General features: G+C 40.4%; 2 protein-coding genes and 1 long non-coding RNA gene across 3 annotated transcripts; 1 reads left to right on the forward strand and 2 right to left on the reverse strand.

Annotated features, from left to right (window-relative positions):
* The first annotated feature begins 19,718 nt into the window (after positions 1-19,718).
* Positions 19,719-68,959, forward strand: LOC124286261 (solute carrier organic anion transporter family member 4A1-like). Its single transcript, XM_046722607.1, has 12 exons — positions 19,719-20,065; positions 52,582-53,000; positions 53,080-53,090; positions 53,483-53,585; positions 54,152-54,273; positions 54,811-54,981; positions 55,915-56,004; positions 60,589-60,796; positions 62,433-62,589; positions 64,861-65,027; positions 67,055-67,119; positions 67,655-68,959. Exons 1-12 carry the CDS (start codon positions 19,835-19,837, stop codon positions 68,038-68,040), a joined length of 2,130 nt encoding a protein of 709 aa, XP_046578563.1. The 5' UTR covers positions 19,719-19,834; the 3' UTR covers positions 68,041-68,959.
* LOC124286262 lies at positions 25,266-28,285 on the reverse strand. Its single transcript, XR_006900993.1, has 3 exons — positions 28,114-28,285; positions 27,311-27,418; positions 25,266-26,337 (listed from the first exon to the last, which is right to left on the reverse strand). It is a non-coding gene; the product is annotated as an uncharacterized LOC124286262 (long non-coding RNA).
* A 5,200-nt stretch (positions 68,960-74,159) lies between the features above and the next one.
* LOC124286309 (solute carrier organic anion transporter family member 4A1-like) lies at positions 74,160-106,763 on the reverse strand. The gene is made up of 11 exons (XM_046722668.1): positions 106,549-106,763; positions 88,005-88,461; positions 87,110-87,212; positions 85,288-85,409; positions 84,681-84,881; positions 80,523-80,612; positions 79,007-79,214; positions 78,382-78,538; positions 77,847-78,013; positions 76,766-76,830; positions 74,160-76,333 (listed from the first exon to the last, which is right to left on the reverse strand). Exons 1-11 carry the CDS (start codon positions 106,714-106,716, stop codon positions 75,957-75,959), a joined length of 2,115 nt encoding a protein of 704 aa, XP_046578624.1. The 5' UTR covers positions 106,717-106,763; the 3' UTR covers positions 74,160-75,956.
* Between the last annotated feature and the right edge of the window lie 37,416 nt (positions 106,764-144,179).

The raw sequence follows: 144,179 nt of genomic DNA on the forward strand, positions 1-144,179 counted from the left end.
ATTATTATATATCACCTGACCAAGTACCCATCTACATGTTATTCACTATGTGATATTATTATATATCAGCTGTCTAAGTACCCATCTACATGTTATTCACAATGTGATATTATTATATATCACCTGACCAAGTACCCATCTACATGTCTTTCACTATGTGATATTATTATATATCACCTGACCAAGTACCCATCTACATGTTATTCACTATGTGATATTATTATATATCACCTGACCAAGTACCCATCTACATGTTATTCACAATGTGATATTATTATATATCACCTGTGTATGTACCCATCTACATGTTATTCACAATGTGATATTATTATATATCACCTGACCAAGTACCCATCTACATGTCTTTCACTATGTGATATTATTATATATCACCTGTCTAAGTACCCATCTACATGTCTTTCACTATGTGATATTATTATATATCACCTGACCAAGTACCCATCTACATGTCTTTCACTATGTGATATTATTATATATCACCTGACCAAGTACCCATCTACATGTTATTCACTATGTGATATTATTATATATCACCTGACCAAGTACCCATCTACATGTCTTTCACTATGTGATATTATTATATATTACCTGTCTAGGTACCCATCTACATGTTATTCACAATGTGATATTATTATATATCACCTGTGTAAGTACCCATCTACATGTTATTCACTATGTGATATTATTATATATCACCTGACCAAGTACCCATCTACATGTTATTCACAATGTGATATTATTATATATCACCTGACCAAGTACCCATCTACATGTTATTCACAATGTGATATTATTATATATTACCTGTCTAGGTACCCATCTACATGTCTTTCACAATGTGATATTATTATATATCACCTGCCCAAGTACCCATCTACATGTCTTTCACTATGTGATATTATTATATATTACCTGTCTAGGTACCCATCTACATGTTATTCACAATGTGATATTATTATATATTACCTGTCTAGGTACCCATCTACATGTTATTCACAATGTGATATTATTATATATCACCTGACCAAGTACCCATCTACATGTCTTTCACTATGTGATATTATTATATATTACCTGTCTAGGTACCCATCTACATGTTATTCACTATGTGATATTATTATATATCACCTGACCAAGTACCCATCTACATGTCTTTCACTATGTGATATTATTATATATTACCTGTCTAGGTACCCATCTACATGTCTTTCACTATGTGATATTATTATATATCACTTGACCAAGTACCCATCTACATCCTCAACAGTTACTGTTGCCATCCACTCATGTACACTCTCATCAGACACTCAAATGTCTAGTCACCCATCAAGAAACCAATCATTCCAATGAGTTAACCATCTGATTATTTACACACCTTATCTACTCAATAGGCTGGTGGTCTTAAGTTTGCTGTGCACAGTTAGAGCACTGTTAGCTGTCTCTATCCCATTGTTTCTGTTTGTTATTGCAGACTTACCCTAATTATCACTCTGATCTGTCAACACAGTGCCAGAGTTATAAACATATGCTGCCAACTTTCTTAATATTAGCTGTGTAATGCTTCAAGAACACATCACTATATGCTAAAACCTTGATGCACCAACATGCCTGTCACTGACATCAACTTAGTGTGTGTCTGCAACAGTTTTCCATGTGGAGACCAAGTGTGACTGATCCTACAAACACCGACAACAATCAGATGCTGGTCAGTACCTCCTGTGAACAATACTATCGGTGACTGTCGACACCACTTCAAGGTGTGAGCCACCATTGTTGCTTTTTTCGCTGTTTCCATGACGCAGTTGAATTAACTTTCATTGGGTGGGGAATTTTATCAGAAATTTATGGTGGTGATTAGATGCATGGAGGAGGAGCATGTCAGTCGTATCACTCTCTTCATCTGAATTATGTGAGGTGAATGTAGTTGGAGGATATAAATAGCCATACATCTTGTCAGGAGTCTATGACAATCAGCACCTCGGTGGCGTACACACCTTCGTAAGTAAATAATTCATGTGGTAGAATCGCGTTAATAATGTGGCATCAGTCACCTCTTCAAGAGATATGTTACCATGATGCTTGCCTTCAAATTGTTTGTGGGGCGGTGGGGTAGTCTAGTGGTTAAAGCGTTTGCTCATCACGCCGAAGGCCTGGGTTCGATTCCCCACATGGGCACAATGTGTTAAGCCCATTTCTGGTGTCCCCCGCCGTGATATTGCTGGAATATTGCTAAAAGCGGCGTAAAACTAAACTCAGTCAGTCAGTCAAATTGTTTGTTTTATTTGAAACTGAGACAGGATGGTATCATGTTGACTGTCCATCCTGTTACAGGTTGATAAGATAACCTCTTACTGTACATTGTATGATTTCCTTGTGAGAGGAAAAATTATATTTTTAATCAAGGAAACAGGAAATAATTGAAGATTATTATTTTTATTTTTAAGCAAGGAAACAGGAAATAATTGAAGTTTGTACCGTTAATTATGTTGGCCACACTGGAGGGGAGACAAAGCTGACTGATTCTGATTTTACTAAAACTGAAATTTCAGGATTACATGTGTGACTGTACTATGTGGAGGTAAGCTAGGGGTAATATAGCTTCTGAATTCTGCAAACATACATTTGAATCTACAGGCAGTACTGTGTAGTTCTAGACTTTGTTAGTTGCCTTGCATAGGTGAGGTGAGGTGAAATTGGGTTTAACGTCGTACTGGAGAATATTTGCTCATATGACAATGTGCATGCGTGTGTATGTGTATGTGCGGCTGCTTGTACTAGCCCAGACTTAAGCTGGTTTTATAGTGCTAGCCCACTGAGATACCATGCCGCAGTCAAGCATGAATACACCACTCAGACACATTATACTGACTCCTATCCAATAGGGTCCTTGTTGTACCCATTAATGCCGAGTGCCAGGCAGGGACCAACAAGTACCATATTTTAACGTCTTTTGGTATGATGCGGTTGGGGATCGAACCCGCGACCTTCTGCTCTCTGGGCAGATGCTCTAACCACTACACCATGGAGGCGGTTTGCCTTGCATAGACTGGTGGAGAAGTGTACCCGGGGTAATCAATCTGACATGTCCTAGTCTCAGTATGGAACGGATCCAGTGTACAGTATAACCTCTTGTTCTGGAACTCCATAACTTCATGGAGAACACTCAAGCTGATCAATATCATGGTCCAAGGAGAATCTCTGTGACGCTTTCTCACATTTTTTATTCAAACTGTGTGAGTGGCAGGTGTACTGGTAGGGCACGACATGCTTATCCTTTTCGCAAACACCTGGTGTCGTCACTGATTTTCAGATATCCATCTTTAGAACTGTCACTGCTTTTTTTCTTTAAAGGAATCACTTTTGTCAGATAACTAAGAGCGGTTATTCTCTCAACTTGACCTATGTATATCATACTGGCATTTGCTTATCTTATTCCAGATATTTGATATTTATATGCCTCTTCACATTGAGGCTTCTGATTATCGTTTTATAACAGTCTTATGTAGGACATGAAATGTTAACTTTCTAGTAAACTGTTTTCATTGCTAAATGTGGTTACGATCATGAAACATCAGCGTGTATCATTCTCCAGAATGTTTTGTTGAAGTACAGTTGGAAATTGGTATATTTCACAAAGCATTCCTCTGTCAATTGTATCCAATATTGAGTCCACTCCAGCAAACTCTGTTACACATGCGGAAATTAACGGAAATATGTTTTCCGTCGTATTACAGAAGAGATTCCTCCGGGTGTTGATGATTTATTCAGCTGGCATTGTGACTAATACATTTGGCTTTTGTATAGGAACCACATTGCACTCTGTGCACAATTCGACCATCATGGCCTCTGAAGGTTTGGAGCCTTTTCACATGTTTTTCTCTGACAAAACTGACTGTTGAACAATGCAGTAATGTGTTTATGCTGCTTCTTTTTTAACAGAAAGATGACAGATGTTGGTGCGATGTTTGGGCTTTTTATTCCTATTTGTGTATATGCTTGATACGGTATATGTTTTTTTTATATTTCTTTTGTGTATTTCAAACATTGTTGAAACCAAAAACTGCTGGAATTCTAAGCTGAAACATTTAAGAAATGCAACATGTATTTTATTGTGACAAAGGTAATGAATTTCCCTGCTTTAGTTAGGGCCAGTCAGGCTTACCCATTCCATGAACATCAGGTGACGTCACTAATTTTGAGTAATCCATTTGATTAATTCACACCCATTTTGTCTAGATTTGCCAAAAATTGGCATGCGTTGTACAACAGAGGCGCTGAGTGGCTTGCGAACATACTGAGGTTTAACTTCCTGGTTGATCCCAGTATGGAAGGATAACAATATATGGATGAACAAATTCTTTATTACAGTGAGATCGACCTTTAGATGTAGGTTCTAACACCGCTATCAAACAAGCGATAAACAGAATATGGATCTAGAGGCATATATACAGGTGTGAGAAGTGTTCGTACAGTACAATAGGATTTTGGACTGAAATAACATGGGGAAGCTAATTAACAACAGATTGCTAAAGATTGATAGACAAGTCAAACACATGAATTTTTTTTAGAATGATCCCAATATGTTTTTAACAGCATCAGTCTATCCTGGTCTGTACCCATGAAGGTCCAGGTTAGAATATTGATCTTCAGTAGCCCATGCTTGTCGTAAGAGGTGACTAATGGGATTGGGTGGTCAGGCTCGCTGACTTGGTTGACACATGTCATCGGTTCCCAATTGCGCAGATCGATGCTCATGTTGTTGATCACTGGATTGTCTGGTCCAGACTCGATTATTTACAGACCGCCGCCATATAGCTGGAATATTGCTGGGTGTGGCGTAAAACTAAACTCACTCACTCACTCACTCACATTCCTGGTCTGTCTTGACAAGTGGCTTTATTTTAGAGGCGAGAACCTGATCAATCTGTACAGTTGTACATCAAACAGTGTTAAGGAAACCTTCAACACTAGGCTTTGATCTCTTGAAGAGATTTGGATGATATTTGTATAAGAACAGTATGACATTTGAACATATTGAGTACAAGATGCCACTCTGTTCCACCAGGGATTGTGGAAGATGCTGTTTGTTACAAATATGTCTTTTGCATATGTTTTCAAATATTTTGTTATGTGGCTGCATATTTGACTTTGTGAATATGATGTGATCATTGCAGAACATAGTTGAAGAATGCTTGTATTATCCTCACAAAGGTCGTCACTTGCAAATGGAACTGAATACACATAAAATTGTTTGAAGTTTAAAAAAAGAATTTCCTTTGAGGTGTTTTCATAGTCAACAAGTATTTCAGCATCTGCGATGTTTCATATTCAGTATGAATATCAGAACAGCCCAACTAAAATGGCTGGGACATGAAACTGTGTGTGTGATTAATGGCTGTGTGTGAATTGGCTGTTGATGTTCTACTACCATGTGGTTGGTGGGTTTGGTTGGTTGGTTGGTTGTATAAGGCCGCGCTCGGCAATATTCCAGCTATATGGTGGTGGTCTGTAAATAATTGAGGACCAGACAATCCAGTGATCAACACCATGAGCATCGATCTTACGCAATTTGGATACGATGACCAAATCACCAAGCCTGACCCCCTGATCCCGTTAGTCGCCTTTTACTTCGAGCAAGGGTTGCTGAAGATCTATTCCAACTCAGATCTTCACACATTTACTGCTATGTGGTATGTTAGTAGCATAGCACAGTGACACAGACATCAATCTGGACTAGACACTTTCATCCATAACACATGCAATGTTGGTGTAATATTCTTGGATGGGACTCTAAACCTCATTTCATATCATCCCTGTCTGATTGGCATTGAGATTCCAACAACAATGTTGATATTTTCCTGCAGGATACATGGGACAGATCCTACAGGTTAAATAGTGCAGATCCTTCAGGTTGCATGGGGCAGATCCTACAGGTTAAATAGTGCAGATCCTTCAGGTTGCATGGGGCAGATCCTACAGGTTAAATACTGCAGATCCTTCAGGTTGCATAGGACAGATCCTGCAGCTTACTGTACATGATGAGGGCAGATCCTGTAGGTTGGTTGCGTTCAGATCCTGCAGGTTGTATAGGGCAGGTCCTGCAGCTTACATAGGGCAGGTCCTGCGGCTTACATAGGGCAGATCCTGCAGTTGTATCGGGCAGATAATGCAGCTTACATAGGGCAGATCCTGCAGGTTAATAATGTTATCTTATTAAAAGAGATACATCTGCAAAACATTTGAAAATGAGCCTAGAACAAACTAGACTTACCAAGTCATTTATGACATGAGTTAGACTCTTATTTAATATATTCTCTAGGGTCGGGGAGACTAATATGGTAGTGAAAATCTGTTACAAAATCTGTTGTGGGTATAATTTGGTAGTTTCCAATTGAGACTGTGTAGATGTTAGTGTAGATCTGAGACAATGTTGACATTGTAGCGTAGATCGGAGACAATGTTGACATTGTAGTGTAGATGTAAGACAATGTTGACATGTGGTTCATGTCTCTCTTCTCTATCGTTGCCAGTCACAGCATCTGAGCTGTAGCTGCCAAATCCAGTCTGTGTCTCGATAACATTAGACTGACCAAACAACAAACACATGTCTTGTGTAGCTTGTATATAAGGCACTAGATGCCACAAGCCTTTCAGTGAACTCATACATATGCCAAGGTAGGAGCTTTTCAATATTTCATTTCCTGACATGGCCGAACCTGACCTTCTACTCCACTGGTGTGGAGGTCGAGTGAGGCAGCAGGCTGCAGGACTGTGTCTTGTCCTAGGAATCAAGGTACTGCTATAGAAGCATATCATCCTGGACCGGGATTCATGTTATGCCAGCACAGGCTTCTTGGAGATATTGTATCAATGAGGACAGGAAATGTAATGTCAGAGTTTAATGTTGATGTATATTGAGACTGGTGTGTTCATTGGGAGCAACAGGGTGATTTCCAAACATCATCACAGTGTTGTACTGGGGAACCCTGCTGTGTGTACACAGGCTATATACCCACACAAACACAGTACACATTTACATCTGTCAAAACAGGAAATATGGCAAGAAAATCACAAAAGCTGTTGCCATCAGATCATACAGACGTGCAGACATGTACGTATCATTCAATCACAGACATGTTAAACCATGCCGTGTGTGATTGTATGGAGGATGTACTGGGTGACCAGATGATGTCACATAGATAGCCTGACTGACTGACTGAGTTTGGTTTTACGCTTTTAGCAATATTCCAGCAACATCACGGCGGGGGACACCAGAAATGGGCTTCACACATTGTGCCCATGTGGGGATTCGAACCCGGGACTTCAGCGTGACAAGCCAATGCTTTAACCATTAGGCTACCCCACCGCCCCAGATAGCCTGAAGTTTGAGGTGAAGTAAGCCGCTACATGTGAATGAAGGGATGGGTGGTTTGTGTGTGAGTGTTTGGAACAGTTCCATTTCTGCTCCATCCCATGTTCATCTCTTTTCAGTTCTAGAATAACTCACCCAAAATCAACTCACCTATTCTCCCACTCTCCCCAAACTCACTCACTCACCCAGCTCACTCACTCACTCACTGATGTGACATGGGTGGTAAATGCAAAATCATAGCAGAAAAGACTCAGAAATGGGAAAAAATGTCTAAGGTCATAAAGAGATCATGTTGTCTGTCTCACAGTCCCTGAACCACATTATTTTCCCTTCTGCCTAGCCCTTTCTGCAATGCTAAAGCCCTTAATGAAGCAAATCTAGATTTCCTCAAAGACTTACATGGAAGAGATCATGTAATAGCAACTCTTACAACTTTGTACCTTACACCTGCAACAGTTGTACTACAACAACTCGTGCAAGTTGTTCATGGGATGACTGATCTGTCTTGTATGGGATGACAGTATCAAACATAGCAGAACAGCCCAAGCATGAACTATGCAGTCATGTAGCCCCTCAATCTTGTCACATCTGGATTCCTCAGGTGCATAGACACGACTCTACTACAGCATCTGGTACCAACTGAGGAGCTGGGGTGAATCCCGGGATGTGTCATACTTGTTACCTGGGAAGACAGCCTGCAACAATGTTGTCAGTGAATATCATAAGATTTCATGTCAGTGTTTTGTGGGATATTTCTGGAAATGTGATTTCAGTTCCCTTGTTGTGTTGGCATGTGGAGCTGGTTGTATTATCAAAAGCATCTATGGTCCCGAAATGCAGGGACTGATGAGGTCTGGAGTTGGTTATCTAGTATCAATCTTAATGGAAAGGAAAACTCAGACCCAGATACGTTAACTTGGGCATAACGTTGGAATGACTTTACTTACTTCTGAAGTTTTGAATTGGGCAGTTAACATGTCTGGCTGAGCTCTGGATTTCATGCCTGCTAAATCATTAAGCCAGTTGGATAGATATCAAAGGTAGAAGGAGACAGGAATTCTGAGTATTTACTTTACACCTGAGAAAAATAGTTCCAAGCAGGTGAACAAATTGAGTACTTACTATCAATCTGGAATGGTTTCAGTATTTTTTAAAACTACCTACTGTAGAGGATTGATGTTTGCTTACAAAAATACGGAAATGCATGAAATTTTTGGTAAAATTATTACATGAAACACCACTAAAATTAGTTTTTCATTACACTCTGCAATAAACACATGCACTGTTTTAGATGCATGAACAGAAATAGTAGAAAGTGATTAGGGAGTGAGAGTAGGTGAGTGAGTTTAGTTTTACGCCACACTCAGCAATATTCCAGCTATATGGCGGCGGTCTGTAAATAATCGAGTCTGGACCAGACAATCCAGTGAGCAACAGCATGAGCATCGATCTGAGCAATTGGGAACCAATGACATGTGTCAACCAAGCCAGCGAGCCTGACCACCCGATCCTGTTAGTCGCCTCTTACGACAAGCATGGGTTACTGAAGGTCATTCTAACCCGGACCTTCATGGGTTAGGGAGTTTGAGCTTCATAATAAGGTCTAACACATGCCACAATAGAAAAGAACTCTCTCATTAACAAAGTGGATTAATAACTCCTGCTAATTATTCTGAATTGTTATGTGTAATTTGAGGAAGCTAAGTAGGAGAAAATTATTTGAAACAGCTGAGTACAAGCATAGTGCACATGATCAACCTTGAGAATGTTCCTAGCTTATTTCTCTTTCAGTAAAAAGGGTCTCCTTGTGTTTCACTGGCCTGGCAAATGTCTTTTCTTTGTTTATAGGTAGAATTTATTCGAGCTGTTTAAAGCCTGACGTTTTGGTTAAACAGTTACTATTTACATGCAGTGTGGGACTCCTCAAGATAAACAGCAATGATTATATAACAGATAGGGTTGGCACACTTCCGTATGTATCCAGGATGAAGGAGCTAGTTTGTGTTGGCCATGCTGGGTTTAAATGCTCTATTTACATCACCCGCCTGATTGCATCAATTATCACCGGTGTTCGTGTCAGAGTGGATGCTATGCAGTCATCTAAAACTAAACATTCATGCAAAGTATATACTAAATTGTATTTCAATTGCCTTTTTACCTCAACAAATCAATCAAGGGCTGTTAACTTTTATTAATGTGGTTGGGTTCATGCTAAAATGTGTCTCTAATTAAGGCAAGTTTAATTAAGTATAAACATTTGTCACAGCTGTTAAATTTGCTGTTCAGTTTCATTGACATACAATTATCAAGAGTTTAATTAGAGAGAAACCAGAATGTATCTGAGAAACATTTCCTACTAATTCCAATCAAGGTCATTATGCTGAGTCAGCATGTAGTTTCTGTCAAAGTATTTTTGGACGGGATACTGAAAAGAGGTAAATACGTAGAAGTAGCAGATTCTTATCAGTGCTGTAGCTGAAGCATGGGATAATAGCAGTTTATCACCAGGTGTTGATGTGATCCCACCTTTTCAACATTCCAACTTATTGTGTTTCCGTTCACTTGGTAGTTAGGGTGTTGTATACCCCCTTTTTTAACATACAGCACCTGACATGTCAGTTGTGGTAAGCTCTTTCATTGCTGTGTTGGAAATGGCTCTAAAGATGTGATAATGGGGACTTTTATGTATGATTCATATGCTGTCAGTGACAACGATACAATGCTAGATGGATAGTCTGTCTCAGAGAGTCTCTGAGAGAGTACTTACATCATGGGTAGTAATGGTGCTCAATGTCTGAGAGAGTACTTACACCATGGGTAGTGATGGTGCTCGGTGTCTGATACACCATGTGTAGTGATGGTGCTCGGTGTCTGAGAGAGTACTTACACCATGGGTAGTGATGGTGCTCGGTGTCTGAGAGAGTACTTACACCATGTGTAGTGATGGTGCTCGGTGTCTGAGAGAGTACTTACACCATGTGAAGTGATGGTGCTCGGTGTCTGAGAGAGTACTTACACCATGTGAAGTGATGGTGCTCGGTGTCTGAGAGAGTACTTACACCATGTGAAGTGATGGTGCTCGGTGTCTGAGAGAGTACTTACACCATGTGAAGTGATGGTGCTCGTTGTCTGAGAGAGTACTTACACCATGTGTAGTGATGGTGCTCGGTGTCTGAGAGAGTACTTACACCATGTGTAGTGATGGTGCTCGGTGTCTGAGAGAGTACTTACACCATGTGTAGTGATGTAGTTGGTGTGATGAACAACAAGGAGAGTTCTATGGATATACATTGTACATGATTTGCTTGATAATGGTGTTAGTAGCTACACTGAAACGTCGCTCATGTTAATATCAAAGAAGTTGTATATCCATAGAGCTCTCCTCGTTGGGAGCAAAATAGGTCACCTGTTTCACATGATTCCAAAATATTGGTTAAATGGGGATCATGTGGCTATTATGGAACTACCTTTGGTGACAAAACCTTTACCTTTGCTGATTTAGTGTGTCACATATCCAGACGGTGCTGACTCGGTTGAACCACAGGCCTTTAACATTGATGGGGCAGTAGTTAGAGTGTTCACTTGCCACTCAACAGACCCAGGTTTGAGTTCCCATATGACTGCTGTGTGAATCCTGTTCCTGCCATCTTACCGTTATATGACTAGCAGCAGCCAAGAATCCTGCTCTCTCTCTCTCTGCCTTCACAAAGTCAGAGTTGTGTAGCTGTTTTGCTTATGTTTATGGTGTGAAACCCTGTTCACAATTTCCATTCACACAGTTCTTGCAGCACAGGGGCTGTCTTTGTGCAGTGTCTATCAAACAAGATATACATATTTGATGCTGTAAAATCTCACGTACTTCTGATAGCTTGAAGATAAGTTTGCAATCATGTGTGTTCCCATTACAGCTGCTGAGAGTATTGATAAGGTGTTAAATGCAACTATCAGAATATTGTTGATTGTGGAACCATTACAAGAAGATTTATTTTTCTATTTCTCTATCATTATCCCATCTTGACCATAAACTTGCCATAAACTCAGATTCCATCAGTAGTTGGTATCAGTTCCCAGAATAAATGCTTGCTCCGGAAATGTTACCTAGTTTTTTATTCTGAGTTTTTTATATTTTCTTTCAATGCTGACTGAGTGTCTATTTAGATCAAATCATGACATCCATTACCTGTTGCAGACTTGAGTTTTTCTGAGTTGCAAAGCCTCCCTTCATCCTGTAGACAGAACAGAACAGGGGATCAGGAATATTTGGTGGATATTTTTTGTAGACTGATCACACAGTTCCAGAGAATTATTCCCCAAATTGTCATGATAAATGCTTTGCTCAGTTATTTAAAGTTGAAGTATATCCTTTGTAGTGTTTTTTTGTTATGCTGTCACTCACGCACGCACGCACGCACGCACTCACTCACTCACTCACTCACTCACTCACTCACTCACTCACTCACTCACTCACTCACTCACTCACTCACTCACTCACTCACTCACTCACTCACTCACTCACTCACTCACTCACTCACGCTCACTCACTCACTCACTCACTCACTCACTCACTCACGCTCACTCACTCACTCACTCACTCACTCACTCACTCACTGCAACTTTTTGTGTGGAGCTGCATTACTTGGGCAAGCGGGGTCTCCCTGATGTGGTGTGGGTGGTAAGTGCAAAACTGCATGCCTCACTCAGGTACCCCTTACCCCCTCACTTCTAAGAAGTCTGTTTATCTTGGTCACAGAAGTCGGTGACAGGTCCAAGAGTTATCTCCCTTGTTCTACACAGCTCTGTTGCTGGATAGTGCAGACATTAATTAGAAAGTGGTCGAGATGAGGTAGAGTTACCAGATGTTGATACCACAACATGCTGTATGTCTGTTCCACCATGTGGAGATATGAGCACTGTTTACACAGCCTTCTGGGTTCTGTAGCTCATACAGCGAGGTACATTGCACAAGTTGTGATGTTCAGTTTAACAGTTAAATTGTTATTACGCCCAAAATATTCTTTAGCGTATGTGTATTGCATGGTAGGGATGAAATGAGTGTATACTAATGTATACTACTAAAAGGAGCGTGAAGGTCCAACCAGATAATGTCATGGCCCTTGACAAATTATCTGTAGTAATATCTCCTACTACAGGTAACGGTTGTCATGATTTGATAAATAAAAAGAACCCCATCAGAATGAAAAACTATACAAGGAAGTAAGTGAGTGACAGATTAAAATATGAACAAATTGAGTGGCCCTTAACTCTTTTTGTTATGCCAATATTTATCATGCCCCCAGACAAGATTTGTGGCAGTACGTGGTACCTGTATACAGCACACATGCATCACCAGGGCTCCAGATAATGTTTCAACATCTGGAGTACATACTCCTTATTTGTTCAATATAGGAGTACTGGAAAACCTTATGTGTACATTTAGAGTACTGAATGGAAATTTATGGAGTATGAGTAATCTTGTGTTTCGTTTCACAAATGCACCACAACATTGCTTCTCTTGTGTGAACAGGTCAATGAACAATAAAACAATACTTTATCAGATAAATACGCCTGTAAGTGATTCTAAGACAGTACACCATTCCAGTGGTATCTGCTACGTTTTCTAAATTATTTTCTACCGTATCGTGCATATTTTTTATCCATACATACGCCGATACGGCCCTTATCTGGTGCCCTATATCACTGCATGTGCCAGAGAGGATGGGATTTCCAAAGGCTTCAGAATATAATAATCATGTACAGAATTGCAGAAATGGGGATCAGATGGTCACCATGGCTGCTGTGACTGATTATGGCAGGTTACTACCAGGAGGGCCTACATATTCATCACATTACAAACTCTCACAGCCTTTCCCTTGTGATCATTAGGTCAGAATAGGTCCCCCTAACCCAAACTTGTCATAGAGAAAATAGAATCAGGCTAAAGTGACAACAGAAGGTGATTTATCTGAATGTGTTTCATGATACCTTGACTGTGTGCTCCTAGTGTTCTATCACTTACTGGTTTGGCTGCCCAAGGCTCATTTACAAGAATACCTGTGAAGATCCGGGTTAGGATTGGTCTTCAGCAACCCATGCTTGTCGTAAGAGGCAACTAACGGGATCAGGTGGTCTGGCTCACTGACTTGGATGACATTTGCGTAAATCATGCTGTTGATCACTGGATTATTAACAGATCGCCGACATATAGCTGGAGTATTGCTGACTATGATGTTAAACAACATACAAAGAGACATTTATTTACAAAAATTGCAGTGAGCTGTGACAATACTGAAATATTAGTGGTGTAGAAGCATTCCGTCAGATGCTTGCCATTTTAGTTTTGAGTAGGGTTGTCGGCTCATCCTTAAATTGCCACATACTGACTTTGGGGGATTGGTTCATATGCTGTCAAACAGATCCTGGTTTTCAAGCTGCAAGTTTATAGTTTATTCAGTACAAATTATCCTCCATGTTTATCAACACTGTAACACAAAAGACGACCTACCACTTGGCTGCATGCTGGACTGGTCGAGGCTCACTTCTCGGTGGAAGGTCATTCCGTCAGGATGTAGGAGCACATGGAATATTAGAGATGGTTAACTGAAAGACAAATGCACTGTACAGCATACAATATAAGAATTTAGGATATCAGTTTGAAAAGCTTGTTCATATAGTTTACTTAAGCTTTTCTTCTTGTGACCCAATATGATCTTGAATTATAAGGTAAAACAAAATTTCAATCGTGACCCAATCTTTGTTCAAGCATTTGACCGTGTTTATGACTGAGTGTCATTATACAAAAACATTTTGATTAATTAAGCCTAATGGTTGGTTGGTGAGACTATACATAGGCCCAACATCACAGATCATACCATTGTAGAAATGTGATGTCATTACACCGCAATACAGTGCACTGTTAAGCTGTATACTATACAAAGCAGTGTTGAACCGGTCTCTCTCTCTCTCACTCACTCACTCACTCACTCACTCACTCACTCTCACTCACTCACTCACTCACTCACTCACTCACTCACTCACTCACTCACTCACTCACTCACTCACTCACTCACTCACTCACTCACTCACTCACTCACTCACTCACTCACTCACTCACTCACTCACTCACTCACTCACTCACTTTAGTCAGGTGACAGTCTGGGAAGACCTCTCATATTCTCCTGTTTCCGTCAGTCAATGTACTTGCATTACAAACAGGAGAAGCAGTATGTGACAGTGCTACATGCCGGCCACATGCTGATGGTGATGGTGGATGACCTGTGGTTCACTTGACTGATTCAGGGAAGTTTTGTATTTGCGGTATTTACTGGATAGTTTGATGTATGGTGTTTTGTAGTTAACTAACATGTTAGGTAAGTTTAAGTACAGGCATCATGTTATTGAACTCTCCTGACAACTCTATGGAACCATCCTGACATTACTATTGCACCATTCCGACAACACTATGGAACCATCCTGAAATTACTATTGCACCATTCCGACAACACTATGGAACCATCCTGATATTACTATTGTACCATTCTGACAACACGATGGAACCATCCTGACATTACTATTGTACCATTCTGACAACACTATGGAACCATCCTGACATTACTATTGTACCATTCTGACAACACTATGGAACCATCCTGACATTACTATTGTACCATTCTGACAACACTATGGAACCATCCTGACATTACTATTGTACCATTCTGACAACACTATGGAACCATCCTGACATTACTATTGTACCATTCCGACAACACTATGGAACCATCCTGATATTACTATTGTACCATTCAGACAACATTATTGAACCATTCTGACAACACTGTGAAAACATTTAGACAACATTATTGAACCATTCTGACAGCACTGTGAAAACATTTAGACATTATTGAACCATTCAGAAACAAACTATGAAAGCATTCAGACAACATTATTGAACCATTCAGACTACTTGAATCATCCACACATTTCAGTTATACAATATATAGACAGCTTCAAGTCACAGCCCACAGTAATTCAACACCTGTTTCTGTATTAGCCAACTAAAGATGAAGGGCCTGAAATGGACATTATGCAGCATTAAAAGCCATATTTTATGTTCTCCAGTTGCATGAGCAATATTTATCCAAACTGTTTATCTCCATGACGCTTTACATAATAAGTGGTGAAGAAATTGGTCTCCTTGATATACCGTGATGTAGCCTTACATTAAATGTTGATGTGCAGAGTGAGAATATAACGTTATGACTTTATCAGGACAGCCTGTTGGTGGGTATCAACCCCAACAGGTGATGTTGTAGTGGTGTCACATGATGGGGCAGGAGTGTACCATGTTGCAGCAAGCACCTGCAGCTGCATGCACACTTAAATGTGTTTTATTAAAGTTGTATTTGACACATGTATCTTGAGATCATAAATATTAAGCAAACTGTCTGTGTGTTACTTATTTATTTCAATCTGCAAAAGGCTAAATGAAACACATGGTTCGGTTCTTGTGTCATCTTTGTATATTTGTTTTTATTTTTAAAAATTCATATTCTATTGTTTTACTTATTTAATCATATGGTTAAGTTAATCAGGCTTACATTCTGTGGTTATTCACAAGATGGCTGAAGTACTGCCGATGTGACATAAAATCTTAACTCACTCACTCACTACATTTCTATGGTATTTAAGAGGTGTCAGTGTTGCCCTGTGGATAATGAGCTCATTCGTGATGCTGAAGGCCAGAATTTGATTCCTCACATGGTTATAATGCATGATGCCAAGTTTGGTTTCCCCCAACACAATACTGTAGGAATATTGCAATGCAAAATGAGCTAGAGATGACAAAATAATTTTGATGATCAACTTCTGTATTTTCACAATACCGACATTTTAGTATGGCTTCTTATACCATTTTCAAGCATATGCCAGTATATATAAGAAGCTACACCGAAATGTCGCTATTGTGAACATAAAGAAGTTGGTCATCCATCAAGTTTGGTCACCTGGTCATGAACTTCTAGAATGCCACTCAAACAATTCACAAAATGGGCTCCTGTTGTGTTACATTGCAATCATAAAAAAAGGCCCATCTGCAAAACACAAACATTTGGCTGGACTTACGTAATACATGAGCTCAAGTTACGCCTGCTTTCGACACCGAGGTTAAAATCCTGACCACATTTCACTTCACGTGTAAATATTTATGGAAAAACAAATCTAAAAGAAATTCAACTCATTCTGTTTGGAGAGGAAATTGGCTGTTTATATTTAAGCTTTAGATATGAGCACTTGCTATCTCATCATTTGGTTAAAGCTGAGGAACATGAAATTAATCTTTTTATGATAGGATCAGCATTTAGGAATATGATATGCACGTGTATATTTGTTTAGCTACAGTCTTTGAGTGTAGCCAGTAATACAGTCAGAAACATCTGGTTGCCAGTGTGGATTATATGTCCACTGCAAACGTGTAATAACGAATGTCTGAAAGGTGTTGCACAAAGATGTGGAATGGCGTAATTCACTTTCAAAATATCTGGTTTTCAGTCGTCATTGCTAAAGCTCCCGACACATTTTCTATATATTGGAAGGATACTTCACCGCACTTCTAGTAACATGAACTGTGGTATAATTTTGTTTTGGACATGTACATTACAAATGATGAAACCATTGATGCAGCAATATTTACATCAGCTGCGTGAGTTCATGAGCACCCCTGCTACAGGCAGTAGCCAAGTGATTGAATGCCTGCAATTTTCTGTCCAAAGTTACATCCCTTTGGCAAAGTCAGGATATGTTTGTCATGAATTCCAATTCAATAAAACTATGCTAGGTTTGTCATCAACAAATCTGTGTTTTACTAAGTGCGACATTAAACAGGAGGGGGTTTATTCAGACTTTCCTCTCACACATTAAGATGACAGTATGAGATGTTAGTGAAGTAACTTGTAAAGTCACCTTCATGGTTAGGGTTGTTTTTGAAAATCTGTGTAATATTATCAATGACAAAACATGGTTTCAGGTACCAATTGTTGTACTAGAGTGTCCTATTATTCCCAACAAACACTAACCGTTGTGTATTCCATGATGTACCTAGTTTTCTCAAGACTCATGACACTCTTGTAGTTTATATGTACCTGCTCTTTCAATTCTTTCCATTGCTTTGTGTATGAGAATTAAAACCCAATGAATGGATATGGGATTTTCCCCGGGTAGCTTTGTATGGCCATGTTTTGTGTATGGATCACATTCGGTTTCCTGTAGGAAGTTTGATAATCAGCGATATGACTAAGGTTCTTCTTAGTTCAACAAGACCCCAAATGATGTAGATTAAACAATTTGAGTGTCACATGTTCACTCACTCATTCACTCTATCACTTACTCTATCACTCACTCTATCACTCACTCTATCATTCACTCTATCATTCACTCTATCATTCACTCTATCACTCACTTTATCACTCACTCACTCTATCACTCACTCTATCACTTACTCTATCACTCATTCTATCACTCACTCACTTACTCCATAGGGTCATGTTGACATACTGCTCTCTTGTTACATGTGCAGGTCATATTTTAACAGCCTTGTTATGTGTCACTAAATGAGAAAACTCCACACAGGCCTGTTGACATGTACAACTGTTTATCAGATATCTGTAATAGGATACATGACCTGACACATAAATTATAGATTTACTTGTTGCTATACAAATATTTTGAGATTAAGATATCAGAAATATTAAGGTTTTAGATTTATGATATGGACTGATGTTATGTATTGAGCTTGATGTAAGATTTATGAAGACCATGTAAAGAAACATGAGTCTTGTTTCAGCCTCAAACATGTATAAATATGTATGGAATATCTGTATGCATATACAAACGGTACCTTCAAATATGCATACATTTGATCATACTCAGTTAATCTGTCATACAAACAACTGTTTTTAAAAATGTTTTTATGGATTGCCATTTTACCTGTTATTTATTTTGTAAAGTTACATGCACAACACCAGAACTCAGATATGACTGACAGAAAATCTCCTTGTTTTTCATTCAGGTGTACCTGTACAGTTTTCCCATTATATTGCTATATATTCAATCAGATTTGGTTCGAAATATCATTATGGCTTGTTGACTGACACAGAAGCGTTTTTAGTGAATATGTTTAAACTATAATGCCATGTCGTTCACATATCTGAACGTGACTGTAGAATTGTACTGTTTTTTAATGTCATAATGATCTGATGTATTTTATTACATAACACTCTATGCCTTGCATCATTTACATACCGTTGATACGGCGTTAAACAACAAACCAATCAACCAACATACCGTTGTAATCATTTAACAGTAGCATTGTGTTTGTAAATGTTCATGACATCAGATATATACACCTGACAATCATACTGTTAGTGGTGTGATCATTGGACATGTAAGTAAATGTTGATCAATCTGATATATTGTATACTGGTCTGATGACTGTAGATAAATGTGTGCGATAAAATACAACGTATACATGTGGTGAAATACAATGTATACATGAGGTACATACAACGTATACATGTGGTGAAATACAATGTATACATGTGATGAAATACAATATATACATTTGATGAAAAGTACAATGTGTACATGTGATGATATACAATGTATACAATGTGTACATGTGATGATATACAATGTATACATGTGATGAAATACAATGTATACATGTGATGAAAAGTACAATGTATACATGTGATAACAAATACAATGTATACATGTGATGATATACAATGTATACATGTGATGAAATACAATGTATACATGTAATGATAACAAATACAATGTATACATGTGATGATATACAATGTATACATGTGATGAAATACAATGTATACATGTGATGAAAAGTACAATGTATACCTGTGATAACAAATACAATGTATACATGTGATGATATACAATGTATACATGTGATGAAATACAATGTGTAATTATATACAATACAATACAATACAATGTATACATGTGATGAAATACAATGTGTTCATGTATACAATGTATACATGTGATGAAATACAATGTATACATGTGATGAAATACAATATACATGTGATGATATATGATGAAATACAATGTATACATGTGATGATATACAATGTGTATACATGTGATGAAATACAATGTATTACATGTGATGACAATACAATGTATACATGTGATGATGATACAATGTATACATGTGATGAAATACAATATATGTTCACCGACACAGACTACATGTGATGATATACAATGTATACATGTGATGAAATACAATGTATTCATGTCAAATAGATGTGACGACATAAGTGATTAGTTGGTGCAATGTTTACTAAGTAAGAAAGCTCATCTATATCTCACCTGAAGTCTACCTGTCAAATTGCCGCTTGAGTAACCTGACCTAGATCGCTCACCATGACCAAGCTTAAAGCACGCCCCGTTGTGGATTACACAGCCATGGAAGGGACCATGGCCGACTCGAAGAATGCCGTGTCTCCCGCTGATGAGCAGACCTATGTCCAGAAAAACACCCCTGATGATGATGGGGGGTCGTGTGGATGGGGACCATTCATACCCAGCTGCTGTCAACGCTTCAGGAACCCAAAATGGGTATTATTCTGGCTTTGCTGGGCAGGAGCAATACAGGTGAGGGACCATTTAGATTGTTACGGCTTATCTGTTACAGGTGTTATTGCAGGTACAATTGACAGGTTGTTGAACGGTCCTTGAACTGATGTAAATTTTGCGGATGAGTGAGGATATATTGCTGACCACTTGGGGTGAAGTCAAATAGCACGAGTCAATACCTTATTCATTAGTTTAGGGGTCATTTGAGATTATTAGATCAGGGATGTTTAACATGAAGTAAGATGTTACGATATCACTGAGTCATCGTGTAAACACACACTGAATAATCCTGACTCTTCTGAATAAGTAACAGGAAAACCAGGAGTTAGGTGAAATTGAAATTTTCATATTTCAGTTATTAATAATGCTATGTTTTCTAATGTGTGTCATGTTTAGAAATGGCACAATCAATGAATCAATATTGTTGTCTACAGCAATTGTCAGACACGCCTCGTTTGTCAATACGTCACTAAATGTACTCAATGATCACTTGTTGATTTCTACTTATATTGTAAGCACATCGGAAATTGAGGACATGAATCCATTTTTTCCTCTTCACATAAAACGGATGTATTGCTGCTGGTTTTATATCAAATTGAACATCATGAATACATATGACACAAAACAGTCATACTATCCATAAACAATATTTCCCGAACATTTTATTGATGTTTATTTATCCAGAAATGGTCACCGTGTTATGGCCCTGTTCCAATAATCAGCCCTGACTTCTAGACCAATTTGTAATCTTTACAAGTCTACACAGCCCGAAAATATATATGACAGTGATTAGCTGGTTGTGAGTATTGCAGATTATTCACAAAAAAACAGTAGGATATAAAAGGGAAATTGCCTGGTGGCCATTATTGAAGTCCTGTAGATCCACTGATGTCAGTTTGTTCTGTACTGCTCAGTGCTCTGATGAGTGCCACCTTTCATCAAGTGCCTGGAGCAATTATTACAGAAATATGGTATGATTCATGAGTATTTATGACCAGTTTGAAATATACCTCCATATTACATGTATTACATAAATCAGGCTAGACCAATTAATACACCTCATCTATAATACAGGATCAGTAGATCTGCATTACCCCTAGAGCGTTAGAAATACCCCATTTCTCATCTCCACAGTTTTAAGTATCTCTATTACCAGGTGACATGAGTATAATAATTGTGTCACATTGCAGGAATGGAGACACAAGATATATATGGAGCTCATTTTTTGTTGTCTCAATGCATACATCATGTGCAGGATTTCTCAGGGTCGTAAAATCTAGAAAAATTCATGAAATTTTAGTCTGAGTACCCCAGTCCAGGTACAGATTTGGAAAATATAAAAATGTTATGAAGTCATTGAAAATTAATTTGTATACAATTGTTTTTTCCTGGTTACATAACGTGACAACTAAACTCTTACTTAAACCAAAATTTGAATTAACTTAGTGAAGTTTGTTATTTTGTTGTAATGTTTGTTAATGTAGTGTTAGGTCAGTCTAAGAGTGTATGAACCCTGTATGTGTCCAAATGAAGTTGAGTGAGTGAGTTTTGTTTTACGCTGCTCTCAGCAATATTGCAGCTATATGGCGGCGGTCTGTAAATAATCGAGTCTGGACCAGACAATCCATTGATCAACAACATGAGCATGGATCTGCGCAATTGGGAACCGATGACATGTGTCAACCAAGTGAGCGAGCCTGACCACCCCAAGCATGGGTTAGATGCTCAATATTCTAACCCGGACCTTCACGGGTAAAATGAAGTTGAATCCCACAATGCTAGTATGCTACTCTACTGAAGTAAGATAACACCAATTTTGTCATACAAATATAGTTAATCTGCCATTTCTTATTAACTATGGTCATATGAAAAGAAAAAAATGTGTGTTTTTCAGTATCCACATCATTTCTTGATGAACCTCCGACAGGACCAGGGCCCTTATTCTCGAAACGTTCGTAGCCCTAAGAATTCTTAACTTTGATCGTAGCCAATGTGTTAAGAATGGGCTTAAGAAGTTCGTTAGGCTTACGAAGTTTCGAGAATAGCTAGCCTGGCCTCTACTTTATTGGGGGGTACAAACCACAAAGTGATGCTGGGGCAGTAGGGTAGCCTAGTGGCTGAAGCGTTCCATTGTCACGCTGAAGACCTGGGTTTGATTCCCCAAATGGGTACGATGTGTAAAGCCCATTTCTGGTGTCCCCCACTGTGATATTGCTGGAATGTTGCTAAAAGTGGTTTAAAACTAAACTCACTCACAAAGTAATGCATGTTTTATATGCTACTCCTGGATACACTGCTCCCAAAAGATGCAAGCAACATTATTCTAAGATATATTCTTTTGACTATCTCAGTGTTTATGTCTGTATCTACAAGTAAAATTTGTTTTAAATTTAAGATTTAACATTTTGTTATGAGTTGATTTCTTTGTTAATTGATAGGGTTATATTAGTAAGTGTGGCTTTAATTCTAAATATGACCTTACATTACATTTAAGTTTAAAAGGGTTAATCAGTTACTATGGATTTATTCCCAGAAAATGCCATAATGTTACAGTAGCAATTAGAAACTCTTTTGTAAAACCTAATTAGTAGGAAACTTTATGCAAATTCCTATGCTGGTTGTGATTGTATGGCTTTTAGTTATGGATCGTGTTCTTGTAGGAGAATGGTATATATGTCATGCATGCTCCTGTATAGTGCAATCAGGCTTGTGGAGGGATGGGTCAATCAGGTGGTTAGTGGAACTCGCTGTGACCTAAATCAAAACTAGAAAACAAAGATGATTCACTCTGCCCTTGTTTGATGCTATGTTTTGACATAATTTACAAGAGTTCTATTTTTTATATTTATCACCTGCCGTGTTAAAAACAGGTACTTGCTTGGTTCAGATCAGATTGACTGTATTGAAGTGTGTGGGGTATCCATGTACCACTGAAGCATGATACCTCAGACAGCTAGCACTATAAAACCTTGGACACAAGTAGACTCCTACACGGCACAGTATAAGTGCCACCGTCTTGAACATGCCATAAACCCCCCATTGTACCTCACTTCACCTAGCACAACCATCTGAGTGTGTGAGTGAGTTTAGTTTTACGCCACTTTTAGCAATATTGCAGCAATATCACGGCGGGGACCTCAGAAATGGGCTTTACATTACCAGTTCATGGGGAATCGGACCCAGATCTTCAGCGTGACAAGCGAACGCTTTTCCCACTAGGCTATCCCACCGCCCCTCAGAATCATCTGAAAAATGGGGGTCCAAATTAAGTGTCTGTGTCCAAAGTATGTATTGAAAACAGTATGATGTTATCAACTAAATAATTTCCTTGTTTGAATCATCTTGGATGATCCAGTGTATTATTGCTCCATTCTGTTACCATAGCTACCCTGGACCCAGTTGCACATAGTTTTATTTTGATCCAGTTTTGAAATTTTCAATGCTTAGAAATCTGATCATTTAAATTACATGAGCTTAAGAAATTCTGATACAAGGTTGTGATAAGAGAGCATAAGAAATGACTTCCATAACAAAACTATTGTGTCAAATTGGTCCAAGGTTTTTATCCTAAAGGAAGAGATATATTATGCCCTTGATAACCGAAGATGAGTTTGAATATGTTCAATGTTGTTGAAAAGAGGAACTTTGTTTGTTTAAAGTTCTGGAATCATTCCCCATACAGCAGAATTCCTGGCTTAAGAAAAGCGGAGTCCCATGTTTATGTAAAAATGATAGCTAAGCAGACAGGTATTACACCTTGATTTATATGGGATATGTCACGTCATGAATGTGTCCTACAGAAGGTGTAATGTCCTATACAGGTCACCTGAGATTCAATGTGGAGTAACTTTTGTCCACACGGAATGTCAATGCAAACATAATTGAATGTATAAATATCTTCAGTATGCATGCTTCACCGAGTGTTTTGTGTGCCAAATTCAATGCATTTTCAACATCTGCATTAAACATACTTAGATATCACAACCAAATGTTTTGATATGATTCTCCAAAGAAGTCATGTGTTACGATTTTCTTCTTCCAGTTGAGGATATATATTGGTTTAGAATGACTCACCAGTATATATTCTTGTATGTCAGTACTGCAGTTATGTGAATTCACAGTTATTCATATCACTAGGTTATGTGACAGAGTGACGCTGAATATTTCTATTTTATGGTTCAGATGAAATCCCATGATGTCAGGTGACTGTGTGTGTGAAAACAGTGTTACATACTAATTATCATAGCTCATGATGTTACAAGTTGTTTTGTAATCAGAAAGATATTTAGATGTTTTTTCTCATTATGAATGCTACAACTGTGTAATACATGTCTATGGAACAATTTTCTGAGAATTCCAGGGGCTGTAGGGTAGACTAGCGGTTAAAGCGTTCGCTTGTCACGCCGAAGACCCGGGTTCGATTCCCCACATGGGTACAATGTGTGAAGCCCATTTCTGGTGTGCCCCGCCGTGATATTGCTGGAATATTGCTAAAAGCAGCGTAAAACCATACTCACTCTCTCTGAGAATTACAGCTGTTCCTTCCTACAAGAACGAATGTCATAATCCGTCTACTACAGACTCAGTATCTGCAGCTTCAGTAGGGACATAGACACTGCTAGGACACTGTGACTTGGGTTTTTTCCATAGGTGTATAGTAGTGGTGTTCCGATGATCAAAATATGCTACTCACACTTTGCTAAGGATCACAAAAATTCCACACTTTACTTAAACATAGATTTGTAATATGAAATTTTATCCATTTATATCTGGATAAATGATAGTATGGTGACCCTTCTTCAGGCAAACAGCCACATCATAGTTTTCTGTTGAATCAATGATCTGATATTTAGCAAAGTGTGAATAGTATAACTGAATATCGACCGAAAGAAGGATTAAAAATAATTATCGATTGTAAAAAACATCGTTCAATTAATCAGAAATTTGTTGTTTTGTATAACACACTTGAATGAAGTAAACCAACCATTAAATTTGACGAATATTCACATATGAACATACACTCAGCAGTGTAAAGCTATGCGTTCTGTAATCATAGTTTCATATTCATCACTAAGGTAAATATTACTGTAACCTGTCTATGAATACATCTATTGTGAACGTAATGAGATATACTGATAAATATTTAAATTTTAACCACTTTTATTGTTTAATTACAATTCCAGTGTCTTTCTTGCATGCATGCATTTCATTGCATGACAGTATTAGTTTTAAAAATTATTATAAAAAAATGTGGGGAAAACCCTAAAATTGGTGATTACATTAAAAATGTATATATTTCGATTGTAATTGATAATTGTTCACCACAAGTCTTCCGATAATCAGTAGTGGATTTGGTTTCTGATTCCCAATACTAGTGCACAGGTAATGATTGTGATTGCATAGTTTTAAGCAGCTGATTGGAAGAAATATTCCCTGTTTGACATTTTGGGCAATTTTAAGTACTGAGTTTGGATGATTTTTAAAGTATAATGCAAAAAATAATACCAAATTACATCTGCAAAAGTATTAAGCTTGGTGTTTGTTAGTCATGTGCATTCAATAACAAGCCAGACAAGTAATCCCTGAGCAAATACCAGTATTAAGTATGCAAGCCCAGTAACTCCAAAATAATCAATCATTCTGCTTGTTTGCATTACTGTAAACTACCTGTCTGTATATCTTGCTCAATAATAAAATGTTGGTTGAGCCCAAATGACAAGAATAATTTCAACAGTATTCTGAAAACTTGGGGCATTGCAGAAACCCAGTTGCCTGTTGCATAAAACTATCGCCATGATGATGATGAGGATGACGATGATGATGATGATGATGATGATGGTGATGGTGGTGATGGTGATGATGGTTATGTTAGATATAGACACTATGATGGTATTAGTGCTAAGGTCACACTGTTGAAGTGGAACCAAGCTAGCTATTCTCGAAACGTTCTCGAATAGATCATTCACTCCTTCGACTCCTATGCAAATGACATGTACTTCACGTTTACCGGTAGTAGTTAAATCCTGGCACCATCATATCTCGTGTATAATCTGTTTTCTCTCCCATTAAATATTAATGTTTGAATGTTGGGCCAGTCTTGATTTCAATACAGTCCAACTCAGTTCTACCCAGTTTATGTCTGTTGAAGGGCTGTATTTGCATGTTTAAATAGTCTCTGCAAACATCATGATCAATGTGTCCCAAGTGGATGTTGTATACACCAATTGTCCACCATATTTAGTTAAAGGTGGTGTCGTGGAAGCTGACGCCCATGTACATGTTGTTGTCTTCTGAAAAGTTGGAACGTAAATATATGTCAATGTCTGTGTGTCCATATTTATCAGGGCAGATGTGGTCTGGTGTCTCATATCAGGGTAGATGTGGTCTGGAGTCAGTATATATCAGGGTAGATGTGGTCAGGTGTCAGTTTATATCAGGGTAGATGTGGTCTGGTGTCAGTATATATCAGGGTGGACGTGGTCTTGAGTCAGTGTATCAAGGTAGATGTGGTCTGGTGTCAGTATATATCAGGGTAGATGTCTGGTGTCAGTATATATCAGGGTAGATGTCTGGTGTCAGTATATATCAGGGTAGATGTGGTCTTGAGTCAGTATATATCAGGTTAGATGTGGTCTGGTGTCAGTATATATCAGGGTAGATGAGGTCTGGTGTCAGTATATATCAGAATAGATGTGGTCTTGAGTCAGTATATATCAGGGTAGAAGTGGTCTGGTGACAGTATATATCAGGGTAGATGTGGTCTGGTGTCAGTATATATCAGGGTAGATGTCTGGTGTCAGTATATAGGGTAGATGTGGTCTGGTGTCAGTATATATCAGAGTAGATGTGGTCTGGTGTCAGTATATATCAGGGTAGATATGGTCTTGTGTCAGTATATATCAGAATAGATGTGGTCTGGTGTCAGTTAATATCAGGGTAGATGTGGTCTGATATCATTATATATCAGGGTAGATGTGGTCTGGTGTCAGTATATATCAGAGTAGATGTGGTCTGGTGTCAGTATATATCAGGGTAGATATGGTCTTGTGTCAGTATATATCAGAATAGATGTGGTCTGGTGTCAGTTAATATCAGGGTAGATGTGGTCTGATATCATTATATATCAGGGTAGGTGTGGTCTGATTCAGGGTAAGATTCTGATAACAGTACACATGGTCCATTTTAGTGTTAACTGATGTCAGCAGGTGAGATGGTGGTGCACATTAAGTGAATCTTTGAAATATACTGTCATGTCACATTGACCTGTTTGTTTGGTGAGATATTGCACTGTGCTAAACCACACACTTGAGACTGACGGTAGAGTGAAGTTTTGATTTATAGTCCCCATGCCATGGAGCTGGTCCAGTTCACCTGAAAACAAGAAAAATATATGGGAACATATGAACGATTCCATTATTTGAAAAATGTTTACTGGGATTTTAAAATCTTTTCCTTCACATGAATACTTTAAAAAACAAGAATGTCTATGTTTACTGTTTTGAACAATGTCTATACATTGTATCTATAGACATATGAAATAATTATGTGTGCCTTAACTTCTGTTGAGTATAGTATATTAGCATTTGCATGTTTTAGCAGTATAAATTCCTGTTTTGCTAGTTTACAGCTGTATTCTGAAATGTATATCATGACATAGTCTGCCTTCCTCCTTTTCAATTTAAATGGGTTTGTTTCTTACAATGAAAATTATATATATTCAGAGACTAATCATGACATGACAGCACCCCGCGTGTATCTCACAGCTGTTTTGAATACACATACAATCGAAGCTCAAAGGACAGTTAGCCATAACAACTTGTATGTCAATTGTGCAACTGAAAATCCAACAGTCTACACAACTAGGAAAATGCATGGTGTTCCTGTCCTAACAGAAGAGAAATACATGTCATTTCACAAGGTAACCAAACAAAATAAAATAAAATAACACTATTATAGTTGACACTTCTCTCTAACACTGTTAGAGCTGTCTTGTGTCGTGTCAATATACAGCAGGAAGTTCTCACTTAATACACTTTTTCAGTGCATGGTGTTATGGGCTGCGTTACCGTTTCGTTCCAATTTCTAACCTCTCCATTGTTTTGATTTTGTCAACCATCTAATTCCCGCGCTTGAATTCACTTCCACTTACGTTACCAACTTGCCTCACGTGCAGCTAAGCTTAGAGCCACGTAATATCCGCCGGCATTACGTCACGTTTTTTAATAGCACTTCACATGCTCCGGCTACCTGCTGTATAAGACCTATTTTGTTCAAATCATTTTATTTTAGAACCAATTCTTTTGTTTCCTCAATATATACTGAGGGAAACAAATAAAGGAACACCACTTCATGGCAGTGTTCCTTTATTTATTCTCAGACTTCCTCCCAGAGTGCTATTGAAAGCTGGTGATGAAAACTGGAAAATATTAAAGGAATGTTTGAATTTTCCTGCATTCCTTTATTTGTTTTTCTCAGTATATTTACTGAAGGTATATGAATATCAATTCTGAGAGCAGCTTTTGTTTTATGTCTGCCTTTGTTGCATGTTGACTACACATTCAGGTCAGATTTTTCTGACCTCGATGTGACCTCACATACTTTGTCCACAAAATAATACATGACATCTGAGTGTCTTTAGATGGTATCTCAGGTGAGGAGGAATCTCACATACAACATTGTCCCCAACATAATACATGACATCTGAGTGTCTTTAGGTGGTATATCAGGTGAGGAGGAATCACTTAGGAATGTTACCTCACTGAGAGGTTACACCTCAATGGTTGTTTTGAAAATACGGATGTGAACACAGTATTCTACCTGGTAATTGTGACGACACTGTTGACTCACCTGGAGATGTGTCAAGGATAATACTGGGTTGTACCTGTGTATTCTGAAGTGTGTTATCAGGTGCTTGAATGTGTCTGTATAGTATGATGTTAGATGAAGCAGTCATAGTGACTCAGCTGTCATCAAGTTACATCTAGATGTTGTCTACTGTAGTCAATTACAGGTGTATGTTGACAGCCTGGCTTTCAGAGGGGGGTTTAAGCTTATCCAAAGTGGAAGAGAATTTATAGAGAAATAGAGGACATATGGTGTAACATTAGCATGGCAGAGTGAGTGAAGATGCCTAAAGCAATATTCCAGAGACCATCACGTTTTTAATACTCAGGTCCTTACCGTGGCAAGCCAATACTTCGGGTTCAGCCACTATACTACACTCCCCACCTGAGATTGTGTGAGATCCAACTAGCTGAGACATGTTGCGGTGCAGTTGTACCGAATGTTGGTGTATTTAACTTCCTACTTAGATACTCTTCACTGTATTGTGATTATTGGTGTGTTGATATGTTGCAATGTTAGTGTCTCCAGAGAGATGTATGGAAATAGTTGATGTCCCTGAGATTCACAGAGCTATAAATATTTGTGATTGTGTATACCAGTAATTGTGTTGAATAACATCTGAAGCAGTTTTATAAAAACCTATATCAGTAACTCAGCAGAAGTGTTGGTTAATAGTGCTGGCTCAGTGAGATAACATGCTGCAGCTTAACATGTGTATTCCACTAGTCCTTGTTTGATTCCCTAATGCCAAGTGCCAGGCTGGGTGACAACAAGTACCATGCACCCAGTGATCGAACCACCCACTCGCACCATGGAGCAGCTCTGTCTGTCGCACCATGGAGCAGCTCTGTCTGTTGCTAACCCCCTGCAAACTATGTCGAAATAATTAAGACGACATTAAACAGCTTATGTTGGCACACTGACAAACGTCCAGCCATTTAAACCCAGTGTGTTCTGTGGTGTGACCTGAATGTGTATTCAGTGTGACATGTACCCTGGGTTACCAGTGTACTACTGAACTGAAGCTACCCCACGCCCTAAATGAAGAAAGGAGGTTCTGCAATTCTGTCCAGGTTGGTGAGACTGAATAGGCAGACGCTGGAGTGCTGAGATTCTCCAGGTGAATTGTAGCACGAACCCATCGAACCCATCGGTGTCAAGCAGACGGACACTGTGTACAGTGATGAAGACTGTGACTGTGTTGACTGAAGAGACCAAGTCGGTCTCCACACTGGCTGAACACCTTGTTGACACATGGACATCACTGGTGACCTACTGCTAATGAATACTTACAATTGACTTAACACCCTGCAGAGGTCAGGTGTTGTTTGTTTGTTTGATTGACAGAATGCTCCCCAGGATCATTAAATGCACTTAGCTGCCCTTGTATGTAGTCATATAAAACATAGTTTATTCCCAGGATTCACAGTATATAATACAAAACAAAATGTTCCCTCCATTTCTTTCTAATCATTCAGGTTTTCAATAGATTCATTTGTTTGTTGTTTAATACCACACTTAACAAAAGTTCACAACACACAACAATATTCCAGCTCCATAATGGTATGAATATACAATGCTATTTTAGAAAGTTGTCAAATGTAACACATGTGATGTTTAGGATTACACTTTCTTAGTAAAGTACAGATTCTAGTACTTTGTTGGGTTGAGTCATATATGGGATTACGATTTTCTATAATGGTAGCTGAACAGGACAATCCAGTGATCGATATTGTCAAAATATTTCAAGTTGCCTAGTTACGCACTATGAACCATGTAACCAAGCCTGATTTATTCAGTAGCCTCCTACAACCAGCGTTGGTTGACCCAGTCTAACCCAGAATCCCCACTGAGGACAACATCTCACTAATACAGTGTAAGAACAAAACACACTCAAATCGTCTTTTGTACATTTGTAGTGCTGTAACATCTGCTCATATTCTGTAGCGATTCAGTCTGAGAGTCCGTGTATACAAAGTGTATGAATCTTTCACCTTAGGTCGGTAGGTCATCCTGAACTGCATGAAGGGCAACAGTTATTTAAGGGACCACATTTGCACAGAAGAAATCAGTGTATCCCTTAAGAACAACAAAAGTGATGGAGTAATTAATTACGCATCTATCTCTTGTATTATGTAACAAAGCCTTGGGGCCACACCATTGGAAGCGTTGGCCTCCAGGGTTAATTTAGTCACAAATAGGACTGATTTGGTTGGCGCCTGGGGTCTGGTGTGTATGTATTGCTATCACTCATGTTGATGGACAGATCTGTAGGGATATATCTGGGCAAATTGTATATCAACATCCCCTTCTGTACCAACACTATGTCTACATCAACACATGTATCACCTGTGCACCCGTGTTCAATCAGTGGGGAGGGAGAGTATCATTGTTCTGGCTCCTTAGTGTCAGTTATTCCCCAGCCATGGGATACAGGGTAGAGACATACGGTTTATATCCTATGTTGTTAATGCCCTGAAGCAGTACATGATATTTGTCATGGACACTTAACATGAACAGCAAGTTATTGGGATATCTGTGGAAGGGAAACATGGACTTGGTCTGGTAATAAAATAACTATAGCGTTCCAGAGAGGCTTGGTCTGGAGAAAGTTATATTGTCTATCATCAGATAAGAAGTGCATACAGTTGTGTGAAATATGATCATTATTTTAACATAAATGGAAGCAGTATTTTCATTCCTTAAAAGATAACATGGCCTGTAAAATGTTTGCAATTTGGGAAGGAAGGAGAGAGAGAAGAATGAGACTGAGTATGGGAGAGAGAGACAAATCCTCTTTGAAATGGAAGCAGTTTGATATGTTAAGACAAGAAGTAAAGATACTAATGTGAAATAGATTTCCAAACTATTCAGGGATCATACAGGGATACAAACAACAAATGAATAGATAAATGGAACACAGAGTAGATTCAAGGGGAGATAGGAAATCAAAGTAACTATCATAAGATATATAAGCAAAACAAACTATAGTAAATGGATTATATTTTGATTTGTCAATATATAAGGTCAAGCTCATGTAAACCAATTTTCAAGTGAGCTACAGAGCCTCTTGACTTTTATTACTATTAAGGGATAGGTGGGATAGTCGAGTTGTTAAAGCGTTCACATGTCAGGCCAAGGACCAAGCTTCTATTCCCCCAGAAGCTGCAATGTGTCTCTTGACTTTTTGTTTAATATTTGCCAAGATTATTGTGGCCTATGTGTCCTGAATGTATAAGAAGTGTAAGTGTTTGGTGGTGAGAGGGTCCAGGGTGTGCAAGACTGGAGATACGAGTGTATAATTCACTGGATAATGAAAGATGTTCAGCGACGGTACATACATTCCACAGTGTCATATAATATCACTCAGTATGAATATGGATTGACAGTGTGGTAAAACGCTGCTTCTTACATTATTTATGCAGCATTAGGGCCATCTGGTTAGACAGCAGAGCCCTTGATGAGAATCATTTTGCGTGTAGAAGCTGCTCCTAATGGAACTTCTGAGCAGTTCTAATGCAGTAAAGGATTGCAAATATCGGCTTAGTTGTTTTGTTCTTGTCCACAGTTTGATCCATCTTCTAATGACACAATAGCTCTCATTTATTGTCTTGGTGATTTATGCCGTAGTCAGTTACTAAGTGGTGTGTCACAAGGCCTATAAACAAAACAAAATACATTGGGTAACAGAACCGGGAACGTCAGTAGGTAATTACTGGCAATGGCCAAATGGTGGATAATGCTGCCAGTCTAATGAGACATAATGCTTGAAATATTGATGTGTTCAATAATACTCAAGATGGGAAAGAATTGCAAATTATCGCGTAATGTATGGGCAGGTTGGACATTGTAAGGAATCTGATGGGAGCAAATGCATTTCTCAGGGGCCATATTGTGTGCGTTGACAGTTTTCAAATCACTTTAACCATATGGTCTTAGAATATTGAGATTTTGTGAAGAAATCAGATATAATTAACATAAAGACCTAGAGTCACAAAGAACAGCCTGAACACAGTGTCAGGATAACTTTCTGTATTTGGCAGCCTTTTGAATTTTGGCTTATAAAATGTGTAAAATGTGATTAAAGTGTTACAGCCTAGTAGTTACCAAACATTGTGACATCACACTGTCGTCATTCTCTAAGATGTTTGCTTTGTTAAACATGTAGTTTCATTATTTGAAGTGCTGGCTATAAATTCTCATCTTTCAACAATTTCTGAAATCCTTTTAATTAATGACCAAAGGGGAATTTTTGCCCAAACAAATTAAAGACTTGTGAGTAAAAATAGATTCTTCTTGTGGAAACGGGTAAACTCTTTGAAAGTTGAGTGTTTGATGTTATTACCTGTAGCCTTTGTAGCAAGACATGTGGTGCTGATAAGGAAGCCTAAGGGTAAACACAGCGGAGTTGGTGATGTGACACCCCGGCTGGGATGTGTTGTGTAATGTCATCACTGACGTAGTGTCCCTGACACATGAGAATAAAACAAAAATCCAAATTAAGCCTGAAATAATTTGGCAAGTCTTGACTGCCACTGATCCTCTATTTGAATTTCATTGTTTTTTCATCTTTTTAATAAAATATTGTTACTTTGGAAACCGATTAACTTTCTGAATAGTGATATTACCGATGTAATTGTTGACATATTGCTGTGTTAGGTAAAGGTAACAAACATTTTCCTAATCAACACATTGATTTGTTAAGAAGGTAGTGACAAGAATAGAATAAGTCAGGTAGACATACTGGGAAATAGTGTCCTCCACTTGTTTAATCATTGGTTTGAAGTTTGCCTCAAGCATCGCTGTGACAATATCACACAAATATCAATCATGCATGATTGACTCAAGCCATAAAGCTGTCCAGCAGGATGATGCTCAGTCACTAGTGAGTGAGTGAGTGAGTTAGCGAGTTTAGTTTTACACTGTTTATAGCAATATCCCAGCAATATCACAACAGGATACCAGACTTCACACATTGAACCCATGAGTGGGATCAAACCCAGGCTTTCAGCATGACAAGGGGACACTTTAACCACTAGTCTACCCCACTGTCCCAACTCCAGTGAGATTGTCTGCAGTGCGGGGTTCACTCTTTCAATTTGTCTTTAAGTTGTTTCTTGATTCTATATTATTCTAGATTATGGGGCGGTGGGGTAGCCTAGTGGTTAAAGCGTTGGCTAGTCACACCGAAGACCCGGTTCGAATCCCCACATGGGTACAATGTGTGAAGCCCATTTCTGGTGTTCCCCGCCGTGATGTTGCTGGAATATTGCTAAAAGCTGGGTAAAACCAAACTCAGTCAGTCAGTCTAGATTATGTATGTAACCATCTCAATGTTTTGAGAGGAACCCTCTCTTTGACAGACTGGCTGTAGGTATGAAGAATGCAAATCCTGTACCCATTTTGTAACTTGGAATTTTCTGTTTTTTTGTCTGCAGGGAAAAAATCAAAGTAAACATGCAGCTAAATTTAGACAAGTTTTGAAGCCACCTGCAGGCTATCTAGCATGATGAAATCATTTGCGTACATCTGTATGGTCATGATTATTTAAAAACATATCTAGTGCCCGAATGAGTATAAGGAACACATTTTCTAAATGTTTGTACTGCACTGAAAGAAAAAAAATAAGCAGTGTAAAATTGTCTTTAGATGCAAGTTAGTGGGTAATCAGTGGTGCGAGGCAGCTGGTAAAAATCATCTTTAAAATGAATGCTATTATTCTACAACCCTCGTTAAACTAATTGGCCCCTGCTGAAATGTAGATGAAACGTGTTGCATGTTGATTACAACATGACTTTTCTTGAGGAGAGTTTCGAGGCACTGTTCTTTAAAAGATCGGACATAATTGTAGGTGCATAGCTCGCACGGAGGGGAATTATTTGCTTGTATAAGGCTAACAGCCCCAGCGAACACATTCTCTAATGGAGACATTCCTCTGAAGTTTTCATTAATGCAACATGTATTAATCTGTTTGTGTAAGCTTTAGCTTAAGGTGAAGGAAAGGCTTCGGCACTCAGCTGCATTTTCTGCACATGCGTTTTTCGTGTTAATGGGAAAGTGTGGCATGTTTGTTGAGAAGAAAAATGTTTGCTATTTGGCTTGGTTGTTTTAATGTCAGTGGTAAAAACACTTAGCAGCCTAATGTGTTTGTTTTTATGGTGTACGACCAAAATATCATTGTAAATATTGACAAGGTCCTAAGCTGCCATAAATGTGAAAATGGAAAATGTTGACATAAGGGACTATAAGCCCTAGTTGAAAGCAAGACACGTCTGTTGCCAAAATATCCAACCTAAATGGGGGAAGGGCAGCAGTCAGTGGGATACAGACAGATGTAATACACAGGTATATTCATTCAAGGATGTGTATCCACAGAGTACATGGTTGTAAAAATATATTAAAAATATCGCTTTTACTACAGACAAGATTTGGCACACTCCTAACATAAGAAAAACATTTATGTTCTAAGGGCACCTGAGATTTGTGTTAGAGATTGAATATTCATTCTGTTTAGATTTACACCATTTTCTCTGACAAAAGATGAACATCAAGCATGTTCCAGAGGATTTTTATTTTTCCTGGAAAACCGGTCTATTCATTTATTTTTTAAATTTCCAAGCACCCAAAACTAATAGATGCCATAACAATAAGCAGTTTCTGAAGTGAGTTAGTTTTGATTAAGGAAAGAATGAGGCTAAAGAGTAGAATATATCAAGGGGAAGGATGGGGGGATATACATTGATATATCACATGGCTAATTTATTAGCAGGACATAAACACTGTCTGATTGGATCATCAGCCTCATCCATCTCAGTGTGTGTGTGCATGCTGCACTGGGATGCACCTGATGCATGTTGATGACGGTGGCGGCAATGGCTGTGGTTCACAGTTTGATTAGGTTTCCGTTGTTTAAACAAACATATCAACCATGATGTATAAGTATTTATTTCTAACTGACGACTTTACCCACTGTCTATTCAAAGCATGATGAATGGAGTGTTTGAAGGTTGCTGAGTGGATCTGACACAGGGTTAGTATGGAGGTTTGGGGGATGTAAGGGAGGCGTGTTTGGTGTCGATAGGGGGAGATAACTTTGTGATTCATGGTGGTCTGGTTGTTCCAATGTAGTGTTAAAATCAGGCTTCAAAACAATATGGAAGGACATAAAGGATCTCTTTGTTCAATCATTGTAGCATCAAGTGTTGAGAGAATGTTATCACTCCCAATTACGTGAACACTGTGTGTGATGGTAATGATAATCTAGTATCTCGTATACTCTATCCTCATCAACAAACATGGACTCACAGAGACGGAATTGTCCCAGAGGTACAGAATTAAGGTAATAAATGCCTTAATTCATATAAACTTGTATGAAGGAAGCAATGAGGAAAGATTATCTCCCCTGAATGAGAGTATCACTCCATGCCTGCTATGTCTGCTTCAAACTGGTGCTCACAGTGTCCCATATATTATACACCTTGGCTCAAAACATTTTTTGGTGGTTTGCATATCTACCTAACCCACCCACCTACCTACCTAAATACATACAGTACATACCTACCTACCTAGAGTACTTTAGTACCTACCCACCCACCCACCTAACCTACCTACCGACCTACCTACCTAAATACATACCTACATACCTACCTAGAGTACTTTAGTACCTACCCACCCACCTATCCTACCTACCCACCCACCTACCTACCTAAATACATACCTACATACCTACCTAGAGTACTTTAGTTCCTACCCACCCACCTATCCCACCTACCTACCCACACATGCATGCACGTCTTCATTGTGTATTGTACATAGATATTCCGTTCGTAATCCTGCACCTTTAATGCCAACAACAGTTTCTTTAATAAAAAACATGATTACAATTATGAATGTTTTTCCCCTTAGGACATTCAAAGGTTAGAGAATGGTCAGTAATCTAACTGTGGCCAATCAGAGGACAGTTATCCTCCTTGTTTGATGTGCTGGTGTGTTGTGGTTGAGATCAAGGAGACAAATGGTGCCAATTATTCTGAATTTGTTCAGTAAAAGGCAGTTCTGAGAGCTATTTACATAAGATAAAAAGCAAGAAGGAATGCCACAATGTCATTGGAAGTGTTTGATGTTGACTCGACTGATAACTTGTATTCCCACACATTGTTGAAGTGAATCCACAGAGAGGAAAGCTGCAGTGAATGATTGGACAGAATTCTAGGAAGTATAGACACTCCTGTAGCAGTAGACACGTAGACAGAGGCAGCTGACACACATGTTAGGAAACAAAGTTTGGCCAATACACACACCAGAACCAACATAAGCATACTTTTTTAATTTAGAGATTCACACGTATTTTGACTACTGTTAGCGTGATGACGACGTAAGAATCTACATTGAAACATCACTTAATGCAATAAACCAGAAGCAGTCATTCATAAAGCTGTATGTTTCATGTCTGACTCACCAACTTCTAGAATGCCGATCAAACAATTATCAACAAAATTGTATTTATAAACTGATTTTTTTAATATTATACATGTTTTCAATAGCAGCTTGCTCTATCTGTCTTTTTGCATTTTTTTGTAATATCAGCCTTATTTTTTTTAATTCTTAGGCAGTGGTAGAATATACTAGGGTCAATTCTGTTGAGTGACAAATATCTAAATGTAATCTTGAGTTGACTGCTATTACAATTACATCAATATACAATAAATGACCTTCCCATGTCAAGATATAAAAAGAAAGTCCAGGTTTGTTGGTACTTGAAAAGAAAAAGACATTTATATATATTTTTCTGTTCTTTAAAAAGTTGTCTAAATGTATTGCCATGTGTTTGGTGTTTGAAAGTCTTCTTGCAAGCATGGTAGTTGTATGTATAAAAACAATAGTGTTGCACATGCTTGCATAACAGCCTTGTAAACAGAAAGATTTATGAATGTAACAGATTTTGCCTAAAAAATAAAGTCGGTTAGATTCCTAAGGAAATATATATGTAATCCAAGTAGTGTTATGTAACAACCCGTATTGCTTTTCCGTATGTCTGAGGTCTGACTTAACCATTCATAGCTTCGCTTCAGGGTTCTCACAGCACAGTACGCATGGAGAGCATGTGGTGGGCATGTCACAATGTATTCAAGGCATGACTTGAGGGAAATGTCTCAGAACAGAGATCAGACCACAGGGAAATAGGGAATGTGAATTTCTCGTAAATCGTTTAGTTTTTGTGTGTAAAATCTACTTTTTTTATCATAGTATTTGATACATGATTGCAACATTGATTTTCCTGTCCCACATGGGTACCATGTGCGAAGCCCATTTCTGGTGATATTGCTGGAATATTGCTAAAAGCGGCATAAAACCATACTCACTCACTCACTCTGTAAATGTTACAGTTTTGTTAAAGATGTTTTGTTCGAAGTATGCCAGCATAATTCTGTTGATTATTGTTAATAGGTGTATTTTACTGTACTTATGCTACAACTAGTTCCTGAAATTGTAGACTGGCATAGTTAAAAGTAAAATTTGTTTGCAAAATTTGAGACCAAATAATTTGTTTGCTTTTAATATAAGTTTAATTAGTTAGTATTCAAGAGTATCTGTATCATATCTGTGAACCTGACATGCTATAGAGATAGACTGCAACAATTTATACAAATAATTAAGATGATATTTTCTCTACCTATGACAAATTTGTATCATGAAGTGACTGATATCAGACTCAATTACAAGTGAATGAGAAGGATTTGGGTTGGTTTTACCACTGACTGACTGACTGAGTTTGGTTTACGCCACTTTTAGCAATATTTCAGCAATATCACGGCGGGGGACACCAGAAATGGGCTTCACTCATTGTACCCATGTGGGGATTCGAACCCGGGTCTTCGCGTGACGAGCCAACGCTTTAACCACTAGACTACCCCACCGCCCCGGTTTTACCACTATTCCAACAATATCAGTTATGGCACTGACAATCAATACTGGCTTTACACATTGTACTGATATGGCGGGACGAGTGATTGCTTTACACTGCATTTAAAGAATACAAGGTATTAATCTTGAGACCTCAGTGTAACAGGGTGTGGAGTCCTAAAACACATGACATCATTAACTTATCACCCTGCCGATGCGGATAACATCTTTGGTCATATGGACAAGGCGTCAAGCTACAGAACCTTCACTGTGAATCCCATCATGGATACATGACTTTTTTAAGGATAGTAACTTTTTTTATTCTTTATCATGATTCATAGCTTATTCTTCATCTTCAGTGTTTTACCAGTATCCTTGTTCAGGGTTGACTGTCTCACAGTCCCTGCATTGCATTATGTTCCCTTCTGCACAGCTCTTTCTACAATGCCAAAGCCCTGAATGAAAGAAGTAAAAGGAATGATTTGTTTCTATCAAAATGATACATGTTCAGAGACTGAGCGTTAGTCTAGGTTAATGCCATACAACTTTACGGGCATTACATGCTATGGCAAAACCTGGATCAAATGATGACCAGTGTTATTACAGCTCATTAACAGATGTGCAGATACATGTTTCACACACCTCTTGATGCCTTCAACAGAAATGTATTTTTGGAGCATCATGATGGGAAATGGACACATTCTTGAAACATCAAGAGAGAAGGAGAAAGGAATGAATGCTTGGATTCACCTTGTTTGGAAAATTGATCAGAGCAGTTGAATTCTAACACAAACCCAGCCATACAAAATTTGTCTTCTTGACTGACAAAAACAACAGTCTGCCATCACCTTTTTCACATTTTATTTACATTTTTTTTGTTCGGAAGATGCTGTATTCTTGTAGACATCATCATCTTTTTGTGCAGTAACCATTTCACCCTGAAAGATTCTTTGTGCTCTGGCATTTATACAAGGATCTTATTGCCATTTATCTGTGGAGGAACTCTTCAGGGTTAGCAATCTTGGTTTTGACATTTGGCAGGAATAGAAAGTAGAACTATGTTTCTCTTTGTGGTTACTTTGTGTATATCATGACAGAAGTGTGATATGTCCCCGGGGGCTATATCCTATATCTCCCGTGTCACTGTGGTGAGAGAGAGAGGCGGCTGTTAAGTACAGAACGAGCTTGATGAGGATCTAACAGCACCGCCTGGTATCAGACTGACACAGCTTGAAGCAAACAATGCCATGATATAACTGGAATATTGATGGCGAGAACAGAAGGTCTCATACAATAAGAAGGGTATCAATGCTGGAGAACTTGACAGGTTTTTATCGTTGCCTACTGCCATGGCTGACATTTGTATTGTGGCCAGAGTATTGTCTTGTTATTCAATTAGTCAGCCATAAATTTAGTATAAATTGTAAAAGGTTGTGCTGCATTGTAAAAAATTAGTTTTTGTATTTATTTTTTTAGTGAAATTAACCTCATATCCTGACAAACATTGGCATATTGACCCAGAAAACCTAAGGCAATAAACAAATTTTGGAATATAATTACAGTATTGTTTCCATATACGGTAGAAATAAAGTTTATGAAACAATCTGTAAAGGACCCTTTGAATTGCCTAATGTCTTTCCTTATTGCATTTAAAAAAATATCAATTTGTTGTATACATAAGTCCCACAGAACTAAATGCTCTTATATGTTCCAAAGTATAAACCAGGCCTTTTCAGGGGCTTCATTTTATACATTTTTTTGTACATGGATTTTTTTGAAACACACAAGGAGTGTAAACAGACAACCAGAGAGACTAAAATAAGAGTATTTAGTTATAATACGGTAAGGGCTGATGGGTTAGCCTAGTGGTTAAAGCGTTTGCTTGTCACCGCAAAGACCTGTGTTCAATTCCCCACAAGGGTACAATCTGTGAAGCCCATTTCTGTTGTCCCTACCATGATATGGATGGAATATTGCTAGAAGTGGCATAAAACCATAGTCACTCACTCATTACAACACAGTACAACATGGACTTCAGAACAAGTTCCACCTCTGATGTGAATGTATACAACATGGTAGTCACAAAGACAGATAACTTATATTGAAGACTAAAATCTGAAATGTGTAAAAGTAAAAATAGCATGATTGAAACCTAGATAAGGGTTTAGAACAACCCACATGTTAATAAAAAACAATACTTTTTGGTTTTTAGACTATTCTTGACAAGGTAGGAATGTACAGGAATAGTACAACACTTCCTTGGTCACTGACTTTATAGACGGTTTTGTGAAAGGCTCTGCAGATGCATTTTATATTTATTACAGTTTTAAGGTTACAAGTGGAATCATCCTTAGTTTTTCATTTCCTCCTTCAAATTCTCATCACCAGGTAAAAGTGCATGTTTTGACGTCATTAACCTAGTCTTGAAGCATCCTGATGAGCACAACAGAATAATATTGGTTTCTCATCTTTTGGTGTGTTTCTGTCATAAAGATGTTTAAAGTGTTTAAATGGTTATTAGTTAATGTGTTTACTGACTAGATGGAATTTACATGCACTTGCTGCAGTATTTTGTCTAGACCATGTCCGGGGTTAATGAAGCAGAGGAAAGCACCTGCCGAGAACCCTGCAGAATTCAGTAATTACATAAACCAAATAGTCTGTTTGACAAAACTCACCAAACCATGGGTACTGATATCTACAATTCCATGAGTGGACTTGTATCATTTATGAAGGGCTGGGATTGTCAGGTATCATAGCGCTCAGCTGTCAGATTCAATTTGACACTGAACCCAAGAATTGGTCTTCAGCAGCCCATGCTTGTCGTAAGAGATGAATAACGGGATCAGTAATAGGTGACTAGCGGGATCGGTAAGAAGTGACTAACGGGATCGGTAAGAGGTGACTAGCGGGATCGGTAAGCGGTGAGTAGCGGGATCGGTAAGAGGTGACTAGCGGGATCGGTAAGAGGTGACTAGCGGGATCTAGCAGGATCGGTAAGAGGTGACTAGCGGGATCTAGCGGGATCGGTAAAAGGTGACTAACGGGATCGGTAAAAGGTGACTAACGGGATCGGTAAGAGGTGACTAGCGGAATCGGTAAGAGGTGACTAAGGGGATCGGTAAGAGGTGACTAACCGGATCGGGTGGTCAGGCCTGCTGACTTAGTTAATTCATTCATATTATCATATCCCAGTTTTTTAGATTGATACTCATAATTCAATCACTGTATTGTCTGATCCAGATTGCTGACATGTTGCTGGAAAAAGCTGAGTGCATAAAATCAAACAAAACAAACACAAAACCTGAAGCTTCTAATTGTTCATATCAGCCTGTGCATCACGATCACTACAGGAAATCAACATTTGTTCAAATATGTGAGGTACTCTCACTCATCATTCAGAAGACCCAATGGATGAAGCCCATTTCTGGTGTCCCCATATTGCTGGAATATTGAAAGTGTTGTAAAACCATACTCTCTCTGTTAAGACAGATAGGTGATAAACATACTGTGTTTTCAATGTAAACCCAGGTCATATGTTGTTTTAAAGGTCACATGCAACGTAAAACACAACTTTGCAGATTCTGATACCTTTCGGTATGGACTTACCGAAACAAATCAACAAAAATGCAAATTCAACTTATTAGTTGAAAAATAACGCGATGAAAAAAACCGAGCGAAATCGGAGTTCAAACGATTCACTAATAAACCCCATTTCACCTCACCTCAGTTATTATCCTCTGTTACCTTCGACTGACCAGTCAGAATGGAATAATTTCCAATTCATGGTCGAATGTATCATCAATGTTCAATTAATGATCCAAATGGTTCACATAATTTTCTACAGAGAGCTTTTGCCACCATACAACATCCATGCAGCAAGCTGCATGTGTAAACCCCTGTGTACTTACAGATTCAATCTGATAAAAACCAAAGCTCTGGAATGGTACACCATGTTATGTCAGTAAAGCCCATTATTTTGCAATAATTCTCTTTTAATTTGAATGAAGTACATGCTGTGTAAACTGACAGTGAACATTTTGGTTTACTGATTTGTTTGCAGACTGAAAGCTGTTAGGTTTGTCAGGGAGATGTTGATACCATGATGCAGATCATGTAGAGGTTTGTCAGGGAGATGTTGATACCATGATGCAGATCATGTAGAGGTTTGTCAGGGAGATGTTGATACCATGATGCAGATCATGTAGAGGTTTGTCAGGGAGATGTTGATACCATGATGCAGATCATGTAGAGGTTTGTCAGGGAGATGTTGATACCATGATGCAGATCATGTAGAGGCATTGGCAAAAAGTCTGCATCTAACAAGGTGGAATTAATGTATTTGTAGTCTTGATGGCGGTATGTATGTTTGTACCTGGGACGTGAGATAATCAGACAAACAGCAAACATGGCGTCCTAAATCTGTGCACTATGCATATCAACATGTGCACTATGCATGTTGATATGCAGTGCCACTAAGGTCATGTTCATATCAGGAGTCTCTGTGCCGGAACATAAACCGGATGCCGTAAAAAGTAATTCATTTATCTCTTAAATCACCCAAAATTATGAGGTAAAGTTCAGGGTAAAACTTATCGGAGGCCTTCACTGTAAACAGGCTCTGTTTGTCTTGTGCTGACTACCAACAAAAACTGAGGGAACTGATGAAATGATTGTGAAGGTGTAATGACGATAAATGTCTCTAAAATTAAAGTCAGGCATGTAGATCCTTATCCTGTGTTTCCACCATTTTGGGTGTCACATGACACCTTGATGGCATACTGTTTATTAACTTTGTGTGTGGCTACCCTAGGTGAAATTGGGTTTAACGGCGTGCTTGAGAATATTTCGCTCATATGACGACATGCATGCGTGTGTATGTGCGGCTGTTTGTACTAGCCCAGACTTAAGCTGGTTTTATAGTGCTAGCCCACTGAGATAACATGCCGCAGTGAAGCATGAATACCCCACTCAGACACATTATACTGACTCCGAGCCGACCAGTCGTTGTTGTACCCATTAATGCCGAGTGCCAGGCAGGGACCAACAAGTACCATATTTTAACGTCTATTGGTATGATGCGGTCGGGGATCGAACCCGCAACCTTCCGCTCTCCGGGCAGATGCTCTAACCATTACAACACGGATGCGGTCCCTATCTAAAGAGCCACCACTTATACAAGTGCACCACATTGTGGAGTGCTAGGATCTCTGTCATTCATTGCCCACCAAGTAAATCCCACAGATGCTCTGTCAGGGACATGTCTTCTCATCGGGATATAGTCAGTGACAACCTGAGCATCATGTCTGGCATTGGGGCAGGTCAAATGTCCTGCTGATAAATCTAGTGAATCAATGAGATATGATACCAAAATTTGGTCAACAGTTCATTAGCCAGTTGACAGGTGATTCACAAACAAACAAATCGGTCACCAGTCTTCTTTGAAACCAAAGAGTTGTTGCCCTGGCACAATGCTTGACACTATGTTGTGAATGTTTTCCGTTGTCCGTGAATAGCCGTCAAAACTTGATTTGTCTCTAAACATGGTAATGTCAATTTACAGAGCCCTTCATGATGTTGCCTCACCCACCAAAATCTTTTCATTCTATGGTAGGCACAGAGGGTTGTACCCTCCACATGAAGCCTCACTTTCAGTTTTTTACAGATTCACCTCCCAGTTATTAACAGAATTGTCTGTTTATGAATTTATCTGTGTAATATTGCATTGGGTAATCAATTACCTGGTTATGATTAAAGTGGGTAGTTTTGATCAGTTTACCTGGGTAGGATGGCACTAGGTACATCTGGACTGACTTTCCTCTAGTTCAGCTTTCATCAGTGATCTAAGGCACTGAGAGAGTCACAAGAGATATCCTAATGGAGTCCCATTGATGCCTTATCTCTCTATTTACATGATATAATGTCAGACAAGATAGTGTTCATAACTTCTCACTGTTGGAGAGAAGATAATAAAAATAGGATGTGGATCATTTGCGTCATTAAATAGATGTTGTGAGGTGAGATGGGGTATAATGAGTTCAACATAACGTTCAAGAGTTTACACTGAGATTGTGATATGCATGAACATTGTGTGAGTGTATGGCTGCTTTGTACTTGTCCAGACTCAAGCTTCAGTTGAATATTGATCCCCAGTGAGACTCAGTATACTCTGAGCTGAATACTCCTTGACTGACACCAAGTACCATCTTTTAATGTCTTTGGGTGTGACAAGGTTGGCGATCAAACCCCTGACCTTCTCCTATCCAGTCAGACACTCTATCCAGTACACCATGGGGTAGTGTCCAATATGTATTGACTAAACATTGCGACAATTTACACAATAAAGTCTTAAAATTGACAAATTGTCACTTCAGTACACTGTATATGAAGTATACATTTTGGGGAAATGTAACAATTTAAGATTTAAAGTTAATTAGATGACTTGATTCTCATTCAGGAAAATTAAGTGAAAACTGCAATAATTCACAACTACTGAGTTAAAGGGTCTAGACAAAACTGGGCTTTATCACATCTTATTTATACTTGTCCCTTGCTTTCTTGATATTGACAAGTAAACTTTAAGGTTCCTGCAAACACGTATTTCATTGACAGAGTCCTGCTGCCTCCTATCAGAACTAATTGATGTAATGTAAATGATTCTGGTAAATCCTGCAGTTTTCGTATGTTTGTAGTGAGTTTCTTGAACTCTCCTATCATGTCATCAGCAGTGAGAGATGTTTATATCAGTGTTGAAACCACCTCTTCACAACTTAATCAACATGGCCACCAGGTATCAAGATGGCCGTCTGCTTCCCACAGCTCTCAGCCAATCAGCTGCACTCATCTTCCATCCCATAACTCATCCAGCTGATAGAGAGAGGAGAAACAGAATCACACTCATACTTCATAATGTTTAGTTCCAAGAAAGAAATAAGTTGTCATAGATGAATACATAGTGTTTGAGCTGAGAAGCTTAGTTGCTTGGCAGGCCAGTGAAACATCCCAATATTTATCTTCAGACATTTCTTGAAGAGATGTTTCTCAGAATGTTATTATTTAATACATTGATATTGCCGTTTCAGATTTCAGATTTAGGAGAATGGATTAGTTAACATGAGTGACTGGTAGTTAATTTGCATAACAAGTATATCTTATATCTTTTGGTTTAGCTGCCAATACATTGAAACCACAATAAGCCAAACAATAGAGATTCCACCAGACGAAGGGGCAAGGAAAAGCCCAGAAACATGGTGTATACAATAAAGAAGAAGTTGACATCCATAATATTTTGTCTTATGGTAGAGATTCCAGTTAATTCATCAAGATAACAGTGGAAGGTATGGGTCTGTCAGTTGTGGCCCAGTCTTCTATGGTGCTGCTATTCACTTTGCAGAATTTCATCCTTTGGATAACTTAAAAACCATCTTGAGTCCAAATCCCAGTTTAGCTTGATTATGTGTCTAGGTTTGTCAGCTCCATACCTGGGCGTGAGTTTCACCAAAGTGGTAATTTCTGTGACCTGCTTCTTGTAGGGCTTTTCTATTACACAAAGCTGCATGCCTTGACATAGTCTGTCTCACAGCCCCCGAACCACATTATTTCCCTACTGCTTAACCCTCCCTGCAGTGCTAAGCCCTAAATGAAGCAAGTTTAGATTCCCTCAAGTTCTGAATCTCCCATGTCACTGGGTATCCTGTTCAATTTAAATGGGTTTATTTGTTGTTACTATCAAACTTATATATATTCAGAGACTAACTCGAATACTGCTCATTGTGACATTAAACCCAAGTCCCTCATTCAGACAGCTTAGTTTTCAGTGAAGTCCTGCCGACTGAACATACACCCAGTACAAGTACATGTAGGATACATGAAGGATAGTCTCCAAAATTATTTTCAATAATTTTCAAGATGCAAGATTTTCCTTGAAGCAATGTAGAATAAACCCTGTGAAAATCTGGGTTAGGATTGGTTTTATGCTTGTCCTAAGAGATCGAAACAGAATCATTTGATCAGACTTGCTAACATGATTGATGCATGTCATCATATCCCAGTAGATCGGTGATCATTGTGTTGAGCATGGGATCATGTCCCAGTAGATCGGTGATCATTGTGTTGAGCATGGGATCATGTCCCAGTAGATCGATGATCATGGTGTTGAGCATGGGATCATGTCCCAGTAGATCGTTGATCATGGTGTTGAGCATGGGATCATGTCCCAGTAGATCGGTGATCATGGTGTTGAGCATGGGATCTTGACCCAGTAGATCGGTGATCGTGGTGTTGAGCATGGGATCATGTCCCAGTAGATCGGTGATCGTGGTGTTGAGCATGGGATCATGTCCCAGTAGATCGATGATCGTGGTGTTGAGCATGGGATCATGTCCCAGTAGATCGGTGATCATGGTGTTGAGCATGGGATCATGTCCCAGTAGATCGATGATCATGGTGTTGAGCATGGGATCATGTCCCAGTAGATCGGTGATCATGGTGTTGAGCATGGGATCATGTCCCAGTAGATCGGTGATCACGGTGTTGAGCATGGGATCACTGACTGACTGACTGAGTTTAGTTTTACGCCGCTTTTAGCAATATTCCAGCAATATCACGGCGGGGGACACCAGAAATGGGCTTAACACATTGTGTGGGGAATCGAACCCGGATCGGTGTTGAGCAACGCTTTTAACCACTAGGCTACCATAATGTTGAGCATGGGATCATGTCCCAGTAGATCGGGTGATCGCGGTGTTGAGCATGGGATCATGTCACAGTAGATCGGTGATCATGGTGTTGAGCATGGGATCATGTCCCAGTAGATCGATGATCATGGTGTTGAGCATGGGATCATGTCCCAGTAGATCGGTGATCAAGGTGTTGAGCATGGGATCATGTCCCAGTAGATCGGTGATCATGGTGTTGAGCATGGGATCATGTCCCAGTAGATCGATGATCATGGTGTTGAGCATGGGATCATGTCCCAGTAGATCGGTGATCAAGGTGTTCAGCATGGGATCATGTCCCAGTAGATCGGTGATCATGGTGTTCAGCATGGGATCATGTCCCAGTAGATCGATGATCATGGTGTTGAGCATGGGATCATGTCCCAGTAGATCGATGATCATGGTGTTGAGCATGGGATCATGTCCCAGTAGATCGATGATCATGGTGTTCAGCATGGGATCATGTCCAGACTTGATTATTTATAGACCGTCATCATGCAGCTGCAATAACGCTAGATGCAGTGTTAAACAACAAACAAATAAATAAACAACACAGAGGTCCAACATCTTTTATAGAAATGTTCCAAACTGGAGATATTCAAGCTGGCTGTCAAGACGTACACATCTATCGGGTCGCAGCACGGAAGTGTTGCCCTGCACAGAACTACTTATACAGATGTACTGTGATATTTACTTTTCCATGTTAAATGGAAGTGCTGTGTTTGTCTGTATGAGGCTGATCACAGAGCCTGCCATTTCACATATTGTCTTACCTCTTGTGACATTTTGGAAACATTTAGTAAAATCATTGTGAAATAGATTATCCAGTGAAACTGCGTCTTAGAAGGAAACAAGGGTGTTCTAAGTCATGTAGCCCAGTCTGAACAAAGCTGCATTGGACAGCTGCAACAAAGAGCATACTTACTGGCTCTCTCACTAGATTTGGGGATCTAAAGGTTTTTCCCTGCCATTTCCTCCTTGCTAAAGGCTAGATATATGTTGTTTGAAGGAAGGGAGGCACATGTTCATGGCTTATAAATTGATAGATGGGGCCTACGAGCCACATCAAACAATATTTGGAACAAGGAGACTTTGGTTTAGTTGTCCTGCTCTTGAATAATAAGAACAAAATCTATCAGCTACAAGACAGCTTAAATTAAGACATTAGTTGATTAATAAGTGTTAGCTTCAGACACACACCAAGTAAAAATGAAATGCAGCATTCACATGTTGCATGGAATTGCACCAAGAATTTTGTATGTGAGGCAATCACTTAGACACATAGGCTACCTGGTATTCAGATGTTGAAATATGTCTATAAAGAAATTTGTTTTAACTTTGTACTTAAAATCACTGTATAACTGTATTAACTCACTCACTGGTATGCTGATTGACTCATTTATGGTCATTGTATTTCACAATACTTTCCGTTAATTTGTTCGTAACGTGTCCATTAACCTTACTTGTAAAATGCTACACCAACCTTCCTGTCATTTTTAATATCAATGCCAACTGTCCTGGTGACCAATGAACATACTGTCGACAGTTTAGATGGGTTCTGCAGAGTACAGGGTACAATATATTTCTATGAATATATAATTATTTAGAAAAACAGGCAATGATAAGGTTGGTTGGTTGGTTGTTTAACTCTGCACTCAGCAATATTCCAGCTATATGGCAGTGGTATGTAAACAATCGAAGTCTGGACCAGACAATCCAGTGGTCAACAGCATGCATATCAACTACAACGCAATTGGGATACGATGACATGTGTCAATCAGGTCAGCAAGCCAGACCACCCCATCCGGTTAGTTGCCTTTTATGACAAACATGGCTTTCTGAAGACCAATTCTAATCCCAGATTTTCACTGTGCAAGGATTATATGTACATGATATTGACATGAGTGTTGCCATAGAGTCAGATGGTGTTGGTTAAAGGGGTAGGGAATGTGATGCGTTGACAGGAGGCCTTTAAGCTATATCAACAGGTAGGGTCATGACTTTGAAACATTCGTGTCACTTGTATTTCCTTGAACACTGACACCGATTTATTCCAGATTTCAGGTTACTGGATACATGGCACAGCTTTTTCACATTTATTTACATTTTCCATTTTGTCGTATGTTAACCCAGCTAGTATACCTCAGTCATGTGGGTTTGTTTTGTGTGCTGGGTAATACCAAAATAATTGCATTTACGCAAACAGTAGTTGATAATCTGGATCCATTTCACAAAGCTATCATAGCGTTACGACTGTCGTAAATCTATGTTACAGTAAGGGAGGTACGATAGTCGTAGCGCTACGATAGGTTTGTGGAACGGGCCCTGGTTGGTGAATGATAGTGGGAATATTTCCTTTCAGTGTCAATATAGTGCTAGACTAACGCTTAGTCTCTGAATATATATAATTTTGATAGTAACAAACAAGCCCATTTAAATTGAAAAGGAGCCCCGAGGAGACCAGAGACCTGAACCTGAGGAAATCTAGACTTGCTTCGTTTAGGGCTTGGCAGTAGGGAAAATAATGTGGTTCAGGGACTGTGAGACAGACTAATATAGTGCCTGCATCGATTCATCAAGAATATTGGTCATTAACATATATCTAAGATAACACCCGTATTGTGTTGGAGACTCTTGATTCCAGTGTTAATCACTTCAGGACAGCATTTGTTTGTATTATGTTTTGGAGGGTGTGGGTTAGTCCTCCCTTTATAAGTTGATTTAAGGTGACTATTCTTCTTTCATCATAACCTTCCCCAAGTGGGTTATCTGATGAAGAAGAAGCACCATCTTTAATCTTTTTAGTAGAATGAGGATCAACCCTCAGATATTCTGCTAACTGGGCAGTTGCTCTATCAACAAGCGGAGATGGTCATTCACTGTATTGTATCATGATAACCAGTTGCAGGTTTGTTATAACAGTAAAATCTGAACGCAGTGCCAGGTGCCATTGTTCTAGTTCTACCGTATTCAATGTATTAAGCACCCCCTCTGTAATAAGCACCTCCTCCATTAGAAATACATAGCATGCAGAAAATACACCAACCACACACACCACACACCACACACACACCACACCACACCACACCACACACCCACACACCACACCACACCACACCACACCACACACCACACACCACACCCATGGGGTATCCTAATAAGTGCTCCTTTTGGACTTTTATTAGCTAAGCACCATGGGCGCTAACTACTTTCAATACAGTATATGGCTGGAAGGTGCACTTGTGGAGGAGGTTATACCATAACTGTGTGTTATAATCCAGTTTTTGTTATCCTGTTTTCAATATATTACCTCACCACATGTGTGTAATGAGAAGATGGCATTTGTATTGCTTCTTAAGGAAGAGGTGTGAATGCCCTTTCTGCATAGTTTTTACTGTATTTCTTCAGCCATGAAAATATCAGCATCTGTGGAAAAGAATGACAAAAACTTCCTGGGGATAATTGTGTAATGATTCTGTGTGTCAAATCACAGACAGTGGCAATAACTTATACCTGTTGTATAAGCAATCAGTCCGAAAAAATGTGCTAATGTGGAAGTCTTTACCAAACTTAGAAGCCTATTTAGAATTCTGAAAATCTCAAGATCTTTGGTAAAAAATATCTTGGCACAGTGTGAAGTGTTTGTGTACACTGTGAGACCTTCACCAGGTATTTGATAGGAGCAGGCAGACAGGAAGACAGTGGTGTTGGTGATCTACTGTTACAGTTGTTACCAGGCTAGAGTTTCTGTCTGGAATGGGATACTCCAGTGAAAAAGTAGGAACAGGAAGGATATTTTACAACACTTCAAATAGTGCTGTGGGTTGAATGGTATAGCTGTATGAGTTGCCTCCCTTGATGAGCTTGTCTCCAGCATCAATGTGGCTCATAGCATGTACGAGAATAGGTTTACTTTTCAATCAAAATATGAGTTTGTTGATATATCATTGTGTTATAAACAAATATGTGGATACGCAGAGTGAGTGAGTGAGTGAGTTGGGTTAAATATCAGTTTTAGCAATATTGCAGTAATGTCATGATACTAGTTTTATGTTGGAAGTCACTCAAGTCAGTGAGGCTTATCTGTTTAATGAAACCCATTTTGATGAGAATTATGTGAATTATACAAACTAAATCAGGATGAATTTGGTATTCAAACCCACAGTCTGTGAAACTTGACATGTTGACATTGCATCAAATGATGGACCTTAGTCCTCTGGGCAAACACAACACTCCATGATGTATTTAACACATCATTCTGTCCCAACCTTGCAGGCAGGTTAACACAACCTTCTGACTTTCCTGCAGCATTTTGACAATGTCACCTGTTAGCAGGGAATATACATAACAGAGGGCTGAGATGTATAAGATATTGCAGTGAACTCTGCATATATTGCTACAAAATAAATGTTTGAATATTACTTCCTAGACAAATGCTTAGTTTCTGAATATATATAATTTTGACAGAAACAATTAAATCCTTTTTAAATTGAAAGGAGACCCTGAACCTGACAGAATCTATATTTGCTACATTTAGGACTTTAACATCTCCAGAAAGGGATGGGCAAGAAGATATAGTTTGTCTTGTCCATCAGTTTGTTATAACCATAGTTTATCATCAGTGAGTGAGTGAGTGCGTTTAGCTTTATGCCACACTCAGCAATATTCCAGCTATATGGCAGCAGTCTGTAAATAATCGACCAGACAATCCTGTGATCAACAGCTTGAGCATTGATCTACACAAATGGGATACAATGACGTGTGTCAATCAAGTCAGTGAGTCTGACCACCCGATCCCGATAGTTGCCTCTTACAACAAGTATGGGTGACTGAAGATCAATTCTAACTCTGATCTTCACAGGTCTTATCATCAGTGAAATATTGACAGTGTTACAACGAGTTTCACCTCACCTGAACGTTGTTTCAGTCACAGGTTTGTCTGATCCAGAGTTGACAAGTTTAGCCAGGCTGTGAAGTAGCTGGATCACAATACCAGTCAACTGTACTGTTATGTACATTGTATAGATGTATTTTGTGATGTGTAATAACGTGATGTATTGCTTGTTGCAGGGTATGGTGGTCAATGGGTTCGTCAATGTGGTGATATCTAATATCGAGAGACGCTTTGAGATCAGCAGTACCCAATCAGGCACGATAGCCAGCTGCTATGACATTGCTTCAGTTCTCTGTCTTATACCGGTCAGCTACTTCGGAGGTCTCGGGATCAAGCCCAGATATCTTGGCGTTGGAATATTTATTCTTGGAGTTGGTTCCTTTGTGTTCGCATTGCCCCATTTCACAACACCCCTGTACACTGTTCAGAGGACTCAAGAGAACATTTGTCGGATCGGTGGCAACACTACTGGGACATGTGACACAGGTTTAACAGAGTCTTTGTCGGATTACAAGTATGTGTTCTTCCTGGGCCAGCTGCTACACGGGGCAGGGGCGTCACCTCTCTACACCTCTCTACTTGCCTCTAAGGCCGAGTGGTGAGTGGATATATGAATCTGGATAATACCAAAACCAAACAATTGCCTCTAAGGTAGAAACCAGGGCCCTCGTCAGTTTCTATGTTGGTGAGTGGATGTATGAAGTGTTCGGATAATACCACAGTACCAAACAATTAGACCACAGTCAAACGTTCATTGAATAATCCAATCTGGACCAGGCAATCATGTGAATGATATCATCATCTACATGATTGGGATACGATGACATACATCAACCACGTCAGTGGGCCTGATTGCCGATCCTTGAACCCATGAGACACCTATTACGACATGCTTGGGTTGCTGTCAAATAGTTTGCTAGAAATGACTTCACGTAATCTAAGCCCAATACATGTCCTGTAGGTTGATGATTTTAAATCTTTATCTTATATAGGAGACAAATAAAATGTTTTCATCAATTATAGCTACCAATTCACGTCTTGGCCTGTCTTAATTCTGTGTATATCTTTGACTTTCAGGAATCTTCTACTCCTTTGCTATCATTGGTCCAGCAATTGGCTATATGGCAGGTGGCGAGTTCCTTAAGATTTTCACAGACACTGGTGCCATCGATACATCCAGGTAAATCGGTGTTCATGAACATGGGTGTTATTGATACATCAGGTAAACAGGCGTTTATGAACATTGTGCTATTGATACATCCAGGTTACACAGGTGTTCACAGACATTCGTGCTATTGATAGATGAAGCTTACACAGGTGAGGTGTTGACAGACATTAATGCTATTGATTTATCCAGGTAACACAGGTGTTCACAGATATAAGTGCTGTTGATAGATCCAGGTAACATGTGTTCACAGACATCAGTGCTGTTGATAGATGAAGTTGACACAGGTGTTGATAGACATTAATGCTATTGATTTATCCAGGTAACACAGGTGTTCACAGATATTAGTGCTGTTGATAGATCCAGGTAACATGTGTTCACAGACATCAGTGCTGTTGATAGATGAAGTTGACACAGGTGTTGATAGACATTAATGCTGTTGATTTATCCAGGTATATCTGTTCACAGATATTAGTGTTGTTGATAGATCTAGGTAACATATGTTGACAGTGCTGTTGATAGATCCAGTTGAGCGACATGGTGGCTAGTGGAAGTGTGTATAGTCACGCTGTGTGTTTCAGTCTCTCCATTACGACTGACAACCCCCGCTGGGTTGGGGCATGGTGGATTGGCTTCCTGTTTAGCGGCGCCCTTGCTTTCTTTGTTGCCGTCCCTCTCTCTGGATTCCCGCGAGCTCTGCCAGGTAATTACAGACTGCATTCTTGACACCCTTGTCTTAGACATACATGCTAGGATAGATGTCCTTATGGATCAGTCATTGTTAAAGGCAGGTTTTTTTCACCTGTGATATGATTCACGTTTTGTAAGATTATATCAAAAGATATCTGATCGATATTTTGTTTTGTGTTACACCAAGGACCATAATGAAAACTGCCCCAAGAAACAGTACACCCAAACCAGAATAACATCGTCTCCCAGAGCTTGTAACTGGTGTGCTCAGTGAACCAAACCAAGAATGTCCTGGCAATTATACATCATCCAGGGCACCCTTTTAAGATCATCCATGGATGCCATCCAGAATTATTCACCAGTAGTCTTCTGCATTTCATGGTCTGATTGTGAAAGTTTAGATTGTAAAGCCCCAGCATATGGTGAAAGTTCAGATTGTAAAGCCCCAGATTAAGGTGAAAGTTCAGATTTATAGACTCCACTGGAACACATACCTGTATGTATAATCCACTTCTGTGGACATGACATCAATGTGTATTGCTGTGTGCAGGCTCCAGCAAGTATATAGCAGAGCGGGGCAAGGAGGTCCACAAGGGCAGCAGTGAAGATGAGGCTAACAAGATAGGCAATAAGAGAGGGATCAAAGACATATTACTCTCCATCAAACTACTTGTGAGCAATCCAACGTTCATGTTCCTCAACTTTGCAGCAGCCAGTGAAGGTATGCATGTTTTAGCTCATATACACTGCTGTATTCTAAACAATTTGTTGTCTATCATACTGAAACACCATAGTGATGATCCTGGACTGACATGTAGTCCCTGAAATATAATGATGTATTTACCCATAGGGTTATAAATAACTGAGTTCTTAAAACGTGTGTGTGATTTAGTGCAAGTATCACTTTATCGACCCTTGGGAATTGTTTGCATCAGAAATGAAGTTGACATCATTCGAAAAATGGTAGTTTTCTGAATTTGGTATCAATCTGAAATTTGTAATGCACTACACTAATGATATATCTTTCTCTATTGCTGCCTACCATACAATTTATGTGAAACACATATGAAACAGTCAAGATTTATCTGAAGTATGTAGAGGCTGTGTACTGGCTGCTGTTACCTGCCACTGTTACCTGCCTCTGTTACCTGCCACTGTTACCTGTGCCTCTGTTACCTGTCACTGTTACCTGCCTTTGTTACCTACCACTGTTACCCGCCTTTGTTACCTACCCGCCTCTGTTACCCGCCCTGTTACCTCTGTTGCCGCCCTGTTACCCGCCTTGTTACCTCTGTTACCTGCCACTGTTACCTGCTGCTGTTACCTACCACTGTTACCTGCTGTTGTTAGACCACTGTTACCTGCCGCTGTTACCTGCCCCTGTTCCTGCCTCTGTTACCTGCCTTTGTTACCTGCTGCTGTTACCTACCACTGTTACCTGCTGTTGTTAGACCACTGTTACCTGCCGCTGTTACCTGCATCTGTTCCCTGCCTCTGTTACCTGCCACTGTTACCTGCTGCTGTTACCTACCACTGTTACCTGCTGTTGTTAGACCACTGTTACCTGCCTCTGTTCCCTGCCTCTGTTACCTGCCTCTGTTACCTGCCACTGTTACCTGCCTCTATTACCTGTGGACTGTCTCCTCTGTTACAGGCATCCTCCTCAGTGGATTCTCTACATTTGCTCCCAAGTTCATCGAGGCTCAGTTCAGTTTGCCAGCTGCAAGTGCGGCCCAGTTTGTTGGTAAGTGGAAATATCTAGAAAAAGTACTGGTACTATTGAAAGTGTAATCTCAAATATAACACTCCATGAGTGTAGATTGGGTGAGAGATCATCCTTAAGCTGACTGTGAGATCTGGGCTAGACTAGGTCCGAGGTACGCCATGTCTGAGAGATGTCTCTCTGTCAATCAGGTCTGTGGCTTGACTGATTCCACCTTGGCACAGATTAATGGTTCTGTACCCAGTCAATGGTTTGGCTGGTCCAGATCTACAAGCAGGAATATTAGGATGTGAATCAGTGTAGGAAAGATAGCCCGTCCCAACGTCCAAGACGGGTGAATTTTGTGGAGGACGGGTTAAAAAAATATCTAGTCCGTCCTCATGTCGGGTCAATTTTAGCAAACCAATGACATATATATATAATGATTATAACCTTTTGATTTACTGCCGAAGGTGTTTTATTTATATTTGGAGGACAGGCTAGATTTTGGCAGGACTGGTAAAAAATTTGACCTGCCAGTCCTGTGGACAGGCTAGATTTTCTACATCTTTCCTACACTGATGTGAATACTGTTGGTATCATCAGATGTGATGCCTATTGTTGGTATCATCAGATGTGATGCCTACTGTTGGTATCATCAGATGTGATGCCTATTGATGGTATCATCAGATGTGATGCCTATTGTTGGTATCATCAGAAGTGATGCCTATTGTTGGTATCATCAGATGTGATCCCCCCTTGTTGGTATGATCAGATGTTTCTGGCTCCTACCCAGTGTGTGTATGTATATGTGATGGCTCCTACCCAGTGTGTGTATGTATATGTGATGGCTCCTACCCAGTGTGTGTGTGTATGTGATATGTGATGGTATATCTGGCCCTCACCCAGTGTGTGTATGTATATGTGATGGCTCCTACCCAGTGTGTGTATGTATATGTGATGGCTCCTACCCAGTGTGTGTATGTATATGTGATGGCTCCTACCCAGTGTGTGTATGTATATGTGATGGCTCCTACCCAGTGTGTGTATGTATATGTGATGGCTCCTACCCAGTGTGTGTATGTATATGTGATGGCTCCTACCCAGTGTGTGTATGTATATGTGATGGCTCCTACCCAGTGTGTGTATGTATATGTGATGGCTCCTACCCAGTGTGTGTATGTATATGTGATGGCTCCTACCCAGTGTGTGTATGTATATGTGATGGCTCCTACCCAGTGTGTGTATATGTATGTACCCAGTGTGTGTGTATATGTGATGGCTCCTACCCAGTGTGTATGTATATGTGATGGCTCCTACCCAGTGTGTGTGTGTGTATGTATATGTGATGGCTCCTACCCAGTGTGTGTATGTATATGTGATGGCTCCTACCCAGTGTGTGTATGTATATGTGATGGCTCCTACCCAGTGTGTGTATGTATATGTGATGGCTCCTACCCAGTGTGTGTATGTATATGTGATGGCTCCTACCCAGTGTGTATGTATATGTGATGGCTCCTACCCAGTGTGTATGTATATGTGATGGCTCCTACCCAGTGTGTGTATGTATATGTGATGGCTCCTACCCAGTGTGTGTATGTATATGTGATGGCTCCTACCCAGTGTGTGTATGTATATGTGATGGCTCCTACCCAGTGTGTGTATGTATATGTGATGGCTCCTACCCAGTGTGTGTATGTATATGTGATGGCTCCTACCCAGTGTGTGTATGTATATGTGATGGCTCCTACCCAGTGTGTATGTATATGTGATGGCTCCTACCCAGTGTGTATGTATATGTGATGGCTCCCTACCCAGTGTGTGTATGTATATGTGATGGCTCCTATCCCCAGTGTGTATGTATATGTGATGGCTCCTATCCAGTGTGTACCCAGTGTGATGGCTCCACCCAGTGTGTGTATGTATATGTGATGGCTCCTACCCAGTGTGTGTGTATGTATATTAGATGGCTCCTACCCAGTGTGTATGTATATGTGATGGCTCCTACCCAGTGTGTATGTATATGTGATGGCTCCTACCCAGTGTGTATGTATATGTGATGGCTCCTACCCAGTGTGTGTATGTATATGTGATGGCTCCTACCCAGTGTGTGTATGTATATGTGATGGCTCCTACCCAGTGTGTATGTATATGTGATTGCTCCTACCCAGTGTGTATGTATATGTGATGGCTCCTACCCAGCAGACATGGGGTAATTGTAATTTGTAATTGTAATTGAATGTAATTAATTACAAAAATCTATGTAATTGCATGTAATTTGTAATTGAATGTTTAAAATGTATTTTGTAGTTGTAATTTAGTTAATTAATATCTCAATGTAATTGAATTTTTCAATTACTTATTCAATTACATCAAATTACATCTCACTTTTTTATTTTGGTGGTCATCAGGCAACCCTTGCAATTATATTCTGTACAATAAGGAGGACAAAGCAGTGTTTTTCAATAAGATGCTTGTTGACGGTATATTCTCTAGCAGGTGTTAAGTTTTGAAACAGATTTGAATGTCTAAGCGTTTGTAACTATCACCATCTGCACATTTGTGAAACAAAGGGAATCAGTAACGCAGGACTGAATGTAGGTTGGTATTTGAGGAAATGGGGGATTAACAGTACTATTAGTCAAGTTCCTATCAAAATGGCCTCTTTGTTTATTTCTCATAGGATATGATATTCAAAATCTTACTGAACTCAGAGACCATATAATATTATATGGTCTCTGCTGAACTGTAGTCCTATTTTTATAATCATGAAAGGTAATAAGCCATAAATCCAAGTTGACAAATCCTTTAGTATGTTAATATGGATTATGTCAGATAGAGAGACCGGCTGATTATATATTGTAATGTAGGCCTGTAATGATGTCATGATACAGTACACCTAAGGTAACAGTGGTGGACAAAGTGTTTTTTGCAACAAGAGATGATAGAGGTGTGTATTTGATAATAAGCCCAAAGAAATATGCAAAATACAAATTTGATCAAATAGTGTACATTGTAGATATGATCTACTTTTGCATTTCACTTTTTGATGACAAAAATATTAATTGGATTTAGTGACCACTGCTTACCAACATCGATATGTTGTTGATTAAAGGAATACAGGAATATATTTGTTGTTTTTCGGGGGTTTTATCTTAACAAAGTAATTTGTAATGTGATTAATTACATTGGTAATGTAATTGTAATTTAATTAATTACATTTCAAAGTAATTGAACCCATGACTGCTACCCAGTGTGTATGTATATGTGATGGCTCCTACCCAGTGTGTATGTATATGTGATGGCTCCTACCCAGTGTGTATGTATATGTGATGGCTCCTACCCATTGTGTGTATGTATATGTGATGGCTCCTACCCAGTGTGTGTATGTATATGTGATGGCTCCTATCCAGTGTGTGTATGTATATGTGATGGCTCCTACCCAGTGTGTATGTATATGTGATGGCTCCTACCCAGTGTGTGTATGTATATGTGATGGCTCCTACCCAGTTTGTGTATGTATATGTGATGGCTCCTACCCAGTGTGTATGTATATGTGATGGCTCCTACCCAGTGTGTATGTATATGTGATGGCTCCCTACCCAGTGTGTATGTATATGTGATGGCTCCTACCCAGTGTGTGTGTGTATATGTGATGGCTCCTACCCATTGTGTGTATGTATATGTGATAGCTCCTACCCAGTGTGTATGTATATGTGATGGCTCCTACCCAGTGTGTATGTATATGTGATGGCTCCTACCCATGTGTGTGTATGTATATGTGATGGCTCCTACCCAGTGTGTATGTATATGTGATGGCTCCTACCCAGTGTGTGTATGTATATGTGATGGCTCCTACCCAGTGTGTATGTATATGTGATGGCTCCTACCCAGTGTGTATGTATATGTGATGGCTCCTACCCAGTGTGTGTATGTATATGTGATGGCTCCTACCCAGTGTGTGTATGTATATGTGATGGCTCCTACCCAGTGTGTATGTATATGTGATGGCTCCTACCCAGTGTGTATGTATATGTGATGGTTCCTACCCATTGTGTGTATGTATATGTGATGGTTCCTACCCAGCGTGTGTATGTATATGTGATGGCTCCTACCCAGTGTGTATGTATATGTGATGGCTCCTACCCAGTGTGTATGTATATGTGATGGCTCCTACCCAGTGTGTATGTATATGTGATGGCTCCTACCCAGTGTGTATGTATATGTGATGGCTCCTACCCAGTGTGTATGTATATGTGATGGTCTCCTACCCAGTGTGTGTATGTATATGTGATGGTTCCTACCCAGCTGTGTGTATGTATATGATGATAGCCTACCCAGTGTGTATGTATATGTGATGGCTCCTACCCAGTGTGTATGTATATGTGATGGCTCCTACCCAGTGTGTATGTATATGTGATGGCTCCTACCCAGTGTGTATGTATATGTGATGGCTCCTACCCAGTGTGTATGTATATGTGATGGTTCCTACCCAGTGTGTGTATGTATATGTGATGGCTCCTACCCAGTGTGTATGTATATGTGATGGCTCCTACCCAGTGTGTATGTATATGTGATGGCTCCTACCCAGTGTGTATGTATATGTGAAATCCCTTGTCTCTTCAGGTTACGCAGCCATCCCAGCGGGTGGAGGTGGCACATTTCTCGGAGGTTACATCGTCAAACGCTTCAATATGAAGGTGTCCGGGATCATCAAGTTTTGTCTTGGTGCTACAATAATCGTCCTATTTGTCGCCTTAGTCTTCTTGATCAACTGTGAAAATGTCCCTTTTGCTGGTATCAATGTCAAATACAACACCAGTGCCAATAACATGTGAGTACATGCATGCAGTCCACGGTTCTGGGGAGGGAGGTGAATCAGACATTTGTATATTTGTCACACCTGTGGAATCATGCACGTGACATTGTCATTGTCGAGACATGCAGAAATCTTGCGGACTTCGATTCTAAGGTTCTTCTTTCAAAGGAAAGGATGGTTTCCCTGAAGTTTGCTAACCTTAATACCAAAGGAAAACTGTTGGTCACCTGAGACGATTACAGGATAAGAGTCTGGAGAACCTGTGTAGTGATAACTGTTTGTTTCAAGTGATGATGCACTTGTTCATTCATCTTAAGCACCAATATTTACTGTGCTGGCTTACATTGCTTAGTTGCACCAGGATCTGCAGATCTTGGGTTTGAATCCCAAATCCTCACTGACCATGGTCCAGGGTTTCTGAACACTATACCCATGGTGGACATTGGTTTCACTGGAGAAGTCTACAGCCTGGTGCATATTGACATTTCTTTATACATGAAGCTAACATGATGTGATATAGGGAAGGATAACATTATATGGATGAACAACAACAATAGTCACTGTAATAAAGACGATGGATGAACAACAACAATAGTCACTGTAATAAAGACGTTGTTAATCCATATAATGGTATCCTTGTTTACTGCTCCAACTGCTAAATGCCTCAAAGAAGTGATGACATATTGCTGAAATATTGTCCAAAGTGATGATATAATGCTGAAATATTGTCCAAAGTGATGATATATTGCTCAAATATTGTCCAAAGTGATGATATATTGCTCAAGTATTGTCCAAAGTGATGATATATTGCTCAAATATTGTCCAAAGTGATGATATATTGCTCAAATATTGTCCAAAGTGATGATATAATGCTCAAATATTGTCCAAAGTGATGATATAATGCTCAAATATTGTCCAAAGTGATGATATATTGCTCAAATATTGTCCAAAGTGATGATATATTGCTCAAATATTGTCCAAAGTGATGATATAATGCTCAAATATTGTCCAAAGTGATGACATAAAAGTGATGATATATTGCTCAAATATTGTCCAAAGTGATGATATATTGCTCAAATATTGTCCAAAGTGATGATATATTGCTCAAATATTGTCCAAAGTGATGATATATTGCTCAAATATTGTCCAAAGTGATGATATATTGCTCAAATATTGTCCAAAGTGATGATATATTGCTCAAATATTGTCCAAAGTGATGATATAATGCTCAAATATTGTCCAAAGTGATGACATAAAAGTGATGATATATTGCTCAAATATTGTCCAAAGTGTTGATATAATGCTCAAATATTGTCCAAAGTGATGATCTATTGCTCAAATATTGTCCAAAGTGATGATATATTGCTCAAATATTGTCCAAAGTGATGATATATTGCTCAAATATTGTCCAAAGTGATGATATATTGCTCATATATTGTCCAAAGTGATGAAGGCAGTGGGGTAGCCTAGTGGTTAAAGCTTTTGCTCATAATGCCACACACCTGGGTTCGATTCCCCACAAAGTGTGTAGCCCATTTCTAGTGTCCCCGCTTTGATATTGCTGGAATATTGCTAAAAGCGGTGTAAAACTAAACTAACTCACTCACCCAAATTGACTAAAGAACTTGCTCACTCACTGTTTAACCTACAGGGAGTTAGGATTCCTGGGCAAGAATTTGGACAACACATGTAACAGTAACTGTGCGTGTACGGAGGACGACTACCACCCAGTGTGTGGCCGGGACGGACTCATGTACTTCTCCCCCTGCTATGCTGGATGTCAGGTGTCTGAGAGTGGCAGTGTCAAGGTCAGCATTCAATATGGACTGAGATATGAGCATGTCGCTGTCGCAGTGGCACTCGTGTTAACTGTGTTTTGTTATGTTGACATTTGTCCCTTAGTCTGTGTTTATTTCTGCCTCTTTAATACTGAATGTTCATCTCTATTTTGGTTGTCATTTTTATCAAATATTTAATAAACGAGTTTCAAAAACCGATTTTAACAAAGTCAACATTATGAAACATGCTATTTAGGGCTGTTTTGAGGAGGAAAATATTCCAGAAGAATATGCTGATGAAAAACCTATTTTTTAAACACGGAAATATCATCTATTATGAATCTTTTAGTGAACATTCAGTAGAAATTATGATTCTATTTGAATTTGTTCTGTTAGATTCTGTTTGTTTGCATGAGCTGTTTTGTGCATGAATTTCTTATGAGTTTTCCCAAGGCTTCCTTTACTTTTGTTTAGTTTATTTGCAATCTGATTTGTGTGTAGATAGTTCTTTTCACATTCTGAAATTTCTCCCCAAACAGAGTGGAGTGGAAGAGGTAATTATCACAGCATCATTTGGGACATTTAGGTTGTCTCCCTTTGTTGAGATTTCTACCGATCTTTCTCTAGTAATTTATTAAATGACATCAGTTGACTGAAACCTTTGCCAAATCAAAGTAGAAGTCTGTTTGAACTTCCAGCGATTACGTCATGTCTTAACGCCTATTTTCTAGCTGGTTTAAGAAATACTAACATAATCCACCTCATCATAATTGCATGACAGTAATTGTTCAAGTAGTCACTAGTCTGATAATTAGTCATGTCAATAAGGTAAGTTTCATTTTTACAGCTTTTTCTCTTTGCTGATCACAGTGTGAGCACAGAAACTGTTACATTTGTATCCAGATGTATATCCTCCAATAACATTGTACTGACACTTTTTCCTCTGCCTCGACACTGCACCTTTGTATGATGTACTCATAGATCAATGTCATTTCAATGTTGACACTGGTATTCTACACTCACCCAGGTAAAGAGGAAGCACTGATCATTTAACCTATGCAGCGGTGACTTTTACCGGTGTGCATTAGCAAATTAACTTCTAAGCGATATTTGCTGGTCTGCGTAAGGAGTATCTGAAGCTTGTTTTCAGATAGGTGTTTTTGGCTTTGAAATGATGTGATCTGTACTGTCCAGTTGCCAATTGATGCCAATGCTTCACATTCTATAGTGCCAGGTGACCATGGCAACTAGTACATGTTTGACAGATATAGGTATATGCGGAAATCCTTCAATGTGGTAACTGTTTCACATACAAGTTAAAATATAGTCAACATTTTTCAATAATTTAGCTACTTGCAGATAAAATGTTCATTTATTAAAAGATTAATATGTTTTTCTACTAATATTGAACAAATGAATAAATTTCAATTAAATCAAATTTTTCCATCCTTAACATCATACAATGAAGTTACAATCCAATGACGTCATAGTTTGCTCTTCACTTCGCCTTTAGCAGTATGAGCCTGTCGTAACATTGGAATGAATCTATTTTGTGTACAATATGTTTTGTTGTCTTACTTTTACTCCATGATGCCAAGCTAAAGCAGTTCATACTAACATATTTCATATCAGGGCCTTTGTGTGTTGATATGTCATTTACCAGCAGACATCTTTGATATGTGATAGTTCAGAACTGAATGTATCGTTCAAAGTACATTTTCATTGTCAATGGGTTTTTAAAGAAAGTATATGGCATATATCGTTTCATCCACCATTCAATACCATGATTCATTATGACATAATGTTTGACAGAGACAGTCAGAAAGTATTTTGTGTGTGCCAACAGTGTTGACAGTTTTTCTAGTAAGATGCATGTGGGGAAATATCTCACTGCTAACTCTAATATATTATTTGCTATCAGTAACAATACTGATCAGTAATCTGTTATTATTACTATTTTTAACAAGTATTAAAAAACTAAATTGATAGATAGTTGTGATAATAGGATAATTGTAAACCATTATTCATGACAGTAAAGAACAATAGAACATTTGCACACTAACATGGCACAATGTGTATCCTGCATTATTTGCTGCCAGAATACACCCTGGTATTAATGGCAAGTATGACCAGTAAAGCTTTAATTGTTTGTTAAGAATAAGGCTTTAGTACATTAGCGGCTTTGATATGTACCTTTGGTCTGTTTTGTTTGCCAGAAACAATCGGTGCTTCTCAACATCAGAACTGGGGTTTTGGTACAGCCTAGCCAAGTAAGTGTAAGTCTGTGTTGTTCTGTTTCAGCGTTACTCGAACTGTTCCTGTATCAACAGTAATACTTCAGATTACATGGCAGAGTTTGGCAAGTGCGAGACATCTTGTATCTGGTTACCTCTCTTCATGCCGTTCTTCGCCATGATGATGCTACTCACCTTCATCACCAGCATGCCTGCTCTGTCAGCAACACTCAGGTCAGTGGAACATCTTGATGGTGTATAGCATGGGTCAGTGGAACATCTTGATGGTGTATATCATGGGTCAGTGGAACATCTTGATGGTGTATATCATGGGTCAGTGGAACATCTTGATGGTGTATAGCATGGGTCAGTGGGACATCTTGATGGTGTATAACATGGGTCAGTGGAACATGTTGATGGTGTATATCATGGGTCAGTGAAACATCTTGATGGTGTATATCATGGGTCAGTGGAACATCTTGATGGTGTATAGCATGGGTCAGTGGAACATGTTGATGGTGTATATCATGGGTCAGTGGAACATCTTGATGGTGTATAGCATGGGTCATATATCATGGGTCAGTGAAACATCTTGATGGTGTATATCATGGGTCAGTGGAACATCTTGATGGTGTATAGCATGGGTCAGTGGAACATGTTGATGGTGTATATCATGGGTCAGTGGAACATCTTGATGGTGTATATCATGGGTCAGTGGAACATGTTGATGGTGTATATCATGGGTCAGTGGAACATCTTGATGGTGTATATCATGGGTCAGTGGAACATCTTGATGGTGTATAACATGGGTCAGTGGAACATCTTGATGGTGTATAACATGGGTCAGTGGAACATCTTGATGGTGTATAACATGGGTCAGTGGAACATGTTGATGGTGTATATCATGGGTCAGTGGAACATCTTGATGGTGTATAGCATGGGTCAGTGGAACATCTTGATGATGTATATCATGGGTCAGTGGAACATCTTAAGGTGTATGTTACGTGTCAGTGGAACATCTTGATGATGTATATCATGGGTCAGTGGAACATCTTGATGGTGTATATCATGGGTCAGTGGAACATCTTGATGGTGTATATCATGGGCAGTGGAACATGTTGATGGTGTATAGCATGGGTCAGTGGAACATATAGATGGTGTATATCATGGGTCAGTGGAACATCTTGATGGTGTATATCATGGGCAGTGGAACATCTTGATGGTGTATAACATGGGTCAGTGGAACATCTTAAGGTGTATGTTACGTGTCAGTGGAACATCTTGATGGTGTATAACATGGGTCAGTGGAACATCTTGATGGTGTATATCATGGGTCAGTGGAACATCTTGATGGTGTATAGCATGGGTCAGTGGAACATATTGATGGTGTATATCATGGGTCAGTGGAACATCTTGATGGTGTATAACATGGGTCAGTGGAATATATCATGGGTCAGTGGAACATCTTGATGGTGTATATCATGGGTCAGTGGAACATCTTGATGGTGTATATCATGGGTCAGTGGAACATATTGATGGTGTATATCATGGGTCAGTGGAACATCTTGATGGTGTATAACATGGGTCAGTGGAATATATCATGGGTCAGTGGAACATCTTGATGGTGTATATCATGGGTCAGTGGAACATCTTGATGCTGTATATCATGGGTCAGTGGAACATATTGATGGTGTATATCATGGGTCAGTGGAACATCTTGATGGTGTATAGCATGGGTCAGTGGAACATCTCGAAGGTGTATATCATGGGTCAGTGGAACATGTTGATGGTGTATATCATGGGCAGTGGAACATGTTGATGGTGTATAGCATGGGTCAGTGGAACATATAGATGGTGAAACCGTGAAGATCCGGGTTGGAATTGATCTTCAGTAACCCATGCTTGTCATAAGAGGCGACTAACTGGATTGGGTGGTGAGGCTTGCTGACTTGGTTGACACCTGTCATTGTATCCCAATTGCATAGATCAATGCTTATGCTGTTGATCACTGGATTGTCTCGTCCAGACTCGATTATTTACAGACCGCCATCATATAACTGGAATATTGCTGAGTGCGACATAAAACTAAACTCACTCACTCACTATTTATAGTGTATCGCATCTCTAAATATTATATTGTCAAATGATTGGCTTTAATGTAAAATCTTTCATAGATTAATTATGAATTTTCTTTGGTATTTCATTAGATGTGTGCAAATCTTTCATAGATTAATTATGAATTTTCTTTGGTATTTCATTAGATGTGTGCCAGAACAACAGAGGTCATTTGGTCTGGGAATACAGTGGATCATAGCTCGTTGTCTGGGTAAGACAGGACAGGCATAGCTCTGTCTCATTTAGTCAGGATGCATGCAATGTGTATATTCTAATAAAATGTTTGTACTTTTTTTCAGCAAAGATAAAAGCCTTAAACTCTATATAATGCTTCTTGAACATAGACACAGAGTAGTAATGTACAATGCAATTAATACTCAATTAAAGTGTATTAGTGTACTATATTAGGAAGTTTATTATCACACTGTAGCCTTCATCCTTCTCACTTTATGACAAAACAGTTCAACTCACACTCTGTATGACAAAACAGTTCAACTCACACTCTGTATGACAAAACAGTTCAACTCATACACTGTATGACAAAACAATTCAGCTCACACTCTGTATGACAAAACAGTTCAACTCACTCACTGTATGACAAAACAATTCAACTCACAATATAACAAAACAATTCAACTCGCTCACTGTATGACAAAAGAGTTCAACTCACTCACAATATAACAAAATAATTCAACTCACACTCTGTATGACAGAATGATTCAACTGATTGCTTTGTCTGAATGCAGGTTCCATCCCAGGACCAATCCTATTTGGGAAGATGATTGATCTGACCTGTCTGCTGTGGCAGAAGAAATGTGATGGTGATGGTGCTTGTTTTTTCTATGACAACAGAAAAATGAGTTACTATCTTCTGGCACTTGGGTTGTCCCTGAAAGGATTGTCATCTCTGTTCTTCTTTCTGGCTCTTGTGATGTATAAGAAACCCCCTGGAAGTATTGAAGAAGTCGGACTGAATGACAACACGTCCATGTCAGCTGTATCTTCAACCAGCCGAACAACGCTCAATGCTCAGCCAAATGGCACTGAAACCAATGTTGTGATTAAAGTTCCTGACAGCGTTACCAATGGAACTGCTAAGTCCAATGGAAGTGTTGTTAAAACAAGTCTATAGTTGGTATCCTAAAGCTCTACTTAAGACAGTAGGTAGTACAGATAGGGATATGTTGTGTTTGTAAATATTAGTGGATTAATTGTACAGTGAAAAATGACATTAAGAGCATATTCAGGGTCTTCCACTTGTTGCCAGTGTTGTACAAGAGAACTATCTTTCATTAAGGTCATCACTGTGTCTCATATTAATGCCAGCAATTAAACATTGATCATGCACAGACTAACAATACACTAACAGAGGAATCCTTGAAGGTGCAACAGAGGAATCCTTGGAGGTGAATCAGAGAAATCCTTATGGATCCAGATGGTTCCACTGACAGTGCAACAGAGGAATCCTTGGAGGTGCAACAAAGGAATCCTTGGAAGTGCAACAGAGGAATCCTTAGAGGTGCAACAGAAGCATCCTTGGAGATCCAGATGGTTGCACTGACAGTGTCAACAGAGGAATCCTTGAAGGAAAAGATGCTTCTATGTAATGTTGTCACTTGTAACAACTATATGTCAAATAATATTTTAATATTGTGAGCTGAAATGGAAATTTTGCAGGAGACACTTTTAAAACAGTTTTGTAAAGAGATTATTGTGACAATAATCCAATCATTATTTAGTATTCTTGTGCTGGTATGAATTCAAGAGATTTATCTCGGCATTCTCAGAGGCTGAAGTGTTCTGCAAATGTGGGTAAAAATTCCCATTTTTTTTCCAAAACTGGCACTCAGTTTAAGAGACTGGCTACATCCCATCTTTTCACACAACAGTTTTTAGTGATAATGATTTCTGGCTGTTGTTGATCATTGCATGATCCAGAACATGAGGATATTTCTAATTCATACTGGCGGTGGAGGTTGCCAGTATCTAAGCGTGGTAAGGATATCTTGGTTAATCTTATGGACTATTTGATGTGCTCAATGGTTGCTTTGTAAAGGAAAATATGTTAACGTTATATTTTAGTTGTAATTTTAGCAAAATCTAAAGTATTTTAGAACACTTTGACATATGTTTAAAGAAAAACAATACTGTAGATTTAATAGCAATGCAGTATAACGGTGATATGTTTGTGTAGAGAGCTTTACGATGTGTGTCATACTGGTTTGTTACAGTAACTGTGATATTATCAATGCAATATGTTATGATGTCTGTTGATGACATCATTTATCAGTGCCATATTTTAGTGCTTTGATTGGATATTTTTTACGATGACACTGTTGTTGTTTCCATGGTTACTGTCTGACAGGAACATCTTTTCGGATACTTTTCATTTGCAGTTATGTGATCAAACATAAAAGAAGTTACAGAACATTGGACTAGATGTTTGATTGGCATTTTAGAAGATCTATTTGATGAACATAGAGACTTTTGTGGGTTTCATTGTTTGGTACAATAAATAAAAAAAAGATGAAACCCAGAATAGTCTCTATGTTCATCAGAACATTGGTCTCTTTCATATGATTTTTGTTAATCTGTCATGGTACGGCAGATTGACCTACAGTAATATGAATTGGTGGCCTTCAACTTCTTTTGAATACTACCATCAAACCAGGACCAGATTGTTCATTTGTAGGGGACTCAACAGTTAACTGTTTCTGCTGGTAGCTCATAATCTAAGGCAGAACAATAGAATATAAAGCTATACAACAATTACTTTTCAAAATTATTTTTAGTGTTTTCTCAGTCTTTTTCCATGTTGAATTCAAATCAATAAAAACAACCATTTTTGATTTTTTTATAGTAATTTTCTGCATTGGTCATAGACGATTGAAGGTGACAGCTGATCACGTATTTGAAATCCTTTAGCAGGGTTTTATAGTAAGTTACATGAGTCATCTACAAATTGGGAATTCCATCACAAGTTTAGGTCATGTTGAGGCCTTCATGCCTTTATATTCATCACTAACTTCCTTCAAGAAATAAAATTGGTCTGTCCAAATCGTCACATTTATGTAGATTTTGAAGTTAAGCAATAGTTTCTTTCCTTCTAAATTGACTACAGAGAGATAGCATTAAAGAGACCAATCAGTAATGAGGAGACAACCAGGAATTATTCACAGAAGACAATCATTAAATTATGGGCTAATGAACTGAGGCTATGTTGAAGTACATCTAGATGATATCAGTTGGCATCATATGATTCATTTTGACATACTGATGTTCGTCAGGTCAATCTGATTCAACATTCTTTGTTTTTAAGGCAGCATTTACTGTGTTAAACAGACATTTTTGTGCTTATCCATGTCACTGGTTTTCAGATGATCATATTAATGAGTGGATTTGGTGAGTCTGTGTCTTTACTGTGCATGATTGTTGATAGTTTCACACAATGTGCAAAACAATTCTTCTTTATATCCACATATTCTGGTTGTGCACAAGACTTTCACTGTCTCCAAACATCATGATGCATAATATGTGCTAGCAGATTGATACCTGGTTACTCTGTTGAAGATTCACAGAGACCCATTTGTAAAATGTGGCACCAAGGTTGCTAGGGGATCCCAGTATTTCTATAAACTCAATTTCAAACATGCTGGGGATCTCAATATTTGTGAAGTTTGGTGCCAATGTTTTTTAACAGGTATGACATTTGGACTAGTTACATGCAGTGATAGTCTCTTATTCTTGGCACTGTTAGTGCAGATTTAGGTTGGGAATTTTATATACTATTTAAAAGAAGTTACGACCACCTAATTCTCTCATATTACTGAAATTAAATATGTTATGGCATGACAGATTACCTATAGTAATATGAAAGAATCGAGTGGACCTTAACTTCTTTTGAGCAATATGATATTAATATACGTTACTACTAGGCTTTGACATTTAATACAGATAACGTTAGATGGGATCCTTCTGTCAGGATGGAGTTTTCTGTTGAAGCCTTTAAATATTATTCTTGGATCAAAGTCTTTGGAAAGTTATTGTTGACATCTAATATGAATAGAAGACAAATATAAATTGCTTATTACACAAGATATTCATGTGATTGTACATAGTCACCTCATTATTGCTGTTTAACACACTGCAAAACCTCATGAGTGTATATAGGGCATCACATTGCTGACAACTGAAAAGGCACAATATTGAATTCAATACTCGATTATACTGTGTTCATTACAAATCAGATCATTTAATTTGTTCATCATTTGGTTCATTCTTGTTCAATATATTATGTGTCTAATAGATCAGTTTGTTAAGCATTTAATTCAGTTTATTAATGTTTTGTTGAACTATTGTTTGTTGGTCAACACAACCTGGAGCAATATGGTGGCACTTAGTTTACAGGTGTGAGGTACAAATAAACATTCAGTCCATTACTTCATAGATCAGATAAAGTCTGTATTGGGAAGGTCTTCAGTTTCAGTCCACTTGCTCTTGCTTTAAGAAAGAGACACAAAACATTTGTTGTACTGACAGTTAGGGAATAGTGAGATGGCAGCGACTATGATGTTGGTTGAAAGGTAGTAGTTGATACAAATCGCTGAGTTTTTCAGTTGCAATTGTTCAGGGACGGAGGGGTTTTGAAATAACAAAATCCAGCACTAGCACATAATATGGCCAGAAGCACAACATACAGGTCTGTTGTTCTTGGATTTTCATGAACAAAATCACAGTTTTATTTATTTAATCTTTTTTAAGTTTGTAAATAGAAATTGTGATAATATGATGTAGAAGAAACACAAAGCAGTTGATGCTTGTGCTCAAGGAATGACGGGGTGCCAGCTGGAAGTGCTGGTGGGTGGGGTGGGGTGTGTGTGGGGTGGTCACAGGCAGTGGAGATGACAAGCTCATTACAGGACTAGGACTGATCATTTTATACTTTTCCAATTCAAATTTAAATGGAGTCTCATATACTAGAAAACTGTTATTTCTTGTTAATTTTAAAGTGTTAATGTTTGCTTTCTTAGCAATATGAAGGTTATCAAGTAATTGTTTTAAACTTAACGGTGAAAAGTAGGTAATGTTGAAATATATAGAATAATGAAAACAATTATTATTGTGATAAATGTCTAAGAATTAAACCAAAGGGAGAATGTGGTCCATTGTTTAGACAAGCATTGGTCCAGTGTGTGACCAATGTGTTAATGTTTGCTTTCTTAGCAATATGAAGGTTATCAAGTAATTGTTTTAAACTTAACGGTGAAAAGTAGGTAATGTTGAAATATATAGAATAATGAAAACAATTATTATTGTGATAAATGTCTAAGAATTAAGCCAAAGGGAGAATGTGGTCCGTTGTTTAGACAAGCATTGGTCCAGTGTGTGAAGTGCTTCTAGAATGCATGCCATGTGCTGGCCATGTGCTGGTCCAGTGTGTGCCATGTGCTGGCCAAGTGTGTGCCATGTGCTGGTCCAGTGTGTGCCATGTGCTGGCCAAGTGTGTGCCATGTGCTGGTCCAGTGTGTGCCATGTGCTGGTCCAGTGTGTGACATGTGCTGGTCCAGTGTGTTAAGTGTTGGCACTTCTATCATGATATGCTTGCTGTCAAGATAATCTGTGTGGTAGAGTTGATGAGTGAGTGAGTTGGGATAAGTGATTTTCTGAGGTTGTACAAATTATTTTTGTTGAATAAAATGTTTTGTATTTAATACGAAGTAGTTTTATTTGCTGCCTTCATTACCTTCATCAATGGAAAAAGAAAACTGACACCCAATAACAATTATATCAACAACCTAACAGTGAGCAGACCAGTGATAGTGATGGAAAACCCTACAACAAACAGACTTCACCAATGTCAGGGACAACCCTACAACAAACAGACCTCACCAATGTCAGAGACAACCCTACAACAAACAGACCTCACCAATGTCAGGGACAACCCTACAACAAACAGACCTCACCAATGTCAGGGACAACCCTACAACAAACAGACCTCACCAATGTCAGGGACAACCCTACAACAAACAGACCTCACCAATGTCAGGGACAACCCTACAACAAACAGACCTCACCAATGTCAGGGACAACCCTACAACAAACAGACCTCACCAATGTCAGGGACAACCCTACAACAAACAGACCTCACCAATGTCAGGGACAACCCTACAACAAACAGACCTCACCAATGTCAGGGACAGCCCTACAACAAACAAACCTCACCAATGTCAGGGACAACCCTACAACAAACAGACCTCACCAATGTCAGGGACATCCCTACAACAAACAGACCTCACCAATGTCAGGGAAAACCCTACAACAAACAGACCTCACCAATGTCAGGGACAACACTACAACAAACAGGCCTCACCAATGTCAGGGACAACCCTACAACAAACAGACCTCATCAACGTCAGGGACAACCCTGTAACAAGCGACCGCCTCCGTGGTTTAGTGGTTAAAGCGTCCGCCCAGATAGCGGAAGGTCGTGGGTTCGATCCCCGACTGCGTCTTACCAAAAGACGTTAAAATGTGGAACTTGTTGGTTCCTGCCTGGCGCTCGGCATTAATGGGTACAACAAGGACTGGTCGGTTCGGAGTCAGTATAATGTGTCTGTGTGGGGTATCCATGCTTCACTGCGGCATGGTATCTCAGTGGGCTAGCACTGGGCTAGTACAAGCAGCCGCACATACACACACACACGCATGCACGTGGTCATATGAGCGAAATATTCTCAAGCACGACGTTAAATCCAATTTCACCTCACCTCACTTTCACATCCGAAAAAATGAAATCAGAGTCTTAAGTTGATATTTCGAAAGGACACAAGGCGGTTTTGGATACGATGTGTAATCACCGGGTTCTCAGTAATACATCATAATAAACGAGTCCCGATTTTAAAAATACATCGTAGTAAACGGTTCCCCGTCATAGTAATACATCGTAATATACTTAAGGTAACGAATATAGGGACTCATGAAAGTACAAGTGTTCCTTCATTTATTCCCAGAATTTCACCCACAGTGCCATACATACCTTGTGAAGAAACGAGAAAAAGAATAAAGGAACACTTGTAACTTCATGTGTTCCCTTATTCGTTTCCATGAGAATATAGGGGTCCTCATCTTAGTAAAACAACGTAGTAAACGGGTCCTTATCTTAGCCTGTTCTCCTGTCAGCATGGGGAACCGGGGCCTCGTTTGCCCCGGAATGCTCCATGTACCTGCATGACTCACCAGTAATTACCATCGCTCAGATCAAATATTTTATTCAAAACCATTCAGTTCAAAGAAATATATATATAACTGTACATGAATATAACTCTGTAAAATATTTATAAGAAAACAACACGAGCAGACTTAATGCCATTTGAATTCATGTAAAAAAACCAATACAATTAAGGACGTCACAGACGTCGCCATTTGTCAGCAGCGTTCACGATATCAGTAATCACATGTGCACTAGCCTTCATATTTCTTTGACTACTTGGAAACTGGCAAAACGAATTTCTGATTCCTTTGCGGCCATAGTCTATGTGTAACACTTCTGTTAAATGTACGAACGTGTTCATATTTCTTCGATATGTGTCTGTGTTGAATATTTAATTTGTCTTTTGGTAATAGTTTCCTGGAAATTCTTGGGTGTTGTGGGATATAATGAGAGGTGATATTGCCTACCCACGTGAGTGTGGTTTTACGTCGCTTTTAGCAATATCCCCGCAATATCTTCTAGTGATGCTTTACACATTTTACCCATGTGGGGAATCGAGCCCGTGTCGTCGGCGAGACGAGACAACGCTTTAACCACTAGGCTACCCCACCGTCTCATCAAAATAGATGCACTTTCCCATTAAGCAAAACATGGAGTATCGACATGGGGATACTGAAACAATGGATTTCTTCATCTCCAGCAGTGTAGTATCATTTAGCGTTATTTCCTCTCAATATCGCTTTTATCTGAATTTCAAATATTCCACAGCCTGTTAAGGATGGAGTGACCGCGGAGGTTAATCGTATAGTATAAAACCCACAGGTGGTGTAGGTTGCTCTCAGACACATATACACAGTAAATTTAGGATCCGAACTATGATCAGCGAACTAAGCTGCCATATACATCTATTCAGCATTAGCGAGTATAGGCGGTATCACCGAGTGCACGCTCCTACTATTATGCATGATCGGACCGTCACCACGGAGCCCCTGCAGTCGTATGATCTCAGTATGTTAGAAGGCACATTCCAGGCACATTCCATGTTGTTACATGACATGACAGTACTGAACATCATATCCAATATGCATGAAGTTCGTGTTCAAGCTTTACACATTAAATATTGTTAACGCAGGCGAGACACCTGAAGTTCACACATTGGTCACTTTGGTCTTACCGTATACAACAGATAACCTTTATGCCACCAAACAGTTCAAGGCATCAAGTTAAAGTATGGCACAGTGTAATTCAAAGCATGTCGCAGTAAAGGCAGCATTCTATTCAGGGAGTCATGTTGCAGTTATGGCACCATACCATCCATGACACCATATTGCAGTGAAGGCACCATTCTATCCATAACATTGCAGTAAAGGGACCATACTATCCATGACTCCATATTGCAGTAATGACACCATTCTATTCAAGACACCATATTGCAGTAATGGCACCATACTATTCAAGACACCATATTGCAGTGAAGGCACAATCAACCACTTGCCTCATGGTTGTTCTGATGATGTATATCAGCATTGCAGTGTTGTTAACTGTATTAGGCCTTGGTAACTTTTATCCGTCTATTCAAAACCTACATGGTCTGTTTGGCCAAAGCAATACTATTGTGGTTTTGTGTGTGTGAGTTTAACACAAGAAGAAATTAGTGAGTAGAGGTAATGCTTGGTTCACCATATCAGACTTAATGCAATCTTCCGGTACAGAGCCCAGTTCCTGGGCAACGAGCAAACCACGATCTTCCGTTTCTTTCTGTGTCTAAATCAGCAGCTTCCAGGACCTGAGACAGCTTAATGACAGTCTGTTTCTGCTCTATAAGGAATAACATATTGCTATAACTTAGTTTTCAGCGTGGTACCACTTGTAATAATCTGAGGTTCTGTTCCAACTGAAATCTTTTCAGTACTATTATAAAACACTGGATTGTCTATTCCATTGGCACTTGCGTCTGTTGCTGCAATGTCAAGTTTCGAGTCCGCCTCAACAATATTCTCCTCGGACTTGTTTGGTGATTTCTTGTATAGCAAAAGTGCAAAGAAAAAGAAGAGCGACGACACGCCCTTGATGCTGATGCCCAGCGCCATGAGGTAGTAGCTCATCAGCTTGTTGTCGTAGAAGAAGCAGGAGCCGTCCCCGTCGCAGCGCTTCTGCCACAGCAGACAGGAGAGGTCAATCATCTTCCCGAACAGGATAGGGCCAGGGATAGCACCTTCAGAGAGGAAAGGTTTAATGGACGTTAGATTACGTGACTATGGCACCAGTAGAACATGTAATCTTGATAATTATTATATGGCCCTCTTGCATATTTCTGAAATAGATTACTTTTGTTTCCAAATTAAATTTCGCCTTAATCGTTCATCCCTTTTAAACCTATGTTTATCTCTACAATGAAACCAATCTAAATATTTAATTACGACCTCTGGAAAGCAACACAAAGATCGGTGTGTATATTGCTTTATAAAATAGAATTCTTTTGCATGTCTTTTAAGGGTCCATTTTCAGCCTTATGAAAAATCACACATCTAAATAACCAAAATATGAGGAGTAGCTACATGTTGAGTATGGCGTACTGAAAGCAACGAGGACTGTAGTTACAGCTGTCTGTTACCAAACATGACATGAGATGCCATCCCATGCTTACCTAGGCACCTGACGACCAGCCACTGGATTCCCAGGCCGAAGGATCGGTGTTTCTCTGACACTACCCTACAATAAAGGAAGCACCTGGTTATCTCTAAGCATGTCGATACCCGTGAAGGTACGGGTTAGAACATTGATCTTCAGTGAGGTGAGGTGAAATTGGGTTTAACGTCGTGCTTGAGAATATTTCGCTCATATGACGACGTGCATGCGTGTGTATGTGTATGTGCGGCTGCTTGTACTAGCCCAGACTTAAGCTGGTTTTATAGTGCTAGCCCACTGAGATACCATGCCGCAGTGAAGCATGAATACCCCACTCAGACACGTTATACTGACTCCGAGCCGACCAGTCCTTTGTTGTACCCATTAATGCCGAGCGCCAGGCAGGGATCTGATCTTCAGTAACCCATGCTTGCCGTAAGAGGCGACTGACGGGATCGGGTGATCAGGCTTGCTGACTTGGTTGACACATGTCATCGGTTCCCAATTGCGCAGATCGATGCTCATGATGTTGATCACTGGAATCGATTATTTATAGACCGCCGCCATATAGCTGGAATATTTCTGAGTGGGGCGTAAAACTAAACTCACTCACTCACTCTTGTCATGTCGATGTGAAGGGCCTAATCTCTACGGATATACTGCCAGAACACAGTGAGTGAGTGAGGAGTATGGTTTTACGCCGCTTGTAGCAATATTCCAGCAACCTATTACACTTTCTTGGTAAAGTACAGATTCTAGTACTTTTATTGGGTCGAGTCCCATCCGGGATTCGAACCCACACCCTCAGAGTCAAGCACCTAATCGCCAGCAAAGTCAGACGCCTAACCGGCTCAGCCGCGTTACTAGAATCAGTACTTCACCAAGAAATTGTAATCCCCAAATCAGCATATGTAACTTGATGATATTCCAGCAATATCATCTCTATTAGCAATGATCAAGCAATAACGCTGGGGCAGGAGGGAAGAGAATGGATCCCCATCCATGTGAGGAATTCATTGCACTTAATGTGCGACTTCATCATATTGTTTATATGTATACAACACTGACTGTTACCACTATACTATTAACGCCAGGTTTACCTGAGTGTGGCAGTAAGGGATGGCATGCTGACGATAAACGTAAAGAACATCATCAGGGTAAACAGGGGGAGAAAGACAGGCAACCAGATGCAGGAGCTGTCGCAGCTGGTGAACTCGGCCATGTAGTCGGTAGCGTTGCTGTTGATGCAGGAGCAGTTGTGGTAGCGCTGAAACAGGTGTTACATAAAAAAATAGCCAAACTCACTTTTATTAGTCCGGAATTGTCAGCCCACCCTCAGCCCACCAAAAATGGTAAACGTGAATCTATTCCATTTTCATAGATCGATTTCCATGTCAATCTCTGGATTGTCTGGTCCAGGATTGGTAATACACAGATTGCCGTCATATAGCTGGCACATTGCTGAAAGCGGCGTTAAACAACAAACAACTATCAGTCATCCCTCGACAACTGTATTTGCATTTTAAAGAGTGGTTGAAGTTGCCCGCTTATCGTATGTACTAGAGGCCCGCCGAACGTATGTACGGAATGAAGATTGCCTGATTGCAGTGTTGTTATGCTTGGTGGATTACTCACGGTGACATCTCCGGTCTGAAGCACCTTGCATCCAGCATAGCAGGGGGAGAAGTACATGAGTCCGTCCCGGCCACACACCGGGTGGTAGTCGTCCTCCGTACACGCACAGTTACTGTTACATGTGTTGTCCAGCTGCTTGCCCAGGTACTCTATTCTCCTGTAACACACACAGGCGTTCTATTTAGTACTGGCTGTCGCACCTCCGTAGCTAACAGTAACATTTGGTAAAACACTAGTTGTAAAACCCCTTTCTTTCATAATAATACAGAACCCGTAAAAATCGTCCATCTTGATTTTCAATCAAACCTTGCTTGTCGTAAGAGGATCTGGTGGTCATCGTATCCCAACTGCCCAACTGCTCATAATGTTGATGACTGGATTGTCTAGTCCGAAGACAGACCGCCGCCATATAGCTGGAATATTTCTGATATTCGCCCACTCCAAGCAATATTCAAACTTTATAGCGGCGGTCTGTAAAGAATCGAGTCTGGACTAGACTACGCATTTGGGATACGATACGATGACATGTGCTGACGAAGTCAACGAGCCTGACCGATGAGCCTCTTACGACAAGCACAGATTGCTGAAGACCATGTCACTGCTCACGCAGAGTCGCAGTACTTACAGGCTACTGGAGCTGTTCTGGTAGCGCACGTTGACGCCTGCGAAGGGTACGTTGTCACAGTAAGTGAGGAAGCCAAGTCCCAAGACACAGACAGACAGCGTGGAGACTAGACACATTTTGAGGATGCCCCGAACCTTCAGGTTGAAACGTTTCACAAGGTAGCCGCCAAGGAGAGTTCCGCCGCCTCCAGCAGGTATAACGGCCAAACCTGCAAACGAATGAGTTGAAAATAACTCGACAATAGCTATTGAGTTTAACACATTAAGGGACAGGCGGGCATGGGATGAAACATGTTGATGGAATTTAGAGCCACGGAACTAACGATCACAAACAGGACGAATTCCAACCAACGTTAAGTTAAAACTGAATGTCAAAAGGGAAGCAACTCTATATGGTGGCGGTCTGTAAATAAACGAGTCTGGACCAGCATGAACACTACTCACAACAAGTTACAGAACACGACAATTTACCCCGGAAGGATATGTGTTGTAATATCCACAAGCAATGTCAAATAAAATACAATCGAACAATCTAATTACTGAGGTTACTCACCTACTTACTGAGCAGCTCTAGCTGCAGGCAAGCTAAAGGAGGACCAAAGGAACTTGGGTTACTCACCTACATACTGAGCAGCTCTAGCTGAAGGCAAGCTAAAGGAGGACCAAAGGAACTTGAGCAGCTCTGGCTGCAGGCAAGCTAAAGGAGGACCAAAGGAACTTGGGTTACTCACCTATATACTGAGCAGCTCTAGCTGCAGGCAAGCTAAAGGAGGACCAAAGGAACTTGGGTTACTCACCTATATACTGAGCAGCTCTAGCTGCAGGCAAGCTAAAGGAGGACCAGAGGAACTTGGGTTCCTCACCTACATACTGAGCAGCTCTGGCTGCAGGCAAGCTAAAGGAGGACCAAAGGAACTTGGGTTACTCACCTACATACTTAGCAGCTCTAGCTGCAGGCAACCTAAAGGAGGACCAAAGGAACTTGGGTTACTCACCTACATAAAGAGCAGCTCTAGCTGCAGGCAAGCTAAAGGAGGACCAAAGGAACTTGGGTTACTCACCTACATACTGAGCAGCTCTGGCTGCAGGCAAGCTAAAGGAGGACCAAAGGAACTTGGGGTTACTCACCTATATACTGAGCAGCTCTAGCTGCAGGCAAGCTAAAGGAGGACCCTTGGGTTACTCACCTACATACTGAGCAGCTCTAGCTGCAGGCAAGCTAAAGGAGGACCAAAGGAACTTGGGTTACTCACCTACATACTGAGCAGCTCTAGCTGCAGGCAAGCTAGAGGAGGACCAAAGGAACTTGGGTTACTCACCTACATAATGAGCAGCTCTGGCTGCAGGCAAGCTAAAGGAGGACCAAAGGAACTTGGGTTACTCACCTACATACTGAGCAGCTCTAGCTGCAGGCAAGCTAAAGGAGGACCAAAGGAACTTGGGTTACTCACCTGCATACTGAGCCGCTCTGGCTGCAGGCAAGCTAAAGGAGGACCAAAGGAACTTAGGTTACTCACCTACATACTGAGCAGCTCTGGCTGCAGGCAGGCTAAACTCGGACTCCAAGAACTTGGGTGCGAACGTCGAGAAACCTCCCACGATGATAGCTGCAATAAAGTATGTAATGTTTCGGATACAATTGATATTTTATACTTATCCTGACTCATGCTATATTGCTTATCTCCCTTCTCCTTTCGACGGTTAGTGGAAACTTGAATCCCTTTCAGTTCCCTGAAGCGAACGTACAATCACTCACTCTGGAGTTGCCTCCTTATTATCTCCCGCCAAAACGCACCCACGTGGCCAAACGCATGCTGTCCTCACTCTCTCCGAATACCGAAATACCGATACCGAAACTGGTATCGCGACTCAATATGTTAAGGTAAGGACAACTACCGAAACTGAGCCTATATCACTCATGCGCTGACTTATCTTGTAAGAACATGGACTCTCTGCTGGTGGCAATGGATCCGTTACCTGACCGTCAAAGAGTCTGCGTGACAATATTAGAATTGATAGTCAGCCCTTTCTGTATCTTGAGTGGTACAAAAAAAAGGTGGTGTTCTGCAGACTGTTCACATATGAAGAATTTTCAATACGTTTTCAATAAAAACAAATTTTTAACGTAAGAATAGGTAAAAAGAGCCATTATAACATATGCTCAAACACGCAATTTAAAAAGGAATTATGCCAACCAATTTATCCTTTTAATGTCTCAAAAACTGACACCATAATTGGGAGTAAAAGACTATATGCCTCCCTCTTGAATTCCAAATTTGTTCGGTTGCCAAGCTTTTCAAAATGGGAGAGTTCTACAGAGTGATTTTACTGAAAATGACTGGAAACCTTTTAACATTATTGTAAATAAATGTTCGCGAAGCAGACTTGAAATGGTTGCAATATAAAATTATTCACAATATTCTCCCAACAAGACAATTACTTTATAACATTGGATACACATCCTCACCAATATGACCATTTTGTGAAACAGAAAGAGAGACTGTCAACCATATGTTATGGGAATGTGAATCTGTTATTAAATTATGGAAAGAAATAGAATCATGGTTGAACTCAGAAACAGTTACACCTGGAATTTACAAATACGATAGTTATTTTGGGAATGAAAGGAAAGAACAATAATCCTATTAATGAAATCATTTCAGTAGTCAAACACTATATCTATAGATGCAGCATAAATTGTTTCAGACCAAAGTTAGAATATTTGCAATATGAAATTGTCCGTCACAATGATATGTCAAGATATGTTTTCCCATCAACTGGAACTGAGCAAATGAGTTTTGCAATATTGGTCTACTCTACATTTATTCCTGCCCATTGTACATTCGCAGCCACATGGTACATTTTTATACATGTAGACATATACCATTGTATTATTGTGAAACTTATCTATAAATGTTGGCCTGTACCATAAAATATGGAAAATAATAAAAAAAATAGTCAAGGGTGACAAGGGTTAGCATTCTCATCGTCTAGCTGGAATAATGAGTTGTTGCGCTGCTACAAGGGGCCCGAACTGATGGAAACCGGATACATCTTCAGTAGCGATATCCCGTAGATAGTGGTTGGCGTGTACAGTGTCCGACTTCTAAAAGCAGCCTTCCATAATGGATGATTTCAGTTTCCATGTAGGGCGAGAGTCGAGGCCAGTGCTCTTGCTTCATGAGGGTTCGATGCTCTACGCGGTTCTAACCCAGCTGCTTTGTAAGCTCGTAGAATAACGGCTCTGATCCAACATGAGATCGTAGTTCGGGAGACTTCTACAGTCATGGCGGGTGATAGCGGGATGAAGAGACGCTTGAACTTCCTCCTCCTTGTAGCAGTCCTGTCCAAGTAGACTTTCAAGGCTCTGACTGGGCATACAGACAGATCTTGTGTATCATCTGGTCCGAATATGGTTGATAGTGCCGGAACATCTGATCCTTAGAGTCTTGTGTACCTTCACGGGACATCTGCCGAATACCTCCATCAAAAGGGTAGGTGCTGCCCAAGGTTTCCTAGGAGACCTTGACGACGTAATAATGTGATGCCCGCCGATGTTGAAGCTAGGTGATTGGAGATGAATTCCTGATCCTTACGTTGAGTGACGAGCGCTGATAGTACCATTCTCTCTTATCTGCGATGAAGGGTTTGCGCACCCTGAAGCCCTGGACGTAGAGGAATGTAGAGACGAACGATCGTTGCCCCCTGGCAGTAATACTGGTGGCTCAGAGTAAGTTGAATCGTCTGCATCATCGTTAGGCTCCGCAAATGACCGTTGATGAGTAGCCGGGGTCGAAGATCTCGATGGTCTAATTGACTGAGAAGACCGTACGGATGACGACTTCGATGTAGAGGACTTCTTAGCAGAGGTAGACGGCCTCTTCTTCCTCAACGACTCCGATCCCTCCCTAAGAGGGGATAACAGAAGAACCCCCTGGGAAGTGACTCTGATGATATGGCAGAAGGCAACAACTCACGCCCAGATGACAGTAATTCGCCCTTCTCAGCCGCACCATATCTAAAGTTTTGCGTAAACGAGAACACAAAAATTGATTAAATTCAATTTCAGAAAAGTGTGCACAATATATACATCCTGGTGATAAAGAACATGAGTTCAAGACACAAGCTGAGCAAACAGGGTGCGGGTCAAACGCTGAGACGCGATACTTGCATCATTTACATGTCTTCATGTAACAACAGTCGCCTGGAACGGAGTGAAAATGGTCAAAATTAGACATAATTTATACAACCTGTTTCATAACTATGACGAAGTATATCCTGAATATTCCATTCACGGCATAATTTGAGTTAAGGACCCAAAGGAAAAAGGATATAAGCCGCAAAGGGACCATGAAGAAACCGTCCGCTTGGGCGATGAAGGAGAGAGTGAGGACAGCCTTTGGTCACATGGGTGCGTTTTGGCGGGAGATAAGGGAGGCAACTCCAGGGTGAGCGACTGTACATTCGCTTCAGGGAACTGAAAGGGATTCATGTTTCCACTTGACCGTCGAAAGGAGAAGGGAGACGAGCAATATAGCATGAGTCAGGATAAGGAAAAATGATTGGTTTTCATTTACACGTATGAAAAACGGGAACAGTGATCAATAAATCCTTTGCATTAATGGCTTGTTTGTTTGTTTTTGGAATTGTTGCACTCAACAATATTCCATCTACGGGAATCGGCTTAGAAGTAATCTGGACCAGACAATCTAGTGATGGATAAAGTGAACAACAATCCTGTGTGCCGTTGTACAAAGCGATCCTAGCGTCAAGGTGATCTAAGTCACTCACGACCAGCGTCGTGACCAGCTGACATGTTCGGTTACCTCTTATAAGGTTGGGTTGATGGGGTGTTATTCTTACCCTGATTCCCAACGGAACAATACCAAGCCCATTTTAACATGGAAACCCTACTCAGCCACTGTATACTGACTCAGGGTCCACGTGACCTTAAGGCCGAGTCCCAGGCTGGGTAATAACAAGTACCATCGTCTATGACGCAGCCGGGACCGATCCATCAACCTTAGGCTCTGTACACTAAACGGAGGCTATTATTGTAATAAAGGATTTCCAGGCTGAAGACACCCAACTAAAGTGAGTGAGTGAGTTTAGTTTTACGCCACGCTCAGCAATTTTCCAGCTATATGGCGGCGGTCTGTAAATAATTGAGTCTTGAACAGACAATCCAGAGAACAGCATGAGTGAGTGAGTGAGTTGAGTTTTACGCCGCACTCAGCAATATTCCAGCTATATGGCGGCGGTCTGTAAATAATCGAGTCTGGACCAGTCAATCCAGTGATCAACAGCATGAACATCGATTTGCGCAATTGGGAACCGGTGACATGTGTCAACCAAGTCAGCGAGCCTGACCACCCGATCCCGTTAGTCGCCTCTTACGACAAGCATAGTCGCCTTTTGTGGCAAGCATTGGTTGCTGAAGACCTATTCTACCCCGGATCTTCACGGGTGGGAACAGCATGAGCATCGCTCTGCGCTACTGGGAACCGAATACATGTGGCAACCAAGTCAGCGAGCCTGACCACCCGATCCCGTTCGTCGCTTCTTACGACAAGCATGGGTTACTGAAGATCAATTCTAACCCGGACCTTCACGGGTGAACCCAACAAGAGTATTTAGGCCAAAATATAATTTCAACAATAACCTCAGCAACGAACCTTCGGAAGCTCCAGCCAGATTGAGAAACATGAAAGTTGGATTTGTAAGCAGCAGTTTCGTTGAGTGGAGTATATCTTTAACTAATGGCTTTTCAGACTGAGCTTCAGCATGTTTCTGGTTGGCATCAGCGACGGCAGCTTCAGCCTTCTTCTTCCCGCTGTACACCTCGGACTCCTTCTCCTGCCGGTACTTGCTGGTACCTGGACATCAAAGCGTCAGGGTCAATGTTGCTGTACGCCACAAGAATACAGATACATCACGAAACTAATTCTGTCGGTAAAAAGTATTTGATACGTAATTCACACTGATTGATATACTTACTACCAACCACGTCATGCAACATGACTACTGCCCAGTAAACCTCAGTAAACAAAAACATTAACACCCGCCCTCCCCTTCGTTACCTGATCTTCACAGGGGCGGTGGGGCAGCCTAGTGGTTAAAACGTTCGCTCGTCACGGGTTCGATTCCCCACATGGGTACAATGTGTGAAGCCCATTTCTGGTGTTCCCCGCCGTGATATTGCTGGAATATTGCTAAATGCGGCGTAAAACTAAACTCACTGATTCACTCACTGATCTTCACAAACAGGTGTGTTGGACGTACCTGGGAGGGCCCTGGGGAAGCCAGACAGGGGCACGCTGATCAGGAACGCTATCACGCCGCTGATGACAAACCCCAGCCACCATGCGCCCACCCATTTCGGGTTGTCGGGTGTGATAGAGAGGCTGTGGATAGAAACACTGTATCAAAATAGTTTTATTCTCATTAAGACATGTGGAACATCTAACATTCGTCAGAAATTCTGCAAATGATTTAATCATAATGAACTGTACCTACAACCACATGCATGCACCCCACCACCCCGAGGACGTCCTACAACCACATGCACGCACCCCATCACCCCGAGGACGTCTTACAACCACATACCACACCCACCCCCCGAGGACGTCCTACAACCACATGCATGCACCCCACCACCCCGAGGACGTCCTACAACCACATGCATGCACCCCACCACCCCGAGGACGTCCTACAACCACATGCATGCACCCCACCACCCCGAGGACGTCCTACAACCACATGCATGCACCCCACCACCCCGAGGACGTCTTACAACCACATGCGTCCTACCACCCCGAGGACGTCTTACAACCACATGCATGCAGCCTACCACCCCGAGGACGTCTTACAACCACATGCATGCACCCCTACCACCCCGAGGACGTCTTACAACCACATGCATGCACCCCACCACCCCCGAGGACGTCTTACAACCACATGCATGCAGCCCACCACCCCGAGGGACGTCCTACAACCACATGCATGCACCCCACCACCCCGAGGACGTCCTACAACCACATGCATGCACCCCACCACCCCGAGGACGTCCTACAACCACATGCATGCACCCCACCACCCCGAGGACGTCCTACAACCACATGCATGCACCCCACCACCCCGAGGACGTCCTACAACCACATGCATGCACCCCACCACCCCTGAGGACGTCCTCAACAACCACATGCATACAGCCCACCACCCCGAGGACGTCCAACAACCACATGCATGCACCCTACCACCCCGAGGACGTCCTACAACCACATGCATGCACCCCACCACCACCCGAGGACGTCCTACAACCACATGCATGCACCCCACCACCCCAAGGACGTCCTACATCGTGCATGCACCCCACCACCCCCAGGACGTCCTACTACCGCATACATGCACCCCACCACCCCGAGGACGTCCTACAACCGCATACATGCACCCCACCACCCCGAGGACGGCATACATGCACGTCCTACCACCCGAGGACGTCCTACAACCACATGCATGCACCCCACCACCCCGAGGACGTCCTACAACCCATGCACAACCACATGCATGCATGCACCACACCCCAGGACGTCCCACCCATGCATGAGGACGTCCTACAACCACATGCATGCACCCCACCACCCCGAGGACGTCCTACAACCACATGCATGCACCCCACCACCCCGAGGACGTCCTACTACCGCATACATGCACCCCACCACCCCGAGGACGTCCTACAACCACATGCATGCACCCCACCACCCCGAGGACGTCCTACAACCACATTCATGCACCCCACCACCCCGAGGACGTCCAACAACCACATACCATGGACGTCCACCACCACGATGCACCCCACCACCCCAAGGAGTATCAAACAGACGTACATGTACCGATATACGCACCCTGCCACCCCGAGGACGTCCTACACAACCACATACATGCACCCCACCACCCGAGTATCAAACAGACGTAGCTTGTACCGATATACGCACCCTGCCACCCCGACAGCCTTCCACATTCACCCACCATCCTGACATAACCATGGACTCAGCTACACATTGCTGTGTCCCTCGTCATGCATGTTTCTTCAACACGCCATCACCTTGATGTGTCGACAGCGTCGACGTCCGTCCAGATGTTGAGGAGCTCTCCCCCGGCCAGGTATCCCAAAGCAGTACCGAAGATGACACAGGAGTAGTATGTACCTGGTTGAGAACAGACACTTCCCATCACACACTTGGGTAAATAAGTATCTTATTATCACTTGTAATTTATGGGAGGGTAAATACGTAAAGCGAGAGTCACGACGCGCGTTCTTTAAGTAGCTGTAAATCACATAACTGGCACTCAACGTTATGGCTGCCTGGGCTATCTTAAACAGTCTCTTATCCATTTGAGGATTCTTTATGAATGGACCTTATTTTCACGTTTCGCATTTTAAGAAAGAAAAATACCAACACAAGGTTGTGAGTAGGTTTCAGTTATTTAAGAATCCGAAAAGAGAGAGAGACCAAAGTGTAATTCTGACGTAGTTCAACCTCCCTGTTTGTACTGTAAATACGAAAATAAAACATATCGATACTCAAGAATCTCAGATCCTTGTGTGGTTGTAGTTGCAGGTGAATAAGGGAGGCAAGCCTATTTCCATAATCATTAGAAATCTCTACTCAAGCAGAGTCGACTGTACGACAGCGACAACACCCCAAACACACATTTATAGATCACGATTATGTAGAGGTGAAGTGAGGTGAAATTGGGTTTAACGTCGTGCTTGAGAATATTTCGCTCATATGACGACGTGCATGCGAACGCTCTAACCACTACACCACGGACGCGGTGATTATGTAGAGATGATGCCAGGTGTCCTAATACACAAAACGTTCGTAGCGATACGACATTCGTAAACCTATGATAAATTTCAGAGTTACGACAGCTCGTAACGTAACGAACACTTTGTGGATCATAACCCTGGCCCACTGGCGTCAGCTGTAACTCACCAATATACAAGGCTGACGACCTCAGTGGAAGGTTTTCATCCAGGTACGTTACCCCCAGAGTGTAAAACGGCGATGATCCGGCCCCATGCAGCAGTTGGGCGAGCACGAACACATACATGTAGTTGGAGATGCTGCCGTAGGTAGTGGTGGCGTCACAGATGCTGGTGGCGTTCCCTCCTGGAATACATATAGTGTCCTGCGCGTTATCCACAATGTACAGATCGGTGGTAAAATGCGGCAGTGCAAACAGGAACGACCCGAGTCCAAGAGCGAACACTCCGATGCCGATATAACGTGGCTTAATGCCCAGACCGCCGAAGTAGCTGACGGGAATGAGGCAGATCGCAGACGCTATGTCGTAACTGCTGACGATGGTACCCGTCTCCGTGCTGTTGATTTCAAAGCGCCGTTCGATGCTTGTGATGATGACGTTGACAAAACCGGTAACGAGCATGCCCTGAAAACGACACAAACGTTAAAGGAACATCCAATATTTCGTAAACGGTCTTGTTTTCACAGACCACTGACAGTTAATGCAGACAAAGACCAATAACGACAAGGGTGAAGGATATTGTTTTATGTCGCGGACAGATAAACATGGGACACCACATATTGACTTCACATTGTACCCAAGTAGGGATTCTTAACACCAATCGCCAATTTATACAGTATTTCACTTGAGGCTCTATCAGCTTACAGGAGGTATGGGAAGGGGGGAGGGAATCTCAATACGCGGACTCCGCATGATGACGTCATGTCACTGAGGACATGCATGTAGATGCTGCTGAGGCTTCGCTGTGTATGGCAGATGTCACGTGTCACGAGACGAGGGAGCACCTGTCAGCGTCCTACTTACAATCAGGGTGTCTAACGAACACGAGTCTGTGGGTTCACACAACGTTAAGAAAGAGAGAAGGTACCAAGCAAAGACAAGGTCAAAAGTAGATAGGATTATGTTGATTCTTTTAAACGGATAAAAAATCTAGACTTGAGTAGGAGGACTACAAAACAAAGCAAGGACATATTGGAAAACCGATGATAGATGGGTGTCCCGTAACATCTTTGTATCGACTTTCCAGAAATATCGCGGCATTGGACACAAAAAATGAGGCCTCGCACATGTGGAGAATATAATCCGGGTCTTGGGCGTGACTAGTCAAGAATTTAACTACCACGCTTTTTAAGACGTATCTAAGGATGATGTATGTAAGGATAAAGACCACTGTTTGCTCAGCCCTATCTACGCTATGTATACACAATTTACATTGTAAATATTGACAAACAGATCTTTATGTGAAGTGCATGTTTTGCACTACAGCAAACAAGCTACCCCTCTCTCTCTCTCTGTCTCTGTCCCTCTCTCTCTGTCCCTCTTCCCCCCTCTCTCTCTGTGCCTCTCTCTCTCTCTCCCTCTTCCTCTCTCTCTCCCTCCTCTCTCTCTGTCCCTCTCCCTCCCTCTCTCTCTCTCTTCCTCTCTCTCTCCTCCCTCTCTCCTCTCTCTCTCTCTCTGTCCCACTCTCTCTCTCTCTCTCTCTGTATGTATGTATTCACAGACAGACGTTTGTAATTTAAGGAACAGGCTAATCCGCGGGCTATACAGAGCCATTGCCATATTCCGGAGACCTCGACCCTGCTTGAGTAGTATACATGTGTGTGTTTTCTTATCCTCATCTCCTTAGGGGCCTATATTACATTTCACCTTAAAGTCTCCTTCTCAAGCAATGGAGGTATATATCTACAGTCCGTTTCAAGGTTCGTGGCTGTAGCCCACAAAAAGTGATCTACATGCCTGTATAAGATGACAAATCCTATCTGAAAACATGACCCACCTTTCTCTGTAACCATAGTTTGGGTGTGGATCCTGCCCTTCACCATGTATTTAAACTACCAACAACACTAATATATAACAACGTATCATGATACGTTGACATTTACCAGAGACCGACTGAACAATGTTATCAGGTCCTGACAAAGAGTTGCTGTGTCCAAATGCTGTTAAATTGATTCGAAAATGAGCTTAAAATACCCAGAAATACATAAATGAAACAGGACAAACAGATTTGAATATTCAACTGATATGCCATATACTTCCATGACAAATATTCACATAACACTGCTACAGGTCCGTGCCTCAACACAGCTTGTGTTCATCTACATACAGATAAGACCAACTTGTTTATATGAGGGCAATAACCTGCTGTCAACACAAGCCTCCGCCTGTATGTTTTTTCATGTCTGATATCGAAAAGCGTTCTGTTCCTGAACGGCATTTATATAGACGTGTTTATGTACACGCAGTGACTCATAAGCGGAGCCAGGTCAAAACTTCCCTTTTATCACACGGATATAAAAGTTTCTCTGCTACAGTAACTTGTTTGTTTGGGTGAATACTTAGGTGGTATCTGTTGTTGGTGACCCTGGGAGTATTGGCAAACTGTGGAGGAATATCTTAGCGCGTGTGTGCGTGTTGCGTGTGTGTCAGGGTCGGTGCACGTGAGTGAGTGAACGTGTGTGTGTATGGATGAAGTATGGACGGATGAGGATGGTATGGATGGATAGAAGGATGGATGGATGGAGGATGGATAGAGGATGGATGATATCGAAGGATGGATGATATCGAAGGATGGATGATATCGATGGATGGATGGATGATATCGATGGATGGAGGATGGATGGAGGATATCGAAGGATGGATGATATCGATGGATGGAGGATGGATGGATGATATCGATGGATGGATGGATGGATGGATGGATGATATCGATGGATGGATGGATATCAATGGAGGATGGATGGATGGATGATATGGATGGATGGAGGATGGATCGATGGATGGATGATATCGATGGATGGATGTATGGGTGCGTGTATATTAACACTACGATACCGATGTGTCGCTCTAAGTTATGCTGTGATCGACACCTAACCATGATTATCAAATATAAATATGCTGCGTGAAAATCTGCATAATTTGTGATGTATTTACGACAAGGCTGTACTCCCACACAAGAGTCACTAAACGGTATCACGCTGCCACAAACCGGTTTATATAGACCTTACGTCTCTTGTTTGTAAACACACGGGCATAATGGAAGCCATTAAGAGCACTTTAGATATTGTTTTGCATAATTCATATGGACTTGCTAATACAACAGGGACAGCGGGTAGTATGACAGTGTACTCTTACACATCAGAATGATCGTACAAATAGCTATCAGAAGGTTTTAGTTGTCCACACGTTCAGTACAAAGGATAAATGCACAAATGGAAATACTATTTCAAAATGAAAATTATCCATTTTAGACTCATGCTTATCCGAATGTGAAGAAATATTCCACAGAATTAAGTACTTGAGAAACAAACTATAATCTGCTGTATGGAATCTGTAAAATGTGGTGTCACGTGTTGATGGCTGGCGTCAGAGCTGCTTGGTTAAGCGACAGGAACTCGACAATGGTTATACAACATTGTATGAAGCCACTGACAAACGGTCCGATGCACAGCAATGGACGCCAACAATGTATATCAACACAGCGTCCGACCAATTTCGAATATAACCTGTTTGCGACAGGTGACTAGGTGTGGTTTTCATATGTCGATATTACCCACCGACAAATCGGGCTCTGCACGTAATTCAGAACCCCCGAAGACCTGATTTCACCAGAATATGGTTTGTCAGGACGAGATGGTTTTCCCGATGGGTTGATATTGCAATTATAGTATGACCAGAAATTATTGAGAATTTTAGGAATACGTTTAATTTGATTTCTAGTATAAACAACCTTGACCAGCTACCAAGTGCTTGGTTTCATTCAAGAGAGACAACTCCGTTAATCCTTTTTTATTAGTTTGTGAAGAGTTATCCCCCTTTGTTTACTTGCTAGCAGACGACATTTTCAGTGATCTCAGTATGGATGACTTAGGGAAGTGAAAGTTGATTTTAGAGTATTATAACAAGGGCATCAGATCAGATAAAGTGATTTCAAGTAGAACAGGCATCCCTTTGTCCACTGTTTATCGTGTTTATATAATGCAATGGATATGGCATTGAGCACCAGGGAGGCGCAGGTAGGCCCAGAAAATTGACTGTCGGTGACAGGAGGGGGCTTGGTATTCTTGTTTCTAGAAACAAACGAAGGAGTTTAGAGAACTTAAGGCTGGATATGATTGATAGAGGAACTGTGGCTGTCTGTAAGGACACAATTAGAACTGAGCTGCATGCAATGGGTTGGCAGAAAAGTCAAGGAATTCCATCACCGATCATGAAACCTGATCAAAAGGAGCGAAGGTTGAACTGGTGCTTACAGCATAGACATTTTAACTGGGACAATGTGATTTTCTCAGATGAAAGTTCTGTGTGGCTGTTTCCTAATACACTGAAATTCTGGACCAAACAAACTGAAAAACCTTTGTATCAGCGCCCAAAGTACAGTCCGAAATTTAACGTGTTGGGTGGCATATCTGCGTTAGGGGCAACGCCCCTCTGTGTTTTTGAAGGGAATATGAACAGTGAGCGGTACACAGATATTCTCGAGGGACATTTACTTCCATCTGCTCACGTGTTCTATGGAAATGTTTGGATTTTCCAGCAGGACAACGATCCAACACATCGTTCAAAGCATTCACAGGCCTGGTTTCCGACCCAAAATATGACATTATCAGATTGGCCAAGCTATACCCCTGACTTAAATCCAATAGAAAATGTTTGGGGACTTATGAAGGAAAGTGTCAATAAGAAAAATCTGACAAATATTGCTGAAATAAAAGAAGAGGTGGTCCGATATTGGGACAGCATGGACCACGACTTTCTAACTTCTTTGATCAGTAGTATGCCCCGCCGCATTGAAGCCTGCATTGCTGCCCATGGTGACTTGACAAAATACTAACTGTTAACCTGTTTTTGAATCTGGAGTTATGTTCTGCTAATATTTACATTTAATACGTGGGTAATGAGTGAAAAAAATATATAAATTACAATCTTTAAATTCTCAATAATTTCTGGTTGTACTGTGTATACAATACAAGCCATTGAACCAGAAACAAACTCATGCCTGTATTCTGGGATTGATCCATAGCCACGATCAATGTTACCTGGCTACGGTCATACTAATAGTATAATTCAGGACCAATTCCTTCAGCCCCTCCCTCGCATAGACCCCTAACGCTCATATATCGCCTGACTTAAAGACTGTCGTGATCAATATTCACTCAGCTACCTGAGTGGTTATAGCTCTGCCACAATAAATGAAACCCGAGGAAAGCTTATCTCGGGGGAATCTTGCTGACAGAAGGACGGTTAATCCCCGCAGGGAAACATATCCTTGGACAAGGACAGGTGCACGATAGACAACGTTTCTCCATGGTTTAATCACTGTATACACCAACTTATATGATAATACGTCATGAACCGAATGGTTCCATTTGCGTTTTATACAACACATTCTCATCATTTTGAATAAATATTTAACCAAACTAGGTTACCAGGCCAATGATTTTCAGAGGAAAGAAGATTCTGTGAAAGACGAACGGAATACGTATTGAACCTATGAGTGGCAGCTCAACTTTACTACACATCAGATTAAACTTTGATGCATGAATAAGCTGACACGATGCCAAATAGGGTTTAACGTAGCGGTCGGGATTACTGCGTTACAGTATGACGAGGAAGCAGGTGCGCGGCAGCGTGTACGTGTCCGGACTAGTGCCTGTCTTATAGTGCTTTACCACTGAGGTAACTCGGCACAGTTTAACTGAAATACCCATCTTCCATACTCTTCCGACTCCTAACTGACAGGCCTTCTTGGATCTCCTTACAGCCGAGCACAGGCAGTGTTGTAGCATGTACCTTACAGGTTGGAACCGCACGAATAAATAACATAGTCAGATAAGACAAAACAGTCTCGATGTTCCACCGAAACAAATTCCTGTAGGCTGGCAAGGCAAACAAACCTTGAAAATTATATGAATGGGTCACTGAAAAAGAGGGATGACACCAGGTGTTCGCCCAAACGGTAAACATTCGCTTCTCATCAGATTTGCGTAAAAAGGTTAGTAACAGGTTACTCCCCAGATATTTTGATAACGTTACAAAATAGCGGAATTAAGCTACAATTACTTGAATTTTGTGCCTATGGTACCTAAAAACATACTTCCAATCTCCAAAACATGTGTTTTGCGCAAACGTAAACATTCACGATTCATAAGTTTAAATTTTGAGTTTTCGCCAAAAATTTCGTTTCTTCGCCCTTATCCAATATTCATGACAACTGCGTGTTTAATTTTGTCAAATCCTTTGTCAGAAACTGGCCACAGTGCTGAGAGTTCCCGGACTTTTGGGTGTCCAGAATTACATTGTGACGTCTTTTAGTGCTTGCTTGCCGCCTGAAGCCAGGAAGCAGTGCTCCCGCCTTTCCACGGCGCCATGTAAACAAACCGGGCAACCAAGGGGTGGGGCAGAAATCAACTCATAGGACACCACATTTACCTATTTGGTTTTGAAAACACCCGACATGTAACTGTAGAATGGCGGCAGTATACACTGGCATGGATGCCAGTATGTACGGGATCAATATTTGTTGAAACCATGGACTCCTGTGACCAGTGATAGGGATGTATGTGAGAGATGGCGATACCATCTGGTAGTGGCACTGTTTAATAATAGATAATTATTCTAAGAATTATACCAGCCCTATCATGGCGGCGGATATTGATGTGATTTAACGGTTGACGAGTTGCGCCGAGCTAGAGGAAAAGACCCGAGCCTTCGATAAGGATCGGATAGTCACACGGTGCATGGAATAGTGCTGTTATTTGCGTTAAACAACTTTCTCGCTCTTAATGAGTGGATGAGTGAGTTTAGTTTTACACCGCTTTTAGCAATATTCCAGTAATATCACGACAGGAGGCATCAGAAATGGGCTTCACACATTGTACCAATGTGGGGAATCGAACCCGGGTCTGTGGCGTGACGAGCGAACGCTTTAATTACTACGTATACGAAGAGTACTTAATGATTTGATGGTATTGTCCTCTTGAATACCAACGTTGCATAGCAGCACACTTACGTCTCTGTAGAGTTCATCTGATCATTACCGAAACTGAAATATACACAAAGAACTTAATGAGGCAATACCTTTATTTTTTTTTAGGTTTTCAACACATACATAAAACTTCTCGTTGTGACGATGGAAAAACATGAGTTATTCTGACCCGTTTGATCCTTTGACTCATAAAAAACGACACAATGATTGGAATTCATGTTGATTTTATGATGATAATTGCTTATTTTAAAATAAAACTGATTTTCATACAAAACCATGCCTGTACAAGTATGGCCGTGGAATGTCTAATTTTGAATTTATTGGTGAATGTGAACATTCAATATGTCATTTTGCGTGTCTTACACGATTCAAGAACAATGCCGAGTGTAACCTCCATGTGGCTATAGGACAGCCAGCACTCTCCTCCTCATACCCCCTGTCAGCCTCCTGATCCTCCGATGGGACAGTCTACGCCATTCCTCGTGTAAAGCACCTTCCAATTGGGCCAGGTTCTGTACAGGAGGATCCCTTTGTTGCACACGACGACCAATCATGTCCCAGATATGCTCCAAAGGACTAAGATCGGGGCTCATTCAATCGTGAGATATGTCAGGAGATGCTTAACTAAGTTCTTTGTGTATATCTATTGACAATCTATAATTTGTTATGCATATTTCAGATTTGCATATACAGAAAATAAAAGCCTACATTGTCATATTATACTGGAGCTAAAAATAAGCAACCACACTACTACAGCAAGTTTAAGTTATCTTTATATTAAGCGATCTTTACAAAGATCGATATTTATCATCCAAAACTGTGTTCTACAGGAGATATCGCTTGTGTGAGATATACAATATCTCCTAGGAGATATCGTTTTGACAGTAGATTTTGTACAATGCCCTGACAATGCTATGACGTCATAAACTTAATGACATCACAATGCTATGACATCACTGCACTGCAAGTTTAATGGTAGTATAGTGTTCAGAGAGGTACATTTTTCATTGAAAACTAATGAAGAATGATTTTTGATGATAAATAGAATCTCACCCCCGTGTCCACTGATATCAATTATATCAAAACTCGTTGATAAAGGTAGAATATCCTCGGCAAGCCTCGGATATTTGTAACTTTATCAACTCGAGTTGATATAATAATAATAATAATAATACACAAGATTTGAATAGCGCCTTATTTGCTTATTTAAAAAACACTCTAAAGCGCTTAACATATAAAATACTGTATGGTGATATACAGGTGGTATACAAGTGATGCTAAAAGATGAAACATCTAACACATGGTAAAAACACATACAAGGAGTAACATTGTACGCAGTGATAAAACCAGTGATACATTATGTTGAATAAGCAGCTTTAAAAAGACGAGTTTTAAGAGCTTTCTTAAAAATGTCCAGTGAGGATGAATTTCGTAGGCTCATTGGTAGACTGTTCCAAAGATTAGCTGAAATGCTGTCATAAAAACATCTGTGGCCATACGTTACTGTACGCGTCTTTGGTTGACAGAGTCGGGATTCATATTCTGATCTGAGTGACCTGGCTGGATGATATGGCACAACAAGTTCCTGAAGATAGTATGGGGCCAAACCGTGGATACATTTATAAACATACATCAAGATCTTATACTGGCATCTCTGTCTGACTGGAAGCCAGTGTAGCTTCTCTCTCACGGCCAGTTTTGGTAATGAGTCTAGCCGCACAGTTCTGCACCTTCTGTAGACGACTGGTGAGAGTTTCAGGTAGTCCACAGAGAAGACCATTTCCATAATCCAGTCTAGATGTTACTAAAGCATGTACTAGAGTCTTACAACAGTCTTCTGTGATGTATCTGCGTATGGCTGAAATACTTCTGATCTGGAAGTAGTATGACTTGGCGATGGCATTGACTTGTCTCTCCATTGTCAGTTTGTGGTCGAAGTGAACACCAAGGTTCTTCACAGAAACAGCTGATTTAACAGAGCTGTCTCCAACTTGTACTTGCATATCACTGGTGTCAACTTTAGGGTTCTTGGGACTGAAAATAATAAATTCAGTTTTTTCCTGATTGACTTTAAGCATATTGTTGCTTGTCCCGTCGATGACATCTGACACACAGGCTTCCAATGCTTTTGAAGTGGGCGTCCAAGAAATCCCAGGTTGAACAACTCTGTACATCTGCTGATCATCCGCATAAACCATATAGGAGAGATCATGTTGTTGGCAGATGTTGCCCATCGGCTTTGAATACAGACAGTACAAAACAGGCCCCAAAACGGAGCCCTGTGGTACCCCGAAATGAATATCCGCACACTCAGACACTGTAAATCTTATTGCCACACTCTGTGTTCTGTTTAACATATAGGACTGAACCCATGATAGGGCTTCTCCGGTCACACCATAGCTGTACTGTAGTCTTTGTAATAGTATGTCGTGATCTATGAGATCGAATGCAGCTGACTGATCGATCAACACCATTGCATAATTGTCACATTGCATAATTGATATCAGTAGACACTTGGGTGAGATTCTCTATTTACATGACATTCATATTTTGGGGGTATACCACAGTAACAGCAGCACAGAATGGATATATCATTACCCAGTGACCATGTTAAAATGTTGGAGTTTCATTTAACTAAACTGGTTTACTTCTGCTGGATCTGTAAAAATTCTTTTACCTTGTTCTGAATGGTATTAATAGGTGCCCCCTCTGTTTCTAAAGTCCCGAGGAGAATATATGACTGTGATTCATGTATACGTATTACTGTGATTCACGTGTATGTATATAATCTCGACACTGTATGTATGAAGTTGTAAATTTGTGAGCGAGCTGCAGACATCGATTCAACTGGTTGATGTCACTTGAGAATTTATGTTAACATGTGTACTGAACGTCCGCGTATGATATATAAGAGGCAGTTCCGCGTTGTAACACTTTGTAAGAATTTAACAAAGGGTCTTGTCCTGTATTGGCCGAGACCTATACAACAAACACACACCAACAGACATATTAGTGACAACTTCCTTCTTCTACCCTGTGCGCATTATGGTCGATGTCAAATACAAATAGTATCAACTTTAGTCTCAATTTTTAAGCCGAAATAGGTGCGGGTACACCAACTGATAAATTGTCATAATGAGGGTACCCTGAAGATCCGGGCTCAGAACTGGCTTTCAGCAACCCATGCTTGTCATAAGGTCATAAGAACTATACAAATGTAAGTAGCGACACTACCATACAGGTTTACCAGTGTTTACCACATTGTTCACGCTGTAATCAGCAATAGCTAATACGTGCCGGACAATCAGTGGCTGATAGTATGAACACTGAAAACGTGGCCGGCGTACACTGAGTGAGTGAGTTTAGTTTTGTACCGTTTTAAAGCAATATTCCAGCAATATCACCGGGGAAGAGAGAGAGAGAGAGAGGGAAGAGAGAGAGAGAGAGAGAGAGAGAGAGAGAGAGAGAGAGAGAGAGAGAGAGAGAGAATCACCTTCAGTCATTGTACATGTGGATAATCAAATCGCGAACGAGCGGACGCTTTAACCATTAGGTTAACCTGTAGCCACCAACCCGTAGCCATAGAGAGGCAAATAGAAACTTTGATTGAACTCCATTGTGAACATGTCTGGGGTTCAAATCCAGGATCAGCAGATCCTGGCCTCGATGAAGGACGTGCGTCTCCACAGAAACCTTGAACTACTTGGCTACCTGTCCATATATATTAACCAAAACGATTTCTTCAGCCATCCATTACAGTGCACTGGGAATATAGCACCGGCGGGCGCAGTGTCCTTTCCACTCCGAAAAACTGGGGTAGTGTCACCTTGTTTTGCTGAAGGCACGGTTCAATTTACCGTACAGACAGGCTGTAAAAACTGTGATACGGCAGTAAGGCAGTGATAGGTGAAGTGGTGCAAGTCTACAGTTGAAAAGCGGACGTCGTTAGATTCAACACATGAAACCAGAGAAACAGTATCACATGCTCGCCTCGGGTTCTTTCCGCACATGAAAAACATAGATCGAACCAGTTTTGTGGTAGACAAGAGGCTGAATGAGCTGTGCGTGTGTTCAGTGTAAGCAGTATCTCATCAACCCGTACATATCTGGGTTAGAATCGATCTTCAGGAACCCATGCTTGTCGTAAGAGGCGACTAACAGGATCGGGTGGTCAGGCTCGCTGACTTGGTTGACACATGTTATCGGTTCCCAATTGCATAGATCAATGCTCATGTTGTCAGTCACTGGATTGTCTGGTCCAGACTCAATCATCTACAGACCGCCGCCATATTGCTAGAATATTGCTGAGTGAGGCGTTGAAGCACAAGCAAACTAAACAAAACCCCAACAGTATCTCATCAACACGGGGTTTATAGGCTGCCGACATAAAGTAGCCGTATGGATAAGGGAAGGGAGACCTCTGCAAGGTAACATCTACACTGCCACTACTTAATCTCAGGTATATTGTTGTTATAAAGGCGGAATATAACTCACAATCGCGCCACGATCCCACACCTCTACCCACAAGGTATTACGATCTTAGCATGAGTCGATATACTAGTCGATGGTGATCATGAGGTTACAAGCCTCTTATTCTGTCTAAATAAAGGCGTCCCTAAGCAAACATTGTGACAATATTGTAATCCATATTTTCATCAGGTCAAGAGGAAACCACATCAGTGAAATCTGTAAACCTGTAAAAATCGTTACAGTATGCATTTAAAAGACGCCAAAGAATATCCGATTTTTAAAAATGAAAATTAGCTAATCTGTTTTTGTTCCAAAAAGTGCAGGCAACCCCTTCCATACTTCAAAGTAAGGACAGAAATGCCGCTTCAAAGTAAGTACAGGAACATTGCTTCAAAGTAAGTACAGGAACACCGCTTCAGAGTATGTACAGGGGCAACGATTCAAAATAAGTACGGAACACCGCTTCAACGTGAGTACAGGAGCACCCATTCAAATTAAGTACAGGAACACCGCATAAAATTAAGTACAGGAACACCCATTCAAATTAAGTACAGGAACACCGCTTCAAAGTGAGTACAGGAGCACCGCATCAAAGTAAGTACAGGAACACCGCTTCAGAGTATAAAAATGAAAATTAGCTAATCTGTTTTTGTTCCAAAAAGTGCAGGCAACCCCTTCCATACTTCAAAGTAAGGACAGAAATGCCGCTTCAAAGTAAGTACAGGAACATTGCTTCAAAGTAAGTACAGGAACACCGCTTCAGAGTATGTACAGGGGCAACGATTCAAAATAAGTATGGAACACCGCTTCAACGTGAGTACAGGAGCACCCATTCAAATTAAGTACAGGAACACCGCTTCAAAGTAAGTACAGGAACACCGCTTCAAAGTAAGTACAGGAACACCGCTTCAAAGTGAGTACAGGAACACCGCTTCAGAGTATGTACAGGGGAAACGATTCAAAATAAGTACAGGAACACCGCTTCAAAGTATGGGAACACCGCTTCAAAGTAAGTACAGGAACACCGCTTCAAAGTGAGTACAGGAACACCGCTTCAGAGTATGTACAGGGGCAACGATTCAAAATAAGTACAGGAACACCGCTTCAACGTGAGTACAGGAGCACCCATTCAAATTAAGTACAGGAACACCGCTTCAAAGTGAGTGCAGGAGCACCGCATCAAAGTAAGTACAGGAACACCACTTCAGAGTATGTACAGGGGCAACGATTCAATATAAGTACAGGAACACCGCTTCAACGTGAGTACAGGAGCACCCATTCAAAGTAAGTACAGGAACACCGCTTCAAAGTAAGTACAGGAACACCGCTTCAGAGTATGTACAGGGGCAACGATTCAAAATGAGTACAGGAGCACCGCATCAAAGTATGTACAGGAGCACCCATTCAAATTAAGTACAGGAACACCGCTTCAAAGTAAGTATGGGAACACCGCTTCAAAGTAAGTACAGGAACACCACTTCAGAGTAAGTACAGGAACACCGCTTCAAAGTAAGTACAGGAACACCGCTTCAAAGTAAGTACAGGAACACCGCTTCAACGTGAGTACAGGAGCACCCATTCAAATTAAGTCGGGAACACCGCTTCAAAGTGAGTACAGGAGCACCGCATCAAAGTGAGAACAGGAACTTTGCTACGAAGTAAGTACGGGAACACCGCATTAAAGTAAGTACATGTACAGGAACATTGCTTCAAAGTAAGTACAGGAGCATTGCTTCAAAGTAAGTACATGTACAGGAGCATTGCTTCAAAGTAAGTACATGTACAGGAACATTGCTTCAAAGTAAGTACAGGAGCATTGCTTCAAAGTAAGTACAGGAGCATTGCTTCAAAGTAAGTACAGGAGCATTGCTTCAAAGTAAGTACATGTACAGGAGCATTGCTTCAAAGTAAGTACAAGAACACCGCAATAAAGTAAGTACAGGAATACCATTTCCCTAATTCGTGTATGTAATGCAGTAAAAGTCCACTTGAGTCATCTGACCTTGAGCAACATACCCAAAGGCCTTGTATAGGATATGTGTACAGGTATATTCAGCCATAATATGTTTTCTGTATACATATCGTGTTTGCGAGTCACCGGAGTTTAAACCCTGAAGAAAACCCTCGAGGGCTATAAGTTCCCGCGGATGACCTTCCCAAACACACAGGATCTATTCCCTAATATAGAAATGTAAACTGACATATTTCACACATGTCCTCGAAATGAACTATTCCCCTCAAGCTCCAGTTCTTGCTTTAGACCGGGATGAATGTTTTCGTGTACAGTAATCGTTTAATGTTGTATTACCTGTTGAGTTAACACAGTGGTGTAATCGCTTAAGCATACCAGTTGCCTTTTGGAGCAAACATTTATAGTCTATGGTGGTGTAGGGGGTGGGGGAGTTTTCGTTCAACCAAGCTTCAGTTGTTTCAGTAGTGAAAACAAAATAAATTGATGGCTCAGAAAAAGACGTCGGTGAGACAACCCCCACACCCTCTCTACCCCACCCCGGTAAACATTCAAATCAATGCTTACTTCACATCCTAACCAGCCCGACACATTAAACATTCAGATAAATACTTTCACCCATCCCTACGAACCCTGTAGACATTCAAAGCAATGCCTTCACACCACCCCTACACACCCCTCTACACATTCAAAGCAGTGCCTTCACCCCACCCCTGCACACCCGGTAGACATTCAAAGCAATGTCTTCACCTCACCCCTACACACCCCTGTAGACATTCAAAGCAGTGCCTTCACGCCACCCCTACACACCCCTGTAGACAATCAAAGCAGTACCTTCACTCCACCCCTGCACATCCGGTAGACATTCAAAGCAGTGCCTTCACCCCACCCCTGTACACCCTGTAGACAATCAAAGCAATGCCTTCACTCCACCCCTACACACCCGGTAGACAATCAAAGCAGTGCCTTCACCCCACCCCTACACACCCGGTAGACAATCAAAGCAATGCCTTCACCCCCACCCCTACACATCCCTGTAGACAATCGAAGCAATGCCTTCACCCCACCCCTGCACACCCTGTAGAAATTCAAAGCTATGTCTTCATCCAACCCCTTAACACCCTGTAGACATTCAAAGGAACGCCTTCACCCCACCCCTGCACACACTGTAGACATTCAAACCAAAGTCGTCATCCCCATCCCAACACATCACTGTAGACAATCAAAGCAGTGCCTTCACCCCACCCATGAACACCCTGTAGAAATTCAAAGCTATGTCTTCATCCAACCCCTAAACACCCTGAAGACATTCAAAGCAGTGCCTTCACCCCACCCCTGCACACCCTGTAGAAATTCAAAGCTATGTCTTCATCCAACCCCTAAACACCCTGTAGACATTCAAAGGAACACCTTCACCCCACCCCTACACACCCCTGTAGACAATCAAAGCAGTTCCTTCACCCCACCTCTGCACACCCGGTAGACATTCAAAGCTATGTCTTCACCTCACCCCTACACACCCATGTAGACAATCAAAGCAGTGCCTTCACCCCACCCCTACACACTGTAGACAATCAAAGCAGTGCCTTCACCCCACCCCTACACACCCGGTAGATATTCAAAGCAATGCCTTCACCCCCACCCCTACACATCCCTGTAGACAATCGAAGCAATGCCGTCACCCCACCCCTACACACCCCTGTTCATCCCACTCCTACACACCCTGTAGACATTCAAAGCACTGCCTTTACAACACCCCTACACACCCCTGTAGACAATCAAAGCAGTGCCTTTAACCCCACCCCTGCACACCCGGTAGACATTCAAAGCAGTGCCTTCACGCCACCCCTACACACCCCTGTAGACAATCAAAGCAGTGTCTTCACTCCACCCCTGCACATCCGGTAGACATTCAAAGCAGTGCCTTCACCCCACCCCTGCACACACTGTAGACATTCAAACCAAAGTCGTCATCCCCATCCCTACACATCACTGTAGACAATCAAAGCAGTGCCTTCACCCCTCCCATGAACACCCTGTAGAAATTCAAAGCTATGTCTTCATACAACCCCTAAACACCCTGAAGACATTCAAAGCAGTGTCTTCACCCCACCCCTACACAAATTGTAGAAATTCAAAGCTATGTCTTCATCCAACCCCTGCACACCCTGTAGACATTCAAAGGAACGCCTTCACCCCACCCCTACACACACTGTAGACAATCAAAGCAGTGCCTTCACCCCACCCCTCCACACCCTGTAGAAATTCAAAGCTATGTCTTCATCCAACCCCTAAACACCTTGTAGACATTCAAAGGAACGCCTTCACCCCACCCCTACACACCCCTGTAGACACTCAAAGCAGTGCCTTCACCCCACCCCTGCACACCCGGTAGACATTCAAAGCTATGTCTTCACCTCACCCCTACACACCCATGTAGACAATCAAAGCAGTGCCTCCAGCCCACCCCTGCACACCCTGTAGACATTCAAAGCAATGCCTTCACACCACCCCTGCACACCCTGTAGACAATCGAAGCAGTGCCCTCATCCCACCCCTACACACCCCTGTAGACAATCAAAGCAGTGCCTTCACCCCACCCCTACACACCCTGTAGACATTCAAAGCAATGCCTTCACCCCACCCCTACACCCCCCTGTAGACAATCAAAGCAATGCCTTCACCCCACCCCTGCACACGCGGTAGACATTCAAAACAATGTCTTCACCTCACCCCTACACACCCCTGTAGACAATCAAAGCAGTGCCTTCACCCCACCCCTACACACCCGGTAGACATTCAAAGCAGTGCCTTCACTCCACCCCTACACACCCCTATAGACAATCAAAGCAGTGTCTTCACTCCACCCCTACACACCCCTGTAGACAATCAAAGCAGTGCCTTCACCCCACCCCTGCACACCCGGTAGACATTCAAAGCAGTGCCTTCACCCCACCCCTGTACACCCTGTAGACAATCAAAGCAATGCCTTCACTCCACCCCTACACACCCCCGTAGACAATCAAAGCAGTGCCTTCACCCCACCCCTGCACACCCGGTAGGCATTTAAATCAGTGCCTTCACCCCACCCCTGCACACCCCTGTAAACATTTAAAGCAATGTCTTCACCTCACCCCTACACACACCTGTAGACAATCAAAGCAGAGTCTTCACTCCACCCCTACACACCCCTGTAGACAATCAAAGCAGTGCCTTCACCCCCATCCCTACACACCCTGTAGACATTCAAAGGAATGCCTTCACCCCCATCCCTACACACCCTGTAGACATTCAAAGCAATGCCTTCACCCCCACCCTACACATTCTGTAGACAATCAAAGCAGGGCCTTCTCCCCACCCCTGCACACCCTGTAGACATTCAAAGCAATGTCTTCACCCCACCCCTACATACCCTGTAGACAATCAAAGCAATGCCTTCACCCCACCCCTACACACTGTAGACAATCAATGCAGTGCCTTCACCCCACCCCTACACACCCGGTAGACATTCAAAGCAATGCCTTCACCCCACCCCTACACACCCCTGTTCATCCCACCCCTACACACCCGGTAGACATTTAAAGCAATGCCTTCACCCCACCCCTACACACCCCTGTAGACATTCAAAGCAATGTCTTCACCTCACCCCTGCACACCCGGTAGACATTCAAAGCAATGTCTTCACTCCACCCCTACACACCCTGTAGACAATCAAAGCAATGCCAACCCTGCACACCCTGCGGACGCTCTAACCACTACACCACGGAGGCGGTCGCGACTTTGTTAACTTCCCGAATGGTTAAATATAAAGTATGTATATCCTGTTTGTAACCACAGTGATTGATTGCAAGGGATGGTTAGATGTGTGTTGCCTGTCATCGATGACAGCAATCAATCGCAACTGCATCAATATCAATTACACTCATTTCTAACCCTCCCCTCAACCCACCCCTTTCTCCAAACATACATACAACTGTTGGACACACGAACTGGTTCTCGTGAGAAACTAGGGCGGACGGATAGCCCAGTGACTAAAGCGTTACCTCGTCACACCAACGACTTCGATTCCCTACAAAGGTACAACTCGTGAGAAATCACATTCATTCCTACTGACAGTGTCTTCAGACGATAAGAGTCAGATGTACCGGATGAATAGATGTTGCAGTTATTGGCTGAATTCGGTCTGATTATTGGCTGCATCACCTGTGTTTGACCCTTGGGCATCACATCAGCAATCCCGGCCTCTTAAACCTGTTTGTTACCTTTGTCAAAGCAGTAGCTTCAAAGACGGGCTGCTGGTTATAAGCCCTGGGCCTGAAGGATGTAAGGGGTGTAATATCCTCGTCTTTAACAGTGAGGTAGATCTCCCTCGCCACATACACGTCTTGCACTGACATTAGTAACCTCTAAATCTAATTGTAAATGACATAATGTATCGTCTGTTATGTCTGATGTAATTACGTAAGTGTGGGCCACAACAACATGGTAGGGACTTGAGTGTACAATGTAGGAGATGACTTGACTATATCTACATTACGAAAGACCTACTGTGAATAAACCTAGGGGCAAAGTAACGTTCAAGTAACTATATTCTGTATCAATTACCGTAGTTTTATCTGAATGTTTTTCTAGGGTAAATCAAAACATTCCTTTATACCAATAAAAAAATCGTAGGCTATACCTAAAGTTTAATTTAACTTGTTCTAAATGTCTAAACATCAAATAATCGTGTCCTGTTTTTTGCGTAGGTTGTTTCACAAACAAATATTATACTTGAGTAAAATCCCTATTAGTTTTTAATAATTTAAGCAAATAACCAGAGAGTATCTCCGCTACACGACTGAATGAATTTACCGACTGAATGGCAGGTACGGCCATTGCTTTTACAGTACACGCGATCACGTGCGGATATTTTTATATAAGCGCATGTCTTACAATCAGTGTCATCTAGTTCACACAAATGTTCATCTTGAGGTGGAGGAGAGCAGACGACATCGGAGGTAAATGTACGTGTACACTTTAGCTACACCTGGACCAGTATGAAGAATGTAAACACGCCACTTACCTGAAGCCCGCCAACCCAACACAGGCAAAACAACACCCAGCCAGGTTTTCTAAATCTCTGGCAGAAGTCAGGCTTAAACGGTCCCCATTTACACGGTCCTCCATCGTCTTCACAATCTGTCTCTATGTCCGTATGTCCATCAGCGGGTATTTGTTTTGAGTCGGCCATCGCATAATCTTCAGCGTGTCGTCTGCCGCGCTGGTGATCGTCGTGCACCGAAGTAGGTCATTTGGACACGCCCGAGTGCGCCGGTGTAAGTGACAGTTGAAGGGTTAACATAATTGTTCTACTGGAAGTCGACAGCCACGGGCTTTAATTTGACATTAGGACATATAAGCCGGTGTATATAAATCGCACTGTACTGTATGTTGCATAACTCGCCACATAATGAATGAAAAATAGGCTTAAAAAATAAGTAGCATTGTATCTATGTCGTGACAGTGGGTGAACGCCAGTGAAAGATCTCGTCACAGGACGTGGTATTTCACAACAGCGTACCGGCAACTCGACCTATCCTATTGTCGAAGTGTCTTCACCGCGTACAAAGGCAACTGCCCATACGCGCTCCTGTAAAAAGGTCATCTAGTGCAATAACTGACAAACGAGCAGCTTATATCCTATGTGCTATATTCAAAGCAGTCTCGAAATGCTTTGAGATTACGTGTGAGGGAGTTGTATTTTTTTTCGTTGGTGTATGAGCATTCAAGCTTTATCACGACTTCTCTCAGACAACCGAGTATGGGCCCGACAAACCAGTGATTGATAACATGAGCAGCAAACAGTCACTGTTGCAGGGTGACTCCATTTTCCTCCAAGTCACGTGACCACTAGTCCACCTTTGTCGCCTTCTACGTAAAATGCCGGACAAAGAAAGTATACGCTTGAAATTTAGATTTGCCCAGAAATTTGTATCTCTGTCGTGACAGTGGGTGAACGCCAGTCCAACGCCAGAAAATAAAACTCTTATCAAACCTTTACTGGGCTGATAACCGCCAAACTGAAGGTCCAAAACGAAACTTGTGACCCGTATCGAATGCATGGCGGAACAGCCATTTTTTTCAAAACGTCTATGAGTGGCATTTGGAATTGATACGCATAAATAGAGGAAAGTCATGGACGTCAACTTTCTTGTTTTTCTTCTTCCATTTTTAAAAATATTTTAAACACCGTCAAACATGGGTGTGTACATTCTTCTACGCGACAGTACATGTGTATTAGTGCCGGGCGACCAAGTCTGTCTGTGAATTCCCACGAGGAGAGATTACCTGGTTGGATGTACGCAAATTACATGGGCGACTCTATGAGAAACTCTTAAGATTATACACATATATTGAATTAAACCCGAGTGTGCACTGACTCCCCATTAATATCCAAAGCTCAGGGGTGTGAGAAAAGAGCGTGTGAATGATAAATACGACCGTGCGTATAACAGTGAATGAGTGAGGTTTTTACGCCGCACTCAGCAATATTCCAGCTATATGGCGGCGGCCAATTAATAATCGAGTCTGGACCAGACAATCCAGTGATCAACATCATGAGCATCAATCTACGCAATTGGGATACGATGTCAACCAAGCCAGTGAGCCTGACCACCCTATCCCGTTAGTATCCTCTTACGACAAGCATGGGTTACTGAAGATCAATTCTAACCCGGCGTAAAACTAAACTCACTCACTCACTCAGTGTATGGGCCACGTGTGATGTAATTATGTAACACAAAATGTGAAACTATGCACCAGACAACCGAGTGATTGACACCATGAGCATCGATCTGGGCAATTGGGATATAATGACATGAATCAAAGTCAGTGAACCAGACCACCTGATCTGTCGTTACGGGTTTGCTTCTCGCCACAGGCCATTGTATCGTTGCTAAAATACTTCCAAATCAACAGATAGTACGAACGTCCGAAATGCAATACCCTATACACTATACAGTAATATTTAATAGTCAAACTGATCGGGAAATATTTGACCAACGACACAAGGGTATGTGGCCACGGAAAAAATGTCACCTCGCATCGCGCATGGGTGTTGTGTATTTTACGGACGCTTCTCTCGGTACACACACGTTGGAGTAATAATAAACGTTTGTCCCCACCATGCGACGATTGAAGAGTGTGCTGATGTCGAAAATAATCATCTTTAAATACATATAAACTGGGGAGCCCGAGGAAGTGTACACCACTTGTAAAAAGTCAAGGACGATGTTTCGACGACGCGGGTGATTGAAAAGCTTCGAACAACTGTATTTCAAAGCAGAAAGAATTTAAGTTTTCCCCTAAGCACTACGTTCAGTAGTCTAGGAGCTCAAGCAACCACATAAATCATTGTATAAACAACCGTCAAAAAATATAATAGATACCTGTCACTCAGTGACGCCTCTAAAATATCTGACAGTGTCACCGTACATGTTTTGTGTGTTCATATATATTGCTGCTCCAGAAGAAGGCTACCTACACTTGTTATGAATGACATTATTTCTTTATTAAATCCTATTTCGTTTCCTTATACCGAATCATTTTCCACTCTTCAGTTACAGTTTTAAATTCTTCAATTCCTTATTTTCCATATAACATTATCTTCCTGTCCATGCTCACCATGAACGTTACCTGTACCGGGAGAATGAATGATAATTATCTCGTCAGTAACCCATGCTTTTCAAAAGAGCAGTGAATAAAATATTTTGCCAAGTAACCTTGGCTTCATGGTCCCGCGAGCCGGATAGCGACTACATGTGAGAACGTTTCAGACAGATAGGAAGTGTGAGTGAGTGAGTTTAGTTTTACGACTAACTCAGCAATATTCCAGCGGGCGGCGGTCTGTAAATAGTCGAGTCTGGACCAGACAATCCAGTTGACACTGTGTTTATTTTCCGTAAGAGATCCACCGGCCCATTATACAGGTATATACAGCATGAGACATGAAGCAATGATGAAACGTCGTAAAATGACACGTTTTTGTTAATTTCAATTGAAAAAGCGTGAGCATTTCTTGAAAGCCAGAAATACATATTTAACTGAATTATTAATGAGAAGTAATGCCTGATGACATAAATTATACAAATTTATAAATAGTCGGAGAAGAATGATAATATTAGGAAGCAGGTTCCGAGGATTAGTATAAAAGTCACATTCCATGCAGAGGTAGAATGCAAAATGGACATAATCTTTAAAAATAACCTGATTACTATAGCAACGCACCTTTCTTTAAACCTTGAACAAACCCTGTTAATGCAGTCCGTATCTTGATTCATCCACACGTAACCGAACGTAGCTAAACAACAAATTCTTAACATTTAATGCCCAACACTTCCTCCCAGCTTCCGCTAAACCATATTGATAATTATAAGCCTTTCGTAGAATATCATTATCGTATTGAAACAACAACCTTACTCAATATTTAATAATCTTAACATACTGATGAGCACGGAAAGAATGTCAACCAAGCTCGCCTCTAGCTACCAAATTAGGTGTAAACATCTTTACAGAAATTATCATGAACCCTAGCAACGTCAGGCGATGAATGGAACCCCTAACCCTCTGTACCGTACCTAAGGATAGGCAGAATTTTAACATCGAAGATATCTAATAACATTGTGTATGGAAGGCTAAATCATTTTTACAGATTAGAGCGGACAATTCTAAGAACCCTCAAAGCATGTTCTGAGAGAACTTTCTGAGAAATGTACCATGAACCTGAACTAGAAAAATAATATTTTCAAAGCTTACCAGCCTCCTAAAATACCATCACTTTAGTTTTCTCTACATTAACCTTTAGTTGCCATTTATCACAATCGATCTACATAATTTATCTGGCCTCTTTTGTAGTCCTATACCCGTAGGTGGACGGAAAAATGTCATAGCAAAAAAAGTCACGGAATAAAAGTCATAGGAAAAATAACTATTATAAAACATCCTGTTCTCCAGTTTTTTTACTTTGTTCATACTGAATTTTATGTATTTCACTTTCCTCGTCAATATTAAAAACATCCTGTTCTCCAGTTATTCGCAAAAAGACTATTCTTCGTGCGATTGTAACTGTGTTTGGGCGTGATGTTCAGTCACATGGTTGTTTCTATTATTTTACGCAAATTACTTGGAAAAAGAACTAGTCACATCCAGCTCCAAAAGAAACTAAGTAATCTGTGTTTGGACAGAATGGCTGGCCGTAAGACTGTGACTCATACTCTTCACGGCATTGGCTGGAACATTCGGTTAAATAAACTATGCTAGGACAACTGACTGATGTAGTGCTTTTGCAGATGATAGTGTTATGATGATAGTGCATTTTATGATGTCATGTATTTTACTTGAATTATTACATTAATTTTATAAGCCAGGTTCAAATGTGGTAGTGCTGTTGATGATAGTATTGTTATGACTTGTTAAATAAATACATTATCAATACTGACCTTTTTTGAGTTTATGACTTTTTTCCCTATGATTTTTTTTCCTACAACCTACCCGTACTATCGACGACCGCCATGTCGTCTCAAATAGTAACATAAATATCTGCAGAACTCCCATCTCTATACAACTCTGATCATCCTCTCCCAAGAAGTTAGTGATATCATTTACATGTAGAGAAAAGAGAAAGAGCGACAACTGACAGCCCGGTCGAACACCGCACATACAATCAAAGAAAGAGGTGAAACCTTCATTTAGTGAGACACATGACTTTACGTTAAGATACCCATTTTGAATCACTCGAAAAATCCACCCTTAATATTACGCTGTCACAAAAGACCACCCCTAAAAACTGAATCAAATGCTGCCTAGGGGTGACTATTGAGGGGGACACAACTATTGCAAAAGCGAAAGTCTGTTGCAACATGCTATTGCGACCAACTAATGCAATACTATTGCAAGAGTTGTTTTTTTCTCCTTGAATTATCTCATTTGAAGTCATTTCCCAAATGAATGTATAGTTTATATGAAGGATGATATTGTAAAATGCTGTCACGAACCTGGAGAGTATATTCCAAACATTTTCTATCGGGTAAAAATGGACAACTCTCTCAGAATTTTAATCTGCGCAATCTAAATGAAAATGTTGATTCATCTAATTTTTAGATGGATACTTTTAAATCGGGTCTATATTTGGTCCCAAAAGACTGTTACTTTACTTCGGTTGATCTTAAGCATGCATATTATTCAGTTCCAATCTGTGACAGAAACAGGATATATCTTCGATTTTATTGGACTTGTATCAATTTACGTGCTTGTCCAATGGCCTAGCTTCTGTCCACGACTCTTTGTTAAGATTATGAAACCAGTATTTTCTTCATTGAGGAAGCAGGGTTTTACTAACACTGAATGGATTGAGTCACTACTTATGGGTAAAACTAATGATCTTACAGTTACATTGTAGAAACCTGATCTGTTTGATTGGCATTTTAGAAGTTGGTGGATAATAGCACCTTGCTTGACAACGGTATAAGAAGCTATACCGAAACGTCGCATCATAACAAACAAAGAAGTTGTTATCCATAAAGTATTATCCTTTTATTGTAAAAACCTGTCGGCGAAGACAGTAAAAACGACGAGAATATCACAGAAACAACAATTACAACTAGTATCTATCTCTATAATTTAATTTCAATCAGGACAATGCAACTGTAGGTTGATCACCATACTAGGGACCATGGGACTTGCATTGCGTTTGCTACCTGCATGGACCCTAACTGGATATTTTACAATACTTTAACCGCCCAACCCCAACCCCTCTTTGAGGATACAACCAATAACAATCTAAGCTACCAATAATTAAAATACATCTATCTAAAAATATTATGAATCAATTCATCAAGCAATTCAATTTCTTTTCTTTAAAAACTATTTAAATGAACATGTACATTATCAAAAAGATCCTTAATCGTTTTTACATTGAAATAGTTATTCCTTGAGATGGTAAAATCAACTCAGTCAAGTGAGGGTTGCATATTCATGTGAAAATCTGCTGGTGCCAATATGACATCGTCTCATGAAATCTGGACCGACAAACGAAGCAGATGTAACCGATAGTTGGTTTAGTTGCATGTAATTTATTGATACCTACTTGAGTGTCCCACTTCTTTTGCATTAGATCACGGATATACGATCTAATGATAGCTTTGTAATCAGAGTATGGGACCAGAAGTGGTGTCAGATTTGTTGAGTGCTGCCTTTGTTACGGACCTCATGTTACCAGAGATTCCAGCGTTTCCTGGGAGAAGTCCCATTCACTGTCTGGGCTGCGTGTGCCCTGAGCTGATGATGATGCCTTACCAGCCTGACTGCCAGGATCACCCGAACCCTCTCTGCTGCTTACTATTTTTAATCTGTAAAACATAATAATAGCGTATTTGAACCGCACATATATCCATGTCTAGGCATGCTCAAAGCATACATAATATTAAGGCAAAGAGCAACAGCTGAAAGGCTATCTTGAACATGTGTGTTTTTAGATTGGATCTAAAGGTTTGAAAGTCACAACAGTCATTGAGGCTCTGCGGGAGGCTGTTCCAGGCCATTGATCTTGCATGGTCAAATGACCTGTTTCCATACTGTATTGTCTTTACTTTTGGGACAACAAGCACGTTCTTATCCTGTGAGCAGACAGATCGGCAATACGTGTACACCGTTAGAAGACTGGGTATATAAGAATGTGCAGTTCCAGTGAGACAGCAGAAAACAAGACATAACAGTTTAAACCGAAACTCGACTGAGATTCAAGATTCAAGATTCAATATTCTATATTTCGGTATTATGGGCCAAATGCCCTAATGTACAATTACAATAACATTTAGTCACTGTCACTTAGACAGGAAAGAAAGATTAACAGGAATTATGCATGAGGCAACAGATTCAATGGTGTTTATATTATTTTTGTTGAGTGTCAAAATTGACAACAAAATATGCTTACTAGGTTGTACATGATATAGCCATGGTAGAAATTCCTCCCGAATATGAGTATATTTTGGGCAAGCAAAGAATACATGGCACTCAGCTTCAATTTCAAGTAAATCACAATTTTTTCATACTATATCCACATTATTTCCATCACATAATTTTAATCTACGATATCCATTAATCTTTAAATCATGTAATGAAATTCTGAATTTACATAAACGTCTTCTTAAAGATTTATCACTTATGTTTAACAGGTAGTACTTGAGTAACAAATATACCATGTTTACATGACCTAAATACATCTGTACTAATTTCATTAATAAAAAGCATAAACAGAAGCAGACTTAAGATGCATCCTTGTCTGACTCACGATGATGTCCTAAAACTCTCCGTTCTCATACCGTCAGTCTTCAAACAAGCTTTCACAGATGAATATAAACTGGCAGGAATATTATACATTTTACCGTAGCAACCATTCTTTAACAAAATATAAATTAGTTTTTTTCCTTTTAAGAAAATCAAACTCTTTCTGGAAATCTATAAAGGCGCAGAAGAATCTTCCTTTAGCGCGAGATAGGTTCTTTGTTACTATAGCCTGTAGAGTAAATATCTATCAGTGTACACGCTGAATGAACATCGAGGATCCCTCCAAGATACGTTTTTAATAGAGAGTAATACCCGAACGTAGATGTCATATTGTATTTACAACATGAGTGACTGAAAAATGATATTTCCCTTGCGAGTGAATGTGTTAATTTCTTTATTATCCCCCTACTCTTCAGAAGGCTTTAATTACAAATAACAGACTGTTTTACCGGCAGTTCCAATGTTGAAGACGATCTAAATATAGCCTTTAAGCGTATGAATACAAATACGGCAAGATCAAGGTCGCTACGCACTGACATGAACTGTTGTAGGACTACAAATCTAGTGCCAAATTGAAACAGTCAAATCCTGACAAATACGTGACAAACTCTTGAAAATGTGACTCTGCCATTCAAGAAGTTTCCAAATCATCCATCAAGTTCCAGATCTCGAGCGTGCGGCCACCCACACTTAGAAATGGCGAAAGGGAAACACTACCCATTTTGGGTATACAGTTACAGACTTGTAGCGGACTTTTCAATTTCGACCAGGATTCTACGAACTTGGAAAGTTATCTGAGATTATGACAGAATGGGGTACTGCGCGATGTATATGGCGGACCTATATGGAGAAATTTCAAAGAAAGTGACTGTACAAATACAGTAATAGAAATACGGTTATCATTAAAACCTATCCTCAATCATATCGGATAACTGGTCAACACCACCAGAGAGATTATTGTTAAAGATCACGGTGCATCACTGTTGCAGGTAGGGCAAACACTTTCTTCTAAACGTGCAGGGGTGCGCACCCTACTTTTGTCCTAAAAGTTTATTAAATGACCATGAAAAACGGGTGAAAACAAAATGTGGCATCGTATTTATTACTCTCCTTATCTCCCATAAGCAAAGGTGTTTTCACGGTAATGGTAATTTGACATACAACTCATTGTTTTATTCTTAATACCACGATTAGAATAAATATTAGTTTTCACTTTAGCATGTTAAGAGATAAGAAGTCGTTAAACGAAACGCGTGGTATTGTGATTAAACGTATTGACCTTTGTTAAAACAAGTTTCCAGCCTCCTACGTAAAACCCGTTTCCATGTATGTCAGCAGAAGCTTGGCAATAAAAAATATTAATATAGCAAAACGTCTATTAATATGGGGTGCAAGGTCTATCATCTATACTGGACGGAAGCTGTAGCTGTTATACATGCTAGCCGTTGCACCCTGATGCATGCTAGAGGTAGATAGCATACCATTGTTGACTATTTACATGTACAAAAATGAAGTAGATGAATCTTGCTACTACCGAATACCGATGGAATGAGCGCAGTAAGACAGGCCGAGTAACCTGCCCATTACAGGTATACCGATATGAATATAACAAGTAGCAGCATTTTGGTACATATGAAAACATATATAAAATATACAACATAAGTACACATAAATTAGTTTTCACTTTAGCATGTTTGGAGATAAGAAGTCGTAAACGAAACGCGTGGTACTGTGATTGAACATATTGACCTTTGTTAAAACAAGTTTCCAGCCTCCTACGTAAAAGACCGTTTCCATGAAACATCTCTGCTAAAAGTCGAATCCGTGGTACCAGTATCACCTGTCGCGTCACCAACGTATGTAAACGCACGAGAATTACACTAAGGGCCCCTGCACCAAGGCAAAACCAGAGACCATGATACTGGCTGACATGGAGCCCTTGTGTTAGAGGGTCATGTGGTGGATGGCTTGAAGATAAATGACATGTACTGGTGCTGTGGTACTTTAGATTTACATGTAAAATTCGGTTCATGTCCCGGCTTAAGTGTATATTGCCGAGTTTCAACCAAATGTCGAAGAATATGGAAATCTAGTTTGACCTATTTGAATCATCTTTACAATTAAGAGAGAGTAATAATGGTCTGTTGTCCAATTTTTAAGTTTTCCTTATTCTTCCCTAGATAGTTTGTATCACAGTCTCAGAACAATGTTAAATTTCCTTCCGCCAAGCACTCACTACAATGCTAACGCCCTAAATAAAGAATATCTAGATTTCCCCAGGTTTAGGGTTTGTTATCAACTGCAGGAAAACTTACTGCAGAGTTCGGGTTACAGAGTAAACATACCAAACTCCCATGGCTGGCGAGACCAACATCTTCAGTAACATCTGCCGCGAGTGGTGAGGCAACATGCTCGTGAGGCTTGGCGTCCTGTAAGATATTATGATGCCTTGTATGCAGTCTATAATCTAAACAAATATTGCTGTACGTCACTGTTTGGAGAAGGTTTCTTTAAATATATGTTTGAAAAGCAGATGTCATTAATTTTGAACCGCTTTAATCATTTTCTGACTGCGGGTTTTAATTATTCGAAAACGCATGTCAGCCTCTGCTGCATTGTGACTAGGATTAAGGCTTTATTGCAAGACTTCATACTCCTGTAATGTTAAGACACCTTTTTTCTGCGTGTAAAATATATTTAATAACAAGTTTCAATAGACTCGAATTCTTATACCAAATACGTCAACGATATCTACTCGATCTTAAAGGTCATATGCAACGCAAAACACAACTTTGCAGATTCTGATACCTTTCGGTATGGACTTACAGTAACAAATTATCAAATATGCAAATTCAACTTATAAAGTTGAAAAATAAATTCACTAATTTCACCCCAGCGCTTGGGGTGAATAGTGGTTTCAACAGCTGTGCTGCGCCCCCCGTAGCGCATGCGCAGTGATTAGGTTCGCGCGGCTTGAACCGGGAAGGCGACTCGTAAAAACACAGCAAGTGATGCGTGCAAGGATTATCGCTGTGGTCGAAGTTGGAGAACAAAAGATGTTTCTTGTGATTACAAGCATCTTTGGTCTGCAGTAATAAAAGTACACTGGTCCCATACTTTTTCTTATATGTCTTCACATCTTGCTTTTTTGGGGCTGAGAGATTTGCAAACCAAGTTTTCAAGAAAGTGTAGCATTAGAAATACTAATTTCTTTTTTAAAAATTGCTCAGCATGAAAACTGAAATGTTTTAATACATGTCTATGGAAACAGAAAAATATGTTGATTGTGATAAGCAGTGTCTGACACAGACAAAACTCAATGTCTGCTTTATTGACACCTATGTGTCTGTCTGCCTGTCTGCTAATGACAATATGCAATACACAAGTTCAATCATTGACCACATGCAATTTGAACTTGAAATGTATCAGGTTATACACCATAAACAAAATACATTGATTTATGGCTCGTGCACCTGAGTTCTGTCTCTGTCACATTATGTAATTACACAGACAGGCAGGTGTGATATTTGTACACATGACATGTTATAATGTCTGTGGGTTGCAAACAGCATCCATTTTTCTCGGATGACTGGATCGGACGGAAACCGGTGCAAACTCAGATTGTCAGTTTCAAGTCCTGCTTTGTACTTGAACGAACGACAGTTTCCAGCCACGCAGTAGTTCACCATCTCAGTATTTGTTGATTGGATCGAAAGTAAATGCAGAAAAAATTAGCATGTATTTACAAAACCCAACATCTCTGTATACACACAAAATGAGCCGTGAGGGCATCGGCAAATGAACCAGCCAATGAAAGGCCTCGTTACACTTGAGTGCACACCCACCCGCTCTGACTGGGTTCGGTATCCCGGGTGCTTCGTTTCGAGGGAAGTAAACCCAAGTACCAAATATTGCACTTTTGATTTGCGATTGTACCCTTATAATTTTGTTTATTTGTTTTTTTCATAATCAGCAATGTATATTATATGTCATGAATAAGTGATAATTGTGTTTAAATTATGTTGTTGTTTTTGTTGCATGTGACCTTAAAACTTGATTGTGGACACTGACCCTTCCTTTAACATACGTGCTGTCGAACCAGCCTCGTTACCTAAGGTAATGAAATAATTGCAGTCACTATAGCATTTTTTATTTTTTACCCGAGATATGAATCAAAGTAGGTGGGGTATATTCCGGCGGGATAATGTCTGGATTCCGAATCCAATCAAAAAGAGGTTTTACCAACTATGCGTAGGACTGCACAGTATTACCCGTATATCGCAATACGTGAGTGAGTGAGTTTAGTTTTACGCCGCACTCAGCAATATTCAAGCTATATGGCGGCAGTCGAGTACAGAATCGAGTCTGGACCAGACAATCCAGTGATCAATAACATGAACAGTGATCTGCGCAATGACATGTGTCACTCAATCCCGTTACTCGGCTCTTACGACAAGCATGAGTTACTGAAGATCAATGTTCTACCCTGGACCTTCACGGGTATATGGCAATACGCTTTTCAAAAGATATGTATTGCAATATTTTATTTTTTTCTGAGATTCGGTATATTGGGTAAAGAACATATATGAAGTTTTTTTGATTATCTTTATGGTTTAAATTAAAATCTAGACAGACTTTCATTTACAGCTAATGTTTTCTTTCGTTATTCAATGACAAAACGGCATCCTGTAATACTATAAATTGTATAAAAAAGAAAATAGAATCCCCGACTATGCAACCTAATTTTGAGATTGCTGTTATCAGAACCATAACATATATGTTTAGGGACTTATGATGTAGAAAATAGGACTAGTGACATGCAAAAATAGTGTCACTCACTGTCAAGAACTTTAATGCCCAATACATATATATCGCAATACGTATTGCAATACGGGTACCTGAATCACAATATATTGCAATACAATTTATTTGCCAGTACACGGCCCTAGTTATGTGCATGTGAACTAGGGCTGTGCAATATTACCGGTAAACCTGTATATACCAATACAGGGTCGGTACCGATCCGTTGAATTTCTGATTTCAAAGTAGTAAAATGCATTCAACGGATGAAAACTGTGATCTTAGCTATTAATCAGTTTTCAAAACATTGGATTATACCAAAACAATGACGCAAGGGGTTTTTTGATGGTTTGACTCTCTTTATTTTTGTACTTTTGTACCTATCTTTACCTACTCATATGGGCAGAATTTTTATTTTTTGTGTTTCTGAAAGCCCGACCGACCCGAATTATATTGCATACCAAAAATTAAAAAAACCACACTTTTTTTATTTCAACACCGCCGAACCTAGAACGTACCGACTCGTCATATAAAATGTTACCACACAACAAAAGGTTATGATCCTTGACAACAGACCGACCATGATATCTGCTATCCGCATAGTAAACATCTGGTCTACTTTGCAATTGAAGGATCACCTTCATATCCCTTATAAAGTGGGAGCAGTGTCATCTTAATTTGATAACCTTTTAAAATTTATTAACTCTATAAACTCATTCAAGAACAATATATTTGTGTTAGATATAGAGATTACTAAACGAGTGTCTGTCAGATACCATTTATCTTACGAGTCGTTTCAAAACGTATTTTACGAGCGAAAGCGAGTTAAATACGTTTTGAAACAAGAGTTGTACGAGTATAGTAATCAGTTTCTTACACACCATACAAGCAGACCCCTTAATTAATGAACTTAGACTCTCCCAGTGTGTTTACACGGTCTGAAATTCGACCGATCAGCACAGAACCACTCAAGCATGATTCGACAGATCGGCACTGCTGACTGTTCAAAATTCGACGGATTAGGCCGTAACCCGATACAGTATCTCTGTAATGTATTGGGTCATCCAGAGTTAACTCGCTTTGAATTATCTGCCCTTGATTTCCATAGCAAGAAATTGTGCTCTAAAAGTGCCAAATATACTTAGTCTATTATTTCTGTTGGTTTCGTGTAACATTTTACAAGTGGAAGTATCTTTATGAGAGACTCTAAAAGTGCCAGATATGGGTTTGAATGGATTTTTGTGATATTTTGGAGGAATTAAGATGCATCAAATGGACCAATGTTTTATTGTACCTATTAGAAGAGCCTCTGCCCGCGAGTGACCATTTCACAAACCACCATATTTTGTTATTTTTGTTTTTTGTTTCATAATGGGACATATTTTATCAATTTATCATAAATGCCTAAGTCTTATATAAATTTTGTAGGACTGTATACTGGCATTCTAGTAAAGGTTTTAGTTATTGGAGGTCACATAAGATTGTAAGCTCAAGTAGATCACCTTAATCATGGTTTTGTTTCATTTTGCAATAGTTATGTTAACACATGAATGAATCACTGACATACAGTATTACAGTAACAATAATTACATACTGCATTGAAATGCATTCTGTTGAAGTAAACAACACTGACCATAAAAATCGTTATTCTATTACCTTTATAATTATGTTCGCAAAACTTTGTTGCAATACTTTAATTAAACATTCCACATTAAGGCTCTATATCATTTTATCTACTCGTATCTGTATAACATTGCCATACAGCCATACACAATGGGGACGGGGAGCCTGAAAGTATGGTGTAACAGCAACTTAGAAGATAACACACAGAGAGCTATTATGAATTTATGATGTACGCATTTGGGCAGACAGAAACCAATATATCACAGTCAATATATTCCAGTCAATATATCACAATGTGTATTGCAATATCTCTTAAATTATCGCAATATATCGCAATATGAGAATCGGAGCAATATCTAGCCCTAATGTTTGCAGTTTTACAACAATTCTTTACCCCGGCACTGTAATTATTTTCTTTGAAATTGTAATTAATGAAATGTGTGCAGCTATGATCAGTCAGAAAACTCATATAACTGTGTAATAAAATTAAGACTATAAACGGTTCATGTATTTGTGTATAAAACTGTCTGTGTTTTCTTATTGTGATAAGCAGTCATCTGTGTCTGCTTTGTATGTCATAAGCAGTGTACATAAGGTCGGCTCTTTCAATGTAGTGTATTTTCCATGGCAAAAAGTAAGACACACACAAACGCACACACACACTCTTACGCACATACACACACACGCACAAAAATACATATCGCTCTAGGTCGATCTTTGTTGCATGGAAGCAAGTTTGATCAGGCAGAGACTGTCAATATCGTGTTTTGTTGTCAATTTCAAACATAAAGGAGTCAGTGTTACATGTTTTAACAGCATGGGAAAATGCCGAAGTTAAGTCACAACGATAGGTCAATCTACCATTGTTGACTTACAGGAGATAAAGCACCGCTGATACACTCGGGTGCAAAGTACAAATAACATCCATCTAGCAATGAATTATAACTGACCGCCCCACCCTTACACAGCATGGTAGGTTGCCCTCGACAAGAAAGCCCTTTAAATTTTAGGTGCTCAGTCATGAGTATCTCTTCGCCATGTGTTTCTAAGGGACCATTCATAATTGGGGTGAGGCGCGCGCGTGCGTGCGTGCGTGCGTGCGTGCGTGCGTGCGTGCGTGCGTGCGTGCGTGTGTGAGTGTGAGTGTGAGTGTGTGAGAGAGTGTATGTGATAAGGTGATGACTTTAAGGGGGCGGGGTGGGTCAGGGGTCACCCATATTGTTCTGAGGTAGGGGGTCATAATTTTGTACACACATGTACGTGTGTGTGTGTGTGTGTGTGTGTGTGTGTGTGTGTGTGTGTGTGTGTGTGTGTTTTTTTTTGTTTGTTTGCCAGCAATGTTGTACATATGAATATTAAAAAAAATATGCTTAAAAATTATGGGGTGGGGAGGGAGTGCATTAATGTTAGGTGGGTCATTCACATTGTACATGCTTCTCTGTTGTAAGGGGGGGGGGGGATTTAATACTAGTAAATTTTGGTCGGCCATTTTGTTTTTATGACGTCACATAGGTGTGACCTAATCGACTGTTGAACCCTTAAGCCCAAACTTCTTTTGGGAGTTCCTTTCCGGCCCAGGTGTGTGTGTGTGTGACCTTCAGGTTCACCTTAGTGGGCTGTGATTATTATTCAATTATTTTATGAGTGGTATGAGTTTGCTGACTCGAGTGTTCACACAGCAAAATCTTTTTTCATCGTAGAATTATAATCACACTATGCATATGAGGGGAAATTAGCTGCTATTTATTAGGTCAAAAGTTGTGAAATATCAGAGCGTATTTTGTTAAATCAAAGGTATCCCACTAGCCAGTTTAAAATATGCTGTCATTTGGTACACAAGGAACAACTCCGAAGTTCTGAGTATTTATTTTACATATCAATGAACAAAAACGATTGTAGCTCTTAGCAAATAACATTCATGCACCATGAGGGCCCGTATATGATATGCGTGAATGGGGCGCTGTCTATGCACTAAGAGCACAATCGCTTGCTCGCTGAGCCGTAACTAAAGACACATGTGACAGCTGTGATTGGATGAAATAGCGTAAGGTGTTATGTTTGTTAAAAGCACCTCCATCCAGTCATTAAAACTGACCACCATTTTAAGTATTTAATGCTGTCATTTGTATCACTTATGCTTATGCGTATACAGATGTGTTCAAGTTGACCAGTAAAGGTCAGACTGTAATCATGTGTACATGGAATGGTCGTTGATAATGTTCAATGTGATGGCGCACAACCTACAATGAATGTATGCTCTCAAATGGTCAGCTTCCGTTATGTAGGGAGAGAAGTGTCTGACCGGAATTAAAGACAGGAAATAGTAAGAGGTTGAGGACTGATGGTCACTGAACATCTCAAGTAAGGTGTGAAGTCATTAATGAAAGAAATTGCAATTCATCGGTCCGTTTCTGACTCAAAAGGAATGTAGTTTTCGTATCGATTGAGATGTTTTGGTTATATTAGATGAATTGAGAGGTGATAGTTTGTGAATCTGCTGCCCCATGTCTGGATAATACGTCCCAACAAGCATTCAGACGATCACAGTAGAAATTGTTGCGAACAAATGGAAAGATAACTTTCATAGATTTTGGACAAATATATTCAAAAATAGTTGCAGAACCCACTTCAGAAAAAAGATTACACCGTTTGGTGTGGTTATTATAAATCGTCATTAAGACCACCATCTTTAACGGTGCATATCAGTTGGTCACGTTTGACTTTATCGGGTTTGTTCCCCATATAAATCGAAACATTTACACTTAAATGATACGTAGATTTTAAACGTAGTTTATATGGTCACCAGATGAAACGTTCATTTGCTAGGGTAAGTACACTTGGGAAATACTGTTCCTTCGTGTGGGCGTAAAACCCATATCTGATGTCCCCCGCCGTGATATTGCTGAAATATTGCTAAAAGCGGCCAAAAACCCAACTCACTCTTACACATTTTATGGTCAGTGGCCACCGGCAGCCCTGTCCCTGTCTCCCGCTGCCTTAGGACAATCTTAGGAAAGTTCGCACCCATTATTGATCTGTTTTGGCATTCGGTTGTTGTTGAACAACATGCCTAGAAAAAATTCAGTTTTAGTGTTTATCCCGTTTATTCACCATCATCTATTTCACGTGAAGTCAATATGGAGTATCTGTTATTTGTCTTATATAGCATTTCATACCATTGTTTATAAAGAGTTTCTAAATAAGAAGTGTCAAGAAGACAATTTGAATGTGTCAGAGTAACAATTTCAATAAGCAATAACCTTTGTACTTTCTTTATTATACCAAATTTCTATTAGCTATGCAGAGCAGGGATTTTGATACCGTAAGCACTGCATTGTGTGATTTGTTATTGTTTCCTTTACATCCACACGGAAAGTTTCATTATTACTATTGGCTCTACCTTCTGTATAATTTCGAAGTCAATCTTCCAATCTTCAGCAGCCTGGTGACAGTTACACAATACACGAGTGATTGTTTTAGATGCTTCATGACATAATGGACTAGCTGGTGTTTTCAAACGGTTTGACATAAAGAACTGAACTGTGTTACAGTTAGTTCTTGAATATTACTTATAACTTTACACCGAAACCATCTGAGTGAGTGAGTGAGTATGGTTTTACGCCGCTTTTAGCAATACTAGTATTCCAGCAATATCACGGCGGGGGACACCAGAAATGAGCTTCACACATTGCACCCATCTTGGGAATCGAAACAGGGTCTTTAGCGTGACGAGCGGGCGCTTTAACAGTTGGGCTACCCCATCGCCCCTCTGATGAAGGGAAAACATTTTGAATGAAAATATTTTATTACATTTTTGTCTGGGCTTGGTATACTGCTAAACAGATGGTTAATCTTGGGTAACATCATTGGCTTTAATGCAACATTATTGATCCACAGCTATCAGGTTCTTTTTACCTCAGTTTTCATTTCCTTGTCTATATTACCAACCTTTTTTCAATGATTTACATCAACCTTATTTTCCAAATCGACAGGAAAAACTATGCCTAATGACTTCAACTAAGTTTGTGACTTTCAGTCTTTAAAAAGTTATATATGGATTTTTTTAACCGTGTTCATATCAATATAAAGATATATAGGGATATTGGATACCCCTTGTGACTTTAAAAGGGATAAGTGTACCAATTTATCAAGACTAGATTCAATATCTTAAAAAGGCATGAATATTTGATCCAAAATTGAAAACGTTAATGATAAATGTCCTTGCCACAGAATCAAATGTTCTTTTCAAATCAACAACCCTGGTGATTACATTTGGAATCATTTCGCATCATATATCACTCTGGTAACCTCGCCTGTGTATCTACCAGCTACACAACCTTTTTGACTTGAGCATAGCTAAAAATGAATTAAAAACATATTTTATTCTGTTTACAATTGGTGCTGCACATTACTTCCAAGACGTGTTAAGAAGGCAGACAGGGCGAAAATTCATTAAACATATCTTCAAAAATGTTCTTTTGGAATACCAGTTATCAGTCCCAGGTTTTGTGTGACTTATAGAGATCCATTCCCCTGTTGGCACATTTGTATCAGAGAATAGGTTTTTCAAAACCAGTTTGTGTGTAGCCTTCAGTTCAATATATATTCGTTCAACCTGTGTCTTTATTGGTGTCCCGTTTCAGGTAGCCATACTGATTTATTAAGAAGGTGTCTACATTCCAGTTGTAAAATAGTATGAGGGTTCTTTCCATCTTAAATTATCCATTTACCTTTGTTCTTATAAAAGAGCTTTTATGTGGATTAAATGCAGATTTTCTTATTCTAGTGTTAACTGTTTCGTTATTTCCCTTGCCCTCTTTGTTCTACTAACTTGATTTTCAGCCGATTTAAATTTTGTTCTAATATGTATTCCAAGCCTGTCTTTTCTATGTATGTGTTCATGAATATAATAATGAGTTTTCCTTGGTTTTCAAAAGATTCATTTACCAGAGTAAGTGGTCCTTGGTAAATACTCTGTCATGTCTGTCGGTCCTGTCTTCATATTGATCTAGAGTATCACTAACTGAAACGAAGGATTCATCTTTCAAAAGGTATTAAATTTCCATAGGCCTTTCCCATGAAACGGTCAGTGTTACAATAGAGGCCACAAATTATACCTACGATTATATCACCGTATAAAACTGAATGTAGATAGGTGTGAGAGACTAACAAATAATCCAAACGAGCTTGTGGGTTAGTGGTGTGGGTTGTCGAGCGATGAAATCTCTTGCTGTTGGTTAAAATTTTCGCTTTGGGTCTTTAAGGTCTAAACTAAATTTATAAATTGTCTCAAAATGGTCTTTCAAAGGCGATTGATTATAATCAGCAACGCTGACCTCCCTATCCCGCCTATTAAGATAAACATTAGGTGCTGAAGAGCAATTGTAACCCTGTTCTCCGACGAATAAACACAAACCAAACTGCAGTATAAAGTATGATTTGAGCATATGCATGGATTAATTTGGATTTGTTTATTAAAGGTCACATGCAACAACAAAATCAAACATAATTATATTAAAACACAATTATCACTTATTCATGACAATATACATTGCTGGTTATGAAAAAACATATAAACAAAATTATAAGCGTACAATCGCAAATCAAAAGTGCAATATTGTGTACTTGGGTTTACTTCCCAAGAAACGAAGCAGCCGGGATACCGAACCCAGTCAGAGCGGGTGGGTGTGCACTCAAGTGTAACGGCTGGTTCATTTGCAGATGCCCACACGGCTCATTGTGTGTGTATATATAGAGATGTTGGGTTTTGTAAATACATGCTCATTTTTTGTGTATAACATTTTGCAATCAACAGACATGATAACATGTCATGTGTTCAAGTATCACACCTGCCTGTCTGTGTAATTACATAATGTGACAGAGACCGATCTCGGGCCATAAATCAATGCGTTTTGTTTATGGTGTATAGCCTGATTGGTGTTAAGTTCAAATTGCATGTGGTCAGTGATCGCAGTTGTGTATTGAATATTGTCATTAGCAGACAGGCGGGCAGACACACAGGTGTCAATAAGGCAAGACATTGAGTTTTGTCTGTGACAACGACATATCTATATCACAGTTAGAAATTCTGTCAACGCTAAATAATGACATTGCTTTTAAGTATCGAACTGAGAAAGTGACTCGGTAAGAAGAACGTGTGGTGAAATAGACAAATGAAATTATATAAACAGTTAATTTACTGTCATAACATATAAAAAGCTCGCGCCTGTGAGATATCAACAAAACATTAGGAAAATAGCTCACACCAAAGCCTTCACCGAGTATTCACCGGACAGCCCGCTTCCAAGTTGCGCGAACCTATTTCACTGCGCACGTGCTTTGAGCGCAGCCCAGCTGTTGAAACCAGTTTTTCCCCGAAAAGTCGGGGGAAAATTAGTGAAACGTTTGAACTCCGATTTCGTGCGTGTTTTTTCATCGCGTTATTTTTCAACTTTATAAGTTGAATTTGCATTTGTGATGATTTGTTTCGGTAAGTCCATACCGAAAGGTATCAGAATCTGCAAAGTTGTGTTTTACGTTGCATGTGACCTTTAATGAAGTTCTGTCATGGCGTGTAATGAAGAGTTCTGTCATGGCGTGTGGCCTTAATATGGGAGGAAGACTCGAAGTTATGCAAAGATGTAAACCACTTTGGCCTAGAAACATGATTAGAGCGAACCGGTATTTCGAATTGATGAACGAACACGGGTTGCTGGTATCCTTACGAAGACACTGGTCATTCATGACACAATACTATACAGGAGTTGGCTGAACAAATGATACAGATGTATAGCATAATTTAACGTTGTTCAAATATTCGGTCGGCACATACAGGTTCATCTTTCAAAAGGGCAAAATGTATACTAGCCACATAAAGAAACTGTGCATTGTCAAAATATTATCCCAGTTGATAAGTACGATAACAATGTCAAAGGTACATGACATGGTGTCATGAGACCATAACAAGTGGGGAGAATTTCAATTGAAAAGTCAATCACAATGACGTCACGAGTCCACAAGCGGGACAGGGGTCAAACGACCATGTCACAAGCTCAATAACGGGTATGTCCACCATCGGCATTGAGAACAGCAGTGCATCGACGACGTATACAGCCTATCAAACGTGCAATGAAGGCTTGTGGGATGTCACGATTCTCTCAAGTTCTGTTGCAAGGTCAAGGACGTTATCTGGCGGATGAGGAAGACGGCGTAGACGTCTAACCATCTCGTCCCAAACATGCTCTATCGGGGAGAGATCCGCGGTGAATTTGCAGGCCAAGGCAGTAAGTCAACGTTGTGGTGTTGCAAGAAATCCATAGCAACCTTTGCCGTATGAGGGCGGGCATTGTCCTGTTGGAATGTTAACCCAGGGCCATGACGTTGCAGAAAAGGAATTGCCACAGGTCGAAGAATCTGATCCCTGTAGCCCACACCACTTAAGTTGCCCTGAACAATCACCAAATGAGTTCTTTGGCGTACTGTTATTCCACCCAAAATCATCACGGGACCACCAACAAAGCGATTCCTCTCCAAGACACGGGCCTGTGCATAACGTTCTCCCACGCGTCTATAGGCACGTTGACGTCCATCACTATAGGAAATGTTAAACCTGGACTCATCTGTAATAACAACATTTCTCCACCAAAACAAGGGTCTGCGGACATGATTTCGGCACCACATTCGGCGAGCTTGTCGATGACGTTGTGTCGGGATAGGCCGTATGGCGGGACGTCGTGGTCTGATCCCGTGATGACGTAAACGTTGTCGAACTGTGTTGGGTGGATACGGCGACGTCCTGGGATGGTTCGGGCAGTCATCACTGCAGTCTGAAACCTGTGGCGAAGATGGGTCACCCTTATCCATCTGTCCTGTCTTGGCGTTGTTACACGTCTCACCAGTGCAGAAATGGTGTTCCGGTGGCAGTGGAAATGTGCAGCCACTTGTCGTTGAGACCTCCCCCCACGGACCATCCCAATGGCCTCATGACGTTGTGCAGACGTGAGCCTTGGCATGCTATGCGTTTCAATAGCCGTTTAATTTTTTGAAAAATCGCAAGGGCAGGGGTTGAGCTTTCCAAAGTGGCAGTATTGTGTGGCATTCATTTGCTCTGTTTCTCTTTCCCGGAATGCACGTGCAACAACGTATTGCACGGCTCAAGGGCGAACCCACTGACGTCACGGAACGTGGCATGTGCATGCATGTTGGATACATGTCACTTATCTCTGAGTTTAAATCCTTATGTGTCTACACAGGGTTGATAAATTTAGATTTTAAGTTTTTGTATGCACAGTTTCTTTATGTGGCTAGTATATATAACTCCAATATATAGCCGCCTTGCTGGGGCTGGAATATTGCCAAAGGACACATGAAAATGCACCCACACACTCTTATTTTATTAATTCACATGACGTTCATCTATCAATACATCTTTCTACATTATTTGCTTGTTAGACAACGAACGTCATTTGAAAGGTCTAAAAAGCAAAGAGCTATTTACATACCTTTCTAAATGCACGAATATTAATAACAGTGTATCTAAGTATCCATTTCTTAAGTATTCATTGCAGTACATGAGCTCAATCAAATATTTATAACTGTTATAAATTAGAATTTTTATTAGAAATACACAGGCTGTTCTTGAGAAGGTGCCCTTTATTTCCGAAACCGATTTAAAGAAAACCTGAGATGAATGTGCAGTTTAAAAAGACAAAGGATATTGATAATTACCTGAAAGCCCTTAACACCAAGTTGTAATTATTTCTAAGTACATCAAGGTAAGTAAGAAAACACCTTATATGGTGTTTACTCAAATGTGTTATGTTGCAGATAAAAATGGAAGTTACCTATATTTCAATAATTTTAACAATGCGTACAGCGTGGATGTCTCTTAAATTAGTATTGTGTGGTTCGTTCGATTGGGAAAGGTTTAACACTAATACATGAGCTTAGTTTTACGCCGCACTCAGCAATATTCCAGCTAAATAGTTTTTCAAGTTTTCATCTACTTCGATGTTTAATGTCAATGATAGTACTTTCATCCTAGTGACACCAATAATTATGATCTACAGGTTAAATTACAGTAAAGAGGAATAACATTGGCACATAATGGAAAACAGATCTTAGGTCCTGCTTGCACACAGGCCTATTTAAACTATCAATTGAAAGGGTCTGTAATTATTATTGTCACCGCTGGGGCAGGATCTGTTCATCTTTTCGGGAACACTTGGCATCATTACTGTCATTGTCAAGGTGATCCAGACACAGAAGCTCAGGTTATGTCGGAATCACACAGCAGCAGGGAATACAAAAGACTTGTGCGGCTTTTATGAGACAATTCCACAGACGAAGTTGTTATGCCTTATGCTGTAACATAGCTGGGATTCGCCTGGTAGTTAGATGTGATTTAGACTATTTCACACACGAAGTTGACCTCAGTGGTGTTGCAGTTGTGACACTACATCTGGTAGTTAGATGTGATTCAGACTATTTCACAGAAGAAGTTGACCTCAGTGGTGTTGCAGTTGTGACACTACATCTGGTAGTTAGATGTGATTCAGACTATTTCACAGACGAAGTTGACCTCAGTGGTGTTACAGTTGTGACACTACATCTGGTAGTTAGATGTGATTTAGACAATTTCACAGACGACTCTTGCCTGACTATGGCATGTCCTCTTTTTCCACACTGCGAAAAAACCCCTATTGACCGTGACGCACCGAGCAGGATTCGCTTTATCGGCTCTCCTGACGCGACGATGACGATATGACATCGGAGTTCCGTCAACCCATATACCACCACGCTCACTGATCTTCAGGCCGATCCAGTACGGTCCCCTCCCCTCTGCAAAATATATTCAAGCATGGGAAATGTTTTATAGGGTGGTAGTACTCTGAATGTCACATCTCCGAATGGAACTATTGGTGAGTAAATATTGCTTAACGCTGCATCAGCAATTTTACAGCTTTATATGTGCAGCAAGAAATGTCTTGTTTAACTGCGTATCATACGCAATACGAGTAAAAGTGATGTGGAAATCACTAAATATTTTCAACATCAGTCAGATATCACATTCATGGTTAAACGTGAGGTTTCATATGGTTTGATATTTTTAATTATACCGAAATCAAGTCTTTAAAAACTGTTCTAAAACGTTCAGATAAGGTAGGAACGTTATAAAAACCTTCCCTAATATGGGCAAATCTAACACTTTCAAACAAAGATCCGGGTTAGAAGTGATCTTCAGTAACCCATAATTGTCGTAAGAGGCGACTAACGGGATCGGGTGGTCAGCCTCGCTGACTTGGTTGACAAATGTCATCGCATCACCGTTGCGCATATCGGTGCTCATGCTGTTGATCACTGGATTCTCTATTTTATTTATTGACCGCCGCCATGTAGATGGGATATTCCTGAGTGTGGCGTTAAACAACAAACCAACCAACAATTTTTAAGCAAAATGTGCTTCATACCAATTGGTCGATGCCTGAATGGAAGGTACTAATGCATGACAGTGCTATCTCGGGAGGATTTTCCCATGGATAAGACCACTGCGCGTTAATGTTAATATTGGTCCTTGTACTAGTTACTTAGCTTGCGTATAGCTAAAAATGTAAAGGTTGTATTCTGATTGGTCAATACATGCAATGAATGTACTTCAGTTTCATTTGAGTGGACATGAATAAACTGACGTTAACAGGATTGACATTACTGCGTGCACACATGACTTATTGACAAACAAATGTACAAGATGTTGAATTAACTTTCAATGTTTTACTGGGTTTCTTATTAATATTGTCACCGCTGGGGCAGGCAAATCTGTATCCACATTTTGTAAACGTACTCAAGTATACGTAGCTGTATGACAATCCCTGACAGACATCAATGGATGCTTCCTTGAATCACTCAACGAACAGTTAGACATACCGGTGTAGGTTCAAAGTTACAACTTCAATATAATCACTGAGTATTGCAGTTTTGGTTTGTTTGTTTGTTTGCTTGCTGTTTAACACTGCATTCGACAAATCCGGTTATATGATGGCGATCTGTTACTAATCCAGTCTGGACCAGATAATCCGGTGCATCACTCAATGAGCATCTATCAACGTAACTGGGATACGGTGACATGCACCAACAACGGCTGCAGGTCACCTGATCCCACCAGTTGCCTCCTACGACAAGCATTGGTTGTGGTGTACCAGTTCTAAACAGTCAAGAGAAGACCCTCATTAGGCAGTATGGTGTACCTGTGTTGAATGCCTTTCGTAGTGTTTATAGAAGAATTGTACCAATTTTAACATTTGGGACTGAAAGGTGGGTCATGCACTTCATGATTACGTAAAAATTAACAACAGAAAAAAAGAAAGTGTAAATGTTTAGGAAGCGGGTATAAGACATCAGATTATGTTGTGTGCAGGCAGGTGCCCATTGTCAAACGTGACACATGATTGTGGTCTTACCTTCGGCAAGTGAGTTTGTTGAAAAATGCCTCTGTTCACCCGGCAGAAAATGGGTACCCGGTGGGATAAGTCATGACTATACCCTTCTATTGCCTCACAGGCAGCTTAGGGTAAGCGGGGATAATAATGTCTAATATGGTGCATGCGCTGACCGCATGCCCCTGCGGCACTATGATAATGGCCTTATTAGCAGTATACATATTGTCTAAGGTAGCCTATTAGTGCCGCAGTCTAGGAACACATACTCCTCTATGAAGATGATATTATCCGTGATATACAATGTTGTTATCTACGACAAACAGAATGGGGCAAAGTAGGCATGTTACAATTGTACTATTAAAATTTGACTTTAGTTGGGTATGGATCGCACAATACGTTAGTATGTTTATATGGGCCTTCCAGCAACAAACAACAGATTATACAACACAACATTCTAAAGCTATACTACAGTAAGAGATTAACCATGTATGACACCTTAAAGTCACTCGTGAATCGATAATCCTATTCACTTCATACAGAATATCACTTTTTTAAGTACATGTAATAACTTAGGTAAAAGAGGTGAGGATTTAATGAAATCATTGAAGAAGAGTTTTGGGTAAAAATCTAAATCACTCACACCACTGGGTAGAGCAGATACAACCATGACTGACACAACTGTGAAGAACAAATACAACTATCAGTGACACCACTGTGTGGTGCAGATAAAACAATCAGTGACACCACTGTGTGGCAAAGATAAAACCATCAGTGACATCATTTTGCGGCACAGATAAAACCATCAGTGTGTGGTGCAGATAAAACCATAAGTGACATCACTGTGTGGTGCAGAAAACTCATCAGTGACATCACTGTGTGATGCAGATGAAACCATCAGTGACATCACTGTGTGATGCAGATGAAACAATCAGTGACATCACTGTGTGGTGCAGATAAAACCATCAGTGACACCACTGTGTGGTGCAGATACAACCATCAGTGAAACCATTGTTTGGCGAGGATACAACCATCAGTGACACCACTGTGTTAGGTAGATCAAACAATCAGTGACACCAATGTGGTGAAGATACAACCATCAGTGAGACCACTGTGTGACACCACTGTGTGGTGCAGATACAACCATCAGTGACACCACTGTGTGTGATGGTGCACACCACTGTGACACATGAGGCACCCACAGATACAACCATCAGTGAAACCATTGTGGCGAGGATACAACCATCAGTGACACACTGTGTTAGGCAGATAAAACCATCATGTGTGGTGCAGATACAACCATCAGTGACACCACTGTGGTGCAGTGACATCACATTGTGTGTGGTGCAGATACAACATCATTGTCTGGTGCAGATACAACCATCAGTGACACCAATGTGTGATGCAGATACAACCATCAGTGACACCAATGTGTGGGGCAGATACAACCATCAGTGACACCAGAGTGATGAGCAGTAGTAGACCCTGACGCCAATACCTAACAGTGTCAATTGCAAGTGTATAATACTTGGCAAATCTTGATCACTGCTGTTCCTGAAGAGGAAGAAAGTCTCTGGGCTCCTACTTATTATATTTTATGAAGATAATTTGTGTCGTCTTTTTTCTGTAATTATTTCGGAGTCTAGATGCTGGTCTGTGAGAATTGTAATGCCACTCACTTTGAAAATATCGCATACTTAGAGAATAGCCGTTGATTTCAATACATTCGATTTGCTTACCTTTACGTGCGAAAGAATAACAATCGTTGTATTTCAGTGATGAGGTTAGCTTTACAAGGTCACCGCCATCAGCTCTGCAAATTTCACCCGCTTCAAACCAGGTAACGGATTTCCCTGTGTATTGACGTACGCACATGCTGGTTTCTTGCAAGAAAGTGTATCCTTTATTCTTTGCGCAGGCGCCTGCAATGAAAATCAAATATAACACCAACTTTCCGAATATAGGGCATTACAGTTTTGTATATTTGCCCTAACCTTACCGGCTATTGTGTAGAGAAACTGGTCTCAAGGTTCTTGGAACAGGTTGGAGTGAGATCTCATTGATCTGAAACCAGATGCTGGCTCCACTGGCTGGTTAAATATGGCGACTTCTTCTTAAAGTTGACGCATATTTTCGCACACATATAACTGAAATATTGCCGTGAGCTTTGATTACTGAGGTTTGAAACGACAGGAAGTAAATAGTTTCCTGTGCAAAACGAAAGTGGTAGTTTCAAAGTGGACACTTCCATGCGAGAGTGTGCTGTGAAGAATATTTTGACGAAGTACTTAATTGAAAATAGCATTCTAATAGACGATCGAAATTTCAAAATAATTAAAGGTTCATCAAAGAAAAAATGGGAAAAGAAGATTGAAATTTATATTATAAAATGAAACTTATAATAAAAGGAACTCTTACAGACAAATATAATCAATCGGTGTTGGTGATCACGATACACTGTCTCCTATGGATACCAATGAAAGGTTCTGGAAACAGTTGTGGTCTGTACCCGGTGTCCAAACACCATTACTCTACTGTTTCAATGTTCACGTGGACACAGGCGATGTTCAACCATGCTTGTGCAATACTTCCCCCCCTCCCCTCCCCCCTCCTCCAAGGAAACGACTGATCCCCAAAACTTTCGCCCATTAATGTGTTTAAATACACAAGAGAAAGTCTTCAAAGGGTGTATTACAAACCTCGTGTCATCTTACTGCTCTTCCAATGATAGAATTTATAGGAAGGGAACAAAGAAAGGATGCTGAGATGTAAAGATCAACTTTTTGCAAAGGAAATGATTTTGGAATAGGCCACAACATATCATCGCAACCTCTCCATGCGCTGGACTGAATACAAAAAAAGCATACAACTCTGTCCCTCATGAATGGATTCTGAAGTCTCTTCATTGTATTGACCTCCCAGAGCGACTACTTGATTTATTAAAATCTTTAATGAGTTGCCGGTCGACTTATCATGAGATGTACTCAGGTACTCAAGGCAGGTGCAGACTTCGCAATCTATTCCAAGCAGAAGGGGAATATTCCAAGGGGACTCCATTAGTCCTTTGCTTTTCTTGGGTCTTAGGTCTTTAAATCCTTTGAGCTTTCTGCTCAACAAAGAGGAGGGTTGCCATCGGACTTCCTAAACACAGATCCCCAACACCGCTTACTCATCTCCTTTACATTGATGACATCAAGCTCCTTGCCAAAGGCGATATACCAATTTGAAAGAACAGGTTCTCCTTTTCTAATGATATTGGCATGATATTTGGACTCGACAAAGTAATACCCTTCACTTGAAACGTGGCAAGGTAGTTAATGGTGGATCGGTCAAGTTACATGGGGGGATGAGTTATTGAGCATCTTGAGGAAGATCAGGCCTACACCTATCTTGGAATGCATGTTCGATACAAGCTCCAGAATTCACAGGCTGCACATTGTTCTCAGTGTCCTTGGATTGGTACCTTCTGATCTCTTGGCGCAGATCAGAAGTGCCCGGGTTCTCCACCGGGAGCACAGTCCTGTCTGACCTTCTGGGTAATGCAGAAGGCCACAGTGTTGGGGCGCTTTCATATTCTCTGGAAAGTTCTTGGTGGATCCGACTTTGTTTTTTTAGACAGCACTTTCTGGTAGAAGTCCCATTCGCAGTCTGGGGTGCATGTAGAGGGGAAAAGGGCCCTGAACTGATGAGCCTTACCAGCCTGTGTCAGTATCACCCGTACCCTATGTAGCACCTTGTTTAAATGCTTTGTACAGGAGGGTTAAGAATATCATTATCTCACCTTGTGTCATTTTCTTGTCTGATTTTGTCGAGGAAGGCACAGATGTAGAGATTGATGACGCTACAAATGGGGAAGCTTCCGTGCTCGCTGGTAATTTGATAATGGCAGTAGTTTGTGACCTTACCGAAATTGAAGTCTTCTGATTTCTCATGACATGCTGGTTTAGCTGCATTTGATGATCAACAAACCTCTGTGTGGCAAACCCAAAAGAATCAAATACAATAATACAGTTTATAATTTCTTTCCAGCAACTGCATCTTACAAAGAGGTCTTCAATAACTAGGATACCACTGACAAAAGCCTTATACAAACAAAGTAATTGGTCGTTAAATAAGACCAACCCATCACAAATATACTGAGTCAAAAAAGAAACTTCACATTCTTTCTTCAGAGCACCATAAAAGAACAAGAGATGGTAAGATGGTTAAATTATTATTTCATTGCTGAGATCTGTGTGATGTACTCGATACACTGACAGTGCCATAATCAGTTCCATTTGGCTACACCGGCGTTCCAAAACATGGGTATACGGAATGTCAAGTCACAAGAATAAAAATGCGAAATTACTCAGTTCAATATCGTGTATAGCCGCCCCGCGCATTCACCACTGCCAAACACCGTCTCCTCATCGACTGCCTGATGCTTGTGAACACGTGGTTGGGGATTCTGCGCCATTGCTCTTGCAAGGCAGCGCCAAGTTCCTGCAAATTCTGAGGTTGGTTCCTAAGACCACGAAGCCATCCCAAACGTGCTCTATTGGATTAAGGTCAGGGGACCTCGATGGCCAGTCCATGACGTTGATTCCAGCGTATTGAAGGAAATTTCGTGTCAACATCGCGGTATGTGGCCGAGCATTATCATGCTGGAACTGTAGACCTGGGCCACGAGCCGCCATGAGAGGAACGAGTTCAGGGGTGAGCACCTGGTCGCGGTAAGCAGCAGCTGTGAGGTTTCCACGGATGACCAGAAGTCGGGAACGGTTGTTCCCACAGAAAGCACCCCACACCATGCAACTTCCGCCCCCGAATCTGTCGACTTCCTGTACACAACATCGGGCATACCGTTCACGACGTCGTCTCCAGACTCTATGCCTGCCGTCCGTGAATCTGAGGGTAAACCTGGATTCATCGCCAAAGACGACTCGATTCCAGTCTCTCTGGGTCCATCGGAGGTGACGCTGGGCCCACATCAGACGTTGACGTTGATGAAACGGCGTCAATATTGGCCCACGATATGGACGTCGAGAATGGAGATTGGCAACCAATTTCGAATGGTCTGTGAGGACAGTCGACCTCTAAACATCTCAGCCCTGGTTCGTGTAGCCGGGAGAAATCTGTCACGTAGGTGACGTAGGACGATTTGACGGTCTTCTGCTTGTGACGTCACACGTGGACGACCCGACCTTGGGCGACCAGAAGTGGTGCCAGTTTGTTGTAGACGACCTCGCAAGTCATACACAGTACGACGGCTGCATCCAATTGCTCTTGCAACGTCAATAACTGATCTTCCCGCTTGCAACATGCCAACGGCACGTTCACGTTGCACATTTGACAATCGTGGCATTTCAAGTACCGTTAGAACTGTGGTTTAAAGGTGTTTTTTCATTTCTTGAGGCCAATGCAAACACGTGCATATGAAGAAAACTTCGATGCGAAGATCACGTGATCGAGTGCACGTGCAAAACCTGATTTGGCACAAACGTCATTTGCACGATGAATGGATGGGTTTGAGTGGGTTTTGCTAACGTTTTTCTAGAGTCGAAAGATAGGGATCCCATTTTGGATACATAGATGTATCATCAGAGAAAAATTCTTCATTATTTTTCAAATTACATTTTGTGAAGTTTCTTTTTTGACTCAGTATATTAAGACCAAATTCCATTCAAACTGAATTAAAGTCTTTGCTAAGCTCTTTAGGATTGTGGGATAGCGGTTAAAGGCTTGTGTTCGATTCCGCACATTGGTACAATGTGGAAAGCTCGTTTCTGATGTCAAACACCGTAATAATTCGGGAATATTGCCAAAAGCGGTTTAAAACCCAACACCCTCTCGGCTCACAATTCACTTCTAAATCTGAAAGTTTGTCAACGTTACTTATAGTGTGAGTGAGTGATTTAGGATCTACATCGCTCTGAACAATATCTGCAATCATATCGGAGATTGTCAGCTTATTTAACGGAAATGGAGGTTTTTGGTGAAGCCATCGAGCACTTGTATATTGAGGACAAAAACAGAAACATAATCGGGGTAACCGGGATTTGAATGCACATGATATGCCTGGTCCAGACTCGAATAATAAGAGCTCGGTGTGACATGCCTAGAAAATGACCGACTATGGCCAGTTAACTTTCACTAACTCACTCACTCTCCTCCCATGTTTTACCTTACCGTTGGCAACGCTGACTTTCGCACCAACAGCACCACCGTCTTCTTCGATGGCGTTTTCCGGATTGCCCCTTTTCCCAGGTAAAGGATACACAGATTCCGGGAAAAACCTACTGCTTGACACTGGTCTGTCTGGCTACATTTCAACACACAATGCATCGCGCTACGAACACGATAGACTTTGGAAACTGCGTTCTTGCTGAAGTAGGTAGGAGCGAATAAGTGCGTCACCTTCCATGTACAGAATGCGATGGTTTGCTGTATAAAAGCGAGTGAAACCACACTTCCGAGGAAGATCTTAGAGAGCAGCATGATGACGATATAGTGCATGTATGAACTGAGTTCCACTGGTCTCTGCGCTGTTGCAAAGTATTGCTTCATCGATAATTCACGAACATTAGCAAGACAGTTTGTTTCTGTATAATGGGTTCTGGAACTTGAGCTTTCCAGCATAATGGATCATACCTTCGTATTAATATAAACAGGGTATTACAAAGCGGACAAGGAATTATAGGGGCTAGTATATAGTATAGGGGAATGGGACGATCTCCTTTTGAAAGTGAATCGTCACCCAATCCTATTTCAAGCATGATGATCTCTTTCGGCAAGCTATTCTCAATAAACTCTACATATAACAATAAGTCCTTCAAACACAACCATAGAGCGACCAGTAAGATGTATGGTTGAGACAACCTCATCTTAATGATTCGACCCTTAATGCCCCTGTGTATGTTGAACGTTCTACCCTGTATCTCACCACCGTTTATAGATGCGACCCCAATTGTCACTCCTGTGGTTGAAAACGTACCCTCTATGACCCTCCTGTGGGATGAAAGTATACCCTCTACGGCAGTCCTGTGTGTTGAAACTATACATTCTACGGGAATCCTGAGGGTTGAAAGTATACCGTCTGTGACCCCCCTGTGGAATGAAAGTATACCCTCTATGACACTCTTGTGGGTTGCACTCCTGAGGGTTGAAAGTATACCCTCTATGGCACCACTATGGGTTGAAAGTATACCCTCTATTGCACTGCTGTGGGTTGAAAGTAAACCCTCTATGGCGCTCCTGAGGGTTGTATGTATTACCCTCTATGGCACCCCTGTGGGTTGAAAGTGTACTCTCTATGACCCTCCTGTGGGTTGAAAGTATACCTTTTATGGCACCACTGGGGGTTGAAAGTATTACCCTCTATGGCACCCCTGTGGGTTCAAAGTATACCCTCTATGGCACCCCTGTGGGTTGAACGTATACCCTCTATGACCCTCCTGTCGGTTGAAAGTATTACCCTCTATGGCATCACTTAGGGTTGAAAGTATTACCCTCTATGGCACCCCTGTGGGTTGAAAGTATACTTTGGCATCACTTAGGGTTGAAAGTATTACCCTCTATGGCGCCCCTGTGGGTTGAAAGTATACTTTGGCATTACTTAGGGTTGAACGTATTACCCTCTATGGCGCTCCTGTGGGTTGAAAGTATACCCTCTATGGGACCACTGTGGGTTGAAAGTATACCCTCTATGGCACCACTGTGGGTTCAAAGTATACTTTGGCATCACTGTGGGTTGAAAGTATACCCTCTATGGCACCCCTGTGGGTTGAAAGTATACTATGACCCTCCTGTGGGTTGAAGGTTCTGCATTCAATGACACTACTGTGGTTAAGGTGTGTTTTGTTTGTTGTTTAATGAACGGTGATTTCATTCAACCTTATATGTAAAACTATTAATATTAATGAAAATGATTTATATATGGTATGAAATGTATATGCACACATATTTAAAGGTATTGTCTTGTTCATTGCGTAATTTTGTGTCGTTTTATAGACAAAAGAATGATGCATATTGATCGGCCAGGTGCGCGTTTGTTGGAAACGTTTTATGATTCTCTATCATTGTTTTCCATAATATATAATAAATTCATATTCGATTAAATAATATTGTGATGACAGGATATCAAACTCTAACTACATTTATAGGAAAATTGTTGAAATATATATATAGCATCTCATGTGTTAATTCGGACAAATCTTACATCCATACTCTAATATATAGCTCCATATATCTTTTTGCATCTTTCATTGCATACATATGAAGAGAAATAGTTACATAATCATAAACAAACGAAATTCTTATCCCAAACAAAATATTCGGGTGTTGTGAAATATTATTTTTATTTACGTTAAATTGATGCCAAACAGGTGCGCGTGTTGTTCACAATAAGATACGCTGTCAAACCGTCTTTTTGTTGATATATTCAGGACACTATTTAAACGAACAAATTTTGTCATTTTATGTTTTGTCTAAAGAGTGTTAAATTCTGACGTAGAAGCCGAGACCTTTTATACAATTAATGGAAATTAGGTGAGACATATACTAATCAGCATACCAATGTCGTCTTTTTCCGACGTCGCAAAATGCATAAAACAAGCAAAGACGTCAACTAAAATGTTGTATTATGTTCAGCAATTTCATTACATTTGAAGATATGGCTAGTATTCTGGTAATAACGATGCAAAATTAGTCAAATTACATCTACACAAACAGGAGAATATGTGAATCTAAGAACTAACTTATATATCGGATAGGGCCATCCAAATCGCTATTATGTGCTTTCACATGTAATACGTTGTCATTTTCTCTCGTAAATTGTGAAACTACCAAACTGCATCCGCTCACACTGGGGAACTTTGATCTGGAATAGTTTGATTCACCATGAACATAAAATAACGAAAATATAGCGTCCGTATCCACAACAAATCCTCCAAGTGATCTGAGTTACATTGACCTAGTGTTACGCATAACGGAGTTATGCCCCCTTATCATTATACGTGTATGACCTCTCTGTCATTGTTTGACGTCATAGAAGAAAATCCATTTTTGACATTATTGCGAGTCATTTTAATGTTGAGCGTTTAAGGTTATGCACAAGCACATAAACCTAATTCATATTCACTTATGTCGTTCAGATATCAGGCTGTATTTTCCTCGCTCACAATTTCCGTGAAGATGCCACATTAAACAATTTGTAGCACAGTGCTTTTATCGGTGCGCGATAAAAAGCGGATAAATTTACTGTTTTTTAAGGCATAACAAACTTTGGACAACATTTAGCAGTGTCTATTTCTCAAACCGCCAAGGTAGTTGCACTTATATTTATACCAACGGATAGGGAATTTAATATTCTACATTTCTGTGTATTTTTATAGCCGTAAGTAGATCCAGGACCACGCGTGCGCAATTCTCGCACAACGTTCACTTTTCAAACCGTATGAAAATGTGAGCCTGAAAAAAAACTCGGCATCAAGGGGGTTAACGTAGCACTCATCAATTTCCAGCGATGTGAAGGCGGTCTGTAATATTCGAGTCTGGACCAGACAATCTAATGATATATCAATATGTCATGAGCAACGATCTACGCAACTGGGAAACGATGACATGTTTCAGCCTAGTCAAGGAGTCGGACTACCCGATCCCGTATTCACCTCTCAGGCATGGGGTACTGAATATCAATTCTTACCCGGCTATTCACGTGTATGTCTTGAAGGTAGGGACCTCATAAAGGTGAGTTGCAGGTATCACAAATACCCTCAATTACACCCCGTACCGTAAATCACCCCAGCTTGTGTTGAAGGCTCTGTGACCTTCATGAAGCCAGTCTGAGTTGCGGGTAATACTTTACTAAGGGCAGCCTGCAGTGAAGGTGCCATCACTGCACCGATGACGCACTCGTCAGCGTCTACCCTAAATTAATCCAAACTGTGTGGAAGCGACTACCCTCCTTTTAAACATCCTTTTGGTTAAACATCCTTTTGAAATAATATTTATCCTCAGTAATCAATAATTGATACACTGAAAGAACACCACTATTCATTACAGCAATATATACCTGTCCATTAAAAATAGGTAGGGGATATTCCATTTTGCGAGCATACCACTAGTCAAGGCCAAAGCATATGCGAAAAAGTAATACAGATATCCATACAGATGAAACATTTCCAAAGGAATTAAATAAATTGTCACATTTTCCCTTAATCTCTCTTCATCATATGTTTCCTCCTTGGCTTTATCATTTGCATTTTATCAATCTTGTAAATCTAATATCCCCTACTTTTTTTAATAATATATCCTTTTGAAATAACATTTACCCCTCAGTTAATGAATGATTGGTACACTGAAAGAATATCACTATCCATTACAGTAGTGCATATCTTTTTGAAATGACATTGATCACTCGGGCAATCATTTATTGGTACACTGAAAAAATACCACTATCAATTACTGTAATGCATGTCCTTTTGAAATGACATTGATCACTCGGGTAAATGATTGGTACACTTGTGATGCTACCAAAACGTATCCTGTAATGGATCTTTGTATTGGAACAGTTTGGTTCTTCGTTAACAAAACATCACGAACATGTAGTGCCCTTATCTACAGCAAATCATATCCATGTGGCCCAGCGCTAAGCTATGCCCCTTGCCGTATACGTGCGTAACCTCTCTGTCCTCGTATGACGTCATAGAGGAAAATCTATTTCGTCATTTATGGAACGCCATTTCTATATATTGATGACGTTATACAACTTCATATGACATCTACATATGTCTTTCAGATATCAGGCAGTAGTTTCTACGCGCACATTTTCCGTAAAGATGCTAATTAAAATGTCACAGTGCTTTAATTAGAGTTATTTACTGAAGCAAAGTTTCGGACTTCACTTGTCTTTTTTCAAGCCGCCAAAGTAATTGGCACTTGAATTTACACAATCGAATCAGAATTAAATATATAGTGCACATATCTGTGTAACTGTATAGCCGAAATAAAATCTTGTAACCCGCGAGCGAAATTCTTGCAAAAGAGTTCACTTTTGAGAAACTTTGCGTCAGAAACAATATTCGGTTAGGCTGCTTCTCAAACTCTGAAATACATGAAATACTCGCCAAAGCCATGTTTTATGTTTTCAAGCATGTATAAATATTTTGGGCATACCATATTGTATTCCTCATTGCTGAGTTTCAGCTTCATAAACACGGAAGTCACAATTTATGGTATGGTTGACAGGAGAATGTAATCAGATTCATTTGAATCTCAGTTTCGAACTTATCATTTATTTGTAAAGGGAATAGTTTATTTGTTTAATGTTTAGAATATTTAATGAACAAATGTAAGATGAAACATGTTTTGCCTTCAAGAATGATTAACAAATGTGACACTCTGTTTTTCAAAAATATCATCTAATTCACATTTTGATTTGAAATGGGCTATGTACGATTTACAATATTGAATGTTTAAAAAAAATATGTTTCAGGTGTTTTTCATACACAGCTGAGTGGTAAATGAATGTTGTCTTGTTTTTCTTCCGTGTATTCGTAAAGTAAGATTGCCTGATTTCGGCAATGTGTGTTTCGACTTGGCAGTCTCCTGCATGTATAGATATTTTAAACAAAATGACAGTTACACAGATATCTGATAGACACGAGTGCAGTAATTTGTTTCTTACACACCATACAGTCGCAATAGATACAGATTTCGGGAACATGAAGTTAGAAGTTTTCTTTTCACATTCGGGATTCCAATCCCGAATCTGAATTTTTCGTATTCGGGATTCGTATACCGAATCTGAATTATTTTCATATTCGTTTGTCTTTCTTTTGCAAATTCGGCACTCGGCATTCGGCATTCGTATTTGGTATTTGAACTCTTATTATGCATTTCATTAAAACATTTGGTGAGCGAGTGAGTGAGTTGAGTTTTACGCCGCACTAAGCAATATGCCAGCTGTATGGCGGCGGTCTGTAAATAATCGAGTCTGGACCAGACAACCCAGTGATCAACAGCATGAGCATCGATCTGCGTAATGGGGAACCGATAACATGTGTCAACCAAGCCAGCGATCCTGACCACCCGATCCCGTAAGTCGCCTCTTACGACAAGCATGGGTTACTGAAGGCCAATTCTAACCCGGACCTTCACGGGTATTAACACATTTGGAATTCGGAACTTCAGCGTCCTTGTAACTATACTTTTTGCACCTTCATCTGTCAAACCTATCTATTGTCGACGCTGCCGTGCAGATAGTCAACGGTCCAGAAGCTCTTTCCTGCTTGCAGGCGTCAACCCTCGATCAGGACCGATCAAAGACGAACACGGTCAATATTCATTATTTCATCCCCCTTCTAATGTACTAGTTGCTCGTTGTATACCTGGGTAACTTAAAAACATAAACAACCAAACTACAGTTTTCGATATTTAAACCTCAAATCTGAGCTTTTTAACATTCGGGTTTCGGGGATTTGAATCCCGAATCCCGAATCTGAATTTCTTTCAGATTTGCCACAACCAAATATTCAGT

Source organism: Haliotis rubra, unplaced genomic scaffold (genome assembly GCF_003918875.1).
Source record: "Haliotis rubra isolate DU_JTF1 unplaced genomic scaffold, ASM391887v1 Scf38, whole genome shotgun sequence".
Classification (NCBI taxonomy): Eukaryota; Metazoa; Mollusca; class Gastropoda; order Lepetellida; family Haliotidae; genus Haliotis; species Haliotis rubra.

Bases quoted from the DNA above. Each gene is read 5' to 3' on its own strand.
- LOC124286261 (XM_046722607.1), top strand. From the start codon at position 19,835: ATGACCAAGCTTAAAGCACGCCCCGTTGTGGATTACACAGCCATGGAA. The intron at 54,982-55,914 runs GTATGCATGTTT...CCTCTGTTACAG, and splicing joins CTTTGCAGCAGCCAGTGAAG to GCATCCTCCTCAGTGGATTC. The intron at 62,590-64,860 runs GTCAGCATTCAA...GTTCTGTTTCAG, and splicing joins CTGAGAGTGGCAGTGTCAAG to CGTTACTCGAACTGTTCCTG.
- LOC124286309 (XM_046722668.1), bottom strand. From the start codon at position 106,716: ATGGCCGACTCAAAACAAATACCCGCTGATGGACATACGGACATAGAG. The intron at 87,213-88,004 runs GTGAGTTACAGC...GTTCTCAACCAG, and splicing joins GTCGTCAGCCTTGTATATTG to GTACATACTACTCCTGTGTC. The intron at 78,014-78,381 runs GTGAGTAATCCA...CACCTGTTTCAG, and splicing joins TTCAGACCGGAGATGTCACC to CGCTACCACAACTGCTCCTG.